Source organism: Silene latifolia, chromosome X (assembly GCF_048544455.1).
Source record: "Silene latifolia isolate original U9 population chromosome X, ASM4854445v1, whole genome shotgun sequence".
NCBI lineage: Eukaryota > Viridiplantae > Streptophyta > Magnoliopsida > Caryophyllales > Caryophyllaceae > Silene > Silene latifolia.
This window is the reverse complement of record NC_133537.1, coordinates 327587428-327731606: the sequence shown is the minus strand read 5'-3', so window position 1 is coordinate 327731606 and position 144179 is coordinate 327587428. Positions and strand designations below refer to the sequence as shown.

The 144179-nt window shown below is 37.4% G+C and overlaps 5 protein-coding genes, 1 long non-coding RNA gene, 1 other non-coding gene and 1 pseudogene across 7 annotated transcripts; 7 read left to right on the top strand and 1 right to left on the bottom strand.

Annotated features, from left to right (window-relative positions):
- The first annotated feature begins 29680 nt into the window (after window positions 1–29680).
- On the top strand, window positions 29681–31425 carry LOC141618385 (UDP-glycosyltransferase 88B1-like). The gene has a single exon (XM_074435483.1). It carries the CDS (start codon window positions 29853–29855, stop codon window positions 31272–31274), a length of 1422 nt encoding a protein of 473 aa, XP_074291584.1. The 5' UTR covers window positions 29681–29852; the 3' UTR covers window positions 31275–31425.
- Window positions 31426–35980: 4555 nt separating this feature from the next.
- On the top strand, window positions 35981–37529 carry LOC141622075 (UDP-glycosyltransferase 88A1-like; annotated as a pseudogene).
- Window positions 37530–55261: 17732 nt separating this feature from the next.
- On the top strand, window positions 55262–55371 carry LOC141625527 (small nucleolar RNA R71). Its single transcript, XR_012535301.1, has one exon. It is a non-coding gene; the product is annotated as a small nucleolar RNA R71 (small nucleolar RNA).
- A 16051-nt stretch (window positions 55372–71422) lies between these two features.
- On the top strand, window positions 71423–76697 carry LOC141620789 (uncharacterized). Its single transcript, XM_074437568.1, has 3 exons — window positions 71423–71492; window positions 71668–72161; window positions 74115–76697. Exons 1-3 carry the CDS (start codon window positions 71423–71425, stop codon window positions 76695–76697), a joined length of 3147 nt encoding a protein of 1048 aa, XP_074293669.1.
- A 15894-nt stretch (window positions 76698–92591) lies between these two features.
- Window positions 92592–100552, top strand: LOC141618380 (receptor-like protein EIX2). The gene is made up of 2 exons (XM_074435481.1): window positions 92592–95605; window positions 100527–100552. The coding sequence occupies exon 1, from the start codon at window positions 92640–92642 to the stop codon at window positions 95517–95519; it is 2880 nt and encodes a 959-aa protein (XP_074291582.1). The 5' UTR covers window positions 92592–92639; the 3' UTR covers window positions 95520–95605; window positions 100527–100552.
- Window positions 95687–102588, bottom strand: LOC141618381 (uncharacterized). The gene is made up of 3 exons (XR_012531377.1): window positions 101705–102588; window positions 97151–97231; window positions 95687–95899 (listed from the first exon to the last, which is right to left on the bottom strand). It is a non-coding gene; the product is annotated as an uncharacterized LOC141618381 (long non-coding RNA).
- An 11067-nt stretch (window positions 102589–113655) lies between these two features.
- On the top strand, window positions 113656–117193 carry LOC141618379 (receptor-like protein EIX1). The gene has a single exon (XM_074435480.1). It carries the CDS (start codon window positions 113769–113771, stop codon window positions 116958–116960), a length of 3192 nt encoding a protein of 1063 aa, XP_074291581.1. The 5' UTR covers window positions 113656–113768; the 3' UTR covers window positions 116961–117193.
- A 15009-nt stretch (window positions 117194–132202) lies between these two features.
- Window positions 132203–138556, top strand: LOC141620788 (receptor-like protein EIX2). The gene is made up of 5 exons (XM_074437567.1): window positions 132203–133064; window positions 136297–136393; window positions 136677–136771; window positions 136938–137203; window positions 137674–138556. Exons 1-5 carry the CDS (start codon window positions 132243–132245, stop codon window positions 138554–138556), a joined length of 2163 nt encoding a protein of 720 aa, XP_074293668.1. The 5' UTR covers window positions 132203–132242.
- Window positions 138557–144179: the final 5623 nt, after the last annotated feature.

Here is a 144179-nt window from a genome sequence, read left to right as displayed (position 1 = left end):
TAATATCAAGTATAACATAAACTAAAGTGTATTATATATCTTATACACAATAAAACTATTTTATCGTATTTGAAGCTCTAACTTAGTTTTTCTTTAGTGTCTACACAATGCCATGACCATACCTAAAGCAATGTCATATCGTCCAATTTTTCTTCAAGGAGCTAGCTCAAAATAAAGATGAACAATTTTACGAAATATTGTCTTTTTATATGATCTCATTAAAACTAAATATACCCTGACTTTGCATAAACAACTCATTATCATATATGTGGTGAAGCAAATTTGTAATATTATTATCTATTTACTTACTTTAGTCTCTTAATAATATTAATAATAATTCATCTCTCTTTGTATCTGATCTTTGTGTATAAAGCATACGTAAATACTCCCTCCTATTCTAAATAACCTTCCTCATTTCATTTTTTATCTATTCACAGTACTTTCCCCTTTCCTTATTTAGTAAAGTTTTATACTCACCCTCACCCACAATAATACTCCACCTCACGCAATAACAATACTTATTTTAATCACCTCATCCCACAACAATTCATATTTTAATCACCTCATCCATAATAATACCCCACAATACATTCCCTCTCTCCAATTACCTCACCCCATTACAATACTTTAACTTATTTAATTCGGGTTGTAAGGTCGTGAGTGATATGATGAGAGGCTCATGTGTCGATGGTCCATGCGTGTGAGTTATTGTTATTCGGGGCATGGGTGGCGGTGTGAGCATGAGGGGGATTGGTGCGGTATTGGCGGGTAGGGAATATAATCATTGGGTAGTCGGCTTTGAGTTTGCGACAGTCGGAGGCAACGTGACCTTTAATGTCACAGTAATGGCATCGGCCCTTGTAGGGGGCAGGTTTGTGGTCCGGGTTAGGGGTTTGATAGGTCGGTTTTGGTTGATATGAGGGACGTGGGGTGTATTGGGGACGGTTGTATGCGGGGTTTGAGTAAGTGGGATTGGCAGTAGGTTGAAAGTTGGATGGGACGGATGGCTTGGTAAGGGTAACGTGTAGTTCGTGTTGGATAAGTTTTTCGTGGAGGTCTTCAAACGAGATAGGGGTGTCGCGAGCTTTGATGGACTCGATGACGGGCCCATAAAGGTCATAGTTTAGGCCATCAAAGACAACCGTGAGGATGTCCTCGATGTCCATGGGTCGGTCTAATTGGGCAATGTCGTCGGCACAGGATTTGACGGATTGCATAAACTCCGTGATAGTCCCGTCACCAAGATTGAGGGATTGGAGACGAGCCTTAAGTTGGAGTTTACGACCGCGGGTCTTTTTGGCAAAGGTGGTGGCGAGTGTAGTCCAGGCTTCGTGGGAAGTAGTGGCGTGGACAATCAAAGAGGCAACGGTGGAGGATAAGGTTCCGGTGAGAGCACCGAGTATGAATTGGTCTTGTCGATACCAAGTGAGGTAGGCGGGGTTAGTGGTGGTGGTGGTTGTTTTGTTGTCGTCTGAGGTGGTGGTAAGGGTTTCGGGTGGTGGTGTAACACTTCCATCGAGGTAATGAAAGAGTCGATGGCCGTTCATTGTGGCTCGGATTTGGAAGCTCCATTGTTTGTAGGTGAGGGTATCGGTTAATTGTATGCAATTTTGGAAGGTGATGACGGAGATGGGTTTGTTGGGTTCATCGGGATTGGGAAGAAGGTCGTGGTTGGCTGTCATGGAGGATTTCGAAAAAATTTGCCGGATGAATGATTAGGCTTTGTGGCTCGATGATACCATGTAAGGTTTATGATTGAATGTGTGAATTTTTTCATTGATAATACGAGTATTTATACAATTACAAGATACGATATTAAGGAATACAAATCTAGGGTAAATAATATGTGCAATCAAATATACGAGAAACTAAGGAAAGATAACTAAAGGTAAATACAATTTCCTAAAAGCATTATTTACTAGATTGCAAGGAAGATACGGGAATATCTTTAACACGGGTTTCTTTAACTTATTTAATTCGGGTTTCCTTAATTCTCGTGCCACCCTTAAATAGGAAATGTTATCTAGGATAGGAGGGAGTATTTTATTGAAACCGAGGAAATACAACCCTAACAAATTCCTATATAGGATTATAGGTAGGACGTACACTACAAATTCTAATTATCAAATGTTCGAATAACTTTAGATATTCGAGTCTCGATCAAATTACTTTTTAAATAACTCAAATAGGTGTTTTTTGTGTGTGTACATTCCTCTAAAATAGGACAATTGATTTTTTTGTGTAAAACTCATTAGGCAGTGTTTCGTTGTCCTTGAATAAATTCTGTTAACCTTGATATCAATCTATTTTTAAAAAATCGATGCTTGTTAACAAACAAATTTCCATACCATAAGATGATTTTACTTGTGTAAGATCTGATCCGTACAATTAAGACTTAAGAGTATCTTTAATGTTTCTCTTTAAGGCTTGGTGTGAGATATATAGTCAAATTTTCTCATCAATTTAATATAAAAACTAAAGTTGAATATTTCTTAATGTAAAGTCTCGGTCGCTGTCAGATACGTAGTATAAACTTTTAGCATCAATAGCTTATTTCTCGCTTCTCTTCTTGAGATTGTTGAATAACCACATCGTCACAACTCACATGACTGTTAGATCACCTTTAAATACCCAAATAAACAACATAAACACAGTTTTGTAAGAAAGCTCAGACAAATATGTATATTCCATCTTCAGTTCATCAAGAGGTCCAAAAGCATCATTGAGAAGAGAGATCCCAAATTTCGGCCAAGGTCATGTTTTCATTAAATAAACTTATTCTAGTTTAAAGTTTCCAAGTAATCATTAAAAACCAATGAGAACCTTTATTAATAAAGATAGAAAAATCTAAAAAGAATAATATGGAAACGCAATTTTTAGGAAAATAGAAAGAAAAGAACAAAATAAGTATTAAAACCTTCCCGTTTACGGTGTCGAGTCGATTGTTTCAGTTGATAGAGCAAGATGCGGGGGTGTTTCTTGGCCCCGAGTCGTTCCTTTTTACGCTTTCTTTGCACCAAAAAGAAAAAATCTCCTCGTTTACAGAGTACAACAAAAGAAACATGCATTACTTATCATAATAACTGGTTATTACATTCATTACGACATTATGTTTAAACTTGGTAGATGTATATTGGATATAGATTGTGCATACTTCATAGTACCTACAAAACAAATCAAATGGTACGCAATTAGAGAACCGGAAAAAAGAAGGAAAAAAAATATGCAGTTCATAATGGTTTTGGTAAACGATGAGGTCATAAGAAATTATATATACATGTTTAGGCGGTAGTTTTTTTCTAGTGTTGTTATTCCTATACAATTCTAGTTAATGAGCAATTCAATTACATGTATACATACATACAATATTACCGAAGATGTCTTAGTCTAGTGGTTAAGACGGAGATATTGTGGACAATAGATCCCAGGTTTGAATCCTCCTCCCCTTTATTGTAATGCGACTTTGTGCGCGCTTCGATTGACCAAAAAAAAATGTGGTACGTAATAGACTAACGCAATTTATTTTCGCAGTACACATTTTACTTATTACAGTACTTTTTACCTAATACTTTCCATTTGATTACCATTGAACTTGACAAAGGAAAAACCTAATTCTCTCAAATTCAAACCTAACAACCTCTCAAATTTATCAAATAACATCTAATTTCTAGAGAATACTGATTATTAAAGTAGTGAAGGACAACATTTGATTATTATGGCCGTTGTTATATTGAACCCAGATGTTAATGATGATTTATAAGGGTTGACAAGTGTTGGAACTATTGCGTACTTGAGATATTCATTTGGTACACCCAATAACGTAATGTTTTGATGGATTTTAGGCTTCCTTGCCGATTCGCCATGGAATTAAATACTGCTCACATATTTTTGGTCACCAGTGGGGGCGAGCCTAAAGGTCAGGGAAATTGTTTTGGCAAAGAGAGAAGATGGCAGCCTGTCGACCGGCGGATAATCGACGGTGGTGGTAGGGTGGATGGCGTATTGGTGTGTACTGTATAAGTTTTGGGTGGTTTTTTTTCTTTTTTTTGGATGTAGTACACAAGATGGGGAAATGAGAGGGGTAGAATTGTCAAATGTGTACTACAATAAGTAGAATGTGTACTGCGAAAATCAACACCCTAGACTAATTATAGATAAGAGGATGATGCTTTAAAGTATATCTTAATCTTAATTAAACTAATTAATTATTTTCTGGTAGTTCGTAAAAGTTGGACTCTCTGTAATCGTTCGAAAAAAACTTCCTTTATTAATATAGATAGATAGATAGATATTAATATTAATTTAGTTAAGAAATTGCTTTAGAAAAGAAGTTAAAATCTTTTATGAAATATTTTATTTAAATATTATATTTGAAGATATCTTCTTGCCAAATGGTAGGAGATATGTGTAACCATACTCCTATAAATCCCAATGAAAATTTGAGGTTTCATTCTCCTATATTATCTTGTGATTATTCTTCCATTCGGTTTGATTTAAATACGTTTCAAGCGTTTTTTCCATAAAAAATTCGAACTAGTATAAGAAATTAAGAGCGGTGTGGTATTGTTAAAAGTTACTCCGTAAAAAACTTTAGCTAGTCTTGTTATAGACAGATATATCCGTTTATAGTTAAAGACGGGTCAAATAGCTTGAAATTGGTGACATTTTTGGTTACACCACCCTACTTGTTGCTATCCTATTATGAATGCGGTATTGTATTTGTCCCGTCTTTAATTATAGACGGATATATGCCGTCTATAATGAGATTTTGTGATAAAACTTTTGATTCATGAGTAGAGGACAAAATAGAAAAAAATGCTGATGAAAAATGGTGGGCCATAAGCAAATAATGATAGCACTAGCACGTGTTTCTTTGTTGGGGACGTAAAATGAAGAACAAAATAGTCAGGCTCTTACAGAAATCCAGTGGAGTAGTTCAATGCTTTCGTGGCAATATGACTCCCCTACCTTAAGTCCTTAACCCCCACTCACACAGACATTATGTTTGTTAGCAAGCTGAAGTTTCCTTGCAATCAAAATTAAATTTCATGCATGATGCATGGGTCTCATGGTTGAATAGCATAAGCTTTGTATAAATTTTCCATAGGCCATAGGCCATAACATCTAATCTACTTAATTCAATTGGCTTCATTAATAAAGAACCACGGCTAATCTCGATAGTGGAGATCAGAAATTGGTCTTTTATGTCCTTCAGTATTATGAACTAACTAAGCTAATATCTATATGAACTAACTAAGGTAGATATCCAAACATGCAATTTGTGCATCATGCTTTCACTAGCTCCGACCATTGTCCTATCTCTGTGAAGTTTCATGACCAAGTTCATAAGAAAGCCCCTCCTTTTCGATTTGAACTCATGTGGACCCTCCGGAATGATTTCATAAAATGGTCAAAAGTTGTTGGCAATATCGCGGGGGATCTTATATGTTCTATCTCTCCCAAAAATGCAAATTGCTAAAACAAAAGGCTAAGAAATGGAACCAAGTCTACTTTTGGAAATGTTTTTAGACAACTTTCAATTCTGAAAAAAATTAGAAAATATTCAAAATCAACTAGGCACATCTCATGCTACCAATTTAGAAGTCGCGCAATTGAGATGGTTGAAAAAGCGCGATGCACTCCTTGACTATAAACGTGTTTACTGGCAACAAAAAGCTCGTATAAACAAAGCTAATTTTGGAGATAATAATACGAAGTTTTTTCAAACTCATGCCACGATTAGACGTAGTAGAAATGGCATTAAACAGTTTATAAATAAGAATGGTGCTTGTATTACTGATCAAAACCTTATTAAGCAAGAAATATCTGAGGAGTTTAAACTTAGGTTTGCGAAAAATCATCTTTGTAATTTCGACAAGGATGAGGATTTTAAGTCTATTTGTGGATTAATTACAGACGAAGATAACAGATTTCTTACAGGTAATATTAGTATGGAAGAGGTTAAACAAACTGTGTTTAGTTTAGCCGCAGATAAATGTCCAGGTCCCGATGGATTTCCTGCCGAGTTTTTTCAAAAGTACTGGGATATTGTAGGAAATTTTGTCACTAAAGCTGTTTTAGCATTTTTTCATTCTGAGAAATTACTAACAGAAATAAATCATACTTTCATAGCGTTGATCCCTAAAATTGAAAATCCTCAAACAGCAAACCATTTTCGCCCGATTAGTCTTTGTTCAACAATTTATAAAATTATTGCAAAAATCTTGACTAATCGTCTTCGAAGTGTCTTGCATAAGATTATACACCCGTTTCAAGGTGCTTTTACACCTAATCGCTTCATTCAAGATAATATTCTTTTAGCACACGAGATTTTTAACTCGTTTAAACGTAAAAAAGGTAAAGGAGGTTGGATTGCAATCAAACTTGATATGGAGAAAGCATACGACAGACTAGAATGGAATTTTATCGAGGAAACTTTTAAACAAATGGGTTTTAATGCTAAGTGGATTTCATGGATTATGGCATGTATAAACACTGTTTCTTACTCAGTGTTAGTAAATGGAACACCGGGAGACGTTTTTAAACCCACTCGAGGTATTCGACAAGGAGACCCACTTTCACCATATATATTTATTATGTGCGCTGAGATTTTAGCAAGATCTCTACAAAAAAATAGTGATGTTAGCTCCATGATATTGGTATTAGAATTGGATCCTGGAGTGGAGAAAATTCCTTTTCTCACTTTTTGCGGATGACACTATAATTTTCGCTAAAGCCTCTAACCAGAGTTGTAGAACTATTAAGTCTATTTTAGATAAATTTTGCACGATTTCCGGACAATTTGTTAATTTTGACAAATCCACTTTTCAATGCACTAGAAATATTGAGCGTTCTCTTCGTGAATCCTTTAGAGGCATTCTTCATATGAACGAGGAAGCTCATTTGGGTAAGTATTTAGGATGTCCTATAATTGATAGCAGAGTGACTAAAAATACTTTCGAGAACATTGTTCAATCTTCTTGCACCCAATTATCGAAATGGAAAGCGAATTCTTTATCTCAAGCAGGTAGACTAGTTCTTGTCAATGCTAATTTAGCTGCGAAGGGAACTTTTCAGATGCAAAGCTTCCTCCTCCCGTCATCGATCCATAATAAATTAAATAAAATTAATAGAGACTTTCTTTGGAATAAGAATCCTTCACAACGTTCTCCTAATTTGGTTGGTTGGCATAAAGTTTGTTTACCAAAGTCGGTTGGTGGTTTAGGAATTAAATCTTCTGAAGCAGCTAATAAAGCTCTTCAAATGAAACTTTTATGGAAAATTCTTATGGATAAAGAAAGTATATGGGTCAAAGTGGTATCTAAAAAATATTTGAGAAATTGTTTACTCTTTGATCATAAGCCTAATGCAGCCTCTTCTTGGCAATGGCGTAAACTAATGAGTCTTCGGACTCTATTTAGAAAAGGATTGAGATGGCAGGTAGGTAATGGAAGCAACATTAAGTTTTGGTCTGATAATTGGGTTTTTTCACACCCACTTACAAGCAGTATGGTTGATGATGATAATAACCGTGATCTAAATCTTTTGGTTAAAGATTTCATAACCTCTGACAAGCAATGGGATATTTGTAAATTATCCAGTTTAGTGAATAACGATATTGTTAATCGATTACTAACATTCCAAAGATTACCACATAATGATATTCCGGACACCTCTCATTTGGGGTTGTCCGTAGATGGAAATTTCTCTACCAAAACAAAGAACTTGGTTAGCGCAAGGTTTGTTCGATCAAGCTCTTGACAAATGTGAATTTCAAAGGGATTTGGAAATTGAATATTCCTCCTAAATTGAAATTTTTTCTTTGGAAAGCCTGTGTTGACGGCCTTCCAACAAAAAGTAGACTTCTCAAGAGTCATATTGATGTCCCACCTCATTGTGTTCTGTGCAACAATCCTATTGAAAACAAAGATCATTTCTTTTACGAATGTCCCTTGATTGGGTCTGTCATCCGAGACCTGAACATTATTAGTTTCAACGAGTTTTTGTCAATTTATGGCACTATTACAAGTCAAAATTTTCTAACGAAACTTAATAATCTCAAGGATTTAATTCCAAAAGATGACTTTATAAAGATTATTTTTATTTGGTGGAATGCATGGTTCCATAGAAATGATATTATCTTTAATAATGTTAATTTAAGTATCAGCAAACTTATTACTTTATGTAATAATAGCACTAAGACATGGAATGTGACTAGATTTAAGGATCTCAACAATCCCGAGGTAGAAGAGTCAGCTAGAAACAATTCTAATAAGAAAGAGATTTGGTGGGAAAAACCTACAAACGGTTTCCTAAAGCTAAATTTTGACGGATCGAGAATAGAAGGTAATAAAGCTGCTTTAGGATATTCTATAAGAGATCACAATGGTAAAGTCGTTTTGTTGGGAGCAAAAATGTGCGGATCCAATAGTATTCTTGTTGCGGAAGCACTTGCTTTAAAAGAAGGTATTTTAGCAGCTAAATACTTAGGAATCTCAAAGTTAATTGTGGAGGGTGATAACTTATGTGTTATTAACTCGATTCGAGGTACTTGGCAAATTCCGTGGCAAATTTCTAGTATTATCAAGGATGTGAAATTAGATCTTCATTTTTTCGATGAAGTGATAATTAAACATTGCTTTCGTGAAGCCAACAAGGTTGCTGACTTCATGGCTTCTGTTGGACATTCTTGTCCAACTCTTTCGAGGTGGTTTGATAGCCGGTGGCTTCAACTTACCTCCCTCATTCGAAAGGATGAGATAGGTTGGTCCTACCCTAGAGGATCAATCTAGTTTTCTTACCTAATCAAAAAAAAAAAAAAAAAAAAAAAAAAAAAAAAAAACTAAGGTAGATATTAGCTTGCTTAGTTATACATAAAAGTTGTTATAAGTTTGTTACATGAGTTAGTTAGGTTGTTAGAAGTTTATTACTCATTAGCATATGATCTTCTAGGAGCGGCCAAGACATAGTGCAATTCAGTTATCTGCACCGGGGCCCAAGGAAAAATAGGGCCCCAAAATTCTGAGCCCAGTTCATACTTTTCTAAGGCCTGTGCAAACAATATAGAGTGTGCTATATACGTCAACAGTCTGCACTTTATTTGTTTCCCCAAATTTTTTGTATTTTTTTTTGTTATTTAATTGGTGACTTCACAGTAAAGTACACACTAGTATACATCACTCAGAGACTCAAGAGTATTTAAAAGGCAATTTTACATCCGTGGTTCTTTTCAATTGTCATGTGACATTCAAATCTTTATCTTTAAACATTTTACAATAATTATTACAATTAGTCTTACTTAAGACTTGACTATCCGTCTTATTAATAAGACGGGTCATTTTAACATCACATTGTACAATATGGGTCATGTAGCTGAAAATGGGTTGAGGAGTTTAATTAGTAAAAAAAGAGCCTAGCGCTAGTACAAGACGGTAGGTATGCAGCTTGACAGGCCTATACAATGACAATTTTTCAATTTTTTTTGTACTACACACGGTTTACTCCAACTACTTCACATTTCACCTCTCACATTTCCAGATCTTCCCCCCTCTTTCTTTCAATACTCATTCTCCCTTTTCAATTCATGAAAAATCTACTGGAATTTTTTTTTAAAAAGCTTAATAAATAAAATTCAAATCTTTAATCCTTTTTTGTTACAAACATTTAGTTGTTTCTCATTCCAAACGTCATCTATTCAAACCAAATCTAGAAATCAAGATTAATTTTTGCCCAAAAATCTAGATCAAAAACTCCATTTTCATCTTCAAGTTACTCCTCCATCTTCATCTTTATCCGCAAGAATTAGTTGTAAGTAAATCACAAATGAAGAGAAGGCCCTAAAATCACATTTTGATGGTCATTGTTTGTATAAATTTTCAAAATGTATTGATTTTAATTATCATAGGGTTTGGTGCTTTAAATTTGAATGAAACTGAAAAAAATTGGTTCTTTTTATGGGTTTTGTTTCTTATTTTTGAATAAACTTCAAAAATATGGATTTTGTTAGGAAATTAGTATTAGTGTTTTATTATTGTTAGATGTGTGTTGTCAATTTGGAAGATGATGTTACCAATTAGGTTATATACAAAACTCAATATTGACGATTGAATGATGATTATAATATGTGACCATTTTCGTTTGTTATGTTTACAGCTCTGCTAAGCAGTTGTATTTGATTTTAAATTAAGAATATGTTGTATTTGATTGTTGTTAGACAGTGTTATGACTCATGGGGAACATGTAACCAGTTATACATGTTGTATATGAACAATTTTGGTTGAGTATATTGATACGTAACATGTTCCACTTAAATGGTACCAGTTGAAGTGAAGTGGTGATATGTTAAATTATAATATTGAATTGACGTGGTAACATATTAAAATGAAATAGTGACATGACTGACATCTGATTACTTAAATGCTAACATAATATGCATTCGTGTATTAATGTGCTAACTTGATACCCTCAATTGATAAAATGTTGAACTGAAATGAATACATATTAAATAAAAATATTGTCAGTTGGTAACATATTGATCTAACAATGGTGACATGTTAAACTGCAATGGTAACATGTTGAACAAAACTACTTGTCTTCGTTTTGGAGAGAGTTGTTACCAACTTGTCATGTTCTAATCATCGGTCAATATTAATTATGGTCGTTATTTCGACTTAATAATGAAATTGGTAACATGACAAACAAAAGTGATAACATAATTCGGTTGTCTGATTTATAATCTGGTTACAATGTTCATAAAAAATGGTAACATGTTACTAATTACGTTGACAAAGATGTTACTAATTGTTTATGAGCTTTTATTCTGAAAGATTGCTAACATGTTACTATTATAATCGGTCAATATTAATTATGATCGTCATTTCGACTATTTTCACTCTATTGACGTGTAATTTGTGACGATTAACTACATATATGTTGTGAGCTTTTATTCTGGAAGATTGCTAACAAATAATACCATTATTGTATTTATTTCTATATTTAACGAAATTGTTAACACTTATTTATGAGAAAATAAAATACTTATTAATACATAAATGGTAACATGCATGCTATATGGTGACATATTTTACTTTGTTACCTCACGAGATTTATTGAAATTGTAACATATTATGCTTAAATAATGGTCTTATGTTGATATGTACAATAATATTGTAATAAAAAAAATGTGACCATCGTCTTTTACTTTGTTACCTCACGAGATTTATTACTTTTATATGCGAATTAAGCTAGAAATGGAAATAAAACCACATCAACTAGGTACATATTAAATTTACGTGCTTATCAAATTCTCTAACGATCACTTTAAAGAGAAAAAAAACATGTGCTTAAGAGTGTGTTTTTAAAAACAAATAGTACACAAGCTTCCATTCTTAGCCTTCAACAGTTCAAACCAACTAGATACTTTCAAATTTTAATAATATTTGCATAAATTGTAATGGCCACAATATGATAAAAACTATAGACATTTACAAAAATATTACACAATAATGATTCTCACATACAATATCACCATTGACCCGATCTACTGCCACAACACTAGATCTACACACAAAGATTAACAACTTTATAATTTTCAAGCCATAATTTTGATGATTACGTAAAAAGTAAAATAATATTGAAGTTTCGATTTTTTATTTTTCTTTTGATTTGGACTCGAAAGAACTAAATTAGGGTTATAAGTTCTAATGAGTAAGTTAGAAAGAGACTGATATTTGGGGTGTATAAAATATGGATGTAAGATGAATTTAATTGGGATGATTGGAATATGGATTGAAGATGAATTTTGATGCTTTGAAGAAAGATGAATTGAATATGGATTATGTTGAATATGGATTATATTTTCTGATAAAAAAAATTGTTGCTTGGTTCAAGCATAAGGTTAGGTGGGCATTTATTTATTAATAAACTTGTTGTTTTGTTCAAGATGACATTGTACTAGTGTGTTAGTGGTCATTTATTTATTAATAAAAAACTAGGTGGGTCGTGTAGCATTAATTACAAAGTCATGCCCAATTGCTAGCTGGCGGGTCATATTTGAACAAAACGAGTTTATTTGACCCGTCTTAATGTTTCAGACGGATCCCTTGGTCTGAAACAAGAATTTGTGTAATAATTATTATATGAGAGGGTTTTATATTATGAGACGGTTTTGTTGTATTAAAAGATAACTCATTTATTAAAACTAAATGAGCAGTTATTTTATAAAAGTCGACTGTTTCATGTTGTAAAACCATGTTATTTGATAATTTGTGTTTTACATGTCTAAAATATGTTATAAATTATTATTTAAGACGGAAGTATTTGTCTTAAGCTTAATACGAGTAATAAATATGTTAAATGAGACAAAAGTATGATATCTAGGGCTTAAGAAAATATTTGTCTTATCCATACGATCATACAAGTGGTATATTACTTGACACGTTCTATATATCCGTCTTAAGAGTGACAAATTGAAAATATATCTTAGCATTTCCCTTTTTTCATATTTGTTAACATTTTTTTTCAAAATTTTATTGTTTTTCTTTTACTTCGTATAAATGTACGACGATCGTCAATTACTATGAGCTCGATGAACGGTGAACAATAATTTTGGTTTAATCCTCAAGTAAATGGTAATTTAATTTTAGTTTAGGGCCTCAACTTAATATTCGGAACAGGGCCCCCTAAATTCATTGGCCGCCCCTGTGATCTTCCTATATATATATAAAGGAAGATCCCTCATTATAACACACAGCTCATATAATTCCATACAATATAATCTCTCAATTCATTTCTATCTCTTTCCATTACTTTCTCTCTTATCAAACTTAGTACATCTTCATATCTTCATAATCATGAAGATGAAGATTCATATGGTATCAATCACCTAGGTTTCGATCTTATTGATTAAACTCGCTTCCGCACATCAGAATTCATTAATTTTTCTTTTCTCTCTTTTACTTCACACAAATTCTTTCTTTTACATCTAATCATGCCTGAATCAACTCCATCTTCTGATCAAACATCTGATCAATATTCTCCTTTCGATGATCCTCTGTTTCTAACTCAGAATGATCAACCTAATTTGAAGCTTACTGATGTCCTGTTCGATGGCACCAATTTCTTGCAGTGGCAACATGATGTTGTCCAAGCTTTGCTATCCAAGAACAAATTAGGCTTTACTTGTGAATGTTCTATGCCCGAGAAGTCTGACAAGACTTATAATCAATGGATCAAATGTGATCTGCTGGTTTTGCGATGGATTCTTCATTCTATTGCACAACCACTTCGTGAGAATCTTCAGTATGCTGTCTTTGCAAAGAATTTATGGTCTGGAATTGTTGAGCGCTATGGACAACTTAATGTTCTTGAGCTTTACGAGCTAAAGAAAGATCTCATTAATGCCAAGCAAGAAAATCTTTCTTTGATTGAGTATTACAGTAGAATGAAGAATCTTTGGGAAAGCATTGATCAGGTGGATCCAGTTCCTATGTGTGTCTGTGGTGTGATGGCTAAGTGCACTTGCCATCTTCTGAAGAAGATCTTGGATAGGGAAACATATTCTAAACGCATCCAGCTGTTAATGGGTTTGAACTCCAGTTATGAACAAGTTCAAACTAATGTTCTTTCCATGGATCATTTGTCGTCAATCAACAGGACATTAGGATTGCTTCAGAAGATTGAGAAGCAGAAGGTTATCAATGATTCTGCACATGAGCTTTCTGTGGAAACTGCATCTTTTGTGTCCAAGAAGAGGTTCAACACTCACAATTTGCAAGGACAGGTATCTAAAAGAGCTAAGGAGGATGTTGCAGTGGATGGTTCCCTTATTATTTGTGAGCATTGCACCAAACCTGGTCATGTCATTGCTGATTGTCACCGTCTCAAGACTTGTACTTTTTGCAATATCAAGGGACATGTGCTTGAGAGATGTTATAAGTACATGGCTTTCAAGAAAGGCAAGGCAAAGGTTTTTGAGTCCAATCCTTCAATTGTTAATCATGTGATGGTTACTCATCATGATCAGGATGAGGAGTATGTGGATATTTCTCCACTGGACACTGTGGTTCCTTACAATCAACTTGTTCATTACCCAAGGATGCCTGGTAATGTTTCTTCAGATATGGTTCAAGGTATAATCAATTCTGTTATGCAGCAGGTTTCTAAGGCTTATTCTGCTGAAAGTTCGTCTTTGCATTCCTCTGTCAACTTTGCAGGTATGACATCTATACCAGTTTCAATTCTTAACAGTTCTGTTTCCCAAAATGTCCATAACTGTTCTTGGATAGTTGATACTGGTGCTTCTGAGCATATTACTTTTCAATATACTTTACTGCATCATGTTAAAACTCTAGTTCAACCTATATATGTGGCCTTACCTGATGGTACACTGAAACAAGTTTTTAAGTCAGGTCAGGTGCATTTCACTGAGAATATTGTGCTTAACAATGTGCTGTATATTCCTGATTTCAGACAAAATTTATTATCTGTGGAAAAGCTGGTAACAGAAACTGGACTTAATGTTTGTTTCTTGAAATCTAAATGCTTATTTCAGGACCCTTCAAATAAATCAGTTGTTGATGTGGCATAGAGAACAGGAGATTTGTATAGGATTACTATCAATTCTAGAGTTGCATTTTCCGTTTCTCATACTTCTGTACCTGGTAGACATGTATCTACAATTTTTCTATCTACTAAGAACAGCTTAGCTAATAATAAGTGTAATCTTTCATTGATTCATGAGAAATTGCAGCATGTACCTTGTATTAATGTCAATGGAATAAAGAATATCTTTTGTGAAACTTGTCTACTGGCTAAGCATCATGTACTTCCATTTCATAGAAGTGTTTCACATGCTAAAAAATGTTTTGATCTAGTTCATATGGATGTTTGGGGTCCATATATGACTCAATCAAGAACTGGTGCTAGATCATTTCTTACAGTTTTAGATGATTACTCTAGGAATATATGGGTATTATTGCCACATAATAAAACTCAAGTACCTAGATTAGTAAGAGGTTTTATTTCATATGTTGAGACTCATTATGATTCCAAAATAAAGTACATTAGATCAGATAATGGCACAGAAATATTTCAGGCACAATCTGCTGAATTTTTTAAACTTAAAGGCATTATACATCAGAGGAGCATTGCAGGTAGGCCTCAACAAAATGGCCGTGTAGAGAGGAAGCATATGCATCTTCTAGACACGGCTAGGGCTCTTAAGTTTCAGTCCAATGTCCTTGTCAAATTCTGGTCTGAATGCTTATTGACTGCTGCTTATATAATCAACAAAATGCCAACTAAAATTCTTAATTGGAAGACTCCTTATGAAGTCCTTTTTGGAGAAGTTCCAAAATATGATGAACTAAAAGTTTTTGGTACACTTTGTTTTGCTGCTAAACATACTACTGATAAGTTTAAACCAAGAGCAAGAAAGTGTGTATTTCTTGGTTATCCTTTTGATCAAAAGGGATATAAGGTTTATGATTTAGAAAAGCACCTTATATTTACTAGTAGGGATGTGATTTTTAAAGAGGACTATTTTCTTTATAAATCTAATGTTGATTTACAACAGCAAGATTCTTTTACAATGGTAGACCTGCACTCTGATAGCTTAAATGATCCTATTTCTACAAGGAACAATACATCTACAGATGTGTCACTTGGTCCAAACCAGAATTCTCATCTTAATTCTGATACAGAATTAACATCTGATCAACATAATGATAATAACTCTTCTGCTGAATTTTTAAATTCGGCTAAGGATCCAGTTATTACAGTTAATACACAGGTGAATCCTCATTCATCCACTACTCCTAATAACACACTTTCTAGCTCAGTTGTTCAAAGTTCAAAGTTCAATAAACACTGATTCTGTTACAAGGAAGTCAGTTAGGGCTAAATTTTCATCCTCAAGACTAAAGGGGTTTCATTGTCCACTTCCTCCATTATTAGCACATCCTAATGCACTTCATGTTCAAGTTTTGAATGACATAACTGGATTTGATAAGGATTATGTCAAGTCTTTATGCAATGTCTTGACTGAGTCTGAACCTACATCATTTAAGCAAGCAAGTGAAGATGTTAGATGAGTTATAGTCATGGACCAAGAGCTCAAGGCTCTTGAAGATAATCAGACTTGAGAACTAACTTATTTGCCTCCTAATAAACATGCCATAGGTAGTAAATGGGTTTATAAGATTAAATATAAATCTGATGGTATAACTGAGAGGTTTAAGGCAAGATTAATTGCTAAGGGTTATAAACAGATCAAGAATAAGGATTATAAGCATACTTTCTCACCAGTTGCTAAGTTTACAACTGTTAGAACCTTACTTGTTGTAGCTTCTATAAAGCAATGGCCTTGACATTAGTTAGACATTAATAATGCATTCTTGCATGGATTTCTTGAGGAAGAAGTTTACATGAAACCTCCTCAAGGCTATAAGGTTAAGAAAGGTCGGGTTTGCAAACTCATTAGGTTTTCATATGGCCTGAAATAGGCATCTAGGCAATGGAATCTAGAACTGTGTAAATTTCTTCTGAGTTTGGGGTTTGTTCAATCCAAATATGATTACTCATTGTTTACCAAACATGATAACGTCTTAGATAAGTTTGTAATTGCCCTGATTTATGTAGATGTTGTCTTGGTTTCTGGTAATTCTTTGGAAGACATACAATCTTTAAAGGACAATTTACATTTTAAATTTACAATCAAAGATCTTGGTCCAGCTAGGTATTTTTTAGGATTAGAACTTGCACGGAATGAAAAATGTATTATCTTTAATTAGAGGAAGTACATTTTAGATATTCTTAAGGACACTAGCATGGATAATTTTAGTCCTGCCAGTTTTCCTATGCAAAAGGGCTTGAATCTCTCTATTGATCCAGGCACTTTGCTTCCTGATCCTGAGGTTTACATGAGCCTGGTTGGGAAGCTGTTATATTTGAATATGACAAGGCATGATCTATCATATAGTGTACAACATTTAAGTCAGATTTCGAGTCAGTCTCATGACACTCATCTGAGTGCAGCCTATCATGTTCTTAAGTTTCTTAAACAGATAGTGAATGCTGGTTTATTTTATCCTGCAAACTCTACTTTCACTAACAAAGCATTTACAGATGCTGATTGGGCAACATGTGCTTTATCATGTTGTTCTCCCAGTGGTTTTTGTGTCTTTCTGGGTGACTCTCTTATTACTTGGAAGACCAAGAAGCAGAAGACTGTTAGTAAAAGTTCAGCAGAAGCTGAGTATAGGAGTATGTCATATACTTCTGCTGAACTAGTACAGTTGTTTAATATTCTACAAGAGTTACAGGTTCCTGTAAAGCTTCCTATTCCTCTGTACTGTGATAGTACTGCAGCTCAGCACATTGCCAGGAATCCTGTCTTTCATGAGCGCACGAAGCATTTAAATATTGATTGTCACTTTGTCAGGGATAAGCAGCAGGAAGGTTTTCTTCTTACTCAACATGTGAAGAGTTCTCTTCAACTAGCGGATATCATGACCAAACCATTGGGTGCTTCAGCTCATCATGCTCTTTCAGTAAACCTAGGCCTTAATCTAGGTCCATACAGTCCAGCTTGAAGGGGGGGGGGGGGGGGGTATGAACTAACTAAGGTAGATATTAGCTTAGTTAGTTATATATAAAAGTTGTTATAAGTTTGTTACATGAGTTAGTTAGGCTGTTAGAAGTAATTTTTTACTCGTTAGCATATGATCTTCCTATATATATAAAGGAAGATCCCTCATTGTAACACATAAGTCATATAATTCAATACAATATAATCTCTCAATTCATTTCTATCTCTTTCCATTACTTTCTCTCTTATCAAACTTAGTACATCTTCATATCTTCATAATCATGAAGATGAAGGTTGATAAGTATTGTGTGATATTGAGATTGCATATTATCGGGATGACGCCTTATCACCATCTTTATTACCCACTCTATTTCTCTTTTATATTATTTTTAAACATTTAATAATAATGTATCGTGTTCGTGTCAATTTTAAACGGGTCACCACTATCCCAACGGCCCAACCCTAAACGATCCATTAACATAAATAGGTCATTTGTCTCAACCCTAATCTAACCCATTTGATATTTCTATAACCCAACCCGACCTGTTTAACTCATTTATCTTTAAGCAGATCATTTTTCACCTATTTAAAACCCAATAAATTAATAAAATAAACCAAGCTTTATTGGCCTATCATCCGAACGGTGATGAATGCAAATGCTTATTTTTAAGTTGTTTGACTGATTTATTGACTCAACCCAATTATATTATAACACTTTTAAATAAATGGGTTATTCGTGTCGGGTTCGTGTCAAAAGAGTTCAACCCTAACCCGACCCACTTAATTTTCGTGTCATGTCTATATCAACTCAATTACTTAAATGAGTCGCAACGTTTTAACCCTAACCCGTTAATTAACTTCGTATCGGATTCGTGTCTTATTTTCGAATCGTGTCAATGATTACCACCTATATCCCCAACATACCATTGTCTTGTAATTTAACTAGAAATGATAAGATAAGCCTACTCGTGTACCAATATCCCATATGAAAATAATATTTCCACGTGTGTCAATCATACAAGTATTCAACCATTCCAAATAGAGATATGTACATACATTATTAGTACATATATCCCCTTCACATTTCTCATATTACACAAACCAACCAAACATTTCATTTCATACAACAAATAATCAATGGAAACAATACTAATCTACCCAACTCCAGGTTTCAGCCATTTAACCTCAGCAGTTGAGCAAATTACTCTTACACCATTCTCATAACTCCATTACCTCCATTACTTTCTTCCTTTCTTCATTTCCTCCTCTTAATACTCCTCTTTACACCTCCTTTATCGCCTACGTTTCCTCCTCTTTCCCTTCCATTTTCTTCATTAATCTCCCTCACATTCCCCTCTCCAAACCCAATTCCGACTACACTAACCCTGAATCCATCCTCTTCGAAAACCTTTGTTATGCGCGAAAGCGTGTTGAGACGAAGCAATAACAATAGCAAAATAAAGAACACAAGAATTTACGTGGTTCACTATCAATATGATAGCTACGTCCACAAGGGCCACGGAAATATTTCACTATGTAGGGAGAGAATTACAGATTACAAAAGACGAGCTCTCAAACTTCCCTCACCAAGTTTTCTACCTTTCTCTCTTAATTAACCTAGAATATAGTCGGGTCTTTATATAGTATTATTCCACCCAAAACTATATACGTAAACTAATTAGGAAATAAGAGGATCTAAACAAACTTAGGAAAAAACTAACCACTAAGCTCATTAAATTAGAAATGAGTGGGGACCCACTAAGCTCATTAAATTAGAAATTAGTGGGGACCCACTAATTTCCTAATCAAAGCCAATTAACGTAGCACAATACCAAGACAATTCCAAGTGAGTTACGCCTGACACACTCGGCCAAAGCAGACATACGAAATCAGCATGGCATCCGTTAATACTAGCGTCTCTCGTTTCCTTGGTTTATTTTTGCTTATCTCTTAATCTCACTCTCACATATTCAAACTGAACACGACTCGGACGAGTCATATTCTAACAATCTCCACCTTGACTCGGACAGTCGGATCTACGAACAACTTCCAGTCAACTTACCCCTCCACCATAGTTACACTATGATTGTCGATACCATTCTCAAACCATAAGACACCGTGCTAGCTCCACCTTAGCCAAGATGAGCTACACTATAGCCAGATCCTGACCCACGCCGGAGTCAAATGCCTGTGTCGAGGCTTGGACGCCCCCGTCGGGGCTCCTTACATGTGCTTGCGCCGGAACACTCACACCCTCGTCGGGGTGATCCCGTGCCCTCACCGGGACACGCTAGCTAACTGGTGACTCCCCATAAAATCACTTCCCGACCTAACATTTTCTGAATTAGACTTGTTGCTCGAGACACAATAGCTACCTTTTAGTTTATAAGGCTCGAATTTCCAAACCTTATCATACCACACCGCAATTGAAAGACTCTTTGCTGTTCTTCTTGACAATTCGCTTTATCAACCCGGCCTTTAGGAGTATCTCCTAACTCCACTTTCCCGTTGACACAATCATCCTCAACACAAGACGAACTCTTCAATCCGGTTGTTGAACTTCTTCTTGTTGATCCTGATCCATCGACCACTAGAGCCTCGGCAAGCTCCACCTCACTTTCGACATCATCAATTATCAAACCAGAAGCAAGATTCAACCCCTCTACACCAACATGTCTAGTATGACTCACCTCTACATTACCACAATGTTTAGAAGGTGACATCCCCCTAGTCAATGCCTTATCTTGTAAAAGATACAAGTTACCTGCACTTGACTTCACACCACTAAGCAACTCCCATGAACCATTGCACACTCTTAATACTCCACCTTTTCTTTGAAATCAAAACCTCCTCCGGTCTAACATTCCAAGAGAAATAAGATTACTCTTAAGTTGTGGAACATGCCTTACACCCTTGAGATATCTAACATTTCCATCATGCATTAAAAACTTCACGGAGCCTACTCCAACAGCCTCACAAACCGCTCCATCACCCATGGTAACAAAGGCTCTATGATGACTATATGTCAGAAACATCCCCCGTTTAGAACACATGTGAGATGTGCATCCACTATCAAGAACCCATCTATCACCTAGATGATTCTTTTCTTGGACCACCAATGCTAGATCATCCTCACAGTCGTAGTCACTTTTTGATTGTTGTGCAGCTGCAAAAGAAGCAAAATTTTCCTTCTTTGGCTTAGGATATTCTAACTTCCAATGACCCTTTTCCTCACAATTATGGCAATAATCACTAGAACTTGGTCCCTTTGACTTAGGCCTATAAGACTTCTTCTTTTTCCCTCCAGTTTGAACCGTTTTCTTTTCAGCTTTAGCAACCAATCCCAAAGCATGATTATCTACCACAACATTAATCGCCTTCTGGCGTAACTCCCTAGCGTGAAGCGACGACTTCACCTCCTCTAAGGTCAAAGTCTCCTTACCCACCACAAGTGACTCTACAAAGTTCTCATATGATAATGGTAAAGAAACTAACAAAATAAGCGCAGCATCCTCATCTTCTATCTTAACATCTAAATTACGTAGATCTAGTAAAATAGAGTTAAACTTATTTAGATGATCCCGAAGTGACATACCTTCTTGCATTCTGAGGCCAAACAAACGTTGTTTCAATAACAATTTATTGGTGAGTGTTTTAGTCATATAAAGACTCTCTAATTTTGCCCACAAGCCAGCTGCCGTTTTCGCACTTGCAACTTCTGTAATAATAACGTCGTCTGCCAAACATAACAAGATTGTAGCATGAGCCCTTTCCTCCATTGTTACCAAATCAGGATCCTCAATCACCGTGACTGACGACTCAGCACCTACCACCACCCCTGCGGTATTCTTTGTCACCTTTGTGGAGAAACCCGGCGTCAACGGTCTCCAGATACACTGCTGCTTGAGCAAAGCTCTCATCTTTATCTGCCATAGTCCGAAATTATTCCTTCCCGTAAATTTTTCGATCTTTGTAGCTAACTGTTGTGCCATCATCTCTCCCAGATCAAATAAACTAGCTCAGATGCCAATTGTTATGCGCAAAAGCGTGTTGAGACGATGCAATAACAATAGCAAAATAAAGAACACAAGAATTTACGTGGTTCACTATCAATATGATAACTACGTCCACAAGTGCCAGGGAAATATTTCACTGTGTAGGGAGAGAATTACAGATTACAAAAGACGAGCCCTCAAACTTGCCTCACCAAGTTTTCTACCTTTCTCTCTTAATTAACCTAGAATATAGTTGGGTCTTTATATAGTATTTTCCCACCCAAAACTATATACCTAAACTAATTAGGAAATAAGAGGATCTAAACAAACTTAGGAAAAAAACTAACCACTAAGCTCATTAAATTAGAAATTAGTGAGGACCCACTAATTTCCTAATCAAAGACAATTAACATAGCACAATACCAAGACAATTCCAAGTGAGTTACGCCTGACACACTCGGCCAAAGCAGACATACGAAATCGGCATGGCATCCGTTAATACTAGCATCTCTTGTTTCCTTGGTTTATTTTTGCTCCATCTTTTACTCTCACTCTCACATATTCAAACAGAACACGACTCATACGAGTCATATTCTAACAACCTTTGTAACAATAACACCAACATTCTAAACAATTTACCCCCTCGGGTAAACTAGATTTGGAACCGTTACTTCCGGAAGGGTTTTTGGATCGGACTAAAGAGAAGGGTATAGTGGTCAAATCATGGGCGCCATAGATCGAAGTTTTAAAACATAAGTCTATAGGTGGGTTTCTAATGCACTATGGATGGAACTCGATTCTTGAGGCTATCTCATTTGGGGTGCCTATGGTGGCATGGCCGTTGTATGCTGAACAACGGTTTAATAAAATGGTGCTCGTGGAAGAGTTAAAGATCGCGTTACTTATGGACGCGTCTAGTGACCGATTTGTTGATTCGTACGAGGTGGAGAGGCGAATAAAACAAGTAATGGAGTCGGAAGAAGAGAACGTTGTGATGAAATGTGTGTTGGATTTGAAAGACAAGGCTAAGGATGCACTTAAGGAAGAAGGGTCGTCTAGTGTGTCATTAGCCAAGTTGTTGGAGTCTTTGAAATGGTTGAGATTGTATTTTTTTATAGAGTATGTTTATAACTCACTTTTCTCAAACCTTACAATCTATGGAAACAATAGTAGAGTTTGCTAAACTACTCTTACGCCATTCTCGTAACTCGAAAATCTTCATTACTTTTCCTCCTTTCTTCATCATTCCCTTCCGTTAACACTACTCTTTTCACCTCCTTCATTGCCTCAGTTTCGTCCTCTTTCCCCTCCATTTCATTCCATACACTCCCTCCAATACCCCTCTCCAAACCAATTTCCGAGTACCCGAACTCAAAAGCGATCCTCTTCGAAAACCTTCGTAACAATAACGCCAATATCGTAAATGTTTTAAAGTCCATTTTACTTGCCCCTTCGAGTGAACTAAATTTGGACCCGTTATTTCGGAAAGGTTTTTTGGATTGGACTAAAGAGAGGGGCATGCATAGTGGTCAAGTCTTGGGCGCCATGTTAGATATTTGAGTATGCACGAATAAGGATTGACAATAAAACCGCACCGAGTCGACTCCGCTTTCTTAATAGAATAATTCGACCTTTATTAGTGCCTGGGTGAAACCGAATTTCCTATTGAGATAAGAAGGTGCCCTCTGATTTTTGGCACAAAAATCAGAGACGTAATATAGAAATATTTTGTATAGAATGTTATATGTTCTTTGTTGCAGTAGAAGATCTTGTTTTTACTGTAACTTTTTCTTCTCATCCCTTTGTCTATTTATAATGACAAAGTAGGGTAAGGGAGATGTATTTTTGAAGAGTTACAATTCTTCAGAAATTTCGGTTACAATTAATTAAAAATCCGAGTAGCGAGACCCGCTTCATAGTTATTCGAACCGAAAACTATACCGTAATCCCGTAAATAATTATGCGAGTGTACACTCCGTACTTCCCGAACTCGCATTACAATATTTAGAAATTACCCATCTACGAACCAATCTTAATTACGCCAAATGAACCGGTAATTACTCTTAAATCAGCAACATTCCTCCCCCATTTAAGCGTAATACAAGATTTTAAAACAACTAACAAACATACCAATTTATGCATAAATGAAAATGTCACGAAGATTGAATTTCCACTTAGTGAAATTACACATTCCAAATATTCGAGTATCGGGGTATGACTAAGCATTAAACTCTTTTTACCCATTTTGAATACATGAAGATAACTCACACATAAACTACTTTACTTCTAAAAATTACATAAACCGACACTTAATTATAAGCCTAGTGTCCCATATCTATTCATGAATATATCAGGAGTCAAACCCATACTCCCTTGAAGCGGCTGTAGTTCATATAGGTTGATTCTTTTCATCGTGTCCTTGCAAACACACTTTTTCAAAAGATCAACCTTACAACATGCAAGTCTAAGCACACACCTCGGGATATAAATTATTGTGTGCTTCAATCTCTTAACAATAGGCCTTCCACATTGAATTCAGCCTCTAACATTGTATTAGAAGGGAATTAGGTATCCTATCAACAAGGATCTTATACGAGTTTTAGTCTCATCCCGTCAACCGACTTTGTAACCAAGTCCCTTATTGATCCTTTATGCAAAGTGACCAACTAAAAATGAGATCTCACAAAACAATCAATATCAATTCCCATTTATGATAGTCCATAAACCGTGTTATAACAAGCACCCCGGTACGCACCGTGTTTTAACAAGCACCCCGGTGCGCACCGTGATTCACTATCAAAAATCATGAATGAAATTGGTCTAATACTTGTAAGTAATACCGTAGATTAATCTCCTTAGTTATTTAGCCTTAACCGGCTATGCTAACACTACACATACCAACTCCAATGTCAAACTCATAATGCAAATTCGCTTCTTGGTAGTCCATCTACTGATGATACTTTCCAAAGTAAAATACACTACCACTAGTAGAAAATCACCTTCTACATTTGGTACTTCAATTTGCAAAATACCATCCTTCTAAAACCGAAAGAAAATTGACATAGGACAAACCATAATTCATGGTTTACTTTATACATTGTCACACTTTCTTAATCCCTTGCCAAAGATGAGTACTAGCTATACTAGTATACTTACTCAACTTGTCAAACCGCAATAATTAAGCCCTTATGCAAACCAGGGTAATAGCTCCACTTTCATTATTGAATAAAAGCGTCATACTCGACCATTGAGAGTAATAATCATACTCTCACCCTTGATCCTAATACCAAGGATCATATTACCTCCCCAATGTCCTTCATAGAAAAATACGATGACGGAATCACCCTTTACTAGGTAAATCATCTTTTGGCTATTGCCAAAGACCAACATGTCAATAATCTTACAGCAAATGGCTACTCCTTTACCGGACTCAGCAAATAATTATACATTCAATGCTATTGATGTACTTCTAACATGGCTAACCGCCATGACTCCATAACCTCACCATGATTATCACAAGCCATCATTTCCGAGATTATATGGTAAAATCAATTACATAATCAAACTTTAAAAATGCTTTACACAAGACATTAACATGTTAAACAAACACTATAAAATAGTTAGCACACTAACAACATATTAAACAGCCGATCAAATTTCCATTGATCAAAGCATCTATAATGCTAATGCCGTTTAACAAATTTTGTGCCAAACATCATATTGCAAATTGATATAATATATGTTGAACAAACTCCTTGAGCATTTAAACGACTAACAACGTTCAAAAACAAGATCATGATAGAATATACTAAGCCATTTGATCCACAAATCACACATATTAACACAATGAATAATATGCATAATTACAAGTACTCCAATCAGAAGCATCATATAAATGTGCAGGACAAAACCATATTATCAATAATCATGAAATACGACATTAGAGCAAATGACCATAAACAAAAGAACTCAAACAATATTGCTTTTGTTCCTATACTAGTGACCAAAATCATTAGCATGAAATGACCATAAAATTTCAAGAACCAAAAAATGACTCATGTCACTTCTTCAAAAACTAAAATATTGTCATGTTAATATCAATATGCTTAAAGATTTTACTTATGTATTTATGTGATGATCGATTCATATGCAAAAATAACTTCCCCTTAACAATTTTTTTACCGGTTTTCGCAAATCCGTTTTTTTGTCCTTTGGAATTCCCGGACCCCCATCATTGTACAATTATAACAGTGAAATTGAATACACATAATTCACAAACCAAATTCTATGTGACTACAAATCTGTCCCGATTACGCATATAGAATTATCTCAGATGACCCAAAAAAAATTCAAGATCGATCATTGTCATCATCGTTAATGCCTCTTGACAACAAACAACATGTATAATTTTAATACACGATGAATTGCCGAACACTTTAAGGTTTCTTCACAAATATGTACTACTAGTGCATACACTACTCCATAATTGCAAACCAATCATATATTAACGTCCTCTCGCAAACCAGTAGTATCATTATCACAAAAACGTAAATACTCTTAAGTATGTTACCTCGACATATATAATCGTCATTATTTCAATTGCTTCTCCTTCTTTTTCTGCCATCTACTAAAATAAACACCCTCAAACTTTCCAGTTTGTCACTTTCATTGTCATTCCTTTTGCATTCGTCAACTTTAAATATTTTGAAATTATTCTATTAGATTGTTAGATATTTGAGTATGCACGAATAAGGATTGACAATAAAACCGCACCGAATCGACTCCGCTTTCCTAATAGAATAATTCGACCCTTATTAGTGCCTGGGTGAAACCGAATTTCTTATTGAGATAAGACGGCGCCCTCTAATTTGAGACGTAATATAGAAATATTTTGTGTAGAATGTTATATGTTCTTTGATTCAGTAGAAGATCTCTTGTTTTTACTGTAACTTTTTCTTCTCATCCCTTTGTCTATTTATAATGACAAAGCAGGGTAAGGGAGATGTATTTTTGAAGAGTTACAACTCTTCAGAAATTCCGGTTACAATTAATTAAAAATCTGAGTAGCGAGACCCGCTTCATAGTTATTCGAACCGAAAACTATACCGTAATCCCGTAAATAATTATGCAAGTGTATACTCCGTACTTCCCGAACTCGCATTACATTATTTAGAAATTACCCATCTACGAACCAATCTTAGTTACGCCAAATGAACTGGTAATTACTCTTAAATCACCAACACACCACAGATTGAAGTTCTAAGACATGCGTCTGTGTGGGTGGGTTCGTGACGAATTGGGGATGGAACTTGATTTTTGAGACTGTCTCATTTGGGGTGCTAATTATGGTGGCATGGCCACTCTATAATGAACAACGATTTAATAAGATAGTACTAGTCAAAGAGTTAATTAAAGATCGCTTTACCTATGGACGTGTCTAATGATCGATTTGTTGGGTCGGACGAGGTGGAGAGGCAAATTAAACAAGTAATGGAATCGGAAGAAGGGAATGATTGGTTTCATTGACAATAGCCCGCTTATTTACTACTCCCTCCGTCCTGGTCAATTGTTATCTTTTTGTTTTGACACAAAGACCAAAGAAAGAAGAATTAGCCAATTATACTAAATGACAAGTGGAACAAAATGAGTGTGAATCATCAAATTGTTCATCAAGTTCATTCTTAAAATAGAAAGGACAACAACTCACTGAGACACCCCAATATAGAAAAGGACAACAAATAATCGGGACATAGGGAGTACTTATTTTTAGAAATGTCACCCAGGCAGTGGCCCATTCAGTTAAGGCATAACTTCGTCTCTACTTAAGGCAGATATGCTTAAGACGGATATATCCGCCTTAATTGAAAACCTATTGAGATAAAGAATGATATGCAAACTGCTATCATTGTCTGGAGAATGAAGCTAAGGGTATGATTATTGGTAAGACTTCCCAAAGTCTTAAGACTCTGCCACATCAGTTTTCCACTAATTTTTATTATTTATTTATTGTTCAGACTCACCTCATACTTACCTCAGACTTTATACATTATCCGTCAGACCCATCTCAGATTCTACTTTTTCACTTTACTTGAGAAAATGTGGGGGTTTTAGAAAAAAAGAACAAAAATAATATAACACTTGCATTTCTTTCATTGAATGTCTTTTTTTTAATAGTGGGGTCAAGACTCATGTAGAGTCTTAAGTTGAGTCTTGGAATCCAAGACTCAACTTAAAACTTTGTCAAGACTTTATTAAGACAATGATAGATTATTGGTAGTCTTGAGTGAGTTTTATCTTAAGACTCACTAAAATCTTGTCTGAAGACTACCAATAATCTTATCTTAAGGAAGGAGTGGAGTTTAAGAAAATGGCAAAAGTAAGGCCCCAAGCCGAGTAAAGTTGAGCCACGTTTAGTGGTTGCGAATTGCGATAGTAATATGGTCCATATTCCATAAGTAGCGCATATAATCCTAAGTTTGATCCTCCGTTAAATGACACGGCGTCACTCATGTAGACCTGTTAAACGGGTCGGGCGGGTCAGGTTGGGTGAGATACGGGTCATGGATCAGGTTAGGGTCAGAATACGAGTCAGGAAATAATTTCTAACGTCTTTTTTAAACGATTTTTTTAATTAAAAAAAATATTTTTTAAAAATTTAACATATTTAAAACTAATAGTTTAATTTTAACGTCGTTTTGGGTTCGAGTCAAATGGGTTGCGGGTCAAAAAATTGGATTTGTAACCCTAAAAACGAGTCGGTCGGGTTGAGTTTTGACAGGTCTACTCATGGGTGAGCACAAACACACCTCTTAGTATTTAACTCCATTCCAAAAGCTTCCAACCAAACACTAGAATGAATTGTTAAATTATTATTATGTTGTAGGTTTGCAGCTTAACCATTTGTGAAATCCGAATTGTCCCGATCCTAACAAACCTGGCCCGAACGTTTATTATCGTATACTAACCGTTATTTCTAAATAACTTAACAACAACCAATACAAAAATGATGAACCTGAAATAACCCGGTCCGACCCAAATGCTTGCAAACAAAAATTGACTCGACCCGCTTAACATGTTTGCCGGATCTAGTTATAGGCGGGAATTCTAGCGCACCAAAACTCTCCCCATATGCCAGTACTCAAGTTCATCAAGCCACTGCGGATTGAATTGAGCTCCCAAACAGTCCGATCATTGCCGGGGGCAAGCCCACCCACCCGGCACCAGATCGATAAAGCTCGGCCCTCAACTACCTCTAACAATCTAACATATCACAAAACCAAAAATTACACTCCTATGTGGACCTGGCAAAACTAAACCAACCCGACCCGAAAAACTGACCCAAGACTCTAAATTAACTTGAACTATAACCGCCGAATGTGACTCGGAGCCCGAACTGACCCGACCCTGCCCGAACATGACTTGAACTTTGTTGACCCGGAACTAACCCAACCTGAAATGACATGATCCGAAACCACCTGACCCGCAAATGATCCTACAAAATATAGCTCTAATTGACAAAAAAGAGCATACCTAGGCCCTGTTCTTATCGATTGAAAAGAGCTGAACTGAAATGAATAGAGCTGAACTGAACTGAATAAAGCTGAACTGAACTAAATAGAATTTATCTGAACTGAACTGAATAGAACTGAAATTAAGCCAGAAAGAACATGACTTTAATATTATTTACGTTAAAAATAAAAAATCATTTATCAAAACTAAACCAAAAATACTAAATGCACTTTTCTCTCTCTTAATCATTGACACGAAAATGACTTGGACCCGCTTGACCCGAAAATGACCCAACCAATATACCTGAAAACACCTGAAACCCAAAACAACCCGACCCGAACCAAACTAACCCAATAATATGTCAAACCCAAATTAAGCCGGCCCGAATTAGCATGATTAAAAACCGACCTGACCCGACGATTAACCCGTTTGACAAGTCTACTCATATACGTATCTCTCTATACATTAACCAACTAAATCATTTGATTTTACATTCATAAACGTATCTCTATATCAAGTATTAACCAACTAACTCGTTTGATTCCATATACATCATTATCATCAATCTGTGCTTTATAAACCTCGTTGAAGATTCAAACATCCATGTACAACGACATCAAAGAAACCAATTGTACATTTCATTTTAAATTTGTCCAATCATAACAACTTTTCCACATGATCTATCTATCCCCTACACATAATCATCACCACACACAATTCACAATTCACCACCAAAAACATTTCATTCATACAACAAATCAATGGAAACAATAGTAATCTACCCTGCACCAGGTTTCAGCCATTTGATCTCAGTTGTAGAACTTGCCAAACTACTCTTACACCATTCTCATAACTCCGAAACCTCCATTACTTTCCTCCTTCCTTCATTCCCTTCAATCAACACCACCCTTTTCACCTCCTTTATTGCCTCGGTTACCTCCGATTTCCCCTCCATTTCCTTCAATACACTCCCTCACATACCCCTCTCCAAACCCACTTCCGAGTATCCAAACCCTGAAGCGATCCTCTTCGAAAACCTTCGTAGCAACAACACCAACATCCTCAATGCTCTAACCTCCATTGCCCTGACTTCTTCTATTTCTTCTTTCATCGTTGACTTTTTTTGTTACTCGTCTCTTGATGTATCTCGTTCGCTTAACATTCCGTCTTACTTTTTCTTTACTTCTGGTGCTTATGCGCTTTCTTTTTTCATCAATTTTCCTGAATTCGACAAAGTCGAAAAAGATTCCTTTAGGAATGTTGATACTGTGTTCGAGATTCCGGGTTTGCTGGAGGTTCCGTCGAGTCATATGCTTGAGCCAATGCTTGATCGTGGGGTGAGTTATGATGATTTTATACGAGTTGGCGAGGCTATGGTTAAAGCCGACGGTATTATCATCAACACTTTTGATGCACTTGAGGTCAAAGCTGTTGAAGGTTTGAGGCAGGGAACTTGTCTTCCTGGAGCTCCGATTCCTCCTATATATTGTATCGGGCCCTTGATTGTTACCAAAGTCGAGGATAAGGCTGACGCGTGTTTGAATTGGCTCGACTCGCAACCTAGTCAAAGTGTGGTGTACTTGAATTTTGGGTCATACGGGCGGTTTTCTAAGGATCAACTGATGGAAATCGCTCTCGGGTTGGAGCGGAGTATGGTGAGGTTTTTGTGGGTTGTTCGAGAACCAAACCCGCCAAGTTTGGATTCTGTTAAACAATTTACACCCTCGCATGAACTAGATTTGGACCCGTTACTTCCGGAAGGGTTTTTGGATAGGACTAAAGAAAGGGGTATAGTGGTTAAGTCATGGGCACCACAGATTGAGGTGCTACGACATGAGTCTGTGGGTGGATTTGTGACTCATTGTGGATGGAACTCGATTCTTGAGGCTGTCTCATTTGGGGTGCCTATGGTGGCATGGCCGCTCTATGCTGAACAAAGATTTAACAAGATTGTGCTTGTGGAAGCGTTAAAGATCGCGTTACCTATGGACGAGTCTAGTGATAGATTTGTTAGGTCAGACGAGGTGGAGAGGCGAATCAAACAACTGATGGGCTCGGAAAAAGGGAATGCAATGAGGAAATGTGTGTTGGAATTGAAAGACAGGGCTAAGGATGCACTTAACGAAGATGGGTCGTCTACCGTGTCATTGGCTAAGTTGGTCGAGTCTTGGAAACGAGCGTGAGTTCGTGTCGTGTGTGATTTGGGCTTAAAGCCCATATGCCAACATTGTTACTTTTGACTTTCGAGAATGCTGGTGGTGTGTTACAACTTACAAGTTTGTAACTAGCTGTTTTAAAAGAGATACTTCGGATTAATTATAAATTTCGTATCATCTATATGACATGATCATTTCATTACGTTTTCGCTTTAAGTATATGAAAGTTGGCTATTTTTCTCATGTAAAAGCTGTCGATTTTATTTTTACCTCTACTGAAGCGTACATCCTTAATTGGTAAAAGTAATAGTAGTAACTGTAAATGGATAATGACCAAGAGAAGATATACATGTATGACTTACTTTTCCGAGTCGTTGAGGGAACAACTTCCTGGATCGTCTATATCCACTGAAATAGCTCCCTCTCATATATAATGCATCCATTGACCTGGAAAGTTACAAAATCATAGACTTGTTAGTCAATAATAGAATACTAGGGTGATTCGAAAATTGGGGGTAGCAACGTCAACTCGTCCCCATCATTATGGACTTGGGATTACGAATACACAGATTCATGCTAACAGCAAGACTTTAACCAGCAACCATGACCAGTAATTAACAGAAGAATGTAATATGCTTGGAAAATCCAAGATGACATTAATCGATAATGACCACTGAAACGAGCTCGTCCTGATAATGCATCCATTGATTATTGACTTGCAAAGTTACAACACCAAGACTTTAACTAGCTACCATATTCATAGACCACTCCAGCATAGAAGCCAGTACCACTGATCAGCACTTCGTAAGATGATGTTAAATATATCAGACAACATGAACAACAACATTACCCCAATATTTCAAGGGATCCGCAAATTGCGGGGTGTAGGTGGGGTGGGGGTTCGAATTCTACATCATTTATCATATGTAAAACTATTTAATCGTCAGTCATCACCCCGATAAACTAGCAGACGATAAATATGATTATATGAACCAACTCGCTTTAACATACGTCAACTAATAGGTACCCCTAAGGCCCCAATAGACTTCAGCACTAGTGAAAAGTCATGGGTCATAACTCATAACATGATGTTTACCTGTGAATTGAATGTGCAGCTGAAGACCGGGCGGGCCTCCACAGATTTTTCCTTAAATGAGTTAAGTGGAGAAATCCTAGATGGAATTTATAATCTCACAGGACTGGTATCCATAGACTTGTCAAATAACAATATGAGTGGAAGTGTCTCATCAGAAATTGGTCAGCTGACAAATTTAGAGCTTCTTGATTTATCACGCAACCATCTAACAGGAACAATTCCTGACAGTCTCGCCAAACTAAGCTCTCTAGCAATCTAGGATTTATCGAACAACAATCTCTCGGGAAAAATCCCAATTGGCACTCAGTTGCAGAGCTTCGATGCTTCATCATATACGGGAAACCCTGGACTCTGTGGCGCCCCACTTCTAAAGTGTCCTAGAGATCAAGCAGAACTCAATGCACCTATCGGAAATAACAGTTCTAGTGTCCAAGAAAAGCATGAGAACTATGACTTGTTCCCGGGGTTGTACATAAGTGTGGTGCTTGGATTTATCATAGGATTTTGGGGAGTTTGTGGGAGTTTGGTTATCAAAAGATCTTGGAGACATGCTTGGTTCCGGCTCATTCAAGACACACATGATAGGTTTTATGAGATAACTCTAGGTATCATAACCCAGGCGTGGAAAACATCTCAGCGCTGATAGTATAGGTATTTTGCCATCAACAGTACGTAGAGGGTTTTGTCATTAGTCTGTATTATATACATATGAGGGTATCTAAAATAGTCTGTATCAGGTATACCCAATTACTTACGAGTATAATTTTTACTTCTTGGTCCGAATTTGATAAAGGTGAGAGCCCAAGTCTAGTAGAAGTGAGCATATTTGGTCAGTAGCTCAGCAGAATTCTAGTCTCACCAATAGATTACCGAGGTGGTTCATCATATCCTCCCTAGTGAGATAGCTGAAAGATGGCCACACGCAGGAATAATACTAGTAATGGTGACTCCATCGGGTTTCAATCCATTAGCTTCCATTTGAGCATAAAGATCAATTGCTTCCCAACCTTAACACTGCAGCATAAAGATCAACAGCATGAAGCTGCAAACCAACCCACAAATTCTAACCCACAAATTCTCCGAAGCAGAACTCGCTTTTAAAACAAGCGGATAATTATAATGGCAGGTCTAACATAACACTAAACATGCCCTTAAAAACCCATAAAGCGTCTTGATAATGCTGGTGGGTAACAATAACATAGCTCCTGATCATAATTCACAACATTGAAAAAGAACACATTTCAGTGCGGACTTTCGTTGAACAGTTGATGGGCAATACCCAATTCACCACAAGCAGCGTTTGCCCTGATTAACTTAAGCCCAATTGATAAATTTTTGCGATGATATAGATCATTGATGATATGGGCATGGAGTTTTCTCAAGGTTTTAGCACCTGTGTATGAGTTTTAAAGTTTGTTACAGGAATCTTCAGTTAGAATTACATTTTGGCGGGAAAGTTGAGGGGTTCGTTGATTAGTTGGTGAGAAGTTGCGGAAAAATGTGCGGGGTTTAGTAAAATTATGTACGGGATTTAGCATATCTAATTATATAGTCTCTTATAATATTTTGATGGTAATAGGAAAGTAGTATTACTACTAGGATTAGGATACTTACATATTTAACAATTTTGTGTCTCCTACTTTAACCAAAGGTAGGAGTTTAACTACTATATATAAATCATGAATCTGTGTATTTTTATCATTATTATCATACAACAATCAATGATATAATTATCATCTCTTTTTTATTTTTTTGACATAGTAACCAAGCCGGAGAGGACAGTTATCTTTTGTTTAGTAAGTTCTATTGTTGTCTATAATTTCCATCAATATGTCAGGGGATGGCAATGGAGATAAGAAAAAGATTCCGATTGAGGAAGTCTTTGAGCAACTGAAATGTACGCGAGGAGGTCTAACTTCCGAAGAGGCAGCCCACAGGCTCGAGTTATTTGGACCCAACAAAATAGACGTGGAAAAGGAAAACATATTTCTGAAAATTTTGTGTTTTATCTGGTATAACCCATTGTCATGGATCATTCCGATAATTGCAATTGCTCTTGTAAATAATGGAGGCGGAAATCCCCGAGATTGGCATGACTTTGTTGTTTTGATCGCTTGCTTGGCTGTTAGTATTAACTATACAACCAATTATACTGAAAACAGGGCTAATGTTGGTCCCAAGTGTAAGTTGCTGAGGGATAATCAATGGAAAGAGTCGGAACCTGGCGTTTTGGTACCGGGAGACATTATCAACATTAAATCTGGAGATATAGTCCCTGCTGATGCACTTCTTTTTGAAGGCAATCCTATTGTGATCGACGAATCTCTCCTGACCGGAGACTCTCTCCCTCTGACAATGGATCCTGGAGACGGAGTTTACTCTGGTTCAACGTGCAAAAGAGGTGATATTGAAGCTGTTGTTACCGCTACTGGAGTCAACACCTTTTTTGAAGCTGGAGCTCATCACCTTGTCGATAGCAGAAACAATGTTGGTCGCTTCCACGAGGTCGTTACAGACATTCGTAACTTCTGTATTTTTAGTATTGCAGGCGGTATGATGTTATGGGTATGGAAATTCTGGTGATGTACCCAATTTGATTCCATACAAGAATGGAATCAACAATCTAATGTTAAATTGATTTGCTAGAACTTAATTAGTACTGAGTAACATTTAGAGGTTATGGGACGCAGAACAAACACGTCATTCAAGATTGATTCGCATTGGGTTCATTTTGTTTGGATATTTTTGAGTCTTTGTAACAGGTTCGATCATATTACATGAATAACGGGTTAACGGGTTAAGGTTGACGCTTGATGATCCATGTATGTAAGTGAGTCGACACAAACACGACATGAATTTTATTTGTGTCGGGTTTAGGTATAAGGGTTCATGACCAAATTATATGTGATACAAACCCGAACCCGACACTACCTCATCTATTTGTCAGGCCTATGCCTAACCACAAATCATTTGATATTACACTCATAAACACATCTCTATATTAAGCATCAATCAACCGGCTCATGCATTCCCGGACCACCACATGGACCATGTAAGCCACCCCCAGCTGGTAGTCGAACCCAGGACCTCTCAACTACTGCATTTCTGCAAGTTTCAAGATTTAACCCGGCTACCATTGGACTAACGCCACTTGATTATACGTATCTCTATATATAGTACTCCGTATTAACCAACCAACCAACCAACTCATTTGATGATCGATCCATTGTCATGAATGTTTTATATAAACCACGTTGAACATTTAGGGTGTGTTTGGATTGAGTGATTTGGAGGGAAAAGAAAGGGAGGGAGAGTATGGGATTTAAACTCCCTTGTTTGGATAGCAAATAAGGGTGGAGGGAAATGGAGGGGAAGAGATTTGGAGGGATACATTTTCCCTCCTTCAAGGCATATCAAAATCTCTCCACAATAGGCAAGATTTGGAAGGAAATTGTATCCAAACAACCACTCCCCATTTGCCCTCCCCTTCCCTTACCTCCCTTTCTCTTCCCTCCTTCCCCCTCCCCTCCCTTTCCCTCCACTTTTGCTATCCAAACACACCCTTAAACAAAACAATAGTACATTTCTCTTGTATATATTCCCTTACACATTCACCATACATTGCATACACCAACCAAACATTTAATCCATACAACAAATAATCAATGGAAACAATAGTAATCTACCCTGCTCCTGGTTTCGGCCATTTAATCTCAGCAGTTGAGTTTGCTAAACTACTCTTACACCATTCTCGCAACTCGAAAATCTCCATTACTTTCCTCCTTTCTTGGTTCCCTACCATTAACACTCCCATTTTCACCTCCTTCATCGCCTCCGTTTCATCCTCTGTCCCCTCCATTTCCTTCCATACACTTCCTTACATACCCCTGTCAAAACCCACTTCTGAGTACCCCAACCGGGAAGCCATCCTCTTCGAAAACCTTGGTAACAACAACACCAACATCCTAAATGTTCTTACCTCCATTGCTCTTACTTCTTCTGTTTCCGCTTTCAGCGTTGACTTCTTTTGTTACTCGTCTCTTGATGTTTCTCGTTCGCTTAACATTCCGTCTTACTTTTTCTTTACTTCTGCTGCTTACGCGCTTTCACTTTGCATCAATTTTCCGGAATTTGACAAAGTCGAAAAGGATTCCTTTAGGAATGTTGATACTGTGTTTGAGATTCCGGGTTTGATGGAGGTTCCTTCGAGTCATATGATCGAGCCTATGCTAGATCGTGGAGTGAGTTATGACGAGTTTATACGACTTGGCGAGGCTATGGTTAAAGCCGACGGTATTATCATCAACACTTTTGATGCACTTGAGGTCAAAGCTGTTGAAGGTTTGAGACAGGGAACTTGTCTTCCTGGAGCTCCGATTCCTCCTATATATTGTATCGGGCCCTTGATTGTTACCAAAATCGAGGATAATGCTGACGCGTGTTTGACTTGGCTCGACTCCCAACCAAGTCGAAGTGTGGTGTACTTGAATTTCGGGTCATACGGGCGGTTTTCTAAGGATCAACTGATGGAGATCGCTCTCGGGTTAGAACGGAGTATGGTGAGGTTTTTGTGGGTTGTTCGAGAACCAAACCCGCCAACTTTGGATGCTGTTAAACAATTTACGCCCACCCATGAACTAGATTTGGAGTCGTTACTTCCGGAAGGGTTTTTGGATAGGACTAAAGAGAGGGGTATAGTGGTCAAATCATGGGCACCACAGATGGAAGTTTTAAAAAATAAGTCTATAGGTGGGTTTGTGACACATTGTGGATGGAACTCGATTCTTGAGGCAGTGTCATTTGGGGTGCCTATGGTGGCATGACCGCTTTATGCTGAACAAAGATTTAACAAGATTGTGCTTGTGGAAGAGTTAAAGATGGCGTTACCCATGGACGAGTCTAGTGATCGATTTGTTGGGTCGGATGAGGTGGAGAAGCGAATCAAACAACTGGTGGACTCGGAAGAAGGGAATGCTGTGAGAAAACGTGTGTTAAATTTGAAAGAGAAGGCTAAGGATGCACTTAGCGAGGGTGGATCGTCTACTGTGTCATTGGCTAAGTTGGTTGAGTCCTGGAAACAAGAGTGAGTTTGTGTCGTGTGTGTGATTTGCCAACATTTGATGCTTTTGAGTTTCGAGAATATTGATGGTGGTTGTCTATTTTCTTTTTACATTCAGTTATTTCCTCGATTGCATAGGCGTATCTACGGGGGATGCAGTGGGTGCGTCTGCATCCCCCATTATTTCAGGAAGATATAGATATTAGCTTCCTAATGTATTATACAAAGTGTCGTGGCTTGGTGCTTTGCAACTTGGTTTTGTTCCTGAAGGTCTAGCATTAGTACCATTTTTAATAAACTGGCATTTCTTTTTTATTTATATCAGGTATGCATTAATTTGGTGCAATGTTTTATTCCGCTTTATTTTCATCTTTGACCGTTAATCTTCTATGGTCAAAAATGTGTGAAGTTAAGTACAAATATACTCCATTATCTATAACGGTTTTCAAATACTCCATTATCTATAACGAAGATGATAAAATATAATTCTCCTAAAAAAACTGTTGGTTTGGATCGTTTTATACTACTATCGTTGTAAATTATTAAGCAATGGTAAAAGCCACTACTAACAGGATATTTATATTTGTTGAATTTTTGCATCCCCCGTCTACCGTTTCTAGATACGCCACTGCTCGATTGTTGTTGGTTGCTTCATTGCAATGTGGTTTTACTGCAACAAGCCAGTAAACAGAACAATGTAATATTAATGAATAACTAGCTTTTGTACCCGTGAAAATCACGGGTGCGTTTGAGATTAATTGTTTAAGTTTACGCATGATTGTAACCTCATTAGTATGAAACATGTTGACATTTTTGTTGCTAACACAAACTGCAAAAAATATTTCACCTGAATTATAATTCATGTAGTTTGGTGAGAACCATAACATTTTAATATCTATTTTTATATAAATTATGATATTATATGGGTAATTCAACGTAATACCGGATGAAAGTATATGGAACTACTTAATTTGGACATTGAGAACTGTGATACAAATTTATCATGTTAACTGTATAGACGATAGATCTGTTGCTATTTTCATTATTGGCCAATATTCTAAACTTTTAATATGTTTCTCATATATTTTCATTATTAACCGTGTCAATTTCACACGAGCACCATATCGTAGGCCGTGATTTTATTTTATTTTTTCATTAATTTGTTCATTTCATTGCAGTATATTCTTTTTTGTTTCATAGGATAACATGACTTTAGAAGAGTATACTTGGTGCTCTCTATGTTATCCTTATACTATGATATTTTAATTTATTAAGCTATATAATATTTAAAGTACAATATATGAAAAAAAATATATGTTATTTTATTTTTATAAGCTCTTTTTATATGTAACCAATTCATTGAAATTAACGGGTACAATTATACACATAATATTGCACAATTAAATTAATATGATGTTGTAACAATAAAATAATAAAAGCTTATTTATATTTTCAATTTATATGCCTGTGCAATTTTACACGGGTCCTAAGCTAATAAGAGAGGATAACATTTACAAACGTAGTAAAAGTTATAGTGATGTAATGTGATTTTTTTTTGCATTAAAATCCTAAAATTAAAATTTAGAATTTACTTTGATGTCTAATTGTTGTATAGGTCGTTTCATGTACTTTAAAGTTAAAAGAACAATTTTTTTCTTTTTAAATAACCAACTAGGTTTGTGACCCGTGAAATTCACGGGTTTATCTGTTTTAGTTTTGATATTTTTATCGTATTGTTAATATTTGTTCGAGCAATTAGTTGTTGATCCATTTAAAAATATACAGTCTTGAAATACATAGAAATTAGTTAGTTAATACATTATTTCTTTGACAACTTTGATTTATTTTTTTAAACCGAATCCTGCAAGTGACAATGTGGTAGCTACTCATTTAGAGAAACTTGACAACGGAGCAATGACAAAGACGACTCATTATATATATACGTGTGTTTTACTCCGCAATATAATAAAGTGAGTTTTTTAAATATTAAAAGTTGAAACCATCCGTATATAATAAATTCCGTATGAAAAAATCTTAAATGACGCCTTATAAGGTTGTAAACTCAATACCTCAATATTGTCATCTCCAAATTATTTCCAGACCTCTCCATCAACCCTCCCATAGAAATATCTTTGAAGTCTTATCACCACGTGCATGCTTCAAATATTATTTACATCCAAAAAACATTTATTATATCGATAGAAAAATATTAGATACGATTCAACGGTATGGTCAGTATGGTCGGTATCTACTCCATGTATTACGAATTAAATTTTCATTTCAATTGCTCAATAATCTAAAAAACTATATTCCCTAAATTCGAATTCCAAAAGGTTCTTAAAGTTTTTTAAGTTCCTTATTACTATTTCAAGAATTTGATCCATCTCTTGTTATACTTATGTTCACGATCCTATATAAAAATAAAAATAGTATTAAAGACTATAAAATAATTTATTCCGGTTTTGAAAAAAAAAACACATAAAATTAAAAATATACGGATTAGAATTTAGAAACCATACTATATATTTAATATTTATCTGAAGGTTCACTTTCGCTTCCTTTTAGTACGCTTCCTTTTAGTACATGCCTTGATAATAGTTCATATGAAATGAAAAAGAAAAATATATGTTAGAGATGATTATACTCATGAATACAAAAATACAAATTCAAGTAGGTTCATCGATAAAGCATAATAGTAAAATTACAAAACAATATACGCTTAATAACAAATTTAAAGAAATATTATAAGATCTCAATTTTGAGATCAACGATCATCTTATAATGGTTAAAAAGGTATAAACCACTTTAAAAAGTAAAGTAAATTTTATAGAAAAACAATCAAAAGGTGGGAGTTGGAGAAAACTTAAATTGGAAGAGGAAATGACATAATTAAAATGATTAATTATTGTCATGATGGTTTAAAAAGTAAATTGTGAAATTTTAATGATTTTTCATTCAATTATTTGTACTTATTTATTTACCATTAATTATGAGAGTAGGTTTGTTTTTTTTTAAGGAAATTATGAGAGTAAGTTTTATGTATTATTCCTGTTTTGACAAGAAACACACACATAAACTTAAAAACATACGAAGTAGAATTTAGAAATCATACTATTTAATATTTACCCGAAGGTTCACTTTCGCCTCCTTTTATTACATGTCTTGATAATAGTTCATATAAAATGAAAAAATATATATATATATATATATATATATATATATATATATATATATATATATATATATAGTCGGGATCCGGTGAGAACTCCTAAATATTTGAGGATTGAGGATTAGTGAATACAATATCACGGGTTCTTCAATACAATATCACGAAAAAATTAGACTTGTCCAAAAAAAAAAAAAATTGAAAAAAAAAATGTTTTTTTTTTTTTGCTCAGCTGTTTTTTTCGTGTGATATTGTTTCGAATAACCTGTGATATTGTATTGAACAACCTGTGATATTGTAATGAAATCCTCAATCCTCAAAAAGATAGTGTATACTCACATGATCCCATTCCTATATATATATATATATATATATATATATATATATGTTAGAGATGATTATACTCGTGAATACAGAAAATACAAATTCAAATAGGTTGATCAGGAAAGTATAATAGTAAAATTACACCACAATATATGTTTAATAACAAATTAAAAGAAATATTATACGACTTCTATTTTGAGATTAACAATCATCCATTACTTATCAGTTTCTACCTTACGTTTTTTACCTTTAATTTTACCTCGCCGTGCCTTTTGTATTTCTTCCCTCTTCAGATTACCCACGTGATGGTTTGCCTTATCTGCATTCACATACGTTTCATGATGCTTTAAAGTTATATAAAAAATACATTGACCAAAAGATAAAACATCAACCTGGCAAAAACTTGACAAACGAATCAAAACATTGTCACATGTAAGCCAGTTAAATTAAACCAACTGGAAAACAAGAATTCAAATATAAAGCAAACGATTCATAAAACCAACAACATATCAAATTAAAATATACTTTATTGGACACAATAACAACAGCAACAATAACAACAACAACAACAACAACAACAACAACAACAACAACAACAACAACAACAATAATACTCAATATAATCATAAATTCCCATATTTTAATTTATTTTTTTTTTTTTTTTTTTTACGAGGGGGTTGACGGTTGAGTCCCCCCGGGCCCATGCATTCCCGCACCACCACATGGACCATGTAAGCCACCCCCTTCGGGGGCTGCAGTGGCCAAGTGATCATCGCCCCAGCTGGTAGTCGAACCCGGGACCTCTCAGCTCCTGCATTTCTGCAAACTTCAACGTTTAACCCGGCTACCACTGGACTAACACCACTTGGTTCCCATATTTTAATTTAATTTTTAATTTATTTTGTGGTATTATTAAATTAGATAATTGATTGCCGAGGATCTCAAGAGATGAATTAAATAGGACAAAATGTTAATGAAAATTATGGGTGTTGAGTAATATAAGGAGTTTTAATAAAATTATTAATATATTATATTACAAAAATTAATTAAATAGTAAAAACTTTTAATTGATTTGGTGTGTATTAAGTATTATGAAGAGTTTTAATCAATTTATTACCATGTTTAATTAAAAAAAATTAAATAGGAAAATGTTAATAATGGTGGGTGTTCAGTAATATGAAGAGGTTTAATTAATTTATTAACAGGTTTTATTACAAAATTTTTAAAAACAATGAATTAAATAGGAAAATGTTAATAATGGTGAGTGTTTAGTAATATGAAGAGGTTTAATTAATTCATTAACATGTTTTATTACACAAATTTCAATTAAAATTTCAATTTTAATTATAAATTATGAAATTTATTAACATGTTTTATTACAAAAATTTCAATTAAAATGTCAATATTAATTATAAATTATGAAATTTGATGTAAATTTGTAAGGGTTATATAAATTTTGAAAGACAATATATTTAATATATAAAATTAATTTAAGAATAATGATAATATCCTTTCATATTATAGATATAAGTGAATTAAATTAATTTATAGATAAATGATTTAAATTAATGTCGTGTAATAATAAATTGATAATCCATGTCATATTAATTCGGGCATGTCACATTAAAAATATGCAACATCACATTTAAATATGCCACGTCACCTTAAATTTTAATCTAGGTGCCTTTTTGAATCCTACGTGGCTTTATCTAGATGGCGTTTATTTGTCATTTTAGGGTAGCCTTTTAATTATATTTTATAGATGACCAAGAGTAGATATATATATATATATATATATATATATATATAGAGGAAGGATCAACTAAGGTCCTTAGATATAATAAGTCCATAAGTCCTATTGTGAGCCATTGGATGGAGGGAGATGGATGGCCAAGATCAACCTCCAAAAGTGTGTTTATGTACTAATATCACTCATTCTCTCCTCCTTCACTAATCCTTCTAATTAATCACTAATTCACTATAACTTCTATTCCTCTCATCCACTTCTCTCATATATGATAATAGGAAATTTGTCGTCTACTCCCTATACCAAAACTATTTGTAAAACCCGAAAAAGCGTAGTATTTAGTCGGGGTCGAACTCAAGGACGGCGGGGGTTGCTACAAAGTTCTATTGAGAGTCAAGTTCAATCAAAGTTAAGAGTAAAGGTTTTGGTTATAATCACTAGAGCAAAAGACAAACAAGATGATGATAATGAATACGGATAATTAAAAGCTAGGGCTTTCGGGGTCATCAATATGGGCTAGGGGCAAACATGAAGATCGAAAAGGGTCAATGGTGAGAGATTAACCTAAGATGAAGAACCAATGTCTTGGGTATCTTAAGGGTGGCTACTAATTTTCATTAAGCATCCCTCCTCTCCTAACATACATCAAGACTCCCAAAAACTTTCGTTCTAAGGGAGAATTAAGCAATAAATGAAGAAAGGCCAAAGCTTTCACATGAGCAAATCAACAAACACCTTGAGTGCAATGAATAGGAAAGTTAAACAATTTCACCAAAGACCAAAATGTTCAAAGAATCATGCCCACAAATCCCATAAAGAATCACCCTAAACCCTAGAAGGGATCTACTCACTCATGTTAAGGGAAATTATACTAAATAGAGAAGAAAAGCAAACAACACAAGGAGAAGACATAATGAAGGTTGTAACAAAATCAAAAGACAAGGAAAATGTAAACAAATGATAAACAAGTAAAAGGAAGGAGAGAAATTATACCAACAAAAGGAAAGATGGAAGCTTGATTGATTAATAAGAAGGAAAACCCTTCAAAATCCCCAATACAAACTTCAACAAACAAGTGTAAACAATTGACTATTACTAGAACTAACTAATTCTTGCTAAATATTAATAATAATTATTGAAAGATTAGAACTTGATTAAGGAGATATTACAATAAATATGGAATGTTTTTCAGATCTAGGGTTGTGTGCAAAAGGGTTTAAGGAGGGGGTATTTATAGGCTATCATTGGATTAAGGGAAGAAAGAATGAAAAAGCCCAACTCGTGTAAAGTGTTCCTGCCGGCGGGCGGGCCGGCCGCCGCCTCCTCTGCCGGCAGCGCGTTCTTTCAAAAACGAGGAAATGAAGGTTGGGCAATCCCCTGCGCCGGCCGCCTCTTGCCGCAGAGAATTTCTCTTCTTGGGATTTTCCTCCAATTCTTCATGCCAGTGCCCTCTCCGGCGGGGTCACGCGCCACTGTGCCGGTAGGTAGCGTTGAATTAACTTTGGCCAAAAACTTCTTCAAAATTTGACTAAGTATGGTGATTGTGTTCCCTGCCGGTGGGCCGGCTGCCGGCCTGCCGACAGAGAATACCTCTTCAGCTTGTTTCTTCCTTTTTCTCCTCGTAGCCATACCTCCTGCCGGTGGGCCGGCTGCCGGCCTGCCGGCAGAGGATTTCTTCTTCAAAAATCCTTCATCTCCCCTTTCTTCATGTAAAGGCATTAAAATGCCTTTTCTTGCCCCAATTCCTTCATACTCGACTCGGTTCCTACAAAAGGACACACAAAATGACAAGTACGGGGATCGGGCACAAATGCAAGGAAAAGCACACGAAATCGACTCGTTATGAGCCGGAATGCGTCGAAGAAAGAGGGAAATAAGGTGTAAATGATTCACTTATCAACCTCCCCACACTTAAACCTTACTCGTCCTCGAGTAAGTCCAAAATCAATGCACAAGACCCTACTAAAATAGACAAGGAGAGTGAGTGCACAATATAAGCATCACTCAACTAAACTACTACTTAAGCCGATCGAGTATTAGCGCACTCAACGCCCCTTCAACTCACAATTTGACACTCATGAGGGGAGAGTGCCCTATTGCAAGGCAAGTTGGGTCTTGCTACAAAATTTTTGATGCAATCATTCAATTAAGCACAAATCGACATGTATGACGCATCACAAAAATCAAACCGCTTTCCTCATCTAAGCGGCCGTTTTACTTTGAACGATTAAAGGTTTTGGTCGGGAGATACCATCTCATAGTCTCGGCGGGGTGTCAATGCCCTAATGGTGGCTCAAGCAACCGCAATTTGACAACCAAATGCCTAGGAAACAAATTCAAAGGCGGGAAAGGGGGAAACAAAGCCTAACCTTCGAGAATCACATGACACACTCGAGATTCAACCAAATTGACCCATGACTAAGGGGACCAAGACTACCGACTTCCTCACGGTTTTCACTAATCTCTCATTTCGTTTTTGGAGCGGGTGATTTTTGTGCAAAAAGTAACCAAATCACTCATCTACTTGACTCGTGAGACATGCCCGCAATCTAACATGGAAGCCTCTCCTACAAGACCATTAGTGAGATGCAAAAAGAGGAAAAGTATGCATACAAGAAACAAGGGTTGTAATGGGGCTAGGCGATGGGTCGAAACGGGATTGGTGCAAGCACCGTTATGGATCATTTGGAGTTTTAAGATCAAGTAGTTGTCAAAATCTCCTATTTCTTCCCAACTTATTACAACAAATGAATGAATCAAAAAGAACATGATATTAGTTGCCTAAATCACACAAAAATTTGAAAATCCGACTCATTTGGAAAAACATCATTTTCCCTTTATTTTGCAACGCCTTTTTCTACTCCTTTAATGATGCATAAGGAGTGTTGCTCGGCTTTTTCTCATCAAACATAATTCAAATACATATAAGTAAATCTCTTTTCTTTTTCACATTTTTCCTCTTTTCTATTTTTCTTTTTCTTTTCTTTTTCAAAACCTCTTTATTCAAAGCAAACCAAACTAAACCATCATTCCGACTCAAATGGATTGTGCACATCCACTAAACCAAGATTCAAATTCCCTTGCTTCATACTAGCCAAACTCATAGGCAACTTACTTGATCAAGGTCGGTTGTTTTTGGGTTGTAGTTAGTAGTGTAGGTATCAAATGAAAGGTCAAGGCTCAAAAGGGGTAAACAAAATCGGCCCTAGTCTAAAGGGTCGAAAAATTAGGCTTATTTGGCAATGTGAGGCTCAAAAATTGAAATGCAACTTGTTGTTTCAAAATATGCATACAAATGAACATCTCATGGTCTAAAAGGAAAGGACGTCATGCTTGTGCGTCGTGATGTGACATGCCACGCGAGGAGCCTACTCACACCTAAAGGGGGACCGGGTATGGATGTACCGGTCCCAAGGAGGCTCTAATCCTCACATTTGAGTAGCTAGGTCGAAATCTAGGTCTAGTCTACGGTCTATGGTCTCACAAGGTGGTCAAAACTCTCCGGTCTAGCCTCATTTCCCGTATATAACGAGGGTGTCACAGGGTGCAAGCCAATAGGAGGGGAAAGACAAGGCCAAGACAATATCATCATTGAGGTATCATACTCCCTTCCTAGACCAAATTTGTTCAAAAATTTATGTACAAACTCGATGCAAAATGTAAATAAAGCAACAAACACGTATTCACAAGGTACGAAATGCATTTCTAAGTACTAGCAACATAAATAAACATGCAACAATGGTCTAATCCTAGCAAAGACGTAAGCAACACACACCAAGTTCCAAAATGGAACATCCTCATCAACATAGCCCATCCTCCTCCATACATACAACAATTGTAAAAGAAAAGGAATGGAAAAGGAGAAAGAGATAAGAAAGATTAAACCGAGCGGTCTTCTAGTCTCCTAATGCCTCAAATGTCCCGTATGTGCCTGCACCACTTGTTAGACAAACATATATATACAATGCAATTTTTCTGGAATTTTTGAAATTTTTCAATTTTTAGGCATTTTTTGAATTTTTATCAAATTTAAAGGTGCAAATAAATATTCACAAGGTGGATATTTCCCTCCCCACACTTGAAATTTACATTGTCCTCAATGGAACAAAGTATAGGGAGAGAATAGGAAAAATAAACAACATATTTTTGGTGGTTTTTTATTTTTTGAAAATAAAAATAACATATTTTTGGTATTTTGATTTTTGGAAATTAAAATGCATGTTTTTGGTTTTTTTTTTGGGCCCTCCCCACACTTATTCATTTACATGGGAGGGCAATTGAGTGAAAGAAAATAACATGTTTTTGGTGGTTTTAGTCGTTTTTGAATTTTTTAGTTGGTTTTTTATTTTGAAAATGCAATGCATGCTCTATTCTATATGCAAAATTTAAATGACAATGCAATCTATTCTAAGTGAACGCAATTGCGAAATGTGACAATATGTTACAAATTGAAATCTAATGCAATTCTATATGAATGCAACTATATGAATTTCTAACTAAATGCATACAAAATTTAAATATGAATGAGAAGTTTGGATTGTTGGGTACATACTTGACATTTGGATTGAAAAGGGAGGAAAGAAAGGCCCAACTCGAGGCCGCCTACTCAAGGTCCCCGTCATCATCATCATCATTGTTATCATTATCATCATCATTGCCATCTCCTTCCATTGCTCCAAAAGCGGACTTGCTAAGGAAGTCGTCGGTGTTCATGGGTTCGCCGAAATTCCCGCCGGAAGAAAGGAAACCACCGGAAGCCGCCCCGGAGCTACTCCCAACCTCGGGGCGGGAGAAAATGGAGGGTGTACCCTCGAACCATTGAGCATCATGCCCCTCCTCTTGAGAAGCGGGAGGGGGAAAAACGGGTGGGGTAAAATAATCCGGCCGGATATTGATGTCGGCGTAGCGAAACCGGTCATCCTTGTGGTAACCACCATCCGGCTCAAGGAAGTAGGAGGGGTGGAGATGCTGGGGGTGCTCGTAGTTCCTCCTCATATAATCATCATAAATCGGAAATTGACCCACGGAGGTGTCATAATATATCCGATCCAACCTTTGTTCAATACCCCGCCTCTCATTAGCGGCGGTTTCCAAACCCAACCGCATGTCACTCATGAATTTGACCAAGTCGGCATGCATAGGAGGCGGGGGAGGAGGGATGTTGCTAGAGGTGCCTTCACCAAAATTACCCCCCCAAGGTTGAGGTTGGAAGGTGGAGGGTGGTCGGAAGGAGGGCATGGAGTAGTGGAGGGAGGATGGAGTTTCCCTCCGGTTGTCACGACCATAGGTGATGGGGTTGGTCGGGGGAGGTCGGGTCTCATCGGGCTCTTCCTCAATTTCAAGGAGGTAGGACTCCTCACCGGGTTTGATTATGAATTTGGAGGCATTGGGAATTGGGACGGAATTTTTCTTTTGAATTTGCCAATACTCGATTCCATCAAAAGGATTGACCTTGATCCACTCTAGGCTTTTCGTTAACCATTGCTTGGTGATGTAGGTCTCCCCCCGGATCCACCTCAAATTGTTCAAGTTCACCGGCCGGTCAAGGTTCTTGGCAATTCGGGTTATTATCCCACCCACGTGAAGAGGGACTTTTTGCCCCGGTGATTTGGAAAGTGATTGCAAGTGGAGGGCTAAATGGTGACCCACATTGATTTCATAGGTGGCCGGGGTGGTGAGCAAGTAAGACCCCAAAATTTCCAATTCGGTAACCCGAAAAACCCATGGCTCATGGGTCGCAAAAATAGAACCTCCCACAAATCGATGCCAAATGCGAATGGGGGCATTGTGGCACGCAATTTCCGGCCTCTTCACGCCGGTTTGGTCATCTAAGCCCGAAATGGCTTTCCACACCCGAGAAAAGTGATGGGTCTCGGGTGCCTTGAATTTTGGGGGATTGTTAAGGCCGAAAATTCGGCAAAGCCTTCCTAGGGACATGGAATGATCACGGTTCATTAACCGAAAGTGAATTTGCTCGACCATACGGGTTTGTCGGTGCTTATCAAGACGGAAACTACTAAGGAATTCCCAAGTGAGGCGGGGATAAGTTTCCTCATGCAAATCATATAAGCCCTTCATACCAACACCCTTAAACAACTCGAAGGTTTCGTTGTCTAGTCCCATATTTCTCATAGCCGGTCTACAAATAAATTTTGTCGGGGTTAAGGGGCGATTTTTGAACAAGATAAATTTACCTTTTTGCTCTTGCGTGACGAACTCAACGTCCGGGTAGTCGGGATCCGGGTTAGTGTCACTCGCCGCCGCCTCGACCAAAAGCCGTTGAGCTTCCGCCATCTCCGACCTAGTTCTCTTGTTAGCCATCTTTAGATGAAGGAAATGAGGGTAAAAAGGGAAGGAATGAAGGATGTTGAAGGGAGGATGAGGTTTAATGGTGAGGGTGATGGGTTGGTGATGGTGGATATGGTGGTAAGGGTTTAGGGAGATGAGAGAGAAAGGAAAGAAAGAGGAAGGAATTTGAGGTAATGGGGATAACACGGCTGGTTCACGAGGGTTATAAAGATCCCCTGCCGGTTTGGCGAACCGCACCGGTCACCCGTAGGGGATTCGAATTTTCTTCAAAAATAAACCAACGCGCTGCGGTGGAAGGCAAGCGCACTTGCCGGTCCACCGGCAGAAAATTCCCCAATACTCCTTTTTTGCAGTTCAGTGGTTCCCCTACCGGTGAGCCGGCTGCCGGCCTGCCGGCAGGGGTTTCCTTCATCTTCAAATTCCCAATTTTACCATAGTAAGCGATCCTCTACCGGGGGGCCGGCTGCCGGCCTGCCGGTAGGGAGTCCTTCTCCTCATGATTCCTTCATTCTTGGTTCAGTAAGACATCCCCTACCGGTGAGCCGGCTGCCGGCCTGCCGGTAGAGGATTCCTCTTCTTCAACTTTTCGCCTTTTTCAATAAATAGGGATCTCCCTGCCGGTGAGCCGGCTGCCGGCCTACCGGCAGGGAATTCTTCTCAGCTTAATTCCTTCAATTTTCACAAAAAATTTTCAACGCGCTACCGGTGGAGGGCACCTGCCACGGCCCACCGGGCAGAGAGTTACAACTCTTAGTTTTCACTTTCGTTTTTCCTCTCAAACTCAACAATACATTTCCAATTCCTATCCTTGCCCAATTTTTCGAGTTTTCAACTTTCAAACCGACGACTCGTGTCGGGATCTCGGGCGAGGCTAGGGGTCCCACCTCCAAATTCAAGTTCGTCAAGAATGTTCAATCCAAACTATCTCAAATGCTATCTACATGCATGCTATTTACAAATGGTGGTTCTTGTGGGACTCCACCAAACCAATTCAAATTCGAGAATTTCAACTTTCCCTCTCCTCGGGGAGGGGTTCCCCGAGATAGAGTACTTCTATTGGGCCTTTGTTGTCGCCGTCGTAGTAACGCTTTACTCTTTGACCATTCACCCGAAAGGTACCTCCCTCCTCGCTCCAAAGCTCAAAGGCGCCATAGGGGAATACCTTCATCACTTTGAAGGGTCCGGACCACCTTGACTTGAGCTTGCCCGAGAACACCTTTATCTTGGAATTGAAAAGGAGAACGAGGTCTCCAACACTTACCTCTTTTTTCATGATCTTGGCATCATGCCATTTCTTCGTTTGATCTTTGTAGATTTTGGAGCTCTCATAAGCCTCCAATCTTAACTCCTCAGGCTCATTCATTTGGAGGAAGCGTACTTCTCCGGCGGCATCAAAGTCAAAATTCATTTCTTTGAGAGCCCACCAAGCCTTGTGCTCCAACTCCACGGGCAAATGGCAAGCTTTTCCGTACACAAGCTTGTACGGGGTGGTGCCCAGTGGTGTCTTGAAGGCGGTTCTCAATGCCCACAAGACATCGGGGAGCTTTTGAGACCAATCTTTCCGGCTCTTGTTGGCTACTTTCTCCAAAATGACTTTGATTTGGCGGTTAGAAACCTCCACTTGTCCACTAGTTTGAGGGTGGTAGGCAAGTGCGGTTTTGTGCCGCACACCATGTGATTCAAGAAGGGCCTTGAAGGTACTCTTGCGGAAATGAGATCCGCCATTACTTATAACTACCCTTGGAGTTCCGAATCTTGGGAAAATTGTGCCTTTAAAAAGTTTCATCACAACTTTGCTATCATTGGTGGGGGAGGCAACCGCTTCAATCCATTTGGATACATAGTCCACCGCAACCAAGATGTATTCATTTCCACAAGAGTTGGGAAAGGGTCCCATGAAGTCTATGCCCCAACAATCAAAAAGCTCAATCTCTAATATGTTAGTCAATGGCATCTCACTTCTCTTCCCTATGTTCCCGACTCTTTGGCAAGCATCACACGATTTAACCAAGTGGTGAATGTCTTTGAACATGGAGGGCCAATAAAACCCACCTTGGAGGATCTTGGCGATAGTTCTAGAAGTGGCCAAGTGTCCCCCGTAGGCGGAATTGTGAACCCGGTCAACAATTTCTAACCCTTCCTCTCGAGACACGCATCTCCGGAACATACCATCCCCACACTTGCGAAACAAATGTGGGTCATTCCAAAAGTACCTTCTAGCATCATTTCTCAACTTCCTCCTTTCTCTTGGCTCCATTTCATCCGGCAAGAAACCGCTTACAATGTAATTTGCAAGATCCGCAAACCAAGGAGTTTTGGCGGTAACTTCCATGAGTCCATCATCCCGCAACCACTCATTGATGGGTCCACTCTTGTCTTGTATCCCATGGTCTTCAACGGTCAATCTAGATAAGTGGTCGGCTACAACATTTTCCGAACCGGCCTTATCTTTAATCTCTAAATCAAATTCTTGAAGAAGAAGGACCCATCTCAAGAGCCGGGGCTTTGCATCTTTTTTCACCATCAATTGTCTCAAGGCGGTGTGATCGGAGTAAACCACCACCTTAGACCCAACAAGGTATTGCCGAAATTTCTCCACGGCATGAACAATTGCCAACATTTCCTTTTCGGTAGTAGCGTATCCACATTGGGTTTGATCAAGGGTCTTGCTTGTGTAATATATCACATGATGCTTCTTATCCACAACTTGCCCAAGTACCGCACCAACCGCGAAGTCCGATGCATCACACATTATTTCAAAGGGAAGATTCCAATCCGGAGATCGGATTATCGGTGCCGTGACCAATGCTCTCTTCAACCTATTGAAAGCTTCAAGACAAGAATCATCAAACACAAAGGGGGAATCCTTGAGGAGTAATGAGGTTAGGGGCTTTGCTATTTTTGAAAAATCCTTGATAAAACGCCGATAAAACCCGGCATGGCCTAGAAAACTTCTCACTCCCTTAACATTGGAAGGGGGTGACAAGTTCTCTATGACCGCAACTTTGGCCCCATCGACCTCAATACCCCTCCTTGAAACGATGTGACCGAGTACAACCCCCTCCTCCACCATGAAATGGCACTTTTCCCAATTAAGGACGAGGTTATGCTCCTCACACCGTCTCAACACACTAGCCAAGTTCTCAAGACCAAGCTCAAACGAGTCCCCATGGACACTAAAGTCGTCCATGAAGACTTCCATGCTTTTTTCAAGGAAATCTGAAAATATTGCCATCATGCACCTTTGGAAGGTGCCGGGCGCATTACAAAGCCCGAATGGCATCCTACGGTAAGCATAGACTCCTATTGGGCAAGTGAAGGTCGTCTTCTCTTGGTCATCCGGGTGAATGGGAATTTGGAAAAACCCGGAATAACCGTCTAAGAAGCAATAATATGCATGGCCCGCGAGCCTTTCTAGCATTTGGTCAATGAAGGGAATTGGGAAGTGGTCTTTGAGGGTGGCGGCATTGAGCTTGCGGTAGTCAATACACATTCGCCACCCGGTCACGGGTCTAGTGGGTAGGGTGGTGCCATCCTCTTGTTCAACCATTTGTATCCCCCCCTTTTTGGGTACCACATGAACCGGACTAACCCATTTGCTATCGGTAATTTGGTATATAATACCGGCCTCTAGGAGTTTCAAGACTTCATTTTTCACCACCTCGGCCATTTTTGGGTTAATCCTTCTAAGACCGTCAACCTTGGGTTGACTCCCCTCCTCCAAAACTATCCTATGCATGCACAAACTCGGACTTAAGCCCTTGATGTCATCAATGCTATACCCAAGTGCCCCTCTATGAGTTTTCAAAATTTCCAAAAGCTTCTTTTCTTGGGACTCACTTAGGTTAGCATTAACGATCACCGGGTAGGCCTCTCCCTCATCAAGGAAAGCATACTTGAGTGAGGGAGGCAAGGGTTTGAGTTGTACCTTTGGAGGGAGAAAGCCCTCCACTTTCTTTAATAGCTCTTCATCGACCTCATGATCCTCTTTCATTGCCTCATCATGCAAAGAGATTTGAAAACCTCTTCCATCTCCGCCTCTTCACGGGCTACTTCGTGCACTATCTCATCAATTACCTCAATTGTGCTCAATCTTTCTACACTTGGACCTTTCATCAAATTTGGCAAGTTAAATTCGATTTTGTTGCCCTCAATTTGGAAGGTTAGCCGCCCATTCTTCACATCAATGAGTACTCCTCCGGTAGCCAAAAATGGCCTACCTAGGATGATGGGAGTGTGGCTATCCTCCGGAATATCAAGGACAACAAAATCGGTGGGAATCAAAAACTTTCCAACCTTGACGGGCACGTCCTCAAGCACCCCCATAGGGCGTTTGACGGACCTATCCGCCAATTGGAGAGTCATGGAAGTGGGAGCCAAGTTTTGAATGCCAATCCTTTTTGCAACTTTCAAAGGAATAACACTAACACTTGCTCCCAAGTCACAAAGAGCTCTAGAGATAGGAACACCGCCAACTACACAAGGAATGGAAAAGCTTCCCGGGTCACCAAGTTTAGTGGGCAATTTGTTAAGGATATGAGCACTACATGCTTCTTCCATAGCCACTATTTCTTGGTCACCCAAGACTCTTTTCTTTGTCAAAATGTCTTTTAAAAATTTTGAGTAGGTTGGCATGTTCATTATCACCTCCGTAAAGGGTAGGGTAACCTCAAGTTTCTCAAGCATATCACAAAATTTGGCATACTTGAGGTTCTCCCTACTCTTTATGGCTCTTGAAGGGTAAGGAATTTTAGAAACAAGTTGGGAATTGGAAGATACCTTTGGAGGAGCCGAACTTTTTGTTACCTTTTTAGAATGTTGCAAAGGTATTTCTTCATTAGCTTCCTCCTCATAAGGGAGGTCTTCCACATATCCATCAACATCCTTGTCCACTTGAATTCCTCTTCTAGTCAAATCTTCACAAGCTTTCCTTCCTTTCTTGTCATCATTAGCTTTACCCGAAGCCTCAATGGGTGAGCTTTCCTCTTCATCATCCACTTCTACCTCATTCCCCTTGGGATCTTCATCAACTTCCAACTCAAGGTCTTTGTAAGGGTCCTCAAGCTCTAAACCACTCCTTAGCACTACCGCATGAGCATGGTGGCTATTTGAGGCATCTTTGGAGCTTTGTCCTTGAGCCAACAAACCACCGGGCGGCCTTTGAGGGTTAGCCATAGCATGCGAAGCCATCCTAGATTCCATTTCCCTCATGTCCTTAAGAAATGTAGCTCTCAAGTTTGCTTGTTCTTGTTGAGTAGCTTTTGCAAAATTAGCTATCTCTTGGCTATGTTGAAGTTGCATGTTCTTGATCATCTTCAAAAGCTCCACTTGAGAGAGCTCACCTTGGGGTTCTTGATGAGGTTGGTTGGCTATGGGTAAAGGGAACCCATAGTCATATCTAGCATTGGGACCTTGGTTGTTGTTTTGCCCCACTTGAAAGTTACCTCTCGTACCATAGTTGTTGAAGTTTGATCCTTGCCCTTGTTCTTGAGACCCTTGAACATACCCTTGCCCAAATCCTTGATTTGCTTGATTTACTTGATTCCCTTGGTAAAACCCTTGGTTGCTTTGGTTTCCACCAAACTCTTGGTGCCCTTGTTGTTGGTTGCCATAGTTTTGGGGTGGGTTGTTGCTTGACCATTGGTTTTGATTTCCAAAGTTATTTCTTGGGTTTGGGAGAATTCCCCTTGGTTGAGCAAAACCGGGTGGATTGGTTTGGGTTTGTGGTTGGAGATGTTGGGGGTTTTGAACATTGGTGCTTTTGTAACTAAAGTTGGGGTGGTTCCTTAACCCGGGGTGGTAGAAATTGGTATTTGGATTGTAGACATTTGGGTTGTTGTAAGGAGGCCTTGGTGGCCTAGGATTGTTGTTGTAGCTTTGAAAAGCGTTAACCTCTTGAGCATTCTCTTCATAGGCACCATTGTAATTGTTGCCACACAAGTCATATGTATGACCACTTCCTCCACAAAGTTCACAACTCGAGACTTGAGCAACTTCTTCCATGGGCGGCCCAAATGAGGTCCCGGCTTGGTTCACTTGATTCCTTGAAAACTTCTCAAATTGCTTTGTGAGCAAGTCGAGCTTGGCATTTGTATCGGAGTTGGAGGCATTTTCCTTAGGGAATTTCCCGTTTCTTCGTAGCATGTTCCCTCTAGAACCATAGTTTGCCTCCGAGTCTACCATTTTTTTGATCAATGCCGTGCCCTCTTCATCATTCAAGTGGTCAAAACCTCACCCCGCGGAGGCATTTACCATCTCCTTAGTTCTTGGTAGTAGAGTTTGGAAGAATGTTTGAGTAATGTACCATTCCGGTATTCCATGGTGGGGGCAACTTGCTATCAAATCTTGATAACGGTCCCAAGCCTCACCTGCTAAGGACTCACCATCCTCTTGTTGGAACGTATGGATCTCGTTGCGGAGCATCGCGGTCTTTGAGGAAGGGTAGTACTTGGCCATAAATGCTTGGGCCAAGTCATCCCAAGTAGTGAAAGTATCCGGTGGGTGAATGTTCAACCACCGGTCCGCTTTGCCCGTCAATGAAAACGGAAACAACATCATTCTCAAGGTGTCTTCGGACACCCCATTCTTCTTCATCATTGAAACTTTCCTTTTAAATTTCCGGAGATGGGCATGGGCATCTTCCTCAATATGACCTCCAAACAAGTCCTTCTCAACTAACCCGACTTGGGCGGGATGCATTTCAAAGTTGTTTGGGGCCAAGGTGCCAAAGTTGATGGGATTACATGAATCATTATGGTTAGGCCGGTTGTGATCTCTAAGAGCCATTTGTGGTGGGTGGTTTGGTTCTTGATGTGGTGGTGTTTGAGGTGGACTATTGTAATTAAGGAAGTTATGAAAGGGGTTTTCTACTAAAGTCTCAATTGTGGTATTTGGTTGAACCGTAGTTGTTGTATCAAAATTTTGTGGGATGTGTGAGTTTGGTTGATCAATGTTTGCTTGGGTGGAGTTGTTCCTCACTCTTTCAAGAGTCCTAGTCCTCAAGGTCCTAAATAGCCTCTCGGGGTCGGAGTTGAATAGGAGAGCTTGATGATTCCTCCTAGGCATACACTTGGCAAATCGTAAGTCTCCTAGTGTTTTTACACACTAGGGAAAGGCAAAAATCACACACACTCTACAAACAACAATCAACTACTAAAGCAAAATGACAATTGAGACAAGATTAAAGCAAAGACTCTAAATGAAACTAAGCATAACCTAACGCCATCCCCGGCAACGGCGCCATTTGATAATAGGAAATTTGTCGTCTACTCCCTATACCAAAACTATTTGTAAAACCCGAAAAAGCGTAGTATTTAGTCGGGGTCGAACTCAAGGACGGCGGGGGTTGCTACAAAGTTCTATTGAGAGTCAAGTTCAATCAAAGTTAAGAGTAAAGGTTTTGGTTATAATCACTAGAGAAAAAGACAAACAAGATGATGATAATGAATACGGATAATTAAAAGCTAGGGCTTTCGGGGTCATCAATATGGGCTAGGGGCAAACATGAAGATCGAAAAGGGTCAATGGTGAGAGATTAACCTAAGATGAAGAACCAATGTCTTGGGTATCTTAAGGGTGGCTACTAATTTTCATTAAGCATCCCTCCTCTCCTAACATACATCAAGACTCCCAAAAACTTTCGTTCTAAGGGAGAATTAAGCAATAAATGAAGAAAGGTCAAAGCTTTCACATGAGCAAATCAACAAACACCTTGAGTGCAATGAATAGGAAAGTTAAACAATTTCACCAAAGACCAAAATGTTCAAAGAATCATGCCCACAAATCCCATAAAGAATCACCCTAAACCCTAGAAGGGATCTACTCACTCATGTTAAGGGAAATTATACTAAATAGAGAAGAAAAGCAAACAACACAAGGAGAAGACATAATGAAGGTTGTAACAAAATCAAAAGACAAGGAAAATGTAAACAAATGATAAACAAGTAAAAGGAAGGAGAGAAATTATACCAACAAAAGGAAAGATGGAAGCTTGATTGATTAATAAGAAGGAAAACCCTTCAAAATCCCCAATACAAACTTCAACAAACAAGTGTAAACAATTGACTATTACTAGAACTAACTAATTCTTGCTAAATATTAATAATAATTATTGAAAGATTAGAACTTGATTAAGGAGATATTACAATAAATATGGAATGTTTTTCAGATCTAGGGTTGTGTGCAAAAGGGTTTAAGGAGGGGGGTATTTATAGGCTATCATTGGATTAAGGGAAGAAAGAATGAAAAAGCCCAACTCGTGTAAAGTGTTCCTGTGCCGGCGGGCCTCCTCTGCCGGCAGCGCGTTCTTTCAAAAACTGAGGAAAATGAAGGTTGGGCAATCCCCTGCCGGTGGGCCGGCTGCCGGCCTGCCGGCAGAGAATTTCTCTTCTTGGGATTTTCCTCCAATTCTTCATGCCAGGTGCCCTCTGCCGGCGGGCCGGCTGCCGGCTACCTGTGCCGGTAGCGCGTTGAATTAACTTTGGCCAAAAACTTCTTCAAAATTTGACTAAGTATGGTGATTGTGTTCCCTGCCGGTGGGCCGGCTGCCGGCCTGCCGGCAGAGAATACCTCTTCAGCTTGTTTCTTCCTTTTTCTCCTCGTAGCAATACCTCCTGCCGGTGGGCCGGCTGCCGGCCTGCCGGCAGAGGATTTCTTCTTCAAAAATCCTTCATCTCCCCTTTCTTCATGTAAAGGCATTAAAATGCCTTTTCTTGCCCCAATTCCTTCATACTCGACTCGGTTCCTACAAAAGGACACACAAAATGACAAGTACGGGGATCGGGCACAAATGCAAGGAAAAGCACACGAAATCGACTCGTTATGAGCCGGAATGCGTCGAAGAAAGAGGGAAATAAGGTGTAAATGATTCACTTATCAATATATCACACAACTCATCTTCTCTCTAAAACCCCAAAAAATAAAAACCCAAAAAATCCAAATAAATAAAAAACCCAAAACCCAAATAAATAAATAAAACCCAAAAAATCCAATTAAATCAAAAAACCCAAAAAATCCAATTAAATCAAAAAACCCAAATAAATCATTCATTCTTCTCTTCCTCATTCACCACCACCCACCATTATCCCACCCGACACCAACTCACCGCCCACCACCGCCACCGCACCGCCAACTTTTTTTTTTTTTTTTGCCTCGGTTTTTTTTTTTTTTTTTTTTTTTTGTTCGTTTGGTCTTTATTTTCATGTTTTGAGTTGTTTTTTCCATTCATTTTTTGTTGTTGTCTTTTATTTTGTTACTTCTCATTTTTTATTCATTTTCTCAAATCTCTTCTTGTTATACTTTTTTTTAAGATTTCGGGTTTTAAATCTTGTTATTTGGTTTATTTTAGATTTCGGGTTTGGTTGGGTTGTTGGTTTTATTATTGTTATTTGGTTTTTTGTTTTTCTTATTATGAGTTTTTTTTGTTTTTGTTATTATTTTTTTTTTTCATATTTTTCATATTTATTGTTTGATTTTTTTACTATTTACGACTAAAGTTATACATTTTATGACCAAAGTTATACAAAAATGCACCAAAGTTATACAAAAAATGGACTAAAGTTATACAAAAAATTGGACTAAAGTTATACAAAAATGAACCAGAGTTATACAAAAATGAACCAAAGTTATACAAAAATGAACCAAAGTTATACAAAAATGAACCAAAGTTATACAAGAATGGACCAAAGTTATACAAAAATGGACTAAAGTTATACAAATATGGACTAAAGTTATACAAAAAAAGACTGAAGTTAGACCTGGCAAATCGGGTTAACGGGTCGGGTTCGGATCGGGCCATTTCGGGTCGGGCTATTTCGGGTTTCTCAAATTTTCGGGTTAGCTCGGGCCGGGCTGGGTCATTTCGAATTTCGGGTCTGTTTCGGGTTTGTTGGTCGGGTCTGTTTCGGGCAAGCGGATCGGGTTATTTTGGGTCGGGTCATTTTCGGGTAAATGATTAAGAGAGAAAAAAGGCATTTCAAGTCTTTTGGGGTCAATTAGAGTTATATTTTATCGGGTCATTTTCGGGTTGAGTGGTTTCGGGTCGGACATTTCGGGTCGGGTCTGTTATGGGTCCATGAAAGCTCGGGTCATTTTCGGGTCGGGTCAGATCAATTCGGGCTTCGGGTGTCATTCGGGTGCGGCAGTTCGGGTCGATTTCGGGTCTCGGGTCAACCTTTTCGGGTCGGGTCAATCGGGTCGGATTGGTTTTGCCAGGTCTAACTGAAGTTATACAAAAATAGACCAAAGTTATACAAAAAAAGACTAAAGTTATACAAAAATTGGACTAAAGTGATACAACAATGGAGTAAAGTTATACAAAAATGAACCAAAGTTATACAAAAATGAACCAGAGTTATACAAAAATGAACCAAAGTTATACAAAAATGAACCAAAGTTATACAAAAATGGACTAAAGTTATACAAAAATGGACTAACTTTTGTATAACTCTGGTGCATTTTTGTATAACTCTGGTCCATTTTTGTATAACTTTGGTTCATTTTTTTATAACTTTGGTTAATTTTTTGTATAACTTTAGTCCAATTTTTTGTATAACTCTAGTGCATTTTTGTATAACTCTGGTCAATTTTTGTATAACTTTGGTTCATTTTTGTATAACTTTGGTTCATTTTTGTATAACTTTAGTCCAATTTTTTGTATAACTTTAGTCCATTGTTGTATGACTTTAGTCCAATTTTTGTATAACTTTGGTGCATTTTTGTATAACTCTGGTCGATTTTTGAATAACTTTGGTTCATTTTTGTATAACTTTGGTTCATTTTTGTATAACTTTGGTTCATTTTTGTATAACTTTAGTCCAATTTTTTGTATAACTTTAGCCCATTTTTGTATGACTTTAGTCCATTTTTGTATAACTTTTGTCCATTTTTGTATAACTTTAGTTCATATTTGTATAACTTTAGTCAATTTTTGTATAACTCTAGTCCTTATTTGTATAACTTTAGTCATTCATATGTATAACTTTTGTCCATTTTTGTATAACTTTAGTCCATATTTGTATAATTTTAGTCAATTTTTGTATAACTCTAGTCCTTATTTGTATAACTTTAGTCCATATTTGTATAACTTTAGTCTATTTTTGTATAACTTTAGTCCAAAATTGTAAAAAAAAGTGATGAAAGTAGAGAAAAATAAAACTAGATCTGAAAACTAATAATAAAAAAATAACCAAATAACAATAACAAAAAAAACCCATAATAACAAAAACAAAAAAAAACCCATAATAACAAAAACCCGTTCATTTAACAAAAAAACTCGTAAATCTAACAAAAATACCAAATATAAAAAAAAAACAAATAACAATAACAATAACAAAAAAAAAAAATAACAAAATCATGATTCATCAAAAAAAATTAACAATGAAAAATTTATATGTTGTGTGTATAACTTTAATGCACGCATTGTATAACTTTAATAGACAATATGTATAACTTTAGTCCAAAATTTGTGTAACTCTAATTTATACAATTTATAACTTTAGAGGTTAATACTATGAATGAGCCATGACAATAACAAATTATATACATAAATAAAAAAAAGTAAATCTGAAAGAAAAAATCAAATAACAATAACAACCAAATAACAAAAACCAAAAAACAATAACAAAACCAAATAATAATAACAACCAAATAACAAAATAAAAAAAATAACAAAAACAAAGACAAAAACAAAACAAACACAGGAAAACAACACCAATTAAAACAAAAAAAAAAAAAAATTGAAAACAAAACAAACGAAATCAACACCAATTAAAAACAAAAAAAAAAAAAAAAAAAAAAAAAAAAAAAAAAAAATTAATTGAAATGCACACACAGGAACACGACTACAAGACAAACACACCCAAAAAATAAGTGGTTCATCCAATATTGCACATATTATATTACAGTACATATTAAGGAGGCAGGAATATTAGTGGGATCTACATTAGTCAAATCACACTTTTTACACCTTTACGACTTTGTCAACTTTATATTTGTACCCTTATTGGATGGTCAACAATTCAACTTACCAGATCTACAAGATACTTGTACAAACAAAAAAAGAAAAAAAGAAGAAGAACAAGGTGGTGTCGGGTTGTTGGTGGTTGTGTGTGGCGGGTTGTTGTCGGGTGCGTGGTGGGAGGCGTTTATGGGGGGAGGATGACGGTGGTGGGCGTAGTGTGGTGGTGTAGTGGAAAGAGGTCGGGGGAGGAGGTGGGTGGTGGTTTCGGGTGAGGGGTGGTGGTGGGAGATGAGAGGTTTATTTTATTGGTTTTTTGTTTGTGTTTTGGTTTTTTTTTAGTTTGTGTTTTATTTGGGTTTTTTTGTTTTGTTTTGAGAGAATGAGAGGAAAAATGAGAGAGAAAGAAGGATGAGAGAAGTGTGAGAGAGTGAATAATGAGTGAGTGAGTTGGGAGAATTAGAATGAGGATGGAGTTATACAAATTAGGATGGAGTTGTACAAGATTAGTGAGGGAGATTAGTGAGGGAGATTTATGGCCCTCCATCAAGATGAAATCTCATCCCTCCATCCCTTCCATCCAAAGGCCCTTATAAGGACTTAGGGACTCAATGGATGTAAGGACCTTAGAATAACCACTCTCTCTCTCTCTCTCTCTCTATATATATATATATATAGTAATAAGATCATCTAAGTCCACCTCTTACATTTGAGTCCATAAGTTCCCTTTAGAGCCATTGGATGAGGAAGATGGAGGGTTGAGATTGGAAGTAAAAAAAGGAGGATTAATGAGCTAATTTACCCTTCTCTCTCTACTATACTAATTAATTAACAACATATCCTAATTAACCACTAATCTAACATATATACATTTTTCCACTCACCATTTCTCTCTCATCTCAAACAATTTCAATACTCTCATCTCTCTAAACCCAAATAAATCAAAACCTACCAAAAACCAAATAAATCAAACCTAACAAAAACCTCTTCCTCACTCACCACCACAACCCACCCGACCACCATTGCCACCACCACGGTACCCCACCATCTCCACCACTCCCGTACTCCACAACCCAACCGACCCACCCACCACAACCGACCCACGACCGCCACCCACACCCACCCACGACTACAACCCAGTAACACACCCACCGCACCACGACCCACCCCCACCCACACGACCACGACTACCTCCCCTTCGACCAGATCTGTCATTAAAATAACACCTCCCACCACCTACCCCAATGTCCACGACCACCCACCGCCTCCTCCACCCGCCGGCTGCAACAAAAACGAGATCTCCTTTGTTTACTTGGGCTCAAAAAACGAGATCTTATCATTTTTTTTTTCTTTCGTGTGTGTTTTTTAGAACGAGACTGTTGGTTTCTCGTCACAAAAACGAGATCTCCCCATCTTCTTCAGTGTTTCGTCGTTTTTTTTTTTTTTGTTTTTTTATTTTTTTAAACTTTTGTTGTGATTGTTGGCTTCTCGTCACAACTTTTTTAATGTTGGCGGTGTGTGTGCGTTAGTTTCAAATATCGTCTTGTTTTTTTTTTAAATCCCGTCTTGGGTAAATTCATTATGTTATCGTTTTTTTTAGATCTCGTTTTTATGTATAGTATTATTTTTTTCAGATTTTCTTTACAAATTTCGTATTTTTAAATGTTACTTTTATTTTAATGTTAGATCTATAATATTTTGATTTTAATATTAAATCTACTAAATATGAAATATTTTCTTTATATTTTTTTTCTTAGTTCTTATTTTTTTCTTATTTTGTGAGATATTTTTATTTTAGTTTTAGATGTACTAAATAGATCTAAGATTATTTGTTGATTTTAATCTTAGATATATTTAAAATATAGTCTTATTTTTAAGGTATTACCCTTTTTTTATTAAAATTACACTTTTTTTGGCTAGAATAACACTTTTTTCGGCTAAAATAACACTTTTTTCGGCTAAAATAACACTTTTTTCTGCTAGAATAACACTTTTTTCGACTAAAATTACACTTTTTCTGCTAAAATAACACTTTTTTGTTGTTGTTAGAATTACACCTTTTTCTGTTAAAATCACACTTTTCTCCATTAAAATTACAATTTTTTCTGTTAAAATTATACTTTTTTTGGCTAGAATAACACTTTTTTCGGCTAAAATTACACTTTTTGTTGTTAGAATTACACTTTTTTCTGTTAAGATTACACTTTCTTTTGCTAGAATAACACTTTTTTCGGCTAAAATTACACTTTTTGTTGTTAGAATTACACTTTTTTCTGTTAAAATTACACTTTCTTTTGCTAGAATAACACTTTTTGTTGTTAGAATTACACTTTTTGTTGTTAGAATTACACTTTTTGTTGTTAGAATTACAATTTTTGTTGTTAGAATTACACTTACCTCTATTGGACTAATGTTACACTCTCAATGGACTTGGTTATATTCTCATTGGACTAATGTTACATTCTCAATGGACTAAAATTACATTCTCGATGGATCAAATTACACTTTTCCGACTAAAATTATACTTTTCTCAACTAAAATTACATTCTCCTCGACTAAAAATAACAATCTCATTGAATTTGAAATTACACTTACCTGGACTAAAATAACACTTTTTGTCATTAAAATAACACTTGTAAAATGCTAAATTACAATGACTTGTGATAAAATGACAAAAATTCAAAATATTATTTGTTAAAATCACTCGGAAAAGATTGAAGTTAAACTTGTAAAACGTTAAATTCTCGAAAATATTCCTTAAAATTACACTTTTTGCTGTTAGAATTACACTCGTAAAATCCTAAAATGTCGAAAACTTGTCTCGAAAAAAAAAACGAAAAAAATCGAAACAGGAAAAATGTTAACAAAATTTTCATAAACTTTGAAGTATAAGACAAAATATGGTGTTAATTGTGTATGATAATGAATTAGTGAATGTATTATTAAAACTAGAGAGAGAAGTGAATTAATTAGTGTTAAGTGTTTTTTTTGCTTTCAATCTCAACCTTCCACCATGTATGACTTACTTTTCAGAGTCCTTGAGGGAACAACTTCTTGAAAAAAAAAAAAAAAAAAAAAAAAAAACTTCTTGGATCGTCTATATCCACTGAAAAGAACTCCCTTTCATAATGCATCCATTGACCTGGAAAGTTACAAAATCATATACTCCGTACTTGTTAGTCATTACTAGAATACAACTTCCTGGAAAGTTACAAAATCATATACTCCGTACCGTTTACTGGCCCCCATCATTATGGACTTGGGATTACGAATACACAAGTTGGTGCTAGTTGGGTCCGCCCTGGCACAAGTAGTCATAATCTCTGTATACATCACACTGAAAGACCAAGACTTCATCTACCACATTCATAGAATCACATACCAAGACTTCCCGGCACTTCGTAAGATCATGTTACATAAATTATAAACCAAGATCACTCAAAAATAACCCAGTAAATTGTCGACTGGAGGGCGGACGTTACATGAATCAGAACCGCTGTAAATTATGTGCCAGCAGTGGCGACTGGCAAATACTCATATGTATCACAATTTACGTGTTCACCCAAATAAATGAACCGACAATAAATACCAAGCAATTCTCTTTGTTGGTCCAAGTTGTGGTGTACCTTAGTAGGTACCCCCAACAGACCAAGCATTAATGATTAAATAACATTCAGTAAGACTAGACCTCAATCAACGGTTTATGATTACTCCACTATATCTCAGGAAACTTGATTCTCAACAATTAGCTACTTTGATCACTTTAAACCACCAAAAATGAGACAATATATTCACATTAATACCTGGTATCAGTTGATCACCGCTTTCCTAATACTGTCTTGCCACTTATCATGCCAGTCCGCCTTTGGGAACAGCGATCCCAGTAGTGTTAAGTGCTTTCACGAAGAAAGGAAAGCCCTGCTGCAGTTCAAAGATGGTATCACGCAAGATTGTGGGCATCTCGCTTCTTGGAAGGAGGATACTGATTGCTGTCAGTGGCATGGAGTCCGTTGCAGTAACTATACAGGTCATGTTACTATGCTCCGCCTTCAAGGTTCTGATTATAATAATTGTATACAAGGTAAAGTGAGTCCCTCCCTTCGCCAGTTAAAGCATTTGAGACATTTGGACCTCGGCTTCAATAATTTAATTCCGCCTATTCTTAGTTTCCTAGGTTCACTTACAAACCTAGAGTATCTTAATTTAGAATATGCCTTTGATATTTCTTCTCAGGGGCAAAATTTGAAATGGCTTCCGCGTCTACGCTTGTTGAGGTACCTTGACTTGAGTGGTACTGATCTCAGTGCAACCGAAAACGCGTTTCACATTCTAAGCAAGCTACCTTTCTTAGAAGTACTTCATATGGATGAGTGTCAACTTCCTGTAAACATTCCATCATCACTAGCACACATAAACTCCTCATCAAACCTTCGTGTTATTAGCCTTTCCCAAAATGGTTTTAATGACAGTTCAATATTTCAGTGGTTATTCAACTTGCCAGGAATTACTACTCAGCTTGTATATCTTGATCTTTCAGAGAACGAACTCAAAGGTCCCATTCCAAATGATTTCGGGAATCTACACCATCTTTCACATCTTGACCTTTCTTATAATCAACTAGAAGGTCCCTTTCCAATTATGTTTAATAACCTACATCATCTTTCGTATCTTGAGCTCTCTAATAATAATCTAGAAGGCCACATAGCGATTGAGTGTGAAAGTATGGACTCCCTTTCATACCTGTCTCTTTCATATAATAATTTTACCGATGAGCTAATAAATGTCATCCAAACTTTATCTAGCTGTGAAAATGCAACACTTTCAACACTGGATTTGAGTCAGAATCACTTCTGGGGTACCATTCCTGACAGTATTAGCTCATTGACTATGCTGACAAAACTATACCTTGCTGGTAACCACCTAATCGGCAAGATTACTCCAGCAATAGGACAACTTGCTATGCTTGAGAAATTGGATATTTCTTCCAACTCTTTGGAAGATACTCTTACTCATGCTCACTTTTTAAACCTTGTAAGATTGCGCGTGTTACTTTTATCAGATAACCCAAGATTGGTGATAGACATTGATGCGAGTTGGGTTCCTCCGTTTCAGCTAGATATTATCAGTTTGAGATCCTGCAAGTTAGGCCCTTCTTTTCCGAATTGGCTTTATTTGCAAACCAATTTCTCATACCTTGATGTATCCAATGCTGAAATGTCAGGCATCATTCATGTTTCTTTCTGGAACTCGTTGCCATTCAAACTGCAGTACTTGAATATGTCTCATAACCAGTTTTCTGGGTTGATCCCTTTTTTCCCAAATACGGATTACTCGCCTGAAGTAGACTTGAGTTCAAATCTTTTCGAGGGTGCTATACCATCAGGGTTCACAAGTGCTTCCACATTATACCTTAATGACAACAGGTTCTCTGACTCCTCATATATCTTATGTCCTAAAACCCCAATCAGTTTATCAGACGTTGTCCTGTCAAACAACAAGTTGTACGGGAAGCTTCCAGATTGTTGGATGAACTTTGATTTAATCAGTCTACACCTGGAAAACAACAGATTTTATGGAAGTATACCGAAATCCATTGGTACCATGAAGAACCTTGAGTACTTACACCTACATAACAATAGCTTTTCAGGACCGATTCCGTCTTCATTGGAGAATTGCACATCCCTTACTATTCTGAATCTAGGGTACAATTCATTTACTGGAAACATACCTCCGTGGATAGGTAATCTTGAAATGCTAGGCATTCTCATCCTAAGAAAAAACAATTTCCTTGGAGAGATACCTGCAAGTTTGTGCCAACTCTCAAATCTTCAAATATTAGACATTGCCATGAATCACATCTCAGGAGTGATTCCAAGATCCATAAGTAATTTGACGGCAATGACGGGCAATACAGATATGTCCATGGAAATTGCCATGGATTTTGCCATGGATTTTGGTCAACTTTCTTCTGGTCTTGGTCAACTTTCTTCTGGTCTTGGTCGTGCAGATATGTCCATGGAAATTGAAACTGCAACTGTTACATGGAAAAGGGAAGAACAGACATTCAAAGATTCAGTGAGATTTGTTAAATCCATAGATTTTTCCTTTAATGAGTTGAATGGAGAAATCCCAGATGGAATTTATAATCTCACAGGACTGGTATCCCTAGACTTGTCAAACAACAATATGAGTGGAAGCATTTCGGCAGAAATTGGTCAGCTGACAGCTTTAGAGCTTCTCGATTTATCAGGAAACCATCTATCAGGAACAATTCCTGATAGTCTTGCTCAACTAAGCTCTCTAGCAATCTTGGGTTTATCAAACAACAATCTCTCTGGAAAAATCCCAATTGGCACTCAGTTGCAGAGCTTTGATGCTAACTCATATACCGGAAACCCTGGACTTTGTGGTGCTCCACTTCTGAAGTGTCCTGGAGATCAAGCAGAACTCAATGCACCAAACGGAAATAACAGTTCTACTGTCCAAGAAAAGCATGAGGACTATAACTCGTTCCTCCTAGGGTTGTACATAAGTGTGGTGCTTGGATTTATCATAGGATTTTGGGGAGTTTGTGGAACTTTGGTTATCAAAAGATCTTGGAGACATGCTTGGTTCCGGCTCATTCAAGACACTCATGATAGGTTTTATGAGACGGCTCTAGGTATCATACCCCAGGCTTGGAAGAAACCTCGACGCTGATAGGTATTTTGCCATCATCAGTAAAGGGTTTTGTCATTAGTCATTATTATATACATGTGAGGTTAACTAAAATAAATGTGTATCAGGTAAATTGCTACCCAATTACTTTTAATTTTCACTTTGTCCAAAATTGATCATTGACTCTGTATCAGGTATATGTGTACCCAATTGTATCAGGTATATCGCTACCTGCTGCATGTCCAGAATGTTACCTGGCGGGTGCCATTAGTCTCCACAAATAAAACATACACAGTACTCCGTGTTGCTCGATCAGACCCTTCTGTTTTACTCCGTATTAAGTACACTGGGATACTGCATAAACACTTCACAAACACCCATGGCAGGCAAAATCCAGTCCTGCTAGGTAGAGCTACGGAGTAACCAGGGAAACTGTCAGCTGCAAAACAGTAATCACTTCAAGATGAGCTCTCGTCTTCACTAAAACTAATCTTAATATACCGTCTCACAATGTCAATCCAAACTTGATCAGATACAAAATAACAAACTATGTGTGCCACATTGGTCATCACTCGCTGTGTATTTATGTACCATGCTTTACCATAGCTACTCAGGATTATCCAGACATAAATAAAAAAAGGCAGGTGGACTGGCATACCGGCGATTCAATGTTATTATCAGCATATACACGACCAGGCCTTTGGATCAATATGAATGTTAGTTTAGAGTAATACAATAGACTGATGTAACTTGATTAATCCTTAACCTATGTGAGCTTAATTTTTGGCACACAGAGTAGAGAAATAAATTAGGTAAAGTGGCCTACAAGTGAGGCAAACCTATAAATAAATTTCGGGTAGAGAATTTTCCTCATGTTGTTTTATTATGTTAAGGCGTCATATTTAAGAATTTTTGGGCAGCAAAAATCGATAATCTTAACCACTTTTCGAAAGTTTAGGGTAGCGAGTGCTGCCCCTTACTACTAGCTACGTTCCCCCCTGCCTACAACCTACGTTCCTGAAACTCATTCAGAAATATTTGACACGTATACACTCCCGAGTACTGGACTCGACTATATTATGAGAAAAAAGTGTCGAGTACGGGGCGAAGTAACAGCGTACAACAATAATTTATTTTCAGTACAGACACCTCAAAAAACCACCATTTTTCAATTAAACAAAATATCATAAACCGCAACAACATTAACAACATAGAAATTCAAAATATTTGGATGGACTTAATTGAATTAGTGATAATTATCTTTAGATATGAGATCATTATTATGTAAGTATTTACCTCATTCCGGAAATCCAGACCAATGGCGACAAATCCGACCCGAGTCCTGTAGGTCCTCCCTATTGTTCGGAAACAACTTAAAAAGGCCCGGTTTGATCATAAAGATCAATTGCTTCCCAACCTTAACACTGCAGCATGAATCTGCAAACCAACCCACAAATTCTCCGAAGCAGAACACGCTTTCAAAACACACGGGTACGTGTAATGATCAGGTCTAGCATAACAACCAAACATGCCTTTAAAAACCCATAAAGCATCTTGGTAATGCTTGTGGGTGACATAGCTCCTGATCATAACATTGAAAAAGAACACATTTCAGTGCGGACTTTCGTCGAACAGTTGATGGGCAATACCCAATTCACCACAAGCAGCGTATGCCCTGATTAACTTAAGCCCAATTGATAAATTTTTGCGAAGATATAGATCATTGATGATATGGGCATGGAGTTTTCTACAGGTTTTAGCACCTGGGTATGAGTTTTAAAGTTTGTTACAGGAATCTTCAGTTACAATTACATTTTGGCGGGAAAGTTTAGGGGTTCGTTGAATACGTTGATTAGTAAGGTAGGTGTGAAGTTGCTGAAAGGCCAGATACATAGTATGATTAGTAATTTTGTCGTATGAATAAGGTTAGGCCCTGTTCTTTTGGACTGAAACGAACCTGATCTGAATTGAACTTATAGGATTTGAACTGATCTGAATTTATAGGATCTGAACTGAACTGAACTTATAGGATCTGAACTGAACTTATAGATCTGAACTGAATTGAACTTATAGGATCTGAACTGAACTGAACTGAACTTATAAGATCTGAACCAAACTTATAAGATCTGAACTTTTATAAACTGAACTTATATGAGTCGAATTTAAATTAACTTTGTTTTATTTTATTTTATTTAACTTAACTATGATTATTATTATTATTATTTTCCTTATTATAAACTGGAATTTGTATTAAAAATAATCAAATATTTTACAAGAAATTAGTGGGCAGCCGAGATACAATCTGCGCTCCCACTCCCTTAGTGATAACAAAGCTAAGTCTAGTAAAATGTAAGCGGCCGCGCGAGCTCCTGCATCCTGAGAAATAGAGAATTTTTGGATCCGCTTAAGCAAAGCCACAACATCCGTATCCAGCTCTCCCAGCGAAGAAAAAAAAAATTATTACGATATAATATTACTATCATTATTAATGTAATATTATTACTTGCCAAGAGAGAACATTGATAAAGAAATTATAGTCTAAAACACAAGGTAAAATAATAACATTTTTCCGCTTTATATACATTGGTTTGTTCATACATTATACTACAATTACATTACGATAACAAATAAATCACATATTGTATCTTTTTATTTAATCATTTATTTCCATATTATCATAATTCTCACCACTTTCATCTTCACCATCACTCTCAACAACAGATCCATCGCCTCGCCAAAAGTTTTTGACTATGTTGTTTCGTACCTAATACATGGCCATATTCCGCTTTTTATCAAACATGCTCGAATCTACTGTGACGCTGAAATTATTAATGAGAGGAGTGTTTTTTTTAAATAATAATGTATGTATCGAATAATTAATGTCAAATGTTTTTGTATCGGTCTTTAAAAATAATACTTTGTATATAGATTTTCTGAACTAAATTTATAGGATCTGAATTTTTCTGAACTGAACTTATAGGATCTCGAACAAACCAACTTATAGGATCCGAATCGAACTTATTGGATCTCGAATCGAATCAATTTATAGAAGGCTAACCGAATCAACTTATAGGATCTCGAATCAACTTATTAGATCTCGAATCGAATCGAATCAACTTATAGGATCTGAAGTGAACTGAAATTAAGTGACTTTAAGTCCAAAAGAACAGGACCTTAGTAGTTGTATTCATAGTATGATTTGTAATTTATTTAGTCTATAATCAATCTGTTGTTAAAACCGCTAATTTATGGATCTAATATATATATATATATATATATATATATATATATATATATATATATATATATATATATATATTTTATCAGGAGTATCCTCTACCGATAGCTGGGATAATCTATTTTGAGGTACTGAAGATAATTTAATGGGTTGACTCCTTCCAAATTTGAATTTTTCATTCGCAAGAATTAGGAATCAAACTCATGTTTAAGAGATAAGAGTCATTACCAGTCAGACCAACCAACTTTGTTATTTATGTATCTAATATATCACATGCAAAACGCAACATGGTTTTTTTCATTTAACTCTAGCAAGGTATAGGTTTAGAGAGAATAATTATATTGTTACTTATAATATTTTGATGGTAATAAGAAAGTAATATTACTACTAGGATTAGGATACTTAGATATTTAACAATTTTGTGTCTCCTACTTTAACCAAAGGTAGGAGTTTAACGTACTATATATAAATCACGAATCTGTGTATTTTTAACATTATTATCATACAACAATCAATGATACAATTATCATCTCTCTTATATTTTTTCGACATAATAGCCAAGCCGGAGAGGACAGTTATCTTTTGTTTAGTAAGTTCTCTTGTTGTCTATAATTTCCATCAATATGTCAGGGGATGGCAATGGAGATAAGAAGAAAAAGATTCCGATTGAGGAAGTCTTTGAGCAACTGAAATGTACGCGAGAGGGTCTTAACCTCCGATGAGGCAGCCCACTGACTAGAATTATTTGGACCCAATAAATTAGAAGCGGAAAAGGAAAACATATTTCTGAAAATTTTGTGTTTTATCTGGTATAACCCATTGTCATGGATCATTCCGATAATTGCAATTGCTCTTGTAAATAATGGAGGCGGAAATCCTAGAGACTGGTATGACTTTGTTGTTTTGGTCGCGTGCTTGGCTGTTAGTATTAACTATACAACCAATTATACTGAAAACAGGGCTATTGTCGGTCCCAAGTGTAAGTTATTGAGGGATAAGCAATGGAAAGAGTCGGAAGCTGGCGTATTGGTACCGGGAGACATTATCAACATTAAATCCGGAGATATAGTCCTTGCTGATGCACTTCTTTTTGAAGGCGATCCTATAGTGGTTGACGAATCTCTCCTGACCGGAGACTGTCTCCCTCTGACAATGGGTCCTGGAGACGGAGTTTACTCTGGTTCAACATGCAAAAGAGGTGATATTGAAGCTGTTGTTACCGCTACTGGTGTCAACACCTTCTTCGGAACTGGAGCTCATCACCTTATCGATAGCACAAACAATGTTGGTCGCTTCTACGAGGTTGTTACAGACATTCGTAACATCTGTATTTTCAGCATTGCAGGCTGTATGATGTTATGGGTATGGAAATTCTGGTGATGTACCCAATTTTGTACCGTCCATACAAGAGTGGAATCAACAATCTAATGCTAAATTGATTTGCAGAAGTTTTTGTCCATGTAATTATAATATGTCTGTTACGCATTCGATTTCTTCGATCTATACCAGTGTAGGCACGAAAATTTTGTATAAGTGCTACGTTGGAAAACAAAAGTCAAAATGTTGACCTGTCAAATAAAATGTAAACTAATATAGTTAATTTGGACAAAATTTAATTAAATCAGTCCAATTTGGTTATTTTAGTCGGTCTAATTTTCTAAAGTGATAAAATCCGACAAAACGGGTCAAACTCACTAAATGGGTCATATCTATGCAAATGGGCCGAAGTGACTACCAAGTCCGTTACAAAAATGCCAAGACTACCAAGCCCTTCATTTTTTTTTTAAATACAAGCACTAGCCCTTCATTTTGAGACTAATCCGGAAATCAAAAGGAAAACCACAGTACTCTTCGATCCAAGCTCCCTCTCTCTCTAAAAAAAAACCCTCTCTAAAAACCTAGCCTCCATTATTATTCGGGGGCTTCCATCGATTATCCATCGATGGTAAGCCCCACAAAAGCTTTCTTAAACAACTAATATTATGCAGATCTATCTTATTTTCAATAATAGTCTCCCTTTTGGTGAGATCTGTTGTTCCGTCCCTTCTTTCGGGGTTTTTCCATTTTTTCGTGGGATTGTTATCAATATAATAAGTTTTAATCGACGGGAGATTATCGATTTGTTTCGTGGATGAATACATCAAGACGGCTTTCTGTTGTTTCCCTCCATCAAGAAGGATGCAAAGACATCGATTATTCATAGATTCAAGAAATTTATGATTTTGGAGCGCGGCCATTACCAGATATTTAGATAGTTATTTTGAATGTATTTTTTACGTTAAAGCAATCTTGATTTTTTTTTTTGTTATTTGTTATCTTCATCAGAACTTTTTTGATTATTAATGAGATGACAATTTCAAAAAAAAAAAAAAAATATCAAGGGTCCATCGCCGTCAGTTGAAGAGAAATCAAGACTTCATTTACCATGTCAATAGAAGCCACGACCAGTGATCGACACTTTGTAAGAACATGTTACATGAATCATACACCAAGAACAATACATTACCTAGTATCTCAAGGGCTCCCATATATTGCGGACCGGAGGGCGGATGTTACATGAAATCAAACCCCTGTAAATTATGTATGCACCAAGCAGTGGCGATTGGCAAATACTCATATGTATCACCATTTACATGGTCACCCAAATAAATGGATCGACAATAAATACAAACCAACTCTCTTTGTTGGTCCAACTTGTGGTGTACACTAATGATTACTCACATTCAACAATGGCGAGCCTCATCAACCAAATAATCAAGACTTGTAATGGTTGAAAAGTCATGAACATGATGTTTACCTGTAAATTTCATGTGAACAAGAGTACCTCAATCAAGTCAAACTTTGAAACATAATCACTTTAAGAAGCAAATTAAGTAGCTACTACTTCGGTCACTTTAAACCACCAAAAATGACTCGATATTTTCACATGAATTCCAGGTATCAGTTGATCACCATTGTCCTACCGTGGCTTATACTGTCTGGCCACTTATGCCACCCTGCCCTCGGGAATAACAATAACAGTAGTGTTAAGTGCTTTGCCGAAGAGAGGAAAGCCCTGCTACAGTTCAAAGATGGCATCACAAAAGATTATTGTGGGCTGATCTCTGCTTGGAGGAGCGATAGTGATTGCTGTACGTGGCCTGGAGTCCATTGCAGTAACTATACAGGTCATGTTACTATGCTCAACCTTCAAGGTTCTGATTTTAATAATCCTTGTATAGAAGGTATATTGAGTCCTTCCCTTCGCGTGTTAAAAAATTTGAGACATTTGGACCTAGGCTTCAATTATCTGGAAATGATTCTTACTCTTCTCAGGGGCAAAATTTGAACTGGCTTTCGCGTCTAAGCTTGTTGAGGTACCTTGACTTGAGTGGTACTGATCTTAGTTCAACCAAAAACTGGATTAAGATCATAAGCGAACTACCTTTCTTAGGAGTTCTTCATATGGATGAGTGTCAACTTCCTGTAAACATTCCATCATCATCTCCACACATAAACTCCTCCTCAAACCTTCATGCTGTTAGCCTTTCTGGAAACGATTTATTTAACAGTTCGATATTTCAGTGGTTGTTCAACTTGCCAGGAATTACTACTCAGCTTCTATATCTTGATCTTTCAGGGAACGAACTCAAAGGTCCCATTCCAAATGATTTCGGTAATGTACACCATCTTTCACATCTAGACCTTTCTAATAATCAACTAGACGGTCATGTTCCCAGTTATTTCGGTAATCTACACCATCTTTTATATCTAGACCTTTCAAATAATAAACTAGACGGTCCCGTTCCAATTGGTTTCGGTCACCTACATCATCTTTCGCATCTTGACCTCTCAAATAATTATCTAGATGGCCACATACCAATTGAGTTTGAAAGTATGGACTCCCTTTCATACCTTTCTCTATCCAATAATAATCTTCAAGGGAGTTTTAAAATCTTTAGTAGATTATGCAACTTCCAACAACTCGATTTGGGGGCTAATAACTTCACCGATGAGATAACCAATGTTATCCGAGCTTTATCTAAATGTGAAAACACAACACTTTTAACACTGGATTTGAGTCAGAATCACTTCTGGGGTGCAATTCCTGACAGTATCAACTCATTGAGTATGGTGACGGAACTAGACCTTGGCGGTAACCAGCTAATCGGCAAGATTAGTAAAGGTATTGGACAACTTACTATGCTAGAGAAATTGGATCTTTCTTCCAACACTTTTGAAGATACTCTTACTCATACTCACTTTTTAAACCTTTCAAGATTGCGCGAATTGAATTTATCCGATAACCCAAGATTGGTGATAGATATTGATGCGAGTTGGGTTCCTCCATTTCAGCTAGATATCATCGATTTGAGATCCTGCAAGTTAGGCCCTTATTTTCCGAATTGGCTTTATATGCAGACCAATTTCTCATACCTTGATGTATCCAATGCTCAAATGTCAGACATCATTCATGTTTCTTTCTGGAACTCATTGCCATTCAAACTGCGGTACTTGAATATGTCTTGTAACCAGTTTTATGGGTCGATCCATTTTTTTCCAAATACTACTACATACGTCTTGCCTGAAGTAGACTTGAGTTCAAATCTTTTTGAGGGTGCTATACCATCAGGGTTCTCAAGGGCTCTCACATTATACCTTAACGACAACAGGTTCTCTGACTCCTCTTATATCTTTTGTTCCAAAACTCCAAATAATTTAATAGAGGTTGACCTGTCAAACAACTTGTTGTCTGGAAAGCTTTCAGACTGTTGGATGAACTTTGATCAACTACTCAGTCTACACCTGGAAAACAATAGATTTTCAGGTAGTGTACCGAAATCCATTGGTACCATGAACAAGCTTCAGTACTTACACCTACATAACAATAGCTTTTCCGGACCGATCCCGGCTTCATTGGAGAATTGCACATCCCTTGTTATTCTGAGTCTAGGGTTCAATTCATTTACTGGAAACATACCACAGTGGATAGGTGATGTTCAGTTTCTAGGTGCTCTCATCCTACGAAGAAACAACTTTCATGGAGAGATACCTGCAAGCTTGTGCCAACTCTCAAATCTTCAAATATTAGACTTTGCTATGAATCACATCTCAGGAGTGATTCCATGGTGTATAAGTAATGTGACGGCAATGACGACAAATACAAGTAACGGGCTATTTTTTGCTCAAGTTTCTACTGGTCTTGGTCGTCTGAATTTAAATGAAGATGAAACTGCAATTGTTACATGGAAAAGGGAAGAACAGAAGTTCAAAGATTCATTGAGTTATGTAGATTCATTGAGATTAGTTAAATCCGTTGATTTTTCCTATAATGAGTTGAGTGGAGAAATCCCAGATGGAATTTTTAATCTCACGGGACTGGTATCCCTAGACTTGTCAAACAACAATATGAGTGGAAGCATTTCGGCAGAAATTGGTCAGCTGACAGCTTTAGAGCTTCTTGATTTATCAGGCAACCATCTAACAGGAAACATTCCTGGTAGTCTAGCTCAATTAACTTCTTTAGCAATCTTGGATTTATCGAACAACAATCTCTCGGGAAAAATCCCAATTGGCAATCAGTTGCAGACCTTAGATGCTTCATCATATACGGGAAACCCAGGACTTTGTGGTTTCCCACTTCTGAAGTGTCCTGGAGATCAAGCAGAATTCAATGCACCCATCGGAAATAACAGTTCTAGTGTCCAACATAAGCAGGAGAACTATGACTTGTTCCTGGGGTTGTACATAAGTGTTGTGCTTGGATTTATCATAGCATTTTGGGGAGTTTGTGGGACTTTGGTTATTAAAAGATCTCGGAGACATGCTTGGTTCCGGCTCATTCAAGACACTCATGATAGGTTTTATGAGGTCGCTCTAGGTATCATACCCCAGGCTTGGAAGAAACCTCGACGCTGATGGGTATTTTGCCATGATCAGTAGAGGGTTTTGTCATTAGTCGTTATTATATACATGTGAGATTAGCTAAAATAAATCTGTATCAGGTATATTGCTACCCAATTACCTTTAATTTTCACTTCTGAGTCCGAATTTGATCACTGGCAATTACCAAGATTGACAAACATGAGAGCGTAAGTCTAGAAGTGAGCATCTTTGGTCAGTACTCAGTAGCTCAACAGAATCCTAGTTTCACCAATTGACTGCCTAAGTGGTTCATCATATCCCATCTTTTGCTTGATTATCTCCGTCTCAGTCTTATCTCGTCTGTTTGTACCAATACATAAGGCTAATAGGTTAATCTGGATCCATGGCACGATATCACTCTACCGCCTGTCTATAACAAATGTGCGTTAATTTTAGGTCCTTTCCCCCAAACTCAAAATAGTAATCTTACTGGTCAATAGATAGCTAGCTAGCTGTTGCAAGGCCAGAATGTTACCTGGCGGATGCCAGAAGTCTCCACAAACAAAACATACGCTGTATGGCTACCTCATTCCGGAGATCAAGACCAACGGCGACAAATCCGACCCGAGTCCTGTAGGTCCTCCCTATTGTTCGGAAACAACTTAAACAAGGCCTGGTTTAGTAGGTAATTTACCAATTTCACATCGGTGAGAGCCCAAGTCTAGTAGAAGTGGGCATCTTTGGTCAGTAGCTCAGTAGAATTCTAGTCTCGCCAATAGATTACCGAGGTGGTTCATCATATCCTCCCCAGTGAGATAGCTGAAAGATCGCCACAAGCAGGAAGAATACTAGTAATGGTAACTCCATCGGGTTTCCATCCATTAGCTTCCATTTGAGCATAAACATCAATTGCTTCCCAATTTTACACACTGCAGCATGAATCTGCAAACCAACCCACAAATCCTCCGAAGTAGAACTCGCTTTTAAAACAAGCGGGTAAGTATAATGGCAGGTCTAGCATAACACTAAACATGTCCTTAAAAACCCATAAAGTGTCTTGATAATGCTGGTGGGTAACAATAACATAGCTCCTGATCATAATTCATAACATTGAAAAAGACGACATTTCAGGGCGGACTTTCGTCGAACAGTTGATGGGCAATACCCAATTCACCACAAGCAGCGTTTGCCCTGATTAACTTAAGCCCAATTGTTAAATTTTTGCGAAGATATAGATCATTGATGATATGGGCATGGAGTTTTCTACAGGTTTTAGCACCTTGGTATGAGTTTTAAAGTTTGTTACAGAAATCTTCAGCTAGAATTACATTTTGGCGGGAAAGTTCAGGGGTAGATATTAATGAATAATGACCAAGAGTAGATATATACATTAGTAAAAGTTGGTTAGGAAAAGGCGGATACATTAGTAATTTATTTTGGCAACATGGTTTAGAAGTAATATTACTACTAGGAGTAGATATCTTATATCTATTTATCTATATTAATAAAGGAAGCTTTTTTTGAGCGATTATAGAGAGTTCACCAATCTATCTATCTATCTATATTAATAAAGGAAGCTTAACCTTCGCAAAATACTTAAATAAAATAAATAATGCTAAATAACTATTAAAAAAAATAACAGATAAAGGTTGCAACTGTATTAGAGCGGAAACGATAAGTTTTAATTTTGTGATAGAGCTTTACGGTTAGACATATCTTTCAAGCAGAGGTTAAGTGGAGTTAAGACTCTAGAAGTTTACATTCTTGAACGTATTGCTATTTTATACAAACTCAATTATATAGGCTTTATTGTAGTATATATATTGATGATTGCCCACTTTAGTCACAGGTTCTCTTGGAATAAGTGTCATCATATTTCTTTCTTTCATTATACAGTATAATTTTTATCCTATTTTTACTATCATTTAAAATTTGTAATTTGACACATACGTACCGTCTTTCTTCCATCAGCTAATTTGTTCTTTGTTTTATTGATCATAACGCTCTTTTCTTTGACTTTGTATTTAAATCTTTATAAAGGATAAACCAGGTTTTATTGCAGATGGCATCACAAAACGAGTGACAGTGGTATGCAATATGTGTTATCATATGCTTTATTATGTTTTGGATATAAAATTGTTAATGATAGATCTCTTTTTCACTTATTCGATTTATTGTGCAGGTAATTGTAGATGATTATTACTCCCTTCGCCCTTAACATTTGTCTACTTTTAATTTTGGTATAAAGACAAGGAGAGAAGAGGGAGCTATTTGTATAAGTGGACATAAATTGATGTGTATGATTAATTTAAGGGTAATGCTAAATACAACCTATTGGGTTATATTTAAGCATTTAATATCCTTCTAAATTTGGTATTAATTTAGAAATTAGAGAATAAATTACACATGAATCAATGTAATTAATGCATGTACTAAGTATTTATTTTCTTTTTTAGTTTCTTAAATACAACCCATTGGGTTATATTTATCATTTCCCTTAATTTAATCATAAAAAGCTTTCTTAATATAGAAAGGTAACAAAATCCAAGAAAAAAACTCAAAAAAAAAGTAGGTCAACAAATAACCATAATGGAGGGGAGTACATGTAAAGTGGCGCCTGCATTATTCATAATTTTTTTTTATTGATATTTTTTCATACAATTCTAAATATTCATTGTCATTCCAACAAGCAAATAAGTTAAAAAATAAATTTTAATAAAGTACTGTCAAAATTAATACGCCGTATTCTTATGACTTTAATAGTGATTTTAGGATGCATTAAGTGGAACTATCATTGATCACTTGATGAGAATGTCCGATTGTAAACAATAATGGATGGTTAGTTAAGATAGGAAAAAAACACTTCAATTGTACCTTAGAAACACAAATTCTCATTTGTGACGGACAAAAACCGTCACAAACTTGTGACGTGAGACGGAGGGACAAATGAGACGGAGAGGGTTGTAAGAGGTCATAAACTTGTGACCGTCACAAACAAGACAGACTAAAGATACCGCAACAAGTTTTATCGGCTGACTGAGTTCAAATCAAACCTAAGACTAGGTTGGATGATTTTGAGAATTTTTTATATATATAATTAGGTTTATAGTGTACTACTAAGCTAATACAATGTCTCCGTATCATAATGTGACATAAAATTTTGTAAGTGTACTTGACCCAAAGTAATAGATTTCTTAATAAATTCGATTAAATTTAAGCATATCAAAAACAAATTCAAAAAATAATAAAGAAATTCGTCTTGGAGATAAGAATCACAAAACCATGCAACATCAACATGCAAAAATACTCCATCTAAATTATAAACCAATTACTGACTTTTACAATTATATAATTTGCCTTTACTAAGTTTTGACCGGTATTATTTAAGTTTAGCACAATCATATCATGTTTATTTATTAAAAGAAATTTAGTTTTCTAATAACAAAAATTTAGTCCAACAAATTTGAAAATAACGAATTTTTAAATAAGTCATTTTTATATATAGTTGAAACAATCATTTTTATAAGTATCAAGAGAGATTACTCATTAATGGCCCATGCATGACACAAATATGAAACCTATTCTTAATAAATCAGTCTCGCTTATTTTCACATACTTCAAATGAAGCCATGCATATACATTATTTATTATTGAAAATAAGTCGTTCTCATAGAGCCAAACACTAAGGTTTTTACTATATAAAGAAGTAATACAAAAGATTCCACCAAAAGGTCCGTGCATCGCACGGGTATTAAATCTAGTTTTGAGCTACTTAAATAAAAAATTATCTTTTTAAGTTTAGATGTATATTGAACATGAGATTCCCTAACAGTTAATAATTTAATACATACAGCAATACTAATCTCATTGCGATACCAATTCAAGTAATAATTAAATTCTATCATATTTTACGTAGGTTTAGTTGATTAGAAATTTAGAATTAGAAATAACTAGTTTTAAACCCGTGCAAAATTGCACGGGTATGTATTTGGGCCAGTATTAATGTTTTTTGATGTATATTTGTTTTTGCATTTCTATTGTACTTATCTAGTTGGTTTAAATCTACGATCTACATAATTTATGTTTAAATTTGTTAAAAACACGTGTTCACATACACTGGATTATAAGAAAATAACGTAATCTACTCTTGTAAATAAAAACTGCATACATAAAAAACTTTACATCCGGATAAAAGAAATATAATCTAATATAATCAACTTTAACATATGTATGTAATTCATTTGCGTTTTATGTTCGATCCCGTATATAAATGTTATTTCTTCTTGAAATTATGTAATTTTATTATTATGTAATTTTGTTTTAAAAATTATGTAATTCAATTTCATTTACTTGCATTTGTAATTAATTCTGCGTATATATTATTAATTTTATTTAGACGAAATGTATAAAAGTATTTCATAATATTAATTCATACAATTTTTTCATAATATTATTTCATAGAATTTATTGTAAGACGGAATTTATCGCATGTATGAAAAGGCGGAAATGTGAAGAAATAAATACATTGCACACTCACAGGTCCCACCATAACATGAATTTCCAAAAAAAAGAAAAAAAAAAAGAAAACTGCATTAATGACGTGGCGCGCTGAGAATTGAGTATTGTCTTTTGTATTAATATAGATAAGATTAGTATATATAAAATATAAATCATGCCATGTATGTGTCGTCCATTATCCTTTGGATGTCCCCCTTCCCCAAAAGTTAATTTAAGCTAGAATCTAATTTTTGCTTTGTAGTATGCATTACATTAATTTTGTGACATCCTATATGCTTTTATGATTTGATTTGAGATTTAAAATTGTAATTTTATGAATTTTCAGGATATAAATATACAATAGCAGCTATGAGAAGCGTGTGGAATTTCATGCCGTATCTGTCTTTCCTACGGGTGCAGCAATGTGAAATTCAATCAGCAACACGATTTATATATTTTTACTATCACAACAATGATATTCAGATTATTGACCGTAAGTCGGTAAACTCTTTTAATTCATATTTGTTCAATATCACTTCACAACAATTATATGGATGATAAGTCGGTACGCTCTATTATTAAGAATATCTTTTAAATTACCTTTTGTATCAATATACAACATTATATAATGCCATGTAATGATGTCGTTATTAGTCTTATACTCCCATAGTAAATGTTGTTTCATTCTTGAGATTTGATTTTCCATTATAAACTACTTAATTATTGGAGTTATTTTAACTGAAATTTATTGTTTATAGTTTTCTGATAATTTTGCGTGCATGTTAAATATGTAGGTCAATAGGACACTTTAAATCTCCACCAGCACATGACAACCGGAGGTAAAAGTTTCTTTTTCTTTACATATCATCTCATTAATCCAAATTTTGACCATCGGCTTTCTAGACAGAATTTCATTGTAACAAATTGACGTTGCCGAGTGTAACAATTTGGCTGCCAAAAAAAAATGACTGTTGTATTATGTTTATTATGGGTGTGAGTTTTTTCGGTATGTAATGGTTTATACATCCATCTTTATCTATATAGAAATTTGGAGACTCTTAATTTATGGTATGGTAGGACAATAAATTTCAGTGTTAAAGTATTTGATCAATATCATAATAAGTAATGTTTGATGAGTTTCTGGTTGTTTGTTAATGTTTAAATTTTCGTTTTTTAACTTATTATTATTATTATTATGGTAGAAATTTGAAATTCACCATCCCATATAAATCTTTGTTTGAATATGGTATTTTTGGGTTTCACGTCCATTTGGATTTCAAGTCCATGCATTGAGTACTTTGTATGTATACATACGGACTACGAGTACAAATTAGAGTGATTATTCTACAACTTTTAACAAAAAATTTACCAAAAAGAATGCAAAAACACCGATAAGTGGCCCGCGGATTAGCATACTAAACAAGTTATAGAATGTGTAGTAATGTAGACATGTAGACGATGCAGTACTCTTTCCGTATCTCTCATTTATGTACTTTTGACTAAAATACCTTTCACAATTAATATAAAAGGTAAACAAATAATTGAAACCGAAAATACAGATGAAGTATGATCTTATTACTTTGTGAGTTTGTGTTAAATTGATGACTTTGGTTTCCATTTTGCAAGAGGCATAATTCGGAAATTTCATATGTAGCGCTTATTGTCTTACCTAGCTAATAAATAGATTGTTGACGCAATTGATTATTGTGTTTAGTAGCGGTATCGACAAAACACGGGTTTGGATACCCGAGTTCGCTCCGCCTTACATGTGTGATAAGATCGTGTTTGAATAATTGTGTCGAACAAATGCTACCGTCTTTTGTCTTTTATCTCTTCAAATTTGGAACCCATGTTAAGCTTTTGCTTACTTTGAAAGTTTTTATATATCAGCCCTCAATCCCCATGCTAGCTTAGTTACTTAACTTTTGCAATAAATTTTGTGATCCTGATTAATTTTATTTAAGATTTTTAGAGTATTTTCCCCCTTATGTTCATTATTAATATTGTTCCCAATGTATATAAGCATTTTTGCGTAATTGTTATGCCCAATATATTGTTTGACTAGATTTCATGCCCGTGCGTTGCACGGTTACTAAATTGTGTTTTTGCTTTTAAGTAAGCATGTGTAAAATGTAAGTTTTTTTTTCGTAAAATAACCCGTGACTTCATAATAGTGGAACAATATTTTCTTAAATAACATGAGTTTATATCAATAGAAATCCTAATGGAATCAAAATTACGTAGTAACCAATATCACAACATCCGCGTGTTTGACCTTAAAACTCGAAATCCTTATATATAGTCATTAGTTGTCGAAAGAATAGATTCCTTTTCCTTATATTCATCTTCATCAAATATTTAAATGTTGGTAAATGGTAACAGAAACCTGTTTAGGGAAGAAAATATCATTAGAATTAGGATACAATTGCTAAATATGTATCAAAATTTACTATGTGGTCCGTATGTGCCAATGGTTGAATAAACTTTGGTTTTTGTCGAAGGAATGTGTGTTTTTTATCAAATCTTTTTTCAGATACATCTAATCAATTTCAAATTAACTTTTTCCCGTTTTATTATTTTTTACGATTCTTTTATTTTCTTTATTAACGCATTGAATTATCTTTAAATGAGTTGACATTAAGTTATTGATCAGCACGACAACTTTGGTGAAAGTATTATACACTTATTTATCAAAGGTAAACAAATGATTGAGATGGAGGAGTAATTTTGAACATAAAAACTTGTTGGTTTATCAATTTTTAGCATTCAGACCACAAATCGTAAATAAATCGTAAATATGCTTTGTACGTATAAATGTTTTCAAGTTGATATATGTCTATTCGCTTCTCAAATTTCAACTTGTAATGTAAGGCTCCCCAAATAGGCCATATAAATCTTCGTTTCCTCTTTGAAATGCTTGAGCTATACTTTTCATAGCTGCAGTTTGACACTAAATGTAACAAACAAATCCTGTTTAACACTAAATATAACCAATAAACATCTAAATATGTTTTTGATCAGAAAGTAATGTCTTCCTTGGAAATCTAGTTGAATATAACTTCCAATAAAACAAAGTCAAACCACCATTGAATGTAACATATTCAAAACATTGATATGACCTGAGGCACAAAGCAAATCAGTAAATCGAAGTCAGTGTAGTAATCAATGTATTCATTCATGAACGGTAGAAGAGTTAGTATTAACTATTAACTAACCCACCCTTAGAAAAATCTTGTTAAGAATCTGCATTTTTTTTATCAAGAGTAAGCAAGTGCAATTATGTAATACGGAGTACTTGTGAAATACAACGAAGAAGTTATCTAGCTACTTGCCTACTTTTACATCGACGCAGACTCGAAAAAATTATTAGACACCTACCTTTAATTTGTTCAACATATGAATTCGACAACCTTGTTATACACTTTGTACCTGCAATTTCGAATAAAATTATGTTAGAACGTTTGACATACCGTCTAATATTGGCTAAGAAACGACATGATCCTAACATATAATAGGCTAACCCAATCAATATCATAAGACCGTTCATCCAACATTAATGAATAGTAAAAAAAAATAAAGAAGCAAAGAGAGCTAAATATACGATGCAAGTAATAGGAGTTTGACTCATGTAGAATATACTGTATAACTTTTTATATATAGGGTAAATGCTTGTTGGAAGTCATGTAAAACTCCTACTATTTCTAATTAATAATATTTAAGTAGATAACTTTTCAATAGTTTATAATTACTAATAGATAACTTTTCAATAGTTATTATAATTATATATATGAGATTATTAGTTACGTAGTATATCAACAATATTATAATAATGCTATATAACTCAATCTTTTTGTAATTTACTATCTCTTATTATTTTATTACCTCAAAATAATTATCTTCAACTAAGTTAATTATTAAAAATAAAAATCGTGTTTTAGAAAAGTTGGAGTCTCTAAAAATGCCTGAAAAAAGCCTCTTTTATATATATACTAGATTTAATGCCCGTGCAATGCACGGGCCTATAAGTATTTTCTGTGGGATACGTACTTGTATATAATTGATACCTCGATATATTAACACAAACTATTTTTTTTTCTATGAATCGACCCCATGTATCAAGCCTAACTCTAATAGTATATATGGGATGAACACATGGATATATAAGTTAATCGTAAATCAGTAAATCTGGAGTTAGGTTCAAAATATAGGAGTAGTATATATAGGACCGTAAAAGTGGCAAATTCTCAAGAAGTTCGTAGTTAGTCAGCCATAATGTGATCTTCTCATATAAGTTCTTTAAACAGTGTCACCTATATTCTAACTCATGGTAACATTGTCGCCTATTTGTGATCCAAGGATAATGACAACTTAAAACACACGACTTTAAATTTTATAGTTTGAAGATGGAGTATGAATTTTTTTAAGGTAAAAGTAAGGATATATATTATCGTTATGATATGGCGAGAAATAGGGAGTAGATGTATAGTTCCTTCACTTTTCGAATTTTGATTATCATTGTTACTAATTATCCCACTTTTCAAAGTATAGACTCGAATTTTTTAAATGTGTTTTCATGTTTTAGGTGTTTTTTGTTTATTTTTTGGGTAATTCCCGCTCCTTGTAACCAAAAAAAAAAAGTAGAGACTCGAATACTATATGTTTGCATACATAAAAAATAAAAATATAAGATATAATTAAGGTTGTTATTTAAAAATGTACAATGATTTTTTAATATTTTATGTAGCTCTCAATTGCACGAAATAATATTATATATACTCCGTAGTCTGTAAGAAGTTTATATGAGATATAGGTCATGTTCTTTTCGGTTGATAGGAGCTTAACTGAACCAAATGGAGTTAAACTGAATAGAGCTGAACTAAGAGTTAATTTATGAAAAGATAAGGTCAACTTAACTGAGCTGAATTGAACGAAGTTGAAGCTGAACTAAAGCTGAGATGAAATTAAGCCAAAAAAAAGATAATACTTCGTAGAAGTAAACTTACTATACACCGTAAAGTTATGACAGTCTTATTTAAGCATTTGTGTATGTTTAAGTTTCAACTAATCTTATACGATAACGCTTAATTGTTTTCACATTAGTACGCTATCTTATTGACTTATTTATGCATTTGTGCATTTATGTTGATAAACAAAGGTTTATTGACAATTTGTACTTAAAATTCTCTTGACTTCTTTAATGTGCTTAAGAAACGACTACATATACGTTATTTTTTTTTTTTTTTGTGCAATTAGCAAATACAATAACAGTTGATAATTTTATCTGTTTTCTAATTTTGATATGGTGATTTGTTCGATCCGATAGCAAAGTGGTTCAGCACATAAACATCTCCCTTGGCGAGTCTTGAACGGAACCTTTCAATTAGAGAGTTGCCATATATGGTTGCGTGAACGTAACTGCCCTGTGAAAGTATACAGTTATAATTAGTTAGTAGTCAAGGTGAGATTTCAGTAGATAAATAGTAAATCATAAGGCAATAGTACGTGCAGAGTTATTAGTTTCTTTAAAAAGCTACTCTCTCACCTTGCTAAGACAATAACTCAAAAGTATCTAGCTTTTTATAAAAACTTTGATCATACTCCGTAGGGTATTCAAGTCTTTAGTCGATACGCTTAATTTTCTGTGAATGGTATGCAAAAAGTAGGGTTAAGAAAATTAATAATTAAGATAAATATATCCGTCTTAAGAAAGAATTATTGTACTTAAAACTAACACCTAAGTACATTATATAAAAAAACTATCGAACAACACGGCCAATCAACCAAGCAAAAATTCACCTGCTTAAACAGCAGGTTAAACATCCTAAGAGTAATTTCTTTGACAAAACACACAAATTATCGATATCATCGAAATATATAGATAACCGCGAACATAAAGCATATGTAAACGATCAACAAACCATGAATTAGCACCATTAATTATATACAATGAATTATCCATTCGTATAGCAGTGCTTCGATCAATATCGCAGTGCAATTTACAATTGTCAAGCAAATGCATACTTTAAAATTTCTATTACTTACCAATATTTCACTCTTTATATTAAAAAAATCTCCAACATCAACTTATACCACCTGATATTGGTAATATATATGTTTAATGAAATCATTGATAACCTACACATGGCAAAAAAAAAAAAACATAGATCAGTTTCAACAAAATTAGAAATATAAAACAAATCAAACAATATAAACAATTAATGTGAAACTAAAATACAATTAAACTAACTCCAAAATTAAATGATGGAAAAACGAAAGAATAAGTGAAAAAAATAAAATAAAAGGCATAGCTATGATGAATTGACGATTTGTCACGATACCTATAGTTTATATAGGTCAAAGTTGTAGAGTTGTTGTGAATATATCAAATACTAACAACTAAGAATTGAAAACGTATATGAGTTCTTCTACATCGGAATATATATTTAATTATTATCTCTAAACATAATTAGTAATAAATAATTTAGGTAGTTTTAAAAATTTGGGTTCTCTATAATCGCTCGAAAAAACTTCCTTTATTAATATAGATAGATATTGATTATTGTCATAGCTGATACGGATCAAAATATCCGCGTACGATTTGGGAAGCAGCTTTCTTAGGTGTTGGAATCAACATAGAATTTCATGGGTATATGACATTGATGAGTACAAGTAGGGATTTATGAGAAATTTTCTATCTATAATAATATACTCTATGTTCCAGTGATATATTTACACTTTCTTTATTTTGTGAGGGGGAAATAAAGGAAGTGTAAGCATATCATCGGAACGGAGGCAGTAGAAAACATGAAATCAATTACTTTGTAGTATTTCACTTGAAAGTTTAGATAATAATACCACACACTCGACGTTAATAATAGACCCACTCGACATCTAAAAAATATTGTAATAGTTACTCACCATCGAGAACAAGTAGAAGTATTATTTATCAATACATAAACACAAAATGGAGAACTTCATAACAGAGTTGCATTATTAATAGCATATGGTGCATATACGTTTCCAAGCAATATTGTGTAATTGAGATATTACCCAATATTAATAATGCAACTCCCTTATGCAACTTTATATCCGAAGCAATATTCAAATTGAATTATTAATAGTTTAGTTCAGTTCAGCTCTATTCAGTCCAGTTCAGTTCAGTTCAGTTCCATTTAATTAAGTTCAGCTCAGTTCCATTCATTTCAGCCCACCTCTAATAAGCCAGAAAGAACAGAGCCTTAATCAAGCTCATTTTGAAAGAAATGAGTCTCAGACTCTCAGTTATCTTCACGGACTTCAAGTAAAGTCATATAATTGAAAAAAGTCGTTCTCATATTGAAGCTGAACAGTAGTATTTTTTATTTATATAAAATTAATACTATAAAAGACACTACCAAACGGCCCGTGCATCGCACGGGCATTAAATCTAGTATATATATAAAACTGGGTTGAAACGCTGTGGATGCGCCACGTGTCAACCCAGCCATAAATACACATATTAATTACAGCTGAACATTAAATATAAACATAATAAATGTTGTATAAATCTCAGCAAAATATTAATTATATTTTAATAAATTTTATTATAAAATTATATAAAATAACTACGGTGATTTGATTCTAAATTTACTAAAATATTATTTTAATAAAAATTCTAACATATAAATAATTACGTTCATTGCGAAAAATGCTTTCAATTGAGTATAATTTTCATTATATTTATATGTATAAGTGTCTCACAATGTTTTACATTTACGTAAAAATACATTATGAGAAAGTGATAAAACATAGACCACTAAATCAATTAAAAAAAATGTTTGGAATAGGTTTCACATGCGGCATGTAACATTTAATTTAGTCCTTATTTAATTTTTTGTAAATTACACCAAAGTACAGTAAAGTGACATTTCAATAAATATGAATGTACAATTTCCAATTTAAGTTAATTGAACAATGAAGATTACATTGTACGGAGTACATTGGTGCATTAGAAGGCTAAAGCGTATGCATTTTACATACATTTAACTTTAATTTTTATAATTCCAAGATACATACATATTCAAACTAAAATTACAAATATCATGTTTTTTTAACACATTCAAAGTATTCAAAGACTCTTAAATTTTTGTGCTATGTACACATTAGTGTTAACACACCTCTCTACAACCCATACACCCTATAAATATAGAGTTACTCCGCATTGTTTATTCTCATAAAAGAGTACGGAGTAATGAACTAAAGTTTCTTATTTTTTGAATCATAAGACAATCTGCAAAAAATACGAGTCACAAAAAGTAAGTTCTCTGGTTTCTTACGTTTTCATCAATGATGCAACAACTTCATTTGCAAGTGCGGTTTTGTTCGTCAAACTTAAAAGTTATGCTTAACCCAGAAATTGAACCGATTAGGATGACAAGGAGGTAAAAGGTCAAGCATCCTATCGTCAGATGTCGAGCAATGGATGACCTTGAAATTTTGTGGTGCCAATCCCCTAATTGGCCCAAGGAACAAGACTAAGCCATCAAAAGGAATCAATCCAGCAATATTGCCGTTTGAGTTTATTACAACTTTCGTATTAATTACATATTAACAAATTAAAATTGTTTCAAATAATTATTTGGTCAAGTACATCAACTCTGTTATCAATGTTCAACGAAGTGAGAAGTATTATTAGGGCACAAGTGAGGAATTATGTGAAAGAAATCTGTGGATAATTGATAAAATATAATCAGTAAATTCTAGATAGGTAGGAGTAATAATTAATAAGTTAGTATGCTTGGCCGGGTTATTGTGTAACAAATAAAAGAAGTAAACTTAATCCACCTTCATGATTAAGAACTACTTACTAATAAAGAGTATTATAGGTATTGGGTGATTTTTTATTGAGAATGTTAAAAGAAAAAACCTTCCTTAATGGTTAAGTAACCAAGGAACACATAATGCCTTACGGAGTAGTATAGAGTAATTTTTAGTATTTGTATCATGGTTACCGGATGCGCTATGAATATGTCCTTAATAGGTTATTCATAAAACACGATAATAGGATATTTGTAAATATCATAATGAGTTGACTATCAGCCTATAAAAGAGTACTATATTTAGTTTGAGTTCATTTTTTTTTTTTTTTTTTTTTTTTTTTTGCAGCTGTAAAAACAAGTTCTACCTATACATATGGCAATTGACTCATTTGGTCAAGTGCGCTTATTTTAATAAAAACATAACCTAAAGCAACAAAGTAAAAGTAACTGCATTGGGTAAACGAAGCGTGTTGATGGTGTGTGGACTACCAACACAATGATCATCATCCAAATCAATCTTGAAGTGGCAATCAGAACTCGCCACAAACTCGAACAAAACCTTACTCTTTTTTGTCAACGGTGCTTCGGAGAAATACCTGCAACAAGACACAAAAATGTGTCTCGGAGATTCATCCCCTAAGCTATAAGACACAACTCCTGGAAACCAACGAGACCCTTGAACCGTCGAGGCTGAGCAAAGTGTACTTACGCCACTAGGACGTAGAAAGGAAAAGCGGAAAGCATACCACGAAAGTCCGCCTCCAAAGGAGAAAAACTCCTACACTCAAAACACAAACCCAATGAGACAAGTACCTTGTAGCCAAGAAACGTGAGTAAGTAGATTGGTAGTAAAATAAGAGCCACTTTGTTGATCAACCTCCTAACCAACATCATCTCAGAAGGATAAATAGAGATGGGCACAACACAAGCCGAATGCAGAATTACCCTTACCCTTACCTTTATTGGGATTATGACGGCTAAAATTATTCGGAAGAACATAAAAAGACTGAAAGAAAATTTAAAAACCATGAGCTTGTAAAAGAGACCACCGCAGCCAACCAAACCAACACAGATTCCAGACCCCTACTCAACCCAACCATGACACTTCACATATCCCAAACCTTCAACCGTAAACTCATTCCAGACGAACCGACAGACCCAACGACCACCCAAACTGATCGGTCAACACAGTGACCACAATAGACCAAATCAAACCACGATTCTCCAAAACAGCCTCCCGAGGCCACAGCCTCACATGCAACAAGACCAACAAAGTCCAACGAAGTTAATAGACCATAAAACCGCCAAAAACAACCGTAAACCTGACAAGGGACAGACAAAGCAAAGAACCGATAGGTGGGGGAAATGGGGGGATCACCAATCGGTCCCAAATCGCAATCGACACCCATAAACGGACCGATTGATGGGGGAAATGGGGGGATCACCAATCGGTCTGCAACTGACACTCCAGACGACGGACCGATTGGTGGGGGAAATGGGGGGATCACCAATCGGTCCAAAACTGACCCGAAAAGCAAAGCTTATCGACACAACACAACAAAGACTGCCGGACTTAACAACACCAAAACCGACCACAATAACATTAAAAACCAAGGACAAAGGCCTTACCAGGGGGTGGGGAAAGGGGCGAGGGGTAGGGGAAACACCCCCTGACCAAGGGTGCATGCAAGACTGGCGCAGACAAGGCGGAGAATCGGAAGAAGAGAAGAAAATTGGATCAACAAGGCATATTGGCCCAAAACTGTTATAATCTCGCTCCTTTATTATGATTGAATTTGTATTTAGACGTATGTACGACGCTTAAGACTATAATTGAAATAAGAAAAAAATTAACAACTAAAATGGAAGGAAATAAAGAAACAAGAGTAGACAAATCCATCATAATAATAATTTCCATGTTCATTTTTACATTATAGAATAATAGATTAATTAGTTAGTCTAGAAATGATATATTATTACGAGTATTCAACCTAAATAATATTTTAGTGTTTTAATAATAGAATATAAAAGCAGGTCGTGCGAAGCACGGGATTCTACCTAGTTAATGAATAAAGACCAAGAGTAGATATATACATGTACACAAATTCTTGTTTGTCACGGCACATATTCAAAAGTGACGGATATGTGCCGTCACAAACAAGAATTTGTGTACATCATGACGGGTTACCATTTGTGGCGGATATTTTGTGAGTTAAAATGGTAACAAAATGGGTTAGTGAAGAAAGAGGATCACATGAATAGTGTTGCAGAGAGAGAAAAAGTGGGTACTTTCCCACCATTGACCTGGAAAGTGGGTACATGTATGACTTGCTTTTCCGAGTCGTTGAGTGAACAACTTCCTGGATCGTCCATATCCACTGAAAAGAACTCCCTTTCATTGACCTGGAAAGTTACAAAATCATATACTTCGAAATTTGGGGATAGTACCGTTTACTGGCCCCCATCATTATGGACAAGTTGGTGCTAGTTGGGTCCGCCCTGGCACAAGTAGTCATAATCTCTGTATACATCACACTGAAAGACCAAGACTTCATCTACCACATTCATAGAATCACATACCAAGACTTCCCGCCACTTCAGAAGACCAAGCATTTAATGTGCACAAGAGTAGACCTCAATCAACACTTTATGATTACTCGGCTATATCTCAGGAAACTTTGATCACTTTAAACCACCAAAAATGAGACAGTATATTCATATGAATACCTGGTATCAGTTAATCATCGCTGTCCTAATACTGTCTTGCCACTTATCATGCCAGCCCGCCTTTGGGAACAGCGATCCCAGTAGTTTTAAGTGCTTTCCCGAAGAAAGGAAAGCCCTGCTGCAGTTCAAAGATGGCATCACGCAAGATTCTTGTGGGCATCTCGCTTCTTGGAAGGATGATACTGATTGCTGTCAGTGGCATGGAGTCCGTTGCAGTAACTATACAGGTTATGTTACTATGCTCCGCCTTCAAGGTTCTGGATATAGACATCGTTGTATACAAGGTAAAGTGAGTCCCTCCCTTCGCGAGTTAAAGCATTTGAGACATTTGGACCTCGGCTTCAATAATTTAATTCCGCCTATTCTTAGTTTCCTAGGTTCACTTACAAACCTAGAGTATCTTAATTTAGGATATGCATTTGATATTTTTTCTCAGGGGCAAAATTTGAACTGGCTTCCGCGTCTACGCTTGTTGAGGTACCTTGACTTGAGTGGTACTGATCTCAGTGCAACCGAAAACGCGTTTCACATTATAAGCAAGCTACCTTTCTTAGAAGTACTTCATATGGATGAGTGTCAACTTCCTGTAAACATTCCATCATCACTAGCACACATAAACTCCTCATCAAACCTTCGTGTTATTAGCCTTTCCCAAAATGGTTTTAATGACAGTTCAATATTTCAGTGGTTATTCAACTTGCCAGGAATTACTACTCAGCTTGTATATCTTGATCTTTCAGAGAACGAACTCAAAGGTCCCATTCCAAATGATTTCGGGAATCTACACCATCTTTCACATCTTGACCTTTCTTATAATCAACTTGAAGGTCCCTTTCCAATTATGTTTAATAACCTACATCATCTTTCGTATCTTGAGCTCTCTAATAATCATCTAAAAGGCCACATACCAATTGAGTTTCAAAATATGGACTCCCTTTCCTACCTGTCTCTTTCATTTAATAATTTTACCGATGAGCTAACAAATGTCATCCAAGCTTTATCTAGCTCTGAAAATGCAACACTTTCAACACTGGATTTGAGTCAGAATCACTTCTGGGGTACCATTCCTGACAGTATTAGCTCATTGACTATGCTGACAAAACTATACCTTGCTGGTAACCACCTAATTGGCAAGATTACTCCAGCAATAGGACAACTTGCTATGCTTGAGAAATTGGATATTTCTTCCAACTCTTTGGAAGATACTCTTACTCATGCTCACTTTTTAAACCTTGTAAGATTGCGCGTGTTACTTTTATCAGATAACCCAAGATTGGTGATAGACATTGATGCGAGTTGGGTTCCTCCGTTTCAGCTAGATATTATCAGTTTGAGATCCTGCAAGTTAGGCCCTTCTTTTCCGAATTGGCTTTATTTGCAAACCAATTTCTCATACCTTGATGTATCCAATGCTGAAATGTCAGGCATCATTCATGTTTCTTTCTGGAACTCGTTGCCATTCAAACTGCAGTACTTGAATATGTCTCATAACCAGTTTTCTGGGTTGATCCCTTTTTTCCCAAATATGGATTACTCGCCTGAAGTAGACTTGAGTTCAAATCTTTTCGAGGGTGCTATACCATCAGGGTTCACAAGTGCTTCCACATTATACCTTAATGACAACAGGTTCTCTGACTCTTCTATCTTTTGTCCGGAAACCCCAAGTATTTTATCGGAGGTTGACTTGTCGAACAACTTGTTGTTTGGAAAGCTTCCAGATTGTTGGATGAACTTTGATTTAATCCGTCTACACCTGGAAAACAACAGATTTTATGGAAGTATACCGAAATCCATTGGTACCTTGAAGAACCTTGAGTACTTACACCTATATAACAATAGCTTTTCAGGACCGATCCCGTCTTCATTGGAGAATTGCGCATCCCTTACTACTCTGAATCTAGGGTACAATTCATTTACTGGAAACATACCTCCGTGGATAGGTAATCTTGAAATGCTAGGCATTCTCATCCTAAGAAAAAACAATTTCCTTGGAGAGATACCTGCAAGTTTGTGCCAACTCTCAAATCTCCAAATATTAGACATTGCCATGAATCACATCTCAGGAGTGATTCCAAGATCCATAAGTAATCTGACGGCAATGACGAACAATACAAGTGTCGGGCTGTTTTTTGATCAAATTTCTTCTGGTCTTGATCGTGTAGCCATTCCAATGGGAATTGAAACTGCAATTGTTACATGGAAAAGGGAAGAACAGAAGTTCAGAGATTCATTGACATTTGTTAAGTCCATAGATTTTTCCTATAACGAGTTGAGTGGAGAAATCCCAGATGGAATTTATAATCTCACAGGACTGGTATCCCTAGACTTGTCAAACAACAATATGAGTGGAAGCATTTCGACAGAAATCGGTCAGCTGACAGCTTTAGAGCTTCTTGATTTATCACGCAACCATCTAACAGGAAACATTCCTGATAGTCTTGCTCAACTAAGCTCTATAGCAATCTTGGATTTATCAAACAACAATCTCTCGGGAAAAATCCCAATTGGCAATCAGTTGCAGACCTTAGATGCTTCATCATATACGGGAAACCCTGGACTTTGTGGTTTCCCACTTCTGAAGTGTCCTGGAGATCAAGCAGAACTCAATGCACCAACCGGAAATAACAGTACTACTGTCCAAGAAAAGCACGATGACTATAACTCGTTCCTCCTAGGGTTGTACATAAGTGTGGTGCTTGGATTTATCATAGGATTTTGGGGAGTTTGTGGGACTTTGGTTATTAAAAGATCTTGGAGACATGCTTGGTTCCGGCTCATTCAAGACATTCATGATAGGTGTTATGAGACCGCTCTAGGTATCATACCACAGGCTTGGAAGAAACCTCGACGCTGATAGATATTTTGCCATCATCAGTAGAGGGTTTTGTCATTAGTCATTATTATATACATGTGAGGTTAACTAAAATAAATCTGTATCAGGTAACACAAAATCTAATTGAAGACGACCCAATTACTTTTAATTTACACTTTGTCCAAAATTCATCATTGACTCTGTATCAGGTATATGTATACCCAATTACTTTTAAATCTGTATCAGGTATATGGCTACCTGTTGGATGTCGAGAATGTTACCTGGCGGGTGCCATTAGTCTCCACAAATAAAACATACACAGTACTCCGTGTTGCTCAGACCCTTCTGTTTTACTCCGTATTAAGTACACTGGGATACTGCATAGACACTTGACAAACACCCATGACAAGAAAAGTTCAATCCTGCTAGGCAGAGATGAAAAGTAAGCAGGGAAACTAATCAACAACGAAACAGTAATCACTTCAAGATGAGCTTTCGTCTTCACTAAAAATAATCTTATTTTACCATCTTACCATGTCAAATTGTCAATCTTAACATCATCAGCATACGGAATGACAAACTATGTATGCCATATTGGTCATCACTCACTGTGCATCAAATGGACCATGTTCTACAATAGCTACTCAGGATTATCCAGACATAATTAAAAAAAGGTAGGTGAACCGGCATACTGGCGATTCAATGGTACTATCAGTGTATACACGACCCTTTAGATCAATATGAATGTTAGGTTACAATAATACAGTAGACTGATGATGTAACTTGATTCGTTTATTCGCCTATGTGAGCGTCATTTTTGGCAGTCATATATAGTAGAACAACAAATTATTCAATTTGGCCTACAGCCTACGTTCCTCAAACTCGTTAAAAAGTATCTGACACGTGTACATTTCTGAGTACTGGACTTGGCTATATTATGAAAAAATCTTAATTATTTGGCTAATAATGATGTTTTCATGTATCATATTAATGTCGAGTGTAAGTACGCGAAGTAACATAGCTGACAACAATAATTTGTTTTCATGACATACACTGAAGTTATCTAATAAATTTGCTGTTTTCAGCAATCACGAAACAAATCACCATAAATTAGAACAACATTTACAGCATAGAAATTGAAAATCATCGGATGAAATTAATTGAATTAAGTGATGCTATGAGATGTGATGCTATGAGATATGAGATCATTATGTAAATATTTACCTGATTTTGGAAATCCGGACCATCGGGCGGCAAATCCGACCTGAGTCCAGCTGGTCCTTCCATCCTCTGTTCCATTCAGTTGAAATTTCTATAACAATTTGCCAAAAAAATGAGATAGCTAGCCATTTCTCCTGCACTCTTTTTTTAGTAATTTTGATTGTAAGTTTTATATGCTAATGCTATCACGAAATATTCGATTAGTTTTCTTTAATAGGTTTACGCGAAGAAGAGGTATGGTGTAAGTTAAATGGTGTCGGATAGTTCCCTTTATCATACTGCCTATTTTAATCCTCATATTGAAGAGAAAGAGGCCTTGTGAAATTAAATAGTTTCAATCATCGTTGTCCATTCATTTTACAGCATACATCCAATTATTTCCTGGATTGGTGTTGGTTAATTCAGTGCAATATGCCAGTAACTTAAAAGAACAATATACATGTACGACTTACTTTTCCGAGTCGTTGAAAGAACAACTTCCTGGATCGTCTATATCCACTGAAATAGCTCCCTCTCATAATGCATCCATTGACCTGGAATATTACAAGATCATAGACTTGTTAGTCATTACTAGAATACAACTTGCTTTGACAGACGTCAACTAGTAGGTTGAAAAGTCATGGTTCATAACATGATGTTTACAACGCGTTTAAAAGTCTAGTCTTTAACAAATTAAGGAAATTAGAATCAATATTTTCACATGAATTCTTCTATTACTTTAAACCACTAAAAATGATTCAATATTTTCACATAAATACCTGGTATCCGTTGATCGCCACTGTCCTACCATGGCTAATACTATCTTGCCACGTGTGCCACCCTGCCCTCGTGAATAAGGAAATCAGTAGCTTCAAGTGCTTTGAAGAAGAGAGGAAAGCCCTGCTCCAGTTCAAAAATGGCATCACACTAGATCATTGTGGACTGATTGATTCTTGGAGGGACGACAGGGATTGCTGTCAGTGGCATGGAGTCCATTGCAGTAACTATACAGGTCATGTTACTATGCTCCGTCTTCAAGGTTCTGACTTTAGTAATCGTTGTATACAAGGTAAAGTGAGTCCCTCCCTTAGCGAATTAAAGCATTTGAGACATTTGGACCTCGGCTTCAATGGTTTTACTCCGCCTATTCTTAGTTTCCTAGGTTCACTTACAAACCTAGAGTATCTTAATTTAGGATATGCATTTGATATTTCTTCTCAGGGGCAAAATTTGAAATGGCTTTCGCGTCTAAGCTTGTTGAGGTACCTTGACTTGAGTGATACTGATCTCAGTGCAACCGAAAACGCGTTTCACATTATAAGCAAGCTACCTTTCTTAGAAGTACTTCATATGGATAGGTGTCGACTTCCTGTAAACATTCCATCATCACTTGCACACATAAACTCCTCATCAAACCTTCGTGTTATTAGCCTTTTTGAAAACGGTTTTAATGACAGTTCAATATTTCAGTGGTTGGTCAACCTCCCAGGAATAACTACTCAGCTTGTATATCTTGATCTTTCATGGAACTCACTGAAAGGTCCTATTCCAAAAGATATCCACAATCTACACCATCTATCACATCTTGACCTCTCTTATAATCAACTAGAAGGTCCCATTCCGAATGATTTCTCGAAACTACACCATCTTTCTTATCTTGACCTTTCTCATAATCAACTAAAAGGTCCTGTTCCTAATGAATTCGGGAACCTACATCATCTTTCACATCTCGACCTCTCTAATAATAATCTAGAAGGCCACATACCAATTGAGTTCCAACATATGGACTCCCTTTCATACCTTTCTCTTTCCAATAATAATCTTCAAGGGAGCTTTAAAATCTTTAGTAGGTTATGCAACTTCCAACAACTCGACTTCAGTGCTAATAACTTTACCGATGAGATAACAAACGTCATCCAAGCTTTATCTAGCTGTGAAAACGTGACTCTTTTGAAACTAGATTTGAGTCAGAATCACTTCTGGGGTGCCATTCCTAACAGTATCAGCTCATTGACTATGCTAACGGAACTACACCTTAGCGGTAACCAGCTAATCGGCAAGATTAGTAAAGATATAAGACAACTTACTATGCTTGAGAAATTGGATATTTCTTCCAACTCTTTGGAAGATACTCTTACTCATGCTCACTTTTTAAACCTCTCAAGATTGCGCGAGTTATATTTATCAGATAACCCAAGATTGGTGATAGATATTGATGCGAGTTGGGTTCCTCCATTTCAGCTAGATATCATCGATTTGAGATCATGCAAGTTAGGCCCTTATTTTCCGAATTGGCTTTATATGCAGACCAATTTCTCATACCTTGATGTATCCAATGCTGAAATGTCACAAACCATTCATGTCTCATTCTGGAACTCATTGCCATACAACAAACTGGATTACTTGAATATGTCTTGTAATCAGTTTTATGGGTCGATCCATTTTTTTCCAAATACTACTACATACGTCTTGCCAGACGTAGACTTGAGTTCAAATCTTTTTGAGGGTGCTATACCATCAGGGTTCTCAAGTGCTCTCACATTATACCTTAACGACAACAGGTTCTCTGACTCCTCTTATATCTTTTGTCCGGAAACCACAACTTTAATAGAGGTTGACCTGTCAAACAACTTGTTGTCTGGAAAGCTTTCAGACTGTTGGATGAACTTTGATCAACTACTCAGTCTACACCTGGAAAACAACAGATTTTCAGGTAGTGTACCGAAATCCATTGGTACCTTGATGAACCTTCAGTACTTACACCTGCATAATAATAGCTTTTCCGGACCAATCCCGGCTTCATTGGAGAATTGCACATCCCTTGTTATTCTGAATCTAGGGTTTAATTCATTTACTGGAAACATACCACAGTGGATAGGTAATGTTCAGTTTCTAGGCGCTCTCATCCTACGAAGAAACAACTTTCTTGGAGAGATACCTGCAACCTTGTGCCAACTCTCAAATCTTCAAATATTAGACTTTGCTATGAATCACATCTCAGGAGTGATTCCAAGATGCATAAATAATGTAACGGCAATGGCGGTCAATGAAAGTATGGGTCTGGTACAAGTTCGAGTTTCTACTGGTCTTGGTAGTGTAACCATTACTGGAAAAGATGAAACTGCAACTGTTACATGGAAAAGGGAAGAACAGAAATTCAAAGATTCAGTGAGATTTGTTAAATCCATAGATTTTTTCCTTTAATGAGTTTCTACTGGTCTTGGTATCCCTAGACTTGTCAAACAACAATATGAGTGGACACATTTCATCGAAAATTGGTCAGCTGACAGCTTTAGAGCTTCTTGATTTATCAGACAACCATCTAACAGGAACAATTCCTGATAGCCTAGCTCAACTAAGCACTATAGCAATCTTGGGTTTATCGAACAACAATCTCTCGGGAAAAATCCCAACTGGCAATCAGTTGCAGACCTTAGATGCTTCATCATATACGGGAAACCCAGGACTTTGTGGTTTCCCACTTCTGAAGTGTCCTGGAGATCAAGCAGAATTCAATGCACCAAACGGAAATAACAGTTCTACTGTCCAAGAAAAGCATAAGGACTATGACTTGTTCCTCCTGGGGTTGTACATAAGTGTGGTGCTTGGATTTATCATAGGATTTTGGGGAGTTTGTGGGACTTTGGTTATCAAAAGATCTTGGAGACATGCTTGGTTCCGGCTCATTCAAGACATTCATGATAGGTTTTATGAGACCGCTCTAGGTATCATACCCCAGGCTTGGAAGAAACCTCGACGCTGATAGGAATTTTGCCATCATCAGTAGAGGGTTTTGTCATTAGTCATTATTATATACATGTGAGGTTAACTAAAATAAATGTGTATCAGGTATATTGCTACCCAATTACTTTTAATTTTCACTTTGTCCAAAATTGATCATTGACTCTGTATCAGGTATATGTATACCCAATTACTTTTAAATCTGTATCAGGTATATTGCTACCTGTTGCATGTCCAGAATGTTACCTGGTGGGTGCCATTAGTCTCCACAAATAAAACATACAGAGTACTCCGTGTTGCTCGATCAGACCCTTCTGTTTTACTCCGTATTAAGTACACTGGGATACTGCATAAACACTTCACAAACACCCATGGCAGGCAAAATCCAGTCCTGCTAGGTAGAGCTACAGAGTAACCAGGGAAACTGTCAGCTACAAAACAGTAATCACTTCAAGATGAGCTCTCGTCTTCACTAAAACTAATCTTAATATACCGTCTCACAATGTCAATCCAAACTTGATCAGATACAAAATAACAAACTATGTGTGCCACATTGGTCATCACTCGCTGTGTATTTATGTACCATGCTTTACCATAGCTACTCAGGATTATCCAGACATAAATAAAAAAGGCAGGTGGACTGGCATACCGGCGATTCAATGTTATTATCAGCATATACACGACCAGGCCTTTGGATCAATATGAATGTTAGTTTAGAATAATACAATAGACTGATGTAACTTGATTCATCCTTAACCTATGTGAGCTTAATTTTTGGCACACATAGAGTAGAGAAATAAATTAGGTAAAGTGGCCTACAAGTGAGGCAAACCTATAAATAAATTTCAGGTAGAGAATTTTCCTCATGTTGTTTTATTATGTTAAGGCGTCATATTTAAGAATTTTTGGGCAGCAAAAATCGATAATCTTAACCACTTTTCGAAAGTTTAGGGTAGCGAGTGCTGCCCCTTACTACTAGCTACGTTCCCCCCTGCCTACAACCTACGTTCCTGAAACTCATTCAGAAATATTTGACACGTATACACTCCCGAGTACTAGACTCGACTATATTATGAGAAAAAAGTGTCGAGTACGGGGCGAAGTAACAGCGTACAACAATAATTTATTTTCAGTACAGACACCTCAAAAAACCACCATTTTTCAATTAAACAAAATATCATAAACCGCAACAACATTAACAACATAGAAATTCAAAATATTTGGATGTACTTAATTGAATTAGTGATATTTATTTTTAGATATGAGATCATTATGTAAGTATTTACCTCATTCCGGAAATCCAGACCAATGGCGACAAATCCGACCCGAGTCCTGTAGGTCCTCCCTATTGTTCGGAAACAACTTAAAAGAAGGCCCGGTTTTGTAGGTAATTTACTAATTTCACCTTTCAATCCATTAGCTTCCATTTGAGCATAAAGATCAATTGTTTCCCAACCTTAACACTGCAGCATGAATCTGCAAACCAACCCACAAATTCTCGGAAGCAGAACACGCTTTCAAAACACACGGGTACGTGTAATGATCAGGTCTAGCATAACAACCAAACATGCCTTTAAAAACCCATAAAGCATCTTGGTAATGCTTGTGGGTGACATAGCTCCTGATCATAACATTGAAAAAGAACACATTTCAGTGCGGACTTTCGTCGAACAGTTGATGGGCAATACTCAATTCACCACAACCGGCGTGTGCCCTGATTAACTTAAGCCCAATTGATAAATTTTTGCGATAATATAGATCATTGATGATATGGGCATGGAGTTTTCTAAAGGTTTTAGCACCTTTGTATGAGTTTTAAAGTTTGTTACAGGAATCTTCAGTTAGAATTACATTTTGGCGGGAAAGTTGAGGGGTTCGTTGAATACGTTGATTAGTAGGTAGGTGAGAAGTTGCGGAAAGGCCAGATACATAGTATGATTATTAATTTATTTTGTCGTATGAATAAGGTTAGTAGTTGTATTCATAGTATGATTTGTAATTTATTTAGTCTACTAATCAATCTGTTGTTAAAACCGCTAATTTATGGATCTAATATATATATATTTTTTTTATCAGGAGTATCCTCTATCGATAGTCGGGACAATCTCTTTCGAGGTACTGAAGATAATTTAATGGGTTGACTCCTCCCAAATTTGGCTTTTTCATTCGCAAGAATTATGAATCAAACTCATGTTTAAGAGATAAGAGTTATTACCAGTCAGACCAACCAACTTTGTTATTTATGTATCTAATATATCACATACAAAATGCAACATGGTTTTTTCATTTAACTCTAGCAAGGTATAGGTTTAGAGAGAATAATTATATTGTTACTTATAATATTTTGATGGTAATAAGAAAGTAATATTACTACTAGGATTAGGATACTTAGATATTTAACAATTTTGTGTCTCCTACTTTAACCAAAGGTAGGAGTTTAACGTACTATATATAAATCACGAATCTCTGTATTTTTAACATTATTATCATACAATAATCAATGATACAATTATCATCTCTCTTATATTTTTTCGACGTAGTAGCCAAGCCGGAGAGGACAGTTATCTTTTGTTTAGTAAGTTCTCTTGTTGTCTATAATTTCCATCAATATGTCAGGGGATGGCAATGGAGATAAGAAAAAGATTCCGATTGAGGAAGTCTTTGAGCAACTGAAATGTACGCGAGAGGGTCTAACCTCCGATGAGGCAGCCCACCGACTAGAATTATTTGGACCCAATAAATTAGAAGCGGAAAAGGAAAACATATTTCTGAAAATTTTGTGTTTTATATGGTATAACCCATTGTCATGGATCATTCCGATAATTGCAATTGCTCTTGTAAATAATGGAGGCGGAAATCCCCGAGACTGGTATGACTTTGTTGTTTTGATCGCTTGCTTGGCTGTTAGTATTAACTATACAACCAATTATACTGAAAACAGGCCTATTGTTGGTCCCAAGTGTAAGTTGCTGAGGGATAATCAATGGAAAGAGTCGGAACCTGGCGTTTTGGTACCGGGAGACATTATCAACATTAAATCTGGAGATATAGTCCCTGCTGATGCACTTCTTTTTGAAGGCGATCCTATAGTGGTCGACGAATCTCTCCTGACCGGAGACTGTCTCCCTCTGACAATGGGTCCTGGAGACGGAGTTTACTCTGGTTCAACGTGCAAAAGAGGTGATATTGAAGCTATTGTTACAGCTACTGGTGTCAACACCTTCTTCGGAACTGGAGCTCATCACCTTGTTGATAGCACAAACAATGTTGGTCGCTTCCACGAGGTCGTTACAGACATTCGTAACTTCTGTATTTTCAGCATTGCATGCGGTATGATGTTATGGGTGTGGAAATTCTGGTGATGTACCCAATTCGGTACCGTCCATACAAGAATGGAATCAACAATCTAATGCTAAATTTAATGTTGAACTTTTTTTTTGAGCGAATACGATTACGAGCTAGGCACTTAATTAGTACTGAGTAATATTTAGAGGTGACGTCGCGCAAAACAAACACGTCATTTAAGATTGATTCGGGTTGGGTTAATTTTGTTCGGGTATTTTTGAATCTATTTAGCAGGTCCGATCATATTTCATGATGAATAGTTAAAAAGAGATTCATTAGTAGAAGTATGTACTCCAAATAGTGTTTTGCAAGTATTTGTCAATTGATCCTTGCTTTTATAGGATAATTTTTACAAAATTTCGTGTCAATACTTGTCATTTCAGATTGGATTTTTGTAAACAGGTCATATTTGGGTTTTGCAGGTTGATAATTGAACATATATTTGTAGTTTTCTCATGACAAAACTTGTTAGAATATGCCGGGGATCTTATAAGTCTCTTTTCAAACGACAATCGCATGGTCACTTCGAATTTGGATTCAAATCCTGGGCTAGGGTTATCTGTTTGACTTTATTTGTTTGGGTGTAAACCCACATCTGTATCGAGAGTACGACTATTTGCTTCGGATGTTACTTGTATAAGATGAGAAATGTTGTGTATGTATTGAATGATCAATTACAGTAGAATGCTATCCTATTTATACAAGGGGATGGACTCTTGTGCAAGAAAGATAATCCTAATATTTACAAGATAATTATGTGCTTAATTTAAGTAAGTATAATGCTAGGAAATACATTGCATATTATTTGATGATATGGGAGATACTTTGCTTGATTGAGGAGATATGGATGATATACTGTTAATAACTTGATTAGAACGGAGAGAGTAACTCTTTGCGGGGAATTTTATAGGTATTGTTTTTAGGATGGCGATAGAGCATCAGCGGGTTGTACCGAATTTGAGTGCCACCCTAATTAAAATAATTGTTAAAATTAAAAGTATAAATTCCTTATTTTGTTTAGAGCCAAAATTAAAAAGGTTAAAGATGTAATTCGACATTGAATTCTCTATGAATATTGAAGATAAATTGTATCAATGACAAGGAACGAATGCATCAGTTTGCAAAATTTGTTCTATTGACCTAATACGATCTCTACATCTTCTTCTCCATATGCATCTGATTTTAATGAACTTTGGTGCCTTACATCTAATTAGAATATGTGTTCTTAGTTTGCCAATTACCATCTGTGTTGCGTCTTGCCCTGGATTGTTATTTGAGTTGAATGATTTTCAAGTAATCTCCGTCTTTAATAATTGATGAATGAAAATAGGTCAATGAATTGAAATCTCACTTCTATCCCATAGTTCTTGGCTACTATGCGCAAAAGAAAATCATTGTAGGAATTTATATAAAATTTAATTAATATCATAATCATTCAATTCAATTTACAATTCAGGGGAAAACTAATGATTTCTATTATCATATACTTCACTAATTAATTAGAAGGCACAATTTCCTATAATCTTATCTATATTAATACAAAAGACAATACTCAATCCTCAGCGCGCCACGTCATTAATGCAGACTTTTTTTTTTTGGAAATTCATGTTATGGTGGGACCCGTGAGTGTGCAAGGTATTTATTTCTTCATATTTCCGTCTTTTCAAACATGCGATAAATTCCGTCTTACAACAAGTTCTATGAAATAATATTCTGAAAAAATTTTATGAATTAATATTATGAAATAATTTTATACATCCGTGTAAATAAAATTAATAACATATACGCAAAATGAATTACAAATGCGAGTAAATGAAATTGAATTACATAATTTTTAAAACAAAATTACATAATAATAAAATTACATAATTTCAAGAAGGAATTACATTTATATACGGGATCGAACATAAAACGCAAATGAATTACATACATAATTTTTTAAAACCACATGGTACAATAATTTTTGTTTAAAAAATAAATCTTGACGGAGTATTTACTTGGAGTATAAAATATTCATGTATTTTGGTTAATATTATTGTACCATGCAGCAACAACATCACAACATAATTTTTTAAAACTACATGGTACAAAAATTTTTGTTTAAAAAATCAATTATGACGGAGTATTTACTTGGAATATAAAACTCGGCAACTTAACTATCAGCCGCGCACACCGAAAATGGTAGGTGACAATGATAGGCAACCGAGTTAATTTAGTCTTCAACTAGAATTTAAAGCAAATTTTAATTTTTTTTTTACTGTAAAAAAATAAATAAATTTTAATTTAATTTACAAGTGATTAAAAAAATTTTAATAAAAATTTTTTAAAAATTTTTATAATAAATAATTCGCAATTGTTGTAATAAATATTTTTTTAATAATAACAACACGATAAGTTAAGGGCAGTCTTTATCTCAAGTCAACATCTATCTTTCAAGACCAGTGTTTAGTCATGGTCAGCTTTATGTCGCACTTTTCAGGGTCACCCGAAAAGAAGGATTGAAAATTCTAATTTGTGACTCAGATATGCGTACTTCTACTACGACTACTAATGTAGCATATCATGAAATTTTTCAATTTTTAGAATAACTTGCATATTTTAAAGTTGATTATTAGATTATATTTCTTTTATCCGGATGTAAAGTTCTTTATGTATGCAATTTTTATTTACAAGAGTAGATTACGTTATTTCCTTATAAACCAGTGTATGTAAACACGTGTTTGTAACAAATTTAAACATAAATTATGTAGATCGTAGATTTAGACCAACTAGATAAGTACAATAGAAATGCAAAAATAAATATACAACCAAAAACATTAATATGGCCCAAATACATACCCGTGCAATTTTGCACGGGTTTAAAACTAGTACCCTTTATTAGTTTATCATTTTGAGATTTAAAACATAAGAAAATAAATTAAAAAATTAAGAAAATTACATTTATAACCCTGGTGGCACTAAATTTCAGCGCCACCGGATGATGGTATCTCATTTTCCTTGTTTTTATAGTTTGTGAACAAATTGTAAAAAATTAAATCAAAAACGCATCTTCAGAAAGAAAGAAAGAAAAAAAGATGCTATAGGTACTAACAGTAGTAATGGTAGTTAAAATCTAATTACATTGGGTAAAAAAAGGACAAATTTTGAAGATATCATGTACACAAAACTTAAAAACATTTTTACAATGACCATGCCGAAATTTCAGGGTACCAACTACCAATCACTCTTAATTTCGATCACTAGATTATATTTATCTTTAACACAAAGTCAAGAAAATTAGCATAACCCTCTGTATAAATAGGTATTGCTGCATAGGTATGAGTTTGATATGAGTCACATAGCTGTTTATACCCTTGAACAATCCTTACTAAATTTGAACTTTTAAACTGTTCTACGTTATTTTCTATCAATCATTCTTCTCTTACTCAAGATTCATCCTTGTCATTATCTCAGTTGACGTGGACATTTGTAGTTGGATAATGAATGATTATTTTCAAGATCGCCGTCCCTTCGGCAAGTTGGCATGAATTGGAACACCCACCCACCCAGATTGATTCGGGTTAGGGGCCAAGCCCAACTCCGCCACCGGATGGACGAAGCCCAACACTAACATCTCTAACAATATAGCATTTCACATTCTCACCTAACTAAAACCGCCAAACAGTGACATGACTTGAAAATACGACACGAAATTAACGGATTTAGTTTGAGTACTAATAACCCATTTATGTAAGTGAGACATGGACACGGCACGAGATTTAATATTTGCGGGTTTAATTTTTGTAAGCAGTTACTCGACATGAATGACCTATTCATTAAACTAATCCTATTTCTTCTTGATCCTCAATCACATAAATATATACTTACTGACATGACATGAAAACACAAATAGAACTATTCCCTTACACATTCACCATACATTGCATACCAACCAAACATTTCATTTCATACAACAAATAATCAATGGAAGCAATAGTAATAATCTACCCTGCACCAGGTTTCAGCCATTTGATCCCAGTTGTTGAATTTGCAAAACTACTCTTACACCATTCTCATAACTCCCAAATCTCCATTACTTTCCTCCTTTCTTGGTCCCCTACCATTAACACTCCCCTTTTCACCTCCTTCATCGCCTCCGTTTCGTCCTCTTTCCCCTCCATTTCCTTCCATACACCCCCTTACATACCCCTCTCAAAACCCACTTCCGAGTACCCCAACCCGGAAGCCATCCTCTTTGAAAACCTTCGTAACAACAAGTGTCAATACCAACATCCTAGATATTTTGAACTCCATTGCAGTTACTTCCTCTGTTTCCGCTTTTGTCGTTGACTTTTTTTGTTACTCGTCTCTTGATGTATCTCGTTCGCTTCACATTCCGTCTTACTTTTTCTTTACTTCTGGTGCTTATGTGCTTTCGCATTACCTATGGACGAGTCTAGTGATCAATTTGTTGGGTCGGAAGAGGTGGAGAGGCGAATCAAAAAACTATTGGACTCCGAAGAGGTGAATGCTGTGAGGAAATGTGTGTGGGACTTGAAAGACAAGGTGAAGGATGCACTTAGCGAGCGTGGATCGTCTACAGTGTCATTGGCTAAGTTGGTCGAGTCTTGGAAACGAGAGTGAGTTTGTGTCATGTGTGTGATTTGGGTGTTATAAGAGTTACTCTGTATTAATTAACAGAACAATGTAATATGCATGTATGACTTACTTTTCCGAGTCGTTGAGGGAACAACTTCCTGGACCGTCTATATCCACTGAAAGAGCTCCCTCTCATAATGCATCCATTGACCTGGAAAGTTACAAAATCATAGACTTGTTAGTCATTACTAGAATTGCATCCAAAAGACAAAGACTTCCCGGCACTAGAAGACAAAGACTTGGGATTACGAAAGACAAATTTGGGGGTAGCAACGTTTACCCGTCCTCATCATTATGGACTTGGGATTACGAATACGAGCTGGGTCAAAATCTCTATAAATATCACACTGAAAGACAAAGACTTCCCGGCACTAGAAGGCATGACCAGTAATTAACAGAACGATGTAATATGCTTGGAAATTCCTAGATGATATTAATCGATAATGACCACTGAAAACAGCTCGTCCTGATAATGCATCCATTGACTTATGACTTCCAAAGTTACAACACCAAGACTAATGACGAATGACTTGCAAAGCCTCCATTTTACAACGCGTTTAACAATCTAAATCGCAACTTATCCCCCTATATCTTTAATTCTCAACAATTAGCAATATCTCAGGAAACTTAATATACCTGTCATCACTTGATCACTTGATCAACCAAAAAGACCCAACATTTTCACATGAATACCTGCCATCACTTGATCACCACTGTACTAACATGGCTAATACTGGCTTGCCAATTATACCAACCTGCCCTTGGGAATAGCGATAACAGTAGTGTCAAGTGCTTTGAGGAAGAGAGGAAAGCCCTTCTGCAGTTCAAAGATGGCATCAATAAAGATTCTTGTGGGCTGCTCACTTCTTGGAGGGGCGATAGCAATTGCTGTAAGTGGCATGGAGTCCATTGCAGTAACTATACAGGTCATGTTACTATGCTCCGCCTTCAAAGTTCTTATTATAGTAATTGTATAGAAGGTATATTGAGTCCTTCCCTTCGCAAGTTAAAGCATCTGAGACATTTGGACCTAGACTTCAATTATTTTCATCCGCCTATTCCTAGTTTCCTAGGTTCCTTGACAAACTTAGAGTATCTTAGTTTAAGATATGCCTTCAATTACTCGGGGAAAAATTTGAAGTGGCTTTCACATCTAAGCTTGTTGAGGTACCTTGATTTGAGTGGTACTGATCTTAGTGAAATCGAAAATGCTATTCACATTATAAGCGAACTACCTTTCTTAGAAGTTCTCCATATGGATGGTTGTCAATTTCCAGTAAACATTCCATCATCACTTCCACACATAAACACCTCATCAAACCTTCGTGTTATTAGCCTTTCTGGAAACAATTTCAATAACAGTTCAATATTTCAGTTGTTGTTCAACTTGCCAGGAATTACTACTCAGCTTCTATATCTTGATCTTTCAGAGAACAAACTCAAAGGTCCCATTCCAAAAGATATCCACAATCTACACCATCTTTCTTATCTTGGCCTATCTGATAATCACCTAGAAGGTCCTGTTCCTAATGAATTTGGGAACCTACACCATCTATCACACCTTGACCTTTCTAGTAATTCACTAGAAGGTCCCGTTCCGAATGATTTCTCGAACCTACACCATCTTTCTTATCTTGACCTTTCTTATAATCAACTAAAAGGTTCCGTTACATATGAATTCGGGAACCTACACCATCTTTCACATCTTGACCTTTCTAACAATAATCTAGAAGGCCACATACCGATTGAGTTTGAAAGTATGGACTCCCTTTCATACCTTTCTCTTTCCAATAATAACTTCACCGATGAGATAACAAATGCCATTCGAGCTTTATCTAGCTGTGAATACTCAACACTTTTCACACTAGATTTGAGTCAGAATCACTTCTATGGTACCATTCCTGACAATATCAGCTCATTGACGATGCTGAGGGAACTATACCTTGGCCGTAACCAGATCAGCAAGATTAGTAAAGGTATAGGACAACTTACAAGGCTTGAGAAATTGGATATTTCTTCCAACTCTTTGGAAGATACTCTTACCCATACTCACTTTTTAAACCTTTCAAGATTGCGAGAATTGGATTTATCAGATAACCCAAGATTGGTGATAGACATTGATGCGAGTTGGGTTCCTCCATTTCAGCTAGATATCATTGATTTGAGATCCTGCAAGTTAGGCCCTTCTTTTCCGAATTGGCTTTCTATGCAAAGCAATTTCTCATACCTTGATGTATCCAATGCTGAAATGTCAGGCATCATTCATGTTTCTTTCTGGAACTCATTGCCATTCAAACTGTGGTACTTGAATATGTCTCATAACCAGTTTTCTGGGTTGATTTCGCCTTTGGCAAATAAAAATCACTCTTCACCGACAGTAGACTTGAGTTCAAATTTATTTGAGGGTGCTATACCGTCAGGGTTCACAAGAGCTTCTGCATTATACCTTAATGACAACAGGTTCTCTGACTCCTCCTGTTTCTTTTGTCCGGAAACCCCAAGTATTTTATCAGAGGTTGACTTGTCGAACAACTTGTTGTCTGGAAAGCTTCCAGATTGTTGGATGAACTTTGATTTAACCTTTATACACCTGGAAAATAACAGATTTTATGGAAATATACCGAAATCCATTGGTACCTTGAAGAACCTTCAGTACTTACACCTAGATAATAATAGCTTCTCCGGACCGATTCCGGCTTCATTGGAGAATTGCAAATCCCTTGTTATTCTGAGTCTAGGGTACAATTCATTTACTGGAAACATACCACAGTGGATAGGTAATGTTCAATTTCTAGGTGCTCTCATCCTACGGAGAAACAATTTTGTTGGAGAGATACCTGCAAGCTTGTGCCGACTCTCAAATCTTCAAATATTAGACTTTGCTATGAATCATATCTCAGGAGTGATTCCAAAATGTATAAGTAATTTAACGTCAATGACGACAAATACAAGTAAAGGGCTATTATTTGCTCAATATTCTACTGCTCTTGTGGGAGTGAATATAAATGCCGAAGATGAAACTGCAATTGTTACATGGAAAAGGGAAGAACAAAAGTTCAAAGATTCAATGACATTATTCGCAGCTGCATTGAGTTTAGTTAAATCCATCGATTTTTCCTTTAATACGTTGAGTGGGGTGAACCGGCATACTGGCGATTCAATGGTACTATCAATGTATACACGACCCTTTAGAGCAATATGAATGTTAGGTTACAATAATACTGTAGACTGATGTAACTTGATTCGTTTATTCGCCTATGTGAGCGTCATTTTTGGCAGTCATATATAGTAGAACAACAAATTATTCAATTTGGCCTACAGCCTACGTTCCTCAAACTCGTTCAAAGTATCTGACACGTGTACATTTCCGAGTACTGGACTTGGCTATATTATTAAAAAATCTTAATTATTTGGCTAATAATGATGTTTTCATGTATCATATTAATGTCGAGTGTAAGTACGTGAAGTAACATAGCCGACAACAATAATTTGTTTTCATGACATACACTCAAGTTATCCAATAATTTTGCTGTTTCCAACAATCACGAAACAAATCACCATAAATTAGAACAGCATTTACAGCATAGAAATTGAAAATTGTCGGATGAAATTAATTGAATGAAGTGATGCTATGACATATGAGATCATTATGTAAATATTTACCTGATTATGGAAATCCGGACCATCGGGCGGCAAATCCGACCTGAGTCCAGCTGGTCCTCCCAGACCATCGGGCGGCAAATATGAGATCAGTCTGTTGGGATCCATTCTTCCATCCTCTGTTCCATTCAGTTGAAATTTCTATAATTTGCCAAAAAATGAGATAGCTAGCCATTTCTCCTGCACTCTTTTTTTTAGTAAAGGTTCAGCCTATCGAGCAATATTTGATAATTTTGATTGCAAGTTTTATATGCTAATGCTATCACGAAATATTCGATTAGTTTTCTTTAATAGGTTTACGCGAAGAAGGGGTATGGTCTAAGTTAAATGGTGTCGGATAGTTCCCTTTATCATACTGCCTATTTTAATCCTCATATTGAAGAGAAAGAGACCTTGTGAAATTAAATATTAGTTTCAATCATCAGCATACATTCAGTTATTTCCTCATTTCTTCAGCATACATTCAGTTATTTCTTGGATTGGTGTTGGTTGCTTCACTGCAATATGCCAGTAACTTAAAAGAACAATTTACATGTACGACTTACTTTTCCGAGTCGTTGAAAGAACAACTTCCTGGATCGTCTATATCCACTGAAATAGCTCCCTCTCATAAAGCATCCATTGACCTGGAATGTTACAAGATCATAGACTTGTTAGTCGAAATTTGGGGGTAGCAACGTTTACTCGTCCCCATCAAGTGGTGCAGTTGATTTGGGGCCCCTAAATCCCCATTGCTATACTAAAGAGGCAAACAAAAGATCTAAGTCGATTTTTCTGTTCACGGCATAGCTATCACCCGTACATAATAATGTCTTTACCTGTTCCTTTGTGAACTCCATCGTGCAATATATAAATTCTATTAACCCAAAAATCCTAGGACTATTTGTTTTTAATATTAAACTTCAACATCATCTCAATCATATTTACAAAACAAAATTTGGTTTACAGAAATGACCATTATTAGCATAAATTATATTTATAATTATTTCGTATTTTTTAAAGGGCCAAATTTTAAATTTTTGTACAGACCCCCAGAATTTCCCAACGGCCCTGGCTGCCATAATCATAGAAGCAAGGACCATTGATCGGCACTTGGTAAGATGATGTTATATAAATCAGACAACATGAACAACAACATTACCCCATATTTCAAGGGCTCCGCAAATTGCGGGGTGGGAGTGGGGTGGGGATTTGATGTTACATTATTAATCATAATTCATACAGTATGTAACACAATTTAATCGTCAGTCATCAGACTCATCACCCTAATATCACAAATTTTTGTTTCAGACGGACACTTTTGGTCTTATTTGTCAGACGGATAAAATGTTGCTATTTTTTAAGAAAATGTAACCAATTAATTCCAAAATGTTATATGACTAGAGGTGTCATTTTTTACCCTGAAAATAATGTGAACAATAATGGTAACATGTTATAAAAAAATAACAACATTTTATTGTAAAATGATGACATGTTACCCGTCTTATTTCAAACCAAAAGCAACGGTCTTAAGAAAAACGGACCGCCCTAATATACTAGCAGTCAATAAATATGATTATACTCGGCATGAAACAACTTGCTTTGACAGACGTCAACTTGTAGGTTCTCCAATCCCCCAACAGACTAAGCATTAGTGATTTATCATCCACCCCATAATCAACAGACTAAGCATTAGTGATTTAACATGATGTTTACCTGTGAATTTTAATGCGCACAAGACTGGGCGGGCCTCCATCTTACAACGCGTTTAAAAGTCTAGTCTTTAACAAATTATGGAATTCAGATTCAACATTTTTACATGAATACTTCTATCACTTTAAACCACTAAAAATGACTCAATATTTTCAAATGAATACCTGGTATCAGTTGATCGCCACTGTCCTACCATGGCTTATACTGTCTGGCCACTTATGCCACCCTGCCCTCGGGAATAAGGAAATCAGTAGCGTCAAGTGCTTTGAGGTAGAGAGGAAAGCCCTGCTCCAGTTCAAAGATGGCATCACACTAGATCAAGGTGGGCTGCTCGATTCTTGGAGGGTCGACAGCGATTGTTGTCAATGGTATGGGGTCCATTGCAGTAACTATACAGGTCATGTTACTATGCTCCGCCTTCAAGTTTCTGGATTTAGTAATCGTTATATAGAAGGTAAAGTGAGTCCCTCCCTTTGCGAGTTAAAGCATTTGAGACATTTGGACCTAGGCTTCAATATTTTTACTCCACCTATTCCTAGTTTCCTAGGTTCACTCACAAACCTAGAGTATCTTAATTTAACACATGCCTTTGAATTTGATATGAATATTTCTTCTGGAAATGATTCGTACTCTTCTCATAGGCAAAATTTGAACTGGCTTTTGCATCTACGCTTGTTGAGGTACCTTGACTTGAGTGGTAATAGTCTCAGTGATACCAAAAACTGGATTCAAATTATCAGCAAACTACCTTTCTTAGGTGTTCTTCGTATGGATGGGTGTCAACTTTCTGTAAACATTCCATCATCATTTGCACACACAAACACCTCATCAAACCTTCGTGTTGTTAGCCTTTCTGGAAACGAATTATTTAACAGTTCAATATTTCAGTGGTTGTTCAACTTGCCAGGAATTACTACTCAGCTTGTATATCTTGATCTTTCATGGAACGAGCTCAAAGGTCCCATTCCAAATTATTTGGGGAACCTACGTCATCTATCACATCTTGACCTCTCTAATAATCAACTAGAAGGTCCCGTTCCAAACGATTTCTCGAAACTACACCACCTTTCATATCTTGACCTTTCTTATAATCAACTAAAAGGTTCCGTTCCAAATGAATTCGGGAACCTACACCATCTTTCACATCTCGACCTCTCTAATAATAATCTAGAAGGCCACATACCAATTGAGTTCCAACATATGGACTCCCTTTCATACCTTTCTCTTTCCAACAATAATCTTCAAGGGAGCTTTAAAATCTTTAGTAGGTTATGCAACTTCCAACAACTCGACTTCAGTGCTAATAACTTTACCGATGAGATAACAAACGTCATCCAAGCTTTATCTAGCTGTGAAAACGTGACTCTTTTGAAACTAGATTTGAGTCGCAATCATTTCTGGGGTGCCATTCCTGACAGTATCAGCTCATTGACTATGCTAACGGAACTATACCTTAGCGGTAACCAGCTAATCGGCAAGATTAGTAAAGATATAAGACAACTTACTATGCTCGAGAAATTGGATATTTCTTCCAACTCTTTGGAAGATACTCTTACTCATGCTCACTTTTTAAACCTTTCAAGATTGCGCGAGTTGTATTTATCAGATAACCCAAGATTGGTGATAGACATTGATGCGAGTTGGGTTCTTCCGTTTCAGCTAGATATTATCAGTTTGAGATTCTGCAAGTTAGGCCTTTCTTTTCCAAAATGGCTTTATATGCAGACCAATTTCTCATACCTTGATGTATCCAACGCTGAAATTTCAGGCACCATTCATGTTTCTTTTTGGAAATCATTGTCGTTCAAACTGCAGTACTTGAACATGTCTTATAACCAGTTTTCTGGGTTGATCCCTTTTTTGCCAAATTTGGATTACTCGCCTGACGTAGTAGACTTGAGTTCAAATCTTTTTGAGGGTGCTATACCATCAGGGTTCACAAGAGCTTCAACATTATACCTCAACGGCAACAGGTTCTCTGACTCCTCTTATATCCTTTGTCCCAAAACCATAACCTCGTTATCAGAGGTTGACCTGTCAAACAACTTATTGTCTGGAAAGCTTCCAGATTGTTGGATGAACTTGGAGTCTTTAAGTAGTCTACACCTGGAAAACAACAGATTTTATGGAAGTATACCAAAATCCATTGGTACCTTGAACTACCTTCAATACTTACACCTACATAACAATAGCTTTTCAGGACCGATTCCGGCTTCATTGGAGAATTGTGCATCCCTTGCTATTCTGAATCTAGGGTACAATTCATTTACTGGAAACATACCTCCGTGGATAGGTAATGTTCAAAGGCTAGGTGCTGTTATCCTCCGGAAAAACAATTTCATTGGAGAGATACCAGCAAGCTTGTGCCAACTCTCAAATCTCCAAATATTAGACGTCGCTATGAATCACATCTCAGGAGTGATTCCAAGATGCATAAGTAATGTGACGGCAATGACGACAAATACAAGTTACGGGCTATTTTTTGCTCAAGCTTCAAATAATCTTGGTCGTGTTGACATTACTAATGGATATGAAACTGCAATTGTTACATGGAAAAGGGAAGAGCAGAATTTTAAATATTCATTGAGATATGTTAAATCCATTGATTTTTCCTTTAATGAGTTGAGTGGAGAAATCCCAGATGGAATTTATAATCTCACAGGACTGGTATCCCTAGACTTGTCAAACAACAATATGAGTGGAAGCATATCGGCAGAAATCGGTCAGCTGACAGCTTTAGAGCTTCTCGATTTATCAGGGAACCATCTATCAGGAACAATTCCTGATAGTCTTGCTCAACTAAGCTCTCTAGCAATCTTGGGTTTATCAAACAACAATCTCTCCGGAAAAATCCCAATTGGCACTCAGTTGCAGAGCTTTGATGCTAACTCATATACCGGAAACCCTGGACTTTGTGGTGCTCCGCTTCTGAAGTGTCCTGGAGATCAAGCAGAACTCAATGCACCAAACGGAAATAACAGTTCTACTGTCCAAGAAAAACACGAGGACTATGACTTGTTCCTCCTGGGGTTGTACATAAGTGTGGTGCTTGGATTTATCATAGGATTTTGGGGAGTTTGTGGAACTTTGGTCATCAAAAGATCTTGGAGACATGCTTGGTTCCAGCTCATTCAAGACGCTCATGATAGGTTTTATGAGATCGCTCTAGGTATCATACCCCAGGCGTGGAAGAAACCTCGACGCTGACAGGTATTTTGCCATTATCGGTAGAGGGTTTTGTCATTATTATATACTCGTAAGGATAATTAAAATAACTCTGTATCTTGATACCCAATTACTTGTAAGTAACTTTTATTTATTTGTCCAAATTTGATCATTAATTATAACCAAAATTGACAAAGGTGAGAGCCGGAGTCTGGAATAAGTGAGCATCATTGATCAGAATGTTACCTGGTGGTCTCTAGTAGTCTGCACAACGCTAAAACCTATGTTGCTCGGATCCTTCTGTTTTACTCCATATCCAATACCTATGTCACACACTAAACACTGAGATACTGCATAAAAACTTGACAAACATCCATGAGAAGCAAAATTCAATCCTTCTAGGTAGAGCTACAGATTAAGCAGAGAATGAAACTTTCAGCAACAAAACATTATTCTCTTCAAGATGAGTTCTCGTCTTCTCTAAAAGGTAATCTAGTCTACCGTATCACCATGTCAATCCTAAAATGATTAGCCCCCACCGATATGCGTGGTGCCTTGGGTTGTTGGGTATGGGGTCAAAATCAAATAACTACACTTATTAGGATTGAAGTATTAAACATTTGATCCTTTAAGAGTGCTCCAAGAAAGATTAACTTATGGGCGAATACAAATTCGCGTTTAAGACGGGCATGTTCGTCTTAAACTTAAAGACGGATCAAATTTGATACAAAAGACAGAAGTAGAATGTCTAGGTAAATATCAAACTATTTGTCTTGTCTTTGCACATGGGATACTATTTAACTCGTTTTAATCTTTAAGAGAGCACAAATTCTTGTTTCAGACGAACACTTTTGGTCTTATTTGTCAGACGGATAAAATGTTGTCATTTTTTAAGAAAATGTAACCATTTAATTCACAAAATGTTATCAGTAGAGGTGTCATTTTTTACCCTGAAAATGATTGTGAAAAATAATGGTAACATGTTATCAGAAAATAACAACATTTTATTATAAAATGACAACATGTTGCCCGTCTTATTTCAGACGAGAAACAGCCGTTTGAAACAAGACGCGCTGGAGAGAGAGACCTATTCGATGTGCCAATGCCCAATAATTAACAGATATGCATCCATTGACTTTTCTAGTCGTTTGAGTGATCAGCCTCATAATGGATCCATTGACTATTGACTTGCAAAGTTAGAAGACCAAGACTTTAATTAGCTCCCATAATCACAGACCCAGATTTTCCGGCATAGAGGCCATGACCATTGATCGGCACTTCGTAAGATATTGTTATATAAATCATACATCATCACTCCCGTATCTCAAGGGCTCACCTAAAATTTGCGGTGTTGGTGGGGTGGAGGTTTGGAGCTGTGGAAAATGATCATTTTGACATTATTTACTCGTCGATCATCACCCCAATAAACTAGCAGATGATAAATACGATTATATGAACCAGCTCGCTTTAACATACCACATGCGTCAACTCATAGGTATTACCTCATAATCAAGACTTACTATAATTTAATATGTAACATTATTTACTCGTCGGCCCATCTTACAACACGTTTAACAATTTGTCAATCAACAGTCCTTACTGTAAGACAAGAGACAGTAGGTGAATGTATAAATGAAAGTTGTATTGAGAATGTGCAAATGGTACAGTTTATATAGTAGTCCTAGGTTAGCTATTTGAGGCAAATAATAGGAGCCTCTTCATATTAGAATATTACACTATACAATCATTCTATATTTACTAAGATTGTGCATCCTTGATTGATTTTCTTGATGTTCCGGGTGTAATTCCAGAGCAAGTATAGTTACCACCCGTGGCTTGTTGAATGATGTCTTGAGTTAGATTCTCCTTTGGTCTTAATCGTTCCTCTCGGCCTCTCCTGCAACAATGAACGAACTGAGGGCATGGCTTTGTGCCAAGCGTACTCACTCCGACGCTCAAGTCAGTAAACTTAAGGGATAAGTTGTTATTTGACTGAATGTATATTGTAGAGAGATAAAGAAGATAATACCAGATGAATAGTGTATTTAGGTTTAGTTGTGGATTAGTTGGATCCCTTCCTCAATGAAGGTTGAGGAGTATTTATAGGCTTTCACCTTTTGTCACGTAGTGGCCAAGTGGCCAAGTGGCTAGCGGTGGAAAGACGATCTACCCCTCGGCCGAGGGACCTATGACATGTGACAAAGGGCCTGTTGACTCACCGCTAGGGTGGGCACCGGTCCCAAAACCGGACTGACCGGACCGGAACCGTTTGGACCGGAACCGATCGACAAATTTCATGGACCGGACCGGACCGGATTACAAAATTCGGACCGGACCGACCGAAAAATCCGGTCCAAGATCGGACCAACCGTTGGACCGGAATTACCCACTTTTCCAAATTCCGGTTCAAAAATTCCGGTCCATTGGACCGGATCGGACCGGTTGGACCGGTTTAGACCGGAATAAAAATACAATTTTAAGAAAAAAGGCAAATAACAATAATTCCGACATTCCGGTCCAAACCGTCCGATCGGAAAATACGGTCCGGACGGACCGACCGAAAACCGGAAACTTGGAAAATGGTGGACCGGAGACCGGACCGGAATTTTTAATTCCGGTTCCGGTCCACTAGATTCCGGTCCGGACCGGTCCATTTTTCCGGTCCGGACCGGATTATGCCCACCCCTACTCACCGCCGAGGGGTCTTGGATGTGAGTACGCGGGTATGTGTCCCGGCTGGCAGGTTGCCATGCCGAGACCCAGGCTGACAGGCCGATGGGCTGCATCGGCTAGGTTGTCCAAGTCGTTGACTCGCTGTGGATGTCTTTGACCTTGCTCAATACGTTGACTTGGTCAGCGGTGCAGAATATGCCCCATCAATTTGCCCCCAGCGTAGTTTATGCCGTGGTATGGGCTCCGATGTACGTTTGAGCGTATATTCTGCGCAAGTAATTTGCGGAAAATTTTCTGCATCGGCTTCTTCTGCGGCGGCTTCTTTTACCTCGGCCTGGTCTTTCTTAGGCCGTACCATATCCCCCCTCCACATGGATGTGTAAAGGACATCCGATGTGGAAAAGAAAGTGACGCCGCCGAGACCGGGATTGAGTGTGCTTAGGTTGTTTTTGATTGCCCCCCGGCGCTTCTTAGCTTGGTTGATTATGTGGCGGCGGAGAGCGGATGCTTGGGAATTTGTTGAGGAAGGTGAATAGGCAAGGAGATATGAATAGGCGTGTTGAAGACGCTTGGTCACTGTTGCATTGATTGACGTCTAATCGTTGCAACGATTGACATCCCGTGGTTGCATGCCCGACACGTGTGTCTCAGTACGCCGATTGGTTGACGCTTCATGGGTCATTTCGCGATTGGTCCTTCTTTATGGGCTTTTCCCTATAAATAGGCGGTTTATCCCGTGAAATTGGCCACCAATTTCATTCTCCAAAATTTTCCTCTAAACTTTCAAGGGTTTCATTGTCTTCTAATTTTCGAGTTGTTACTCCGTGAGTGTTTTTCTTCAAGGTAAACAGACAAATTTCTTCACTTTCTATTTTGTTAAATAATTATTGCTATTATGTCTTCTCACGACGCCGGACTAGCACTTCGTGCCGGAGGGTTCCCCGTCGCGTCTTGATGTGCTGGGGCCCTAGGTCTCCTTCTCCTGAAGTCGATCCTCGGATTTTGGAGGAATGGGAGGATGATTCTGATGTCGATGATGACGCAGACGATTTTGGTGATGATGCTGAAGAGGCCCGTCCCAAAGAGGTGAGGCGGTACGTTATGGATCACGGTGACGTCTGCAAGGCACGCGTTGACCGAGCTTGGACACATAAGTTTGCCGCTTGTTCGGTGAGAAATTTTTCGAGGGTCACTTCTTCTTTGGCCGGGGATACAAGATTGTTATCCCTGAGGAGGGCCAGGCCGTCTGTTGCCCTCCGCCGGGCCATACCGGCGTATACATGCGACATTTGGAGTACGGGCTCCGGTTTCCGCTGAATGAGTACGTCATGGCCATCATTAAGGCTATGAACGTCGCTGTGGCCCAACTGCATCCGTTGGCCATGAGGACGATAGTCGGCTTTGTGTGGCTTTGTCTCTTCTTGGGGAGGCCCCGACGGTAAATTTATTCCGCCGGCTTCATTATCTCCGGTAGTCAATCTCGGCCGCGTCGGTTGGTACAGTGTGCACACGGAGAAAGGTTATGTCTCTGTTGACAAACTTACTTCTTGCAAAGACCGGAGAGATCGGTGGGTGTATGTTAAGGTGCTTGGATGACTATCCGCTGCCCTCTCCTTTCAAAGACCAAGTGAATTTGCGGTGTGAGACTAAGGCGGAGCATGACGGATGGGTCACCGGAAGAAGCTTAAAATGGATGCCGAAGGTCCTTCTTAAGGAGGACGAGAAGGCAGCGATGAGGCTTTTTGAGGTGGACAAGAGTGGGCTGCCGAAAAGATGGATCCCCCCGACGCAGATCATTCTTCGGGATGAGCCGCTTTGCCATGTCGGCCTCATACCTACCCTAGCGCGGGTGAGTGGGGTCGGTGTGAGGCCCATCACCGTTCTCATTGTGTCTCGAACTTTGATTTATTTCTTCTACTTAACTCTTGCTTTGTCTTTTTCGCAGCCACTTTGGACCGGGACTGTCGAGGATATCCTCCGGAGAATGGGGCTGCACAAAGATAAAACCGTTGCTAACTTGCATCCCAAGGCCCTAGCCCATGACCGCAGGGACGTCGCCGAATGATCTTATGGATCAGCAGCTGAAAAGCTTGAATGTGGTGGAGGCCCAGGCGAGGGTTGTAAGTAACATGCCGCGCCGCACGCGAAAAACAAAGCCTTCGGCGGTGATGGCGTCGACATCGGCTCCGCCTTCCATCCCCCCTGTTCAGAAGGAGACGGTGGAGATCGTTTATATCTCCAATGGGGATGACTCCGATGAAGAGGAGGGATCGCCCCTTGTCCGTAAAAGAAAGCAGACCTTTACCGCCGCCGTTGCTTCCTGCCACGACGAGGAAATGCGCCCTTCGGCCAAGAAGGCCAAGCACGGTATTGATCTATCATGTGGCTCGGACTTAGCTTCCTTAGGCGCCGCTGCCGTGATGAGCTCTCCGGCATGTCTGTGTATGTTGATACGATGCTTACTTTAAATTTTGTAGATCGGCCGATCGTCCGCCGCTCTTGTTGGGCGGAGGGGGAGGATTGCATGCGGCCGGTGATCAAGACGTCACCGTGAACTCTTCGTCCCGGAAGGCTTCCTCTCCCAACAAGCAGTAGGTGATCAAAACGTCACCATTGTCTCTTCATCCCGGAAGGTTTCCTCTCCCCGCCTACAGTGGTGATCAAAATGTCACCACTGTTTCCTCATCCCGAAGGCTTCCGTCTCCCGGCTTATAGAGGAAGGCACGGAGGCCGATCAAGGAGTCGGCGAGGTGGAACGATCTCACCGGTGCTCGTATCATAGAGCAGGAGAAAGCCGTGGCTCAATCCGCTTTTGAGCTTAATGCCACTAAGAAGGTGGCCGCGAAGGCGAAGCCGGGATCTTCTCAATGAGCGGGCTTAGGGGAGATGCTTTGAGAAGGCGCTCTTGGTCGAAAGAAAACTCGGCCCGGACGCCGAAAGGAGGTCCTTCTTTGAGAGAGCCAAGGCCGAGGCTCGGGCACCGAAGGCTGCGAAGGCTGGCGGAGAAGTGTAAACTTGTTCGGAGGCACGCCGACCTCTACCTCCGGCGAGAGGAACGAATCCAGGGACCTATTTAAGGCCCAGGCAGAGGTGATTCGGAGCAAAGAGGCCGTCATCAGGCAAAAGGAGAAGGACATTGAGATGCTCCAAACCGTCATGCTCCCTAACATGTGTGCTGAATTTCGAGATTTGGCCGAAGGAGCTGCTAGGGAAGTGATTGGGGAGCTCTTCCCTCTTGATGGTTCCTTTCCCTGGGGCAGATATGACAAGCTGCTTGATGACAAGCTTGAAGCCAAGGAGAAAGCCGCGGCGGAGAAGGCCAAGGAGGCGGTGAGGGCGAAGATAGAGAAGGAGGTGGCTGCAGAGAAGGCAGCTCTTGCTGAGAAGGCTAAAGCGGCCAAGGAGGAAGCCGAGCGGGCAAGGGCAGCCGAGCCTGCCGAGGCTAAGGCTGAGGCTGCTAAGGGAACTGCTGGGCTACCCATCGAAGAAGGTGCCGCTGCCGCTTCTGATGGCGAGCAACAACGGACATAGGGAGATGATATCTGTAGCCTTTTGTCTTTTGACTTATCCTTGTAATTTCTTGTAATTCGTTGAACATTTTTAATAAGAGTTCGTTTCTTCTGCCTCCGGCCTGGCCGAGGTTTTTACCTCACTTCTTTTTCTTGCGCTAGTATTTGAGCGTCTCAATTGTACTTTAGCGTCTATGTCTTCGTCTGGGTTGTCTCCTCACGTTATTAATTGAGTGTCTCTTTTGTTTCCGCCTTGGCTTGGCCGAGGCGGTCTAGAGTGCGTATCTCAATCGTGTTAACGCTTCTGAGGCATTTTGAACGCTTTGCGAGTATCACCTGCGCTGGTCGTTACCATCGAGGTGTCTGCTTCTTGGTGGTGGTTGCCGCTCTTGTCGGTGTGTGACAGTGTGAGCCAGCATCTGCTTCTTGTTATTGGCTGCCGTGGCGTCTACCACTTGGAGTGACTGCGACGGCGTCAAACCTCTTGGGGTGACTGCCGTGGCGTCTACTACTTGGGGTGACTGCGACGGCGCCTATTTCTTCATGGAGATCTAGCCGTGGCGTCTACCACTTGGAGTGACTGCGACGGCGTCAAACCTCTTGGGGTGACCGTCGTGGCGTCTACTACTGGGGTGACTGCGACGCGCCTATTTCTTCATGGAGATCTAGCTGTGGCGTCTACCACTTAGAGTGACTGCGACGGCGTCAAACCTCTTGGGGTGATCGCTAGTGGCGTCTACTACTTGGGGTGATGCGACGGCGCCTATTTCTTCATGGAGATCGCTAGCAGTGGCGTCTACAACTTGGAGTGACTGCGACGGCGTCAAACCTCTTGGGGTGATCGCTGTGGCGTCTACTACTGGGGTGATCGACGGCGCTATTTCTTCATGGAGATCGCACGCGTCTACCACTTGGAGTGATCTGCGACGGCGTCAAACCTCTTGGGGTGATCGCCGTGGCGTCTACTACTGGGGTGACGATGGCGCCTATTTCTTCATGGAGATCGCTGTGTGCGTCTACCACTGGAGTGACTGCGACGGCGTCAAACCTCTTGGGGTGATCGCTAGTGGCGTCTACTACTTGGGGTGACTGCGACGGCGCTATTTCTTCATGGAGATCTGCCGTGGCGTCTACCACTGGAGTGACTGCGACGGCGTCAAACCTCTTGGGGTGATCGCCGTGGCGTCTACTACTTGGGGTGATCTGCGACGGCGCCTATTTCTTCGTGGAGATCGCTCTTGTCGGTATGACAGTGTGAGCCGACATCAAGCTGCGATAAAGACTACCGCTCTTGTCGGTATGACAAGTGAGCCGTCTCTGCTTCCTAGTGACTAGGGGAAAATGAACATTTTGATGGAAGACTTGGACGATTTTTCATTAGGTAAAAACATGCGTCGGGGTGCCCACAGTTGTTTTGGACACCTCCGCCGCTACATAGAGTATTCCCGAGATTACCGGCGTCCTAATGGCCTATCAAAGGCACACCGTCCTAGTCGGCTAGTTACATCCATGAGGTCGCCCTCCGTTGTAAGGATAGGCTCTTCCCTTTTTCGACTTCTTTGCCACTTTGAGGGATTGCATGTTGCATCCTCCGGCGGCTATCCGGACGTTGACCACCTCATCATTCTCGTCTTTGGAGACGAGCTAATGCGCTTCCCCCTGTCCGAGACATACATCGGTGTTAGGGCCGGATGGACATCATCACTGCGTCGGCCTCACTCAGGGTGACTCGGCCTATGAGAACGTTGTAGGCGGACGAGCCGTCGATGACCACGAACTCGGCTAGGACATTTTTAGCCGCATTCTTTTAGCCGAACGTCACCGGAGTCCGATTGACCCCAGTGGTACCAGGCGGCCCCGCAGAAGTCGTATAGTGGGTGGGTGCAGGGGCTTAAGTCCTTGACCTTCAGGCCGAGACTGAGGAAGAACTCCCTGAACATGATGTTCGTGTATGCGCCTGTGTCAATCAGGCACCTCTTAACCAGGTGGTTGGATATGTCCAAATTGACTACAAGTGGGTCGCTGTGAGGAGCGATGATTCCTTCGTAGTCCTTCCTTCCAATAGTCATGTTTGGGATGTTGGAAGAGGGAACCGCTGAGTTGGGCACAAAGTTGATGGCTTGATATAGCTCGTTCAGGTGTCGTTTGTGCCCATGAGCGGACCCTCCGTTTTCGTTGCCCCCGATGACAACATGGATCACTCATATCCGTTCGAAGACGGACTTCTTCTCTGAACTGCCGGCGTCAGTCTTTTGGCCTTTGACAACGTACTTGCCGAGGCTTCCCTTCCGGATCAGCTCTTCAATGGCATTCTTCAGATGCCGACAGTCGTTGGTTAAATGGCCGGTGTGGCCGTGGTACTCACAGTACTGGCTCGTGTCACCGTCACTTTTTGGCTTGGGGGGTCTCTCCCACTTCTGGCCCTCATTTTTGCTCAGGGCGAAAACCTCGGCGGCTGATACGACGAGAGGGGTTTTATCGTTATACCGCCTCTGTTGGTACGTTCCCGAACTCCACTCGGCGCCCGCCGAGTCCTGTTTCCTGGCAGATTTGTCAGGCCGTGACCTATTATTGTCACGGCGTCTTTCATCGGACCGTGACCCGTTGTTGTCACGGCGTCTTTCATCCGGGTTGTCCTCCCGGCGGCTCTTCTTTTCTGAGTGCTCGGCCTCGCTGGGGCCTACCCAAGTCTTGTGATAGTCTTCTACCTTGATGGCCTGGTCGGCCATCTTTCTAGCGGCGTCCAAGTTCAGTCATCCGCACTTGATGAGCTCATTTTTTAAGTCTCCCCTTGGGAGGCCCTTCATCAGCGCGAAGGCCGCCAATTCGGGATTAATTTCTCGAATCTGCTGGACCTTTCCGTCGAACCTCTTCACATAGCTTCGTAGAGACTCGCCCCCCTCCTGTTTGATAGTTAGGAGGTCCGATGTCTCCACGGCCCTTCTCTTGTTGCAAGAGTACTGGGCTAGAAAGGCGTCTCTTAGGTCGGCGTAATAGTATACCGAGCCGTCGGGAAGCCCCTTATACCAACTTTGAGCCATCCCATGCAAAGTTGTTGGGAAGACTCGGCACCAGACCTCATCGGGTTGCTCCCATACCGACATGTAAGACTCAAAAGCCTCGGCGTGGTCGGCTGGATCACTATCTCCTTTGTACGATAGGGGTGGCAACTTGAGCTTAGTTGGCACCTGGACTTCTAGGACGTAGGCGTTGAGGGGCTGTCTGACCATGTGTCGAACGACACGCGGCGATCGGCTCCTCGCATTCCTAATCCGGCTCCTCTCCTCGTAGCGGGGAGGACTCCTTCTTCGACTCGGACTTCTTCTCCAACTCTGCTGAGTCGGACTCCTCTGGTTCCTTTGGGGTAAGCCTCGTTCGTGTTGCGGGGACGCTGTCCTCCCATGAGTGCGGGAAGGACTTAGGTCTACCACGCCCACTTTGGGCTCCCCCGGCGACTTGGTTGGGTCAGCTTCTCCTAGCGCTCCGTTCAAATTTCTCGGAGTCACATTTTGGGCCCTGGTCTCCTGGACGGTTTCCGCCGCTCTTGTCGGCGTGACAGTGTGAGCGGGCGTATTACTAATTAAGTCCAGGACCATTTTCGGTTTTGCTATGTCAACCACATGTCCCATGATGGTGACCTGGTTGGTTTGGCGGCGTGTCCGGCATTATTGGCATCCCGAACTCCGGTTGGATTACTCCCGCCGGTGGAGGGCCGCACGACTCCTCGAGAATTGTTGAAGGTATCATCCTGGTGGAATGGGGTTTCGTCGGTCACGACTGCGTCTTGTTGTTTCGACATCTTCTTAGCTTTTTGGGTGGGTTTTTGTTGTTTTTTTTTTTTTTGTTTGGGAATGAATGTGACTAGCTTCTAGTAGCGATTCCCCACAGACGGCGCCAATTGTTCCGGGTGTAATTCCAGAGCAAGTATAGTTACCACCCGTGGCTTGTTGAATGATGTCTTGAGTTAGATTCTCCTTTGGTCTTAATCGTTCCTCTCGGCCTCTCCTGCAACAATGAACGAACTGAGGGCTTGGCTTTGTGCCAAGCGTACTCACTCCGACGCTCAAGTCAGTAAACTTAAGGGATAAGTTGTTATTTGACTGAATGTATATTGTAGAGAGATAAGGAAGATAATACCAGATGAATAGTGTATTTAGGTTTAGTTGTGGATTAGTTGGATCCCTTCCTCAATGAAGGTTGAGGAGTATTTATAGGCTTTCACCTTTTGTCACGTAGTGGCCAAGTGGCCAAGTGGCTAGCAGGTGGAAAGACTGATCTACCCCTCGGCCGAGGGACCTATGACAGGCCGGCGGGCCCTGTTGACTCACCGCCGAGGGGTCTTGGATGTGAGTACGCGGGTATGTGTCCCGGCTGGCAGGTTGCCATGCCGAGACCCAGGCTGACAGGCCGATGGGCTGCATCGGCTAGGTTGTCCAAGTCGTTGACTCGCTGTGGATGTCTTTGACCTTGCTCAATACGTTGACTTGGTCAGCGGTGCAGAATATGCCCCATCACTTGATATGGAAGATATATGGTTAATACGCCCCCGCAAGATGGACGTTGAGGGAAGAAGTCCAATCTTGTCTCGTAGATCATGAAATCGATGCTTGAGTAGAGGTTTGGTGAGGGCATCCGCCAATTGATCTTTGCTAGCAACATGCTGAATGCGGATGTGGCCAAGTTGAAGCTGCTCGCGAACAAAGTGAAAGGAAAGTGCCATGTGCTTCATTCTTGAGTGAAAGACTGGATTTTTAGCATATAGAGTAGCCGACATGTTGTCACAGTAGATAGCTGGTGGCTTGGTAATGGTGATATGTAGCTCAGTGAGAAGATTCCGAAGCCAGAGTGTTTCAGTGGTAACTGATGCAACTGCACGAAATTCGGCCTCCGTTGTAGATAGGGCAAGACCACGTTGTTTTTTGGAGGACCAGGATATTGGGTTTCGACCAAGGTAGAGAATATACCCAGTAGTCGAGATGTAGTTGTCTTTGTCTCCTGCGAAGTCGGCGTCACAGAATGCGTGGAGACATAATGGATTGTTAGAATAGAGTTGAATGCCGTGATGTTGAGTTCCTTGAAGGTAGCGAAGTAGACGTTTGAGTGCCGACCAGTGTGTAATGGTGGGGTGATGTAGAAATTGCGCTAGTCGGTTGATTGTAAAGGCAATATCAGGTCGAGTTAGGGACAGGTATTGTAGGCTGCCTACAATGGCGCGATAGTCCGAGTGATTATGAATAGATTTGTTGTCTTCTCGGACAAGATGTATGTCAGGTGTTATCGGAGTGCTAATTGGTTTTGCATTAGACATGTTGTATTTGGTGAGCAAATCATGTATGTATTTGGATTGGTTTAAATGAAGGCCAAGTTTATTTGGTGTGACTTCAATTCCGAGAAAATAAGATAACGGTCCTAGGTCTTTTAAAGAGAATCGATTAGATAAATTGTCTATGAAGCTTTGCAAATGGGTTTGATTTGGACCGGTAATAATAATATCGTCAACGTAAATTAGCATGAAGATACGAGTGGTTTTGGTGTTGTAAATAAAGAGTGAAGAGTCCGAGATTGATTGCTTAAAACCGTATTGAGTAAGATATGTTTTTAGTTCCGTATACCAGGCGCGTGGAGCTTGTTTGAGGCCGTAAATAGCTTTGTTTAACTTACAAACATAATCAGATTTTGAGCTGTCCACAAAGCCTTGTGGTTGACTCATAAAGACATTGTCATTGAGTGTCCCTTGAAGGAAGGCATTGTTGACATCAAGTTGTCGCAGATGCCATGAGTTGCTAACTGCTAACGATAAAATTAAACGAACAGTGGTTGGTTTGACAACCGGGCTAAAGGTTTCTGTATAATCGATTCCGGGTCTTTGGTGGAAGCCTTTTGCAACAAGGCGAGCCTTGTGTTGCTTGAGAGAGCCATCGGGATTGTATTTAATCCGATAGACCCACTTGCATCCAATAATATTTTGGGACGATTGTTTGGGAACTAGTGTCCACGTGAGGTTTCGTTCAAGGGCATCAAATTCATCTTGCATAGCGGTTCGCCATTGAGGAGAAATGAGAGCTTGTTTGACGGTGGTAGGGAGAGAGTGTGGTGAGGCGGAAGTGTGAGCAAGGTTTGCATATCTTGGATTGGGTTTTCTAATATTGTTAGCTAAGCGAGTTACTACTTTGTCAGGTAATGGGTTGGAGGGGTTTAAGTTAGTTGATGGTTGGGTAATAGGCGTGTTAGAGGTGGATTGTTCAGAGGTTTCCGTTGGTGTGGTTTCCGTTGGTGTGGTTTCAGGCTCGGGTGAGGGGTTCGAAGGGGTTGAGGCGGCAGTAGATGAACCGGGTGTGGAGGTAGGCTTGCGTCGTTGGTAGACTTGGGTGATTGGATTGCGGGATTGATGAGGAGGAGGGGGGTTCGAAGTGGTTGATGGTGGAGGAGTGGTAGTAGATGATAGTAAGGGAATGACGAGAGGGCACCAATCATTAGGATCGGTGCTTGAATTGGTAGGAGAGGCAGTTTCGAGAAGACGTGTGTAAGGAAAATCATCTTCGATAAATTTAACATGTCTCGAGGTGTATATGCGTTTCGTTTTTGGTTCAAGACAATGAAAGGCGCTTTGAGTTGATGAATATCCAACAAAAATGCAAGGTATGGAACGATAATCTAGTTTGTGTTTGGTATATGGTCGGAGCCATGGGTAGCATAGGCATCCAAAATTATGTAATTTTGTATAATTAGGCGGTCGATTGTGCATTTTGAAATACGGGGTTTGACCTTGTAATGTTTTCGTAGGTAAACGGTTAATGAGATATGTAGCGGTGCTAAAAGCGAAGGGCCAAAGAGTAGTTGGTAATTTGGCATGGGCTAGAAGTGTTAGGCCTGTTTCGACAATATGACGATGTCTCCGTTCGGCATATCCATTATGTTCTGGGGTATGCGGGGGAGACGTAAAATGACTAATGCCATTGTCAAGTAGGGTGTTAGTCAATTTTTGGAATTCTCCACCATTATCGGAAAAGAATTGTCTTATCGGTTTTTGAAAATATTTCTCGACAAGGGCTTTGAATCTAATAAAAACTTGTGTTGTGTCGGATTTTCGTTTAAGTGGAAATAGCCATATGTATTTACTGAAATGGTCAACAAATATAACATAATATTTGTAGTGGTCATGAGAGTAGACGGGACTAGTCCACAAATCCGAGTAAATTAGTTCGAGTGGTGCATTGGTTTGAAATGATGAGGTCGTAAACGGTAATTTTGTACTTTTGCTAATATTGCACGAATCACAAGATGAAAAATTGGAAATAACAAATGGTAAATTTTTATTCATTAGTCTCATTACATCAATGGTCGGGTGACCTAATTTATGGTGCAACGAGATAGGTGATGAGCCTTTCTTCATAACATATGCGGTTGGTTGCGACGGGCTCAATTCATAAATTCCATCCTTAGCTCGGCCCTGGAGTATCGTCGATCCCGTCAACATGTCCTTAATATAAAAAGAATTGGATGAGAAAACAACGTATGCATTATTGTCTCGACATAATTGCGAGATAGATAAAATATTACGCGAAATTTTCGGAACGTGTAACACATTATTTAATTGAAGAGAAGATAATTTAAATTTACCTATATTAGCGATGTCAAGGCCGGAACCATCGCCAATGATAAGGTCATCCTGACCGAAGTAGGGCGAGTGAAAGGCTAAGGTGTCTAGGTCATGAGTGACGTGGTTTGATGCCCCACTGTCAAGGAGGTAGTTAGGGTTTGGGTTGGGGTTGGTCACGGCAGAGGTGGCGGTATGAGCGTGGGGTTGTTGATGGTGGCGGGTGGGAGGTTCTGGAAAAACTATGTTAGGAAACAACTTCCTAAAGAGAGGGCAATCGGCTATGACGTGACCCACTTGACGGCACCACTGGCAGCGACCTTTGAAGGGCCGTGGGTTTGGGTTGGTGGTGTGTGCGGGTTGCTGTTGGGTGGCCGAATTGGTGTAGGGAGTGGTGGTGTTGGGTTGGTATCGTTGGTTTGAGGTGTGGTGGGTCGAATAGGTTTGTCTCTGGTTGCCATAGTAGCCACGATTTTGGCGATAGGCGGCATGGACAGAGGGGTTGAACATGTCAGTTTCAGGTTGTTGTTTGATCAATAATTCATGTTGAAGGAGTTTTTCGTGCAATGCTTCAAATGTTATCGGGTTATCACGGGCACGAACCGTGTCTATCACTGGTTTGAAGGTTTTGTAATCAAGACCTCGAAGGACTTTTGATATGACATCTTCGGGGTCGATAATTTTACCCATCAAGGCAAGTTGATCGACACATGCCTTGAAGGTGTTCATGTAATCGGCTATCGATTGATCGGAGGTTTTGACAATCGAATCAAGACGGTCTTTTAATTGCAAAATATGAGCACGAGAAGGGTTGGCGTAGGTGCGTGCAAGGATATCCCACGCTTCTTTTGAGGTTTTTGCGCGGATGATAAGGGCTTGGACGGTTGATGTAAGAGTGCCCATAAGAGCACCCAATATCAACCCGTCTTGTTTAAGCCATGTAAAGTACGAGGGGTTGGGTTTTTCGGTTTTGTCATCACCTACAATGGTTGGTGATGGTGCCGGATGAGATCCGTCAAGGAAACCAAGCAAACTAAAGCCAAAGAAAATGTTAGTTAATTGGAAATACCAGGACGTGTAGTTCGTCGGCGTGAGTTTTACGCAGTGATTCAAATTCAGGGAGGTAAGAGGTGTGGCTGTTTCGTGAGGGTTGGGTACGACGACAGTTTCTTGAGTGTTGGTCATGGTGGAGGCGGGTTTGGGTTGAGTGTAGGTGTGGCGTTTGAAGGTTGTTTTTCTGGGTTGAAGGAGGTGTTTTGTGGATCGTTTGGAGCTCTTTGATACCATGTAAGACAAGAGACAGTAGGTGAATGTATAAATGAAAGTTGTATTGAGAATGTGCAAATGGTACAGTTTATATAGTAGTCCTAGATTAGCTATTTGAGGCAAATAATATGAGCCTCTTCATATTAGAATATTACACTATACAATCATTCTATATTTACTAAGATTGTGCATCCTTGATTGATTTTCTTGATATGGAAGATATATGGTTAATACTTACTCCTTAACAAATTCAGTAGCAACTTATCTCGATATTTTCACATGAATATCTGCCATCACTTGATCACCGCTGTCCTACCATGGCTAATACTGACTTGCCACTTATGCCACTCCGGCCTCAGTAATAGCGAAACCAGTAGTGTTAGGTGCTTTGACAGAGAGAGGAATGCCCTGCTCCAGTTCAAAGATGGCATCACCCAAGATTATTGTGGGCTTCTCGCTTCTTGGAAGGATGATACTGATTGCTGTCAGTGGCATGGAGTCCGTTGCAGTAACTATACAGGTCATGTTACTATGCTCCGCCTTCAAGGTTCTGAAGTTAGTGCTTGTATAGAAGGTATATTGAGTCCTTTCCTTAGCGAGTTAGAGCATTTGAGACATTTGGACCTCAGCTTCAATTATTTTACTCCGCCTATTCCTAGTTTTCTAGGTTCACTTACAAACCTAGAGTATCTTAATTTAGGATATGCCTTTGAGACTACACAAATTAATATGAATATTTCTTCTGGAAATGATTCTTATTCTTATCATATGCAAAATTTGAAGTGGCTTTCGCATCTACACCCTCTATCTCATCTTGACCTCTCTTATAATCAACTAGAAGGTCCCGTTCCGAATCAACTAGAAGGTCCCGTTCCGAATGATTTATCGAACCTACACCATCTTTCTTATCTTGACCTTTCTTATAATCAACTAAAAGGTTCCGTTCCAAATGAATTCGGGAAACTACACCATCTTTCACATCTTGGCCTTTCTAGTAATCAACTAGAAGGTCCCGTTCCGAATGATTTCTCGAAACTACACCATCTTTCTTATCTTGACCTTTCTTATAATCAACTAAAGGGTTCCGTTCCATATGAACTAGTTTGAATGCCCGTGCGTTGCAACGGGATAATTAACTTATTTATAATGCAAAAAAAAACGTTATAAGCGTTTAATGTTTACATTATATGTCTAATGATTTGTTTACATATTATTAAAATATCTCTTTCAAAAAAAAAAAGATTAATATATACGTGGGTTAACTCTTATTTATAATTATATAATCACCCTACCTTATATTAATCTTTCGATGTGGGACAATTCTACTATTTATAAGTAATATATTCACAAAAATTGGATTTTTTTTCTGATGTGGGACAATTCTAATATTTATACGTAATATATATTTATCAAACCTGCATTATTTTTCAATGTGGGACAAATAACATACTCAGAATTACACCATCTTTTTTGCACTTAGTTCGACATCCAACCAGATCTCGAATACCGAATACAGACAATTGCTACTCATTATATTTAATAGTTATATTTAAATTTAATAATATGATCAAGTACTCTCCATTAATATTTGTACGTTGTTTTCTTCTAAAAAAAAATTAAAATAATTGAGATACGGAAATTTCCCGTAGTACCCCTTAGTTTTGTTAGATTTTCCATGTTACCCCTTCTTTTAAAAATCTGCCCATGGTACCCTTGAGGTTCCATTTTTTTGCCCATGGTACCCTCTAATGTAAAGGCTGTTAAATGGACGTTAAGTTTGATGGCGTGACAATAAAATAACAATTAAAAAATAATACCCCCTTTATTGTTTTATTGGTACGGATATCTCTCTTTTAAATGCAAATTTAATTAACTATATCATTATAATATTGGAAATTTCTCATGGTAACCTTGAACTTTGATAGATTACACATGCTACCATTGACGTTTGTTTTCTATTTTTTTTATCATAATTAAAATATGTGCAAATGATAAGAACCTATACTCTAATGATAGAATATTTTTTTAACACAATTCTAATCATATTATTTAAACATTGTATATTTACGGATTTACCACACCTACATTATTTTTCAATATGGGACATATAAATTCTATAGGTAGAAAATATAATGATATAAACTTTTAAGGGCTCTCGAAGACAATACTTAAGCGACTCAAAAGATTTTGGGTTGATGCCTAAGTTACAAGGATGCTCATAGAATCACCCACCTTATGCTATATTTTGATGTGGGAAAATTCTATTTTTTATATGTAGTATATTTATCACACCTATATTATTTTTCAATGTGGGAGATATAACATACTATGAAATACACCATCTTTAATATGTGCAAATTATATGAAATCTATATATACTCTAATGATAGCATTTCTTACCATGAATCTAATAATATTATTTTCATAATTTTTTTACCGACATTATTTTGTCAAATGAAATTTAAAAGTTTTTATATGAAAATTAGAAACATCACTTGAATATAAAATAAGAAAATAACTAAAAGATATTTCAAACATTAACTTAGTTTAGAAATCATTATTGTAGAAACAGTAATATAAACTCTTTTAAGAGTTATCTCTGACAATACTTAAGGGAATCAAAAGATTTTGGGTTATGACTTCTATTTATAATCATAAGATCACCATGCCTTATGGTAATCTTCCGATGTGGGACAATTTTAATATTTATACATAGTATATTCACCACACTTACGTTACTTTTCAATGTAGGACAAATAACATACTAACTACTAAGTACACCATTTTTTTTTGTACCTACTTTGAGATCAACCCGATTTAATAATGAGAAAATACAATACAATACAATATACACTCTAATGATAGCATTTTTTTGTCACAATCTAATTATATAATTTTCATACGATATTTTTTTTCAAATGAAATATAAACTTTTTATAACAAATAATAAACATCACTTTAATATATATAGAAAATGTATATATATGGGACATTTCTATTATTTATACATAATATATTCACCACACCTACATTATTTTTCAATGTGAGACATATAACATACTAAAAAGTCTATATCTTTTATATCAAAAAATTTTTGGATTAATACCTAAGTTTAAAGGATGCCTCCTTTTTATATTTATAGAATCACCCTACCGTATACTATTATTTCAATGTGAGATACATAATTTAATTATTTAGACGTAGTATGTTCATAATGCCTACATTATTTTTCAATGTGAAAGATATAACATACCAAGAAATACATGTCTCTTCTTAAAAAACCACTATTGTAAACATATTATTTTTCTTTGAAGGTAAAAACCACTTAGTCTCGATCATTAGATATGGATCTCTACATCGTACATATAACAACTCATTAAAGCTCTATTACTGCATTAAGAAGACAACCATTAGTAAAATCTTTAGTTTTGTATTGTGTCAGGAGACTACCATTAGTTAAACCTTTTATTTTTTGATTTTCTTGTTCAACCTTTAGTTATTTTTTGATTTTCTTGTTCATATTCTTAACTCTTTCCCGAGTAATTCCCAACGATTTCCACTTTATTTTTATATCATATCGTAGATAACGATAGAAAATCTTAAGAGCTCTTTAAAACAATATTTATGAGACTCAACAAATTTTGGTGGATACATAAGTTCCAAATATGCATCCTATTTATAATCATAGGATCACATCACCTTATACTAATCTTTCGATGTGGGACAATTCTACTATTTATATGTAGTATATTCACCACACCTACTTATTTTCCAATGTGGGACAAAACATACTAATAATTATACAATTTTACGTATTAAGAAGTACACCATCTTTAACATGTGCAAATAATATGAAATTTATACTCTAATGATAGCATTTTTTAACACAAAGCTAATTATATTATTTTCATAATTTTTTTAACGATATTTTTTTGCCAAATGAAATGTAAAAGTTTGATATAAAAATTGGAAATATCACTTGAATATAATTTAGGAAATATACATATTATAATAATTAAAAGATTTTCCACTTTATTATTTACATCAAAAATTATACTTTCCTAAATTGATTTTTGATGATGTGGACGCTCTCAGATCGCTCGAAAAAACTCTCTTTTATATATATATATAGATTCGGGAACCTACATCATCTTTCACATCTTGACCTTTCTAACAATAATCTAGAAGGCACATACCGATTGAGTTTGGAAGTATGGACTCCCTTTCATACCTTTCTCTTTCCAATAATAACTTCACCGATGAGATAACAAATGCCATTCGAGCTTTATCTAGCTGTGAATACTCAACACTTTTGACACTAGATTTGAGTCAGAATCACTTCTATGGTACCATTCCTGACAATATCAGCTCATTGACGATGCTGAGGGAACTATACCTTGGCGGTAACCAGATCAGCAAGATTAGTAAAGGTATAGGACAACTTACTATGCTAGAGAGAGAAATTGGACATTTCTTCCAACTCTTTGGAAGATACTCTTATTCATACTCACTTTTTAAACCTTTCAAAATTGCGCGAATTGTATTTATCGAATAACCCAAGATTGGTGATAGACATTGATGCGAGCTGGATTCCTCCATTTCAGCTAGATGCCATCAATTTGAGATCCTGCAAGTTAGGCCCTTCTTTTCCGAATTGGCTTTCTATGCAAAGCAATTTAGCATGCCTTGATGTATCCAATGCTGAAATGTCAGGCATCATTCATGTTTCTTTCTGGAACTCATTGCCATTCAAACTGAATTACTTGAATATGTCTCATAACCAGTTTTCTGGGTTGATTCCGCCTTTGGCAAATAAAAATTACTCTTGGCCGACAGTAGACTTGAGTTCAAATTTATTTGAGGGTGCTATACCGTCGTGGTTCACAAGAGCTTCTCGCATTATACCTTAATGACAACAGGTTCTCTCGACTCCTCCTATTTCTTTTGTCCTAAAACCCCAAGTATTTTATCGAGGTTGACTTGTCGAACAACTTCTTGTCTGGAAAGCTTCCAGATTGTTGGATGAAATTTGTTGCTTTAAGCAGTCTACACCTGGAAAACAACAGATTTTATGGAAGTATACCGAAATCCATTGGTACCTTGAAGAACCTTCAGTACTTACACCTACATAATAATAGCTTTTCTGGACCGATCCCGGCTTCACTGGAGAATTGCACATCCCTTGCTATGTTTGGGAACCTTGAATTGGAATTGAATTCCGGAATTGAGATATTTCAAATGTTTGGGAACGCCTAGAATTTGGAATTGGAATTGACTCTATTCCTTATCAATTCCAAGCTAGTTAAAATTTGAGGTTCTCAAATGTCTACCATATGGTAGTCATTTCAATTCCATCCCTTCTTACGTTTTATTTTGTGATGAAAATTTCATCAAAATATTTTTATTTATGATATTTTTTCCGATCGCAAATATTTTTCGAGACAATATTTAATTTTTTCAAATATAAAACATGCAACGACCTCGAGCCATATCCGTCTCGCCCAAGTTTAATTCCAATTCCAATTCCAATTCTATGGGTTTCCCAAACGCAATTTTGGAATTGGAATTGGAATTGAATTCAAACATTTGAATTTCTACAATTGAAATCATGAAAACGAAATCAATTCCGTGTTTCCAAACGCTACCTTACTGGAAACGTACCACAGTGGATAGGCAATGTTCAATTTCTAGGTGTTCTCATCCTACGAAGAAACAATTTTCTTGGGGAGATACCTGCAAGCTTGTGCCAACTCTCAAATCTTCAAATATTAGACTTTGCTAAGAATCACATCTTAGGAGTGATTCCAAAATGTATAAGTAATATAACGGCAAATACAAGTACAGGGCTATATTTTGCTCAAGGTTCTACTCTTTTTAAGGGTGAGGGTTTAATTGAAGAAGGTGAAACTGCAATTGTTACATGGAAAGGGGAAGAACAGAAGTTTAAAGATTCATTGGGCTTTGTAGATTCATTGAGCTATGTTAAATCAATAGATTTTTCTTTTAATGAGTTGAGTGGAGAAATCCCAGATGGAATTTTTAATCTCACAGGACTGGTATCCCTAGACTTGTCAAATAACAATATGAGTGGAAGTGTCTCATCAGAAATTGGTCAGCTGACAAATTTAGAGCTTCTTGATTTATCAGGGAACCATCTAACAGGAACAATTCCTGACAGTCTCGCCAAACTAAGCTCTCTAGCAATCTTGGATTTATCGAACAACAATCTCTCGGGAAAAATCCCAATTGGCACTCAGTTGCAGAGCTTCGATGCTTCATCATATACGAGAAACCCTGGACTCTGTGGCGCCCCACTTCTAAAGTGTCCTAGAGATCAAGCAGAACTCAATGCACCTATCGGAAATAACAGTTCTAGTGTCCAAGAAAAGCATGAGAACTATGACTTGTTCCTGGGGTTGTACATAAGTGTAGTGCTTGGCTTTATCATAGGATTTTGGGGAGTTTGTGGGAGTTTGGTTATCAAAAGATCTTGGAGACATGCTTGGTTCCGGCTCATTCAAGACACTCATGATAGGTTTTATGAGACCTCTCTAGGTATCATACCCCAGGCTTGGAAGAAACCTCGACACTAATAGGTATTTTGCCAGCATCAGTAGAGGGTATTGTCATTATTATATACATGTGATGTGAGGTTAACCAAAATAATTATGTATGTTACCGCAAAAAAAATAAAAAAAATTGTATGTCGCTACCCAATTGCTTGTAGCTTCATTTCTGTGTCCAACTTTGAGCATTGACAATTACCAAAATGTGACTAAGGTGAGAGCATAGGTCTAGAAGAGGTGAGCATCTCAATAGCTCAAAAGAATCCTAGTCTCTCACCAATTGATTGCAGAGGTGGTTCATCATATTCTAGCTTTTGCTTCATTATCTCCGTCTCAATCTTATCTCGTCTGTTTGTACTTATACATATAGCTAATAGCTTAATCTGGATCCATGGCCGGAGATCACTCTACCACCTGTCTATAATTAACATATGTGCCTTGTTCTTTGGTCATTTCCCTCAAATTCAAAATAGTAATATTACTGCTCAATGGCTAGTTGGCTACCTGTTGCAAGGCCAGAATGTAACCTGGTGGATGCCAGAAGTCTCCACAACTAACACCTATGTTGCTCGGACCCTTTTGTTCTACTCTGTATTAATACCTACGTCTCACACTCAACACTCAGATAAACACTTGACAAACACCCATATCAAGCAACTTTCAATCTTGCTAGGTAGAGCTACAGTCAGCAGAGAAACTGTCAAATGACTTCAAGATGAGCTCTAGTTCTCGTCTTCTCTTAAACTAATCTTATTTTACCGTCTCACCATGTCAATCTAACATCATCAGCATTCAGCATACGATATGACAAACTATATGAGCCATATTGGTTGTCACTCACTGTGTGCCAATGTACTACGTTCACAAAGGCAATTGGACTGGCATACGAGCGATTCAAGGGTACTCTCAGACTCAGTCTATCCGAATATAGACGTCCCTTTACACCAGCATGAATGTCAGGTGCTTGATAATGGTCACTGTAAAATAGTACAATAGACTCCGACATCATGTCACATTCCACACCTATAACTTGATTCATCCAAGACTGAATTTTCGCCTATGTTAGACCGTAATTTTTTGCAGTCACAGCGAATTATGAAATTTGGCCTACAGCTTTATGTTCCTCAAACTAATTCAAAAGTATCCGACACGTTTACTTCTATATTATGTAAATCATCATTATTTGGCTGCGAACGAAGTTCTAAAGTATCATATCCATGTCCAAGTGTAGAGTACAAGAAGTAACATAGCCTACAACAATAATTTGTTTCATCACATACATCGAATTTCGCAAAAACCACCATAGACATAAACTAGAAATTCAAAATCAATGGATGAAATTAATTGAATTACTGATATTGATTTATTTCACAAATTAGTCAAATTATTGGCTATAAGAGTTACTGTATGAGATAATTATGTAAATATTTACCTCATTTCGGAAATCCGGAAGACGATCAGCCGGTAAATCCATCCAACCACAGTCCAGCGGTTCCTTCCAATTGTTGGGAAACAATTCAAGCAAAGCCCTCTTCTGTAGGGCTGTTCACTAAGTGGTCCGGACCAAAGGTCGACCAGAGCATCAAATGCCATTTGATCCGGATCGACTTGACCAATTTTTTATTTGATGCCTCATTCACATTCACCTATTTACTCTACTTTGGTTTTCGGACCGAAGTTATGTAAGAAAAGAATTTTTTAAATTGTAATATTATTGATTTTATTTTTTACTTTGTTTACACGTATTATTTTTTTTTTTGTTGACTGTAAGATCCCCACCGACAAGCGGTGAATCTCCTTCGGATATCGAAGGCAATTTAATGGGTTGACCCCTCCCAAGTTTGGCTTTTTCATTCGCAAGAGTCAGGAATCGAACCCCTGACCACTTGTTTAAGAGATGAGAGCCCTTACCACTCACGCCAGCCAACTTTGGTAGATTAATGTATGTAAGGAGAATCGATCCCACGTCTACCACAATAAATGGCATATTTCTTAACCAATGCAGGAAGTTTGCTATGATAAATATATAAAGTGTGTTAAATTGTCATCTAGTGAGGATTGTTTACACGTATTATAAGATGTGTAATTATGTAGTTAAATCTAGTAAGAAAATATTGTTTATTTTGATCGTTACGAACTTCTCGAGTTCTAGTTTTATATGCTAAAACATGTCAATTACAATAATATTTGGTCTGGTCCGGTCCGGTCCGGTCCACGCGTTTTTATGGTCCAGACTGGACCGGACCAATATTAATATGGTCCGGTCCTCGGTTCACCTCTTAACCTTTCTTTGGTCTTCGGTCCAGAGAGTTTGGTCCGGTCCGATCCAGTCCCGGACCAAGAACACCCCTACTCTTCTGTTGAAGGTAGAGTTGTTCATGGGTCGTCTCGTTCACTGACCCGTTTTATTTCGTCTGCTAAAGAAACGGGTATAGATAAGGCATTTTAAAAAAATTACAAAGACACGGCCCATTAATCTGTCCCAAATCCGCTAACCCGCTTGTCCATAGGCCAAAAATTTAACGTGAGCCAAACTTATATTCGGTCCAAACCTGTATTTGATCACTACTAGTTAAAAGTATTTAAATTTCAACAAGTTTACTTCCCTTATTCAATTTGATTCGTTTCAGTCACGTTTCGTATATTCCCTTCGATTTTGTATATATAATGACGTGTTTTTTTAGGTGATTCTTTTAACTTTAAATTTCACAAAAATATACTAGTCTAAAAATTATAAAAATTACACAATTAGATTCCTTATGAAAAGAGCTTAAGATAAATAGTTGTCTCAATAATTGAGAATGATATATATATATAAAAACAAACAGAAAAAGTAGTTAAAAAGCGCCATAATACTGGTTAGCCTCCTTTACTTTAGTTAATGGTAAAATCAGATCACTTATATTTCAAATGTATTAATTAAGCCTGGTAATTTTGAGTAGAGTGAAATTTAACACAATGTTTAATTTCTTCAACCAAATTATAATATTCACAACGATAAAATTTCATTTTATATTCACTTATACAATTTATTAACAAATAATAATGCATATTATAAATTTATACTAATATTTTAATGAGGCTTATTTTACATTTAATAAAAAATAATTGCATGAATTATTAAAATTAGAATCCTTTTGTTAAGTAGTCTCACATGTAATATAGATTGTTTTAAAATTGGTATAAATTAGTGAATATATTCTAAAAATTATGTTAATAAATTATAATATAGGAAAAATAATATTTTTTTATTAGGCTTGTGTCAAAATGTCCTTTGAGTTTTTTTTTTTGTATATTTTTATGTTCATAATTTTGTTGTTAATAATTTATAATTATATTCATATGTGCTTCGGAGAGAAAGGAATCGAATGGGTAACCATGCTATTTAAGTAATTCAACAAGATTTGGAGGAGCAACAAGATGTCATCAGCTTGGAGGAGAAGCACTCTTGTCCCTTTGTACAAGAACAAAGCTGATGTTCAAGAGTGTTTCAATTATCGGGAAATTCAACTTATGAGTCATACGATGAAGTTATGGGAGCGGACAATCAAGCAAAGGCTTAGGAAATGTGTAGACATCTCGGATAACCAATTTGGATTTATGCTTGGGAGATCGACTATGGATGCGATTTTTATCATGAGACAGTTGCTGGAACACCATCGGGACAAGAAGAAAGACTTTCATATGGTTTTTATTGACTTGGAAAAGGCATATGATATGGTACCGAGAGAAGTATTTTGGGGGTCTTTGGCGAAAAATAGGTGTGTCTCGAAAATATACTGACCTCATAAAGGACATGTTTGAGGGGGCTAGTAAGTGTTCGCACTAATGTTGGGAGAACGGAAGAATTTCCCATTACCATCGGAGTGCATCAAGGTTCCGCACTTAGTCCTTTTCTCTTTGCTATAGTTATGAATGAGTTGACAATGGATATTCAGGAAGACCTCCCTTGGTGTATGATGTTTGTTGATGATATTGTCTTGATTGATTGATGAGACAAAAGAAGAAGTGGAGAGAAAGTTGGAACTAAGGAGGCATACTTTAGAGACTTGTGGGTTTAGGCTGAGCTGGAGTAAGATCGAGTATTTGAGGTGTCAGTTCACTAATGTGGCGGGGTCGAGATCGACAGAGGTGGGGAGTATTATTTTCGATGGGCATGTTGTTGAGGGGTCAATTTTTTTCAGATATTTAGGATCTATTATTCAAAAAGATGGGGAGTTAGACGGAGATGTGGCTCACAGAATTAAAGCAGGATGCTTGAAATAGAAGAACGATTCAAGGTTTTTATGCGACAAAGATATGCCCCAAAGATTAAAGGGGAAATTTTATCGCACGACAATTAGGCCTGCCTTACTTTACGGTTATGAGTGTTGGTCCGTGAAACATTGTTACATTCAAAAGTTGAGTGTGGCAGAGATGCGTATGTTGAGGTGGATGTGCGGCCATACAAGTAAAGATCGATTAAGGAATAAGGTGATTAGGGAAAATGTAATAGTGGCTCCAATAGAGGACAAGATGATGGAAAATCGACTAAGATGGTTTGGCCATGTGAGAAGGAGACCTATTGACGCACCAGTTAGGAGGCTGGAGACTTGAAGAACAGAAAATATTTCTAGGGGTAGAGGGAGATCGAGACAGCCATGGTTGAGAGTGATAGGGCACGATATGAGATTTCTGGGGCTTGAGGAGAGTGTGGTAACGGAGAGGGCACAATGGAGGGAAATGATACTTGTGGATTTTTAGTATTTGTTGTTATTTGACATATTTAGTGTTTTTATTTAATTTTTAAAAAATTTATTTGTTCTTCTCTCTTATATTACACTTTTTACCAACCAGTTTCTTATACTCCTATGTTTTACTTGGTTTACTTTTAAGGTATTCCGAATCCTTAGATTTTTTACTCCGATTTTCAAAATTGTTTTAATCTTTATTCTCGATTTAAATTTTAAGTTTTTATAAAAGAAATCTGGACTTCGATTTTAAAACCTATAAGTTTACACTAAGTTTGTATCATGTTTCGCTCTCCCTTTTGTTTTTCATTTTTCCCTTTTCTATTTTTTTCACATTTTGAGGTGTGCGTTCACCCATGGACGGTTCTAAATGATGATTCATGTCAGTCGACCCCAAATCATTTTGGGATTAAGGCTCTGATGTTATTGATGTTGTTGTATTCATCTGTACGCTAGGTAGCACGAACACTTCTCTTAATCAGCCGTCCCGTGTCCGACACCGTGTCGGACACCGACACTCGTCGGACACACGCCCAAACGTGTCCGACACCTATAAAGCCGTGTCTAACTTTCTACTTTTATATGGGCACGTGTCCAACGCGTGTCCATGGTATTTTAGGCACGTGTCCTACGCGTGTCCTTGGTACTTGGACATCATTTTGGGTGAATGATGTTCTTTAGACGAGAAATGAGCCGCCGAAAGAGATTGATTAGAATATGGATTTGGTTGGGAAATGAAAACGAGTTCCAATCAAGGCCAAGTTTTACCTTCACTTATTTAAATTTAATATCAAATACTTTTACAAAAATAAAATCGAACGTTTATAACTAAAAAATATATATTTTATTAAATTTAAATAACGTGTCCCGTGTCCTAAATTTCATGGGATACCGTGTCACGTGTCTGTGTTGTGTCCTTG

Bases quoted from the DNA above. Each gene is read 5' to 3' on its own strand.
- LOC141620789 (XM_074437568.1), top strand. From the start codon at position 71,423: ATGTCAGGGGATGGCAATGGAGATAAGAAGAAAAAGATTCCGATTGAG. The intron at 71,493-71,667 runs GTACGCGAGAGG...TAAATAATGGAG, and splicing joins AGTCTTTGAGCAACTGAAAT to GCGGAAATCCTAGAGACTGG. The intron at 72,162-74,114 runs GTATGGAAATTC...TACTCTTCTCAG, and splicing joins CAGGCTGTATGATGTTATGG to GGGCAAAATTTGAACTGGCT.
- LOC141620788 (XM_074437567.1), top strand. From the start codon at position 132,243: ATGAATATCTGCCATCACTTGATCACCGCTGTCCTACCATGGCTAATA. The intron at 133,065-136,296 runs GTTTGAATGCCC...GATTTGAGTCAG, and splicing joins GTTCCGTTCCATATGAACTA to AATCACTTCTATGGTACCAT. The intron at 136,394-136,676 runs GTATAGGACAAC...CTGAAATGTCAG, and splicing joins GATCAGCAAGATTAGTAAAG to GCATCATTCATGTTTCTTTC.
- LOC141618379 (XM_074435480.1), top strand. From the start codon at position 113,769: ATGCGCACAAGACTGGGCGGGCCTCCATCTTACAACGCGTTTAAAAGT.
- LOC141618385 (XM_074435483.1), top strand. From the start codon at position 29,853: ATGGAAACAATAGTAATCTACCCTGCACCAGGTTTCAGCCATTTGATC.
- LOC141618380 (XM_074435481.1), top strand. From the start codon at position 92,640: ATGAGACAGTATATTCATATGAATACCTGGTATCAGTTAATCATCGCT.